The sequence below is a fragment of the Eulemur rufifrons genome, chromosome 25 (assembly GCF_041146395.1).
Source record: "Eulemur rufifrons isolate Redbay chromosome 25, OSU_ERuf_1, whole genome shotgun sequence".
NCBI lineage: Eukaryota > Metazoa > Chordata > Mammalia > Primates > Lemuridae > Eulemur > Eulemur rufifrons.
In genome coordinates this window covers 10,567,626-10,711,804 of record NC_091007.1, presented here as the reverse complement: position 1 = coordinate 10,711,804, position 144,179 = coordinate 10,567,626, and the positions used below count along the sequence as shown (strand labels likewise).

General features: G+C 35.9%; 1 protein-coding gene and 1 pseudogene across 2 annotated transcripts; both read left to right on the top strand.

The window, feature by feature from the left end:
• Nucleotides 1-3,000: 3,000 nt before the first annotated feature.
• On the top strand, nt 3,001-3,182 carry LOC138375424 (small nucleolar RNA U3; annotated as a pseudogene).
• A 68,514-nt stretch (nt 3,183-71,696) lies between these two features.
• MINDY3 (MINDY lysine 48 deubiquitinase 3) lies at nt 71,697-143,891 on the top strand. Of its 2 annotated transcripts, XM_069458668.1 has the most exons (15): nt 71,697-72,007; nt 83,399-83,478; nt 87,121-87,181; nt 88,959-89,132; nt 92,339-92,390; nt 93,289-93,403; nt 95,971-96,044; nt 96,887-96,966; nt 108,934-109,004; nt 113,957-114,037; nt 124,996-125,068; nt 133,507-133,579; nt 136,271-136,358; nt 140,046-140,117; nt 142,983-143,891. In XM_069458668.1, the coding sequence occupies exons 1-15, from the start codon at nt 71,914-71,916 to the stop codon at nt 143,130-143,132; spliced, it is 1,338 nt and encodes a 445-aa protein (XP_069314769.1). In that variant the 5' UTR covers nt 71,697-71,913; the 3' UTR covers nt 143,133-143,891. The 2 variants fall into 2 exon arrangements, with proteins under 2 accessions (XP_069314769.1, XP_069314770.1); XM_069458669.1 differs by lacking the exon at nt 92,339-92,390.
• Nucleotides 143,892-144,179: the final 288 nt, after the last annotated feature.

Sequence of the window (144,179 nt, the reverse complement as noted above, 5' to 3'; positions counted from 1 at the left end):
ATAGAGCCTGAGCATATGGGATGAAACAGAAAAAAATAAAGCATAGATTCAAGAATTCAGTGAAAATAATAATAGTAATTAATAATAATAATAGTAACCTGGAGCCATTCGGTATGCCACAAATAGCCCTACCTATGTATCCAAAATAGCCTCAGAGAGATTCACTCCATCTGATAAGTGGAATTGGAGTGCGTGATAATAGTTAATAGTTACATTCAGTTAAAAATGCTCGTGTGAGCAAAGATACCTCTTTCCATCCAAGTTCCGGGGAAGTGATAAAAAATTACAAAATGTATTAGTTTTAGAAAAGAATACCATGAAGCTCCTCCAAGAATCTTTAAGGAATCTGTCCAGGATAGGGGGTGGTTGATAGTGCATTAAGAGAGGCAGAGAGGACCACTGGGACATTTCTTCCCTTTAAAAGAGCATTTAGGCTGGGCGCGGTGGCTCACGCCTGTAATCCTAGCACTCTGGGAGGCCCAGGCAGGTGGATCGTTTGAGCTCAGGAGTTCAAGACCAGCCTGAGCAAGAGCGAGACCCCATCTCTACTAAAAATAGAAAGAAATTATATGGACAGCTAAAAATATATACAGAAAAAATTAGCCGGGCATGGTGGTGCATGCCTGTAGTCCCAGCTACTCGGGAGGCTGAGGGAGAAGGATCGCTTGAGCCCAGGAGTTTGAGGTTGCTGTGAACGAGGCTGATGCCATGGCACTCTAGCCTGGGCAACAGAGTGAGACGCTGTCTCAAAAAAAAAAAGAAAAAAGAGCATTTATTTCCAGCCTCACAACTATAGGAAGACCCAACTTACCTCTGTTAGCTCATGGAGTTGAAGAGAAAATATTTACCTAGGATTTGAAGAAAATGATTTTTCTAAGCTAAATATAAATAAGAAATTTAAAAATAAAAATATGCATTGATTTGATGCCATAAAAATGTACAGAGAAGCTGAGTAAGAAGGACACTACTAGTACCACTTAGTGAGCACTCATAGGTATCAAATATTATTTAATGCACATTATATACATCACCTCATTTAATCCTCCAGTCGACCTTGTGACATAGAGATAGGAAAGGGTCTTTTACAGAGGTTATTTGCTGAATTTCAAGTAGTCAATAAGTGGTAGAACACACAAAACCTGTGTCCTTAGCCAGTAAGCAATACTACAAATAAATATTAAATATAAACCACTAATAGGGAAACTAGTTTCCATAAACATTTCTGATAAATGGTTAATATACTTAATACAAAAACAATTCATATAATTGAAAAGAATAGCACTACCATCCCACAGAGAAAACAAGGGAGAGACAAATGACTAATAAATATGTAAAAAATATTTAACCCCAAACATTTAAAAAGCTCTAATACACAGTGATGGCAAGTATGCATTGAAACTGACACTCCTATGCTTTGCTGATGGAAGTGTGAATCTGTACATCTTTTCTAGGAAACAATTTGTTGAAATAGCTACCAATTCTTAGCTCAGTTACTTTGCTGTATGGTTTATCCTAAGGAAACAACCTGTAATATAAATTTTTAAAAGCATAAGTTTTGTTTTAAAATTATGTCCAAATACTTGTATAACTTACATACATGAAAAAGAATATTGCAGCATTCTTTTTAATAGCAAAAACATTGGAAATAATGAAAAGAATTATAATAGGTGAATATTTGAGTAAATTATTTTAAATCTAATTTAATCATGTACCCTAATTTAAGTAGCGATAAATAATTTTGATGGCATGCATTGGAACATGCTTACAAGATGAAGGTAATAAGAATTAGGATATAAAAATTTCCATGTGTGATCTTATGTCAAAATAAAGCATATACGCATAAAAATCAGGTAACAAACAATCTTACATACTTTTGTGTTCAATTTTTTATAATAAACATAAACACTCGTTAATTAATTATGGCATTATATCCTAAAATGAAGCTTCACATAAATTTGTTACTAGAGTTCAACCTGGCCGACTTTTTTGTTTTGTTTTGTTTTGTTTTTCAACAATCTATTTGGCAGAATAGATTGTTTCTGGTGCAGAAACTTTGTGAGATACTAAGGACACCAAGGTGAACAAGACATTATCTCTACCCTCAAACAACTTATACTCTAACAGGGAAAGCACCTAGCCAAGTAAACAAATAGTCATTATTTGCAAATGTGACATGTCTTACAGAAGAAAAAATATTAAAGCATAAAAGAGGGCCGTGTCCCTTTGCTTAGGGGTAAAGCAAGTTGTCAAAAAAGAAGGAATATGTGTGCTGAGTCCTAAAGGTGTCTTCCAGCATAGAGCCACTGCCGTGTCCATTTCAAGCAGAGAACATACCATGCACAGGGGCCAGGAGGCTGGGCAGAACCCTGGTCAGGAATGGCAGGAAAGTCAGTGACGCTGCAAGGCAGCAAATGCAGAGGAAAGTAGATTACCTGGAAAGAAAGATGGAGGCAGAGAACAAAGGGCCATACCTATCGAAGGAAAGTTTGAACTTTATTTTGTAAAGCCATCAGAAAACTGAAGTTTTTAAAATGGCATGAAAAAATATGAACTACTTAGAGATAAATCTGGCAAAAGATACAAAAGATCTGCACACTGAAAACTACGAAGTATCGCTGAGAGAAATTAAAGCAGACCTAAGCAAATGGGGAGATAAGCTGTGTTCACATGTTGGAAGACAGCTAAAATGTCAGTTCTCCTCCAACCGATCTGTAGTATACATGCCAAATCAACCCCTCAACAGGTTTTTTGTAGAAACTGACTAGCTAATTCTAAATTTCATACAGAAATGCAAGGGGATTTAAAGAGCCAAAACAACCATAAGAGATGAAGAAAAGTTGTAAGGCTAACAACTGCATGATTTGACGCATTACTGTAAAGATGCAGTAAGCAAAACAGTGTGGTATTGGCATAAAGACAGCCACATAGATCAATGGAACAGAATGGAGGATCCACAAATAAACCCACGCATATATGACAGCTGATTTTAACAATAGTGCAAAGACGATGCTTTCAGGGATCATTTCTATACTTTGCTACTAGGGAAGTTTCTCTGAACACGTGGAGAACTGGAGGAGGAAGGAGGCACAGTGCTCCCTCCTAATCCTGAAGCTGGCTCTTGGCATTGCTGTGCTGCAATTGCTCCTCGCTGTTGGTGATCCTCCGAGTGGTTTCTGTTAAAAATAAGCAAGCAAAAAAAAAAAACACCAATAGTGCCAAGGAAATGTGGTAGAGAAAGAATAGCCTTTTCAACAGATGTGGCTGTAACAACTGGTTTGTGATATGCAAAACCTAAAGTAACTTTGGTCGATTTCTTGTACCATATATAAAAATTAACTCAAAATAGATCACTAACCTAAATATAAAAACCTATAATTATTAAACGTCTTGAAGGAATCGTAGGAGAAAATCCTTGGATTAGGCAAAGCTTTCTTAGATATACCACCTAAAGCACAATTCATAAAAGAGCAAAGTGATAATGAACTTCATAAAAACTAAAAACTTCTGCTCTTCAAAACCCCTGGTTGAGCAAGTGAAAAGATAAGTTAAAGACTGGGAGAAAATCTTTGCAAAGTGTATATCTGATAAAGAACTAATATCCAGAATATATGTAATAATTAAAACTCAATAAACAAAAAATGGATAAAAATATAATTTGAACAGACAAATCACCAAAGAAGCTATATGGATGCAAAATTATCACATGAAAAGATATTCAATATCATTAAGGATATATACATTAAAACCACAATGGCACACCTACTAGAATGGCTAAAACTTAAAAGATTGACCATAAGAGATACTGACAGGTATGGAGAAACTAGAACTCTCAAACACAGTTGGTCAAATGTATAAGTGTAACCACTTGGGGAAACAGGATGGCAGTTTCTCAAAATATTAAATGATCCAGCCATTCTACTCCTAGGTATTTTTACCCAAGAGGAAAGAAAGCATATGTCTTCGGATATGACTTATACCTGATGTTCATAGCAGCTTTGTTTGTAATAGCCAAAAACCTGGGAACAGCCCAACACCTATCAATAAGTAAAGAATAGAAAATTGTGGTACGTCCATACAATGGAATACTACTCAGCATCAAAAAGAATGAGCTATTTACTCATAACAAAATGGAAGAATCTCAAAATAATTATGCTGAGTGGAAAAAAGCTAGACAAAAAAAAAAAAAGAGTGCGTACTGTATGATTCCATTTATATAAAACTCTAGAAAATGAAAGTTCACCTAAAAATATAGAAAGTACATGGATGGTTTCTTTTGGCGTGCCGTAGGGAAGAGAGTGGGAAAAAGGTCACAGGAAATTTTGGAGGATGAGGGGTATGTTCACTATGTTGATTGCGGCGGTGGTTTCATGGGTGTATAAAATGTCAAAACTTACCAAATTGTACACTTTAAATGTGTATAGTTTGTTGTATGTCAGTTATACCTAAATGAAGTTATTTCTTTTCTATTGAAGTTTCAGTTCCATTAGAGATTGGGCTTAACTTTCAGCTTTGTCCATTATAAATATATATCTAAAGAACCAGCAATCAAATAATGACATTGGCTAACATAGAAAAGTGTATCTGAGAAATAAAAATGTTAGCCTTGTGTCTAGAACAGTATAGTAAAAGACAGGCTGAGTCTTTGATGTGCAAGTATTCCTATACGAGAGAACTGTCATCTTCTGTGTAGAAAGCGTATCACCATACACTTTCACCATAAAACATTCCTGAAGGTTTGCACTAATCCACGCTCACTAAAGGAAATTTCTACCGAGATTCCCAGGAATCCTCATAGGGGGAAAAGGGATGACTTCATTAAGAAATGTATGTTTCTCAGGCACCAGAATTTTAAATTCCCACATTAAAATTAACAAATTGACTTTCTGATTTATAGATCAGTCTTGTAGAACATAAGCCTATTAGCAATCTAATCCTTTTTGATTTTACTAATGAAATCCAGTTGCTAGACCTGCAAGTCTAAAGAAATGAACTTTAGTCCCTAGTAAAATTACTAAGCCATGCCACCACCTGAGGCTTCTGAACCTTCTCCCATGGCCCCCAAAATAATGATAATTTCTCTTCAAGCAAAGCTTCAGCAGGAAGATTCTGATTTAAAAGCTTTTGCTACATTTCCTTCAGGAACTATTCATTTTCTTAAGGAAATCCTAAGAGTCCTTCCCCATTTGCATAAAGCAAAAACATTCTTTAGTAAGGCACAAGCTGTGATATTTTTACAAATGACCCAATTACTCCTCGTTTAGAATCTTTAAGCATTCGCCATTAAAGAATTTCTGGTCACACATACAGACATTTTTTATAATTATGGAGAAAACTCAAAAAGAAGCTTCTCAAAGCAAAAATAAGACTTTTGACTCAAGAAATGAAATTATTTAGGATTTACATGTATTTTTATGATTTTTAGGTAAGTACTGGGGAGCTACAATCCTGAGGCAGCATTGCTGGCACTTTTTCCAGAAGAAAACTGGGCAGAAATCTGTATGTGTAAACAGAAACCACCCAAGGTTGAGGTTCTGATAATCTTCTAGCTTCATTAAATGTTACTTAATGCCTATTCATGGTTTTTCATTCAGAGTGCCGGTCCTAGGCACTGTGCAAATTTGTACTGTAATTTCTTGCCACCTCAGACATATTTTATAAACACAATCACATTTAAAATGCAAGGCTGTAGACAGGCCAAGAGGGCATCTGTTCATTTTGTTTACCTCTGAGTGTACTTTCGAGAGATGCATTTTTTATCCTGGGTCAGCACAATGGGAAGTGGTCTTCCCTTTTCCAATTTATCAGACAAAGCTTTACCTTGATGTTAGGAAGAAATTGTTGAGTAAATTCCTTGCCATTTCTTCTTTATATTGGAGTCTGTAAGTCATTCAACAGAGATAGGATTGCACAGAGCCACCCATGATAAAAAGCAAAGTATGAGTTTCAGTCTTCAAATGCAAATGTATAGAGCCACATCCACAGTGAGAGAAGGCATGCCTACCTAGACAACCACATAAGATGTGGGCCCTGCCCTCAAACTGAAATAAAAGCTAATGAGAAAGAAAATCAAGAATGTTTAAATGCCTCTTGCAACAAATCCTCTTCCCAAAACAAACATACGCTTTAGAGGACATGCTTAGGAAATGATCTCATGCATCAAAATCTAAGTGGATCTTGCAGACAGAGTGCTGAGTTGCAGATCAAGAGATTGACAGCCAATGGCAACTCTACACAGGGTTGCAAAAGAATGGAAGCCCAATGCCAGTGTTTCTTTGAGTTCTTGTTAGTTTTGCTTGTTTGTCAAACCTCTGTTTATCACAGACACTACAGTATGGTTGGCCGAGATCATTTTTAGTGGTTAATCAAGCACTGCTTGAATCCTGGCTCTGCCCTTAACTAGCTAGACACAAACTCTCTGTACATCACTTTTCTCATCTTATAAATGGGTATAATAATATATACCTTCTTAGATTGCCGGCAGTACTAGAGATAATGTATGTAAAGTGCCCAGCATAGAACCTGACACATAGCAGGTTCTCAATAAATGGAAACTGTTACTAAAAATATTTTAGTGAGACTTCATCCCCAGCCTATTTTTGCTACATAAACAATATATCCTGACTTAATCAACACTTAAAAAGATATTAACTTTCCTTTCTTGGTGGTTTATACACCTGTAAAATGAGGCTAGCAAGCCAGAGAGCATATTAAAATCAGAGATAAAAATTATATTTGTAAACTCTTTGGAATCCCTTGTGTGAAGACATTCTGAATTGCATCCTTCATACTTTAGTAGAAATAAAATGCAACCTTGAGTAAGTTTCTCCTCATTTATTACAATATAAAATACTCTTCCATGAGACTTAGTATATTCACAAAGGCTTCTTTTATTGGTAGAGGTTGTTAAAATACACACAAAACTTGTGGCAGAGAAATAAACCATAATAGTTTGCATCCATGGCTTCATAGAAGGATTGCCAGAAAAAAAAACCCTGTGGAAAAGTTCAGAAATCAAAAAGCAAAAGAAAAACTAGCTCAAAAATAGGTGTCTTGTTCATAAGTGTTCTCCTCATCACTGTTCCTTATATTAGGACTCAATGGTTAGAGAAGTTTATTTGGAAATACCAATTTTTTTTGGCAACTCTATGTCACCAGTTTGGCTATCTGTCCAAATACCCTTAGATGAGTAGTTGGTTAAAACTGATGGTGGTAATAATGAAAAGAAACTCAGCCACAAAATCCCTTCAATAGTCAGCATTCTCGTGATGCCAAATGGATTGTCTTCCATCGTTGTGATTCATAAAAGTGTTTGAGCCCTTCAGAATCTATCCAGTAATTTAATTTTATCAAAGCCATTTCAAACACATTCAGAACTCTTTCTAAAAATTAATTTTAAAATATGAAGAAATAAAATTGATATATTAGAAGATCTGGGGGCTTGAAAATCAGAAGGCGAAGTCAGTGTTGGATGCTGTTTAAATGAAATCTACAGACAACTGAAGGGAATTTTCCACCTTATCTAACTTAAATGAGAGGACAAAAGGGTGGGTACTCCAGACTACAAGCAGTGACCTATAAGATTAAAAAGAAGTCTCTTTGTCGCAATTTTATCATCACTTGTAAGTGATAAAGTGCCAAAAGACAGGCTTGTGGCAGTAGCAATACATTTTCTTCGAGGCAGTAAAATTATCAACAAGGTGTCTGTATATGTGTGGCCCTGCTTGAATATGAAAGCAATTTTCCAATGCCCTGTGGTTTAATTCTATTGTTTTCGTGAAGAGCGAATATTCTAGATCACAATTTGCAGTGACTGATTGTAATGGACACAGCTTGAAAAATGGATGAGCAAGCTCCCCACATGATTACTGGACAAGGCTCCAATACCATCAGCAGCAATATTTGCATTTCTTTAAAAAGAGATTAAATGCTAACAGGACTGCTATACATTTGTCTGCATGGCATCCTTGCATTGTTTTTTCTATTGAAGTAGAGAAAGGGCAAGATTGCAATAGCGCAAAATAGAAAAGTTTAAAGGCATGTTGTACAGTAATATGAATATTAATATATAAGACTAAAACACTGAATTATTTTTAATTATTTCATTATTTAAAAATGTAACAATTCCACTAAAAATATAAATGCCATTTAATTATACCACTTTCAGAAAGCTGATTTTCGGCTGGTTTCTCAAGTCTAAGGCAAACACAAGAGTTGGAAAATATTAACATATCACCTTTGAGTATTTAATTCAGTTATGACCGAAGGCAATTTTAATTATTCAGAATCCTCAACAGCTTTTATGGATAATTTTATGGCCAATAATTACTTGTGTAGGAATGTTGCTTAGAGAAGGGTAATAACTTTTATGTGTGAAGAAATAAGCAGGTTGTCATGTCACAAATTAATTGCTCTCTCTGCTCTTTTGTACTTCTTTGCGCGGTTGGTTAAGTGTATGCTTTGGAGGTTTTCGTTTTCTTTGGAGGTTTTTTTGGAAGGATCTCTTTGCTGGGTAGTGCCACAGGGGAACATATATATCTGATGATCTCAAATCAGGGCTTGATGATACTCCTTTTACGACATGCATAAGTGTGTGTGCTTAAGAAATTGGCAGGGGTACTTGAGTGGTTGTTTTAGAGACACACAGGGGACCGCAAATGACAAGGAAGTTAAAAAGATTGTAGTACACAGGGGGAAAGGAATAGCAGAGTATTGATGGCCTGACAACTTTCACTCGAATTCATTGGAAGATTCTAGGGAGAAAATAGTGGCGTTATTCTCAGTTAATAATGTGCAGGATTATTATTCAGTAGAATTCCCAGCAAATAATATATTTCAATTAGTTACAGATTTAGAACAATGATAAGAAAGACCTTCTTATTTCAATGCTTAACTTTGAAAATGTTTCTAACATATGATGTTTTTGCTTCAGTAATTAGTGTAGCAAGTGGTATGGTTCCATAGCTCATGTACTCTACAAGGATTTAAGTTCTTGCAGAAGCTCATTAGGCACATCAAATATTACTGTAAAAATTCTGTAGATGTAGAGGGGGAAAAGCGTAGAAGACTGGACTTAATGTGGGTATATTGAGAACGTCCTTAAGGAGTTGAATATTTAATAAACCCCTGGTATTATCTTGCCTTTGGAGATATGCTTTCTGATTTTTTAAAAACAATATTGAACAAATATTCTTGATTATATATCTTGAAGATAAACCTATCTTTCAAGGTTTCACTTTCTTGGACAAACATGATATGGCCAAGCAAGAGACTTGATTTGGTGAAATATTAACCATGCATTTGATAGTTCTTGCTGACATAGAAACAGGCCATAATGGTGATGCTTAATCAACAGTCATGTTTTTTCACGAAACCGTCTGAAAAAATTACGAGATCTCTATCCTTCACAATCTTCTAAGAGATTAGGCAGAAGTATAGATAGAATGGTTTAGAAATAAGTGGTCCCTGAAACAAAAGTATAGAGCTACATCCAACAGCATGAATCTATTCTTCATACAACAGAATTTAAATGCCTTTCTTTTGGGGGGAAAAAAAATATTTCTAAATTCTCCATTATTTCCTTCATTCTCACAATTCCTCATACTCACTCTAACTCTGACTTTTGAATTACCCGTTTGTGTTGAGAGTGATTTTTCCACATTAAAATATAGTGCAACAATTAAAAGAAGTTTCTAAGTCCTCTTGTCTAACTCTCTTCATTTTATGGTAAAAGGAACTGAGGCAGACAGAAATCGGATGATTGGTCCAAGACCACAGAGATAATTCGCTGTATAGCCAAAATTAGATCCCCAATCTTTTTCTGCTTAGTACGTGAGTCTTCCATATTTTATAAGAAAAGTGGTTCTGAGTTAGTCTATGAAAGCCTACTACAAAGCAACAGTAATCAAGACAGCATGATACTGGCATGAGCATAGACATACAGGTCAACAGAATAGGAATGAAAACCCAGAACTCTTACATTTATGATCAACTGATTTTGAAAAAGGGTAGAAAGATAAATGAATGGGGGGAAAATCCTCTTTCCAACAAATAGCATTGGGATAGCTGCACATCCACATGCAAAAGAATAAAGTTGGATCCTATTTCATACTATGTACAAAAATTAACGCAAAATCAATAAACCTAAATTAAATCTTCAAAATCTTGGCTTAGGCAAGGATTTCTTAGATATGAAGATATCAGAAGCGAAAGTGAGAAAAAAATAGATAGATTGGATTATATAAGAATGTAATACTTTTATACTTCAAAAAACACCGTTAAGAAAGTGAAAAGACAATTCACAGAGAGAAATATTTGCAAGTAATGCATTTGATAAAGGATTTGTATTCAGAATGTGTAAAGAACTGTTAAAACTTAATAAAAAGACAAATAGCCCAACTAAAAATGGGCGAAGAATTTGAATTGACTTTTCTTCAAAGAAGACACACAAATGACTAATTAGCACATGAAAAGATGTTCAGGAATACAAATTAAAACTACATTGAGACCACTTCAAACCTGCTGGGGTGAAAGACAGATAGTACGTAAGCGTTGGCTAAGATGTGGAGAAATCGGAATCCCGTTACTAGTGGGATTGTAAAATGATGCAGCCACTTTGGAAAACAATTTGACAATTCCTTAAAACATAGGGTTACCAAAAGGCATTAAGTCATTGTTTTTTATGGCTGAGTACTACTTCATGCTATACATATGCCATATTTTGTTAATCCACTCATGAATTGATGGACACTTGGGTTGATTCCACATCTTTGCAGTTGTGAATTGTGTTGCAATAAACAATCAAGTACAGATGTCTTTTTGATAGAAAGATGTCTTTTCCTTTGGATAGATACCCAGTAGTGGGATTGCTGGGTCAAATGGTAGGTGTACTTTTAGTTGTTTGAGAATCTCCATGCAAGTTGGATGGAAATGGAGACCCTTCTCCTAAGTCAAGTGTTTTAAGAATGGAAAAACAAACATGAGGTATACTCATTATTAAATTGGAACTAACTGATGAGCACACATGTGCACAGAAGGAAGTAAAACCCAGTGGAAATCAAGCAGGGGTGAGGGATAAGGAAAGGATGGGCAAAAACCTACCTAACGGGTACGATGAACACTGGGTGATGGACCCACTTATAACTCTGACACAGGCATTACAAAAGCAATACATGTAACCAAAAACATTTGTACCCTGTAATATTTGGAAATTTAAAAAATATAAATAATAAAAAGAAATGTCCAGAATAGGCAAATTCATTGAGATAGAAAGTAGATTAGTGGTGGCCGGAGGTAGGCGAGAGGACAAACTGGGGAGTGGCTGCTGATGGTTGGGGAGGGAGGGGGTTCTTTGGTGTGATGAAAATGTCCTAAAATTAGGGGTGATAGTTGTAAAACTCTGTGAATGTGCCAAAAAACACTGAATTTTTCATTTTTAAATGACTGCTTTTATAGTTATTAAATTCTATTTCAATAATAGGAAAAGAAGGATTATTAAACATTACACCCCAAACCCAGGACCTCAATGAAAACAAAACAAAAAATAAATCAGGTGATGGGCAATTTAAATTTAATGAAAGGCATGTTATCACCCCCCAAAAATATATAGTAAAAATATAACACAAAACAATATAATAGGAGTAGACTAAGTAGAATATTTTAATAATATGTAATATAATGTAATACAGTGTGAGTAGACCAAGGTATAATATGATTTTTATATAATATAATATAAAATGACCCTGAAGTTGATATTGAAAATACAGTAGGGAAAGATCACACCAGCCCACTGGGAAATCAAACTCACAACCAGTGAGATGTGAGAACATTAGTATAAGTGTGTCTTCTGCCCTGCTCTGCTTCTTGCCCTTGGTACTATCGTGTGATGAACATGCCCAGAACTACCAGATATTCTTCTGTGAAAGCCCAGGTGTTAAGCACCTGAACACAGTGGTCTAGAAGCATAGACCTTGGACTGCCCTCCAGTTCTGGTACAATTAGTCTGACAAATTTACCCATTACAAATCGGCACATGATGTCTTCAAAGTCAATCAGCTATTACTCTTTTCTTTTTTAAAATGGGATCTAACAGTAAAACTAGAGTCCACCTAAAATGCTTTTTTGCATTTCATTTCTTTATGCATACATAGAACACCTAACATACATGCCTATACTCCATATCCACATAATTTTACATAAATGTTTAAGTATCAGCTAAACCATGTTTATTTCAAGTATATATTTTTCTTTTCCTTTTCGGCTTGTTGCCCTTTTCTCTTATTCTTCCCCCTTGACATTGAACACAGCCCCCCAAATAATCCACATTAAAAATCTAATGCTATTCATATTTTCTCTGTAGTCTTATAATCCTATATAGTTATGCATAGTCACATGTTGAGGATTGTCTTGGTTTTTTAAAAATGAGTTCATGGTACGGTCCTTTTCTACATCTTGATTTTGACTCTAAAATACCTTGTGGAAATTTTTCCACGTCATGTGATAAAGCTCTAATTCATTCTTTTAAAGCCACAAAATAGTCGTAACTCTCCGTGCTGTGACGCTGTCACACATTGAGCCATTACCCCACTCATGGGCATTCGTTTTGTTTCTGCCTTTTTTGCTGCTATGAAAAATGCTACAATAAACAACTTAAATTCTTAGAAATATATGACCCATGTATGTTGTTGTTTCTAATGTATAAATTCCCAGGAGTAAGATGAATGCTAATGGATGTTGCCAGAAAAACCATAATGCTTTATGTTTCTACCTCGATGTGTATACATACTTTTCCCACATCCCCACCAATAATGAGGTTGTAGTTCTTTTTAATTTTCTTCCATGCATATATTATCTATGGAATTGGTTAGGATTCTGTCCATCATAAATTTTAAAAGAAAGCTACCAGATTGCTTAACCAAAAAGAAAATAGATTTGCTCACAAAGCTATACAACATTATCAAGACTTGGTTTCTCCCTCTTTCTCTGTCAACTCTTCCTCCTCCGTGTATACCTCATTGTCAGATTGGCTCTCCCATTGGGGTCACAAGGTAGGTGGTAGCCAGCAACTCATAGATCTTCATTCTTCCAGTGTGATGTCCAGAAAGAAAGAGGAATCACATTTCATGTAGCATTTCCAGCAGTCACTCTGAGATTGAGTCCTACTGAATCAACTGCATGCATCTTTGAACATAACACTGTGTGGTTGGAAAAATGTGACACCTTGATTGGTTTAAGGCTGGATCATGGGCTCTACCTTACTACTAAAGGTAGAGCCTCAGTCAAACTATTTCAGATGAAGGGCGGAAAAGCTCCCTCCAGATATCATGGCTATTGCCAGAAGAAGATAGAATAGCAATGACAAATGTCTACTATGTCTTTCTTAATATGTGAAGTATAGTTGCATCTTATTTATATTGCATTTGTTACAAAAGTATGTGTTCATCCTAAGTATTGTCCACCCCTTTTAAATAGCTTTAAAGGTCAAAATTATTTACAATTTTAAATGTACAAATTTGATAAAAATTTTACTAAAGTATGTTATATCTTGAACATATGATATCAACTTGTATGTTCTTAATATTTTGGAGTTATCATTAGGAGTCTCTGTTGTTATAATATGCTATTTTCCAATAGATGTGAGGTCTTGGGAGATAGGAGGCTATTGGATTTTAGTGACCTTTTCTTAATTTCTTAATCAGTTATTACTTAGTTTTTCCTTTTACTTGAAATTACTGTACCCATCTGTAGCTTTTTCCACGCCAACTCTCCCATCCCTGAAACCTGCCACTTATAATAGCCAAGTTTGGGAATTTAGCAACATTTATCCCTAAGTGAGAACCTAAGAAGCCCTTTCAGTATATTAGCTGCAGGACAAACGCTCTGGGTCAGGCTATGTGGTCTTCATTACAATTGTGTATGAAGACCTAGGGGCTCACATATTGATTTTATTAAAGGGATAACATTTAGGGTGCTCAGAAGTCTTACTTGCTCACTTTCTGGTTATTGGCTCTATCAGAGATAGTTGAAGTGGTCTGGTAACTAAATTTAGGATAAGTGAAGTTTTAATGTATGTAATCTATAGTCTGAACGCATCCCCCAAAATGCATGTGTTGGAGACTTAATCTCCAATGCAACATGTTGGGAGGTGTTTAGGTCATGGGGGTTCTGCTCATGGATGGATTATTGCTGGTTTAAAAGGACTTGGTGAAGGGAGTCTGTCCCTTTTTGACCTTCACCCTTTTACCATGTGAGGACACAGGGAGAAGGCCACCACCAGATGCTGGCACCTTAGTCTTAAACTTCCCAGCCCCCAGAACTGTGAGCAAATAAATTTCTGTTCTTTATAGATTGTCCAGTATCAGATACGTTGTTAGAGCCATACAAATGGGCTAAAATAGTAGGATAAGTGAGGTTTTAATGTACACACACACACAAAACATATAAAAAGAAGTTTAAGTTGAATAGTTCAAGAATGGTACAATTTCATTTATTTAGTTTTTTTTTCTGATCCTGGATTGTATTTTTGTATCAATAAGCTACAGTTTCCTCCACTTTCTGAACTATCTTTATTGGGGAAATAGAAAGGATATTTTCTCACTTCATTTGGAATAAAACCTATACATTTCTGTTGTCTAATCTCATCTTCCACTCTACTTCCCCCAATGCCAATTTTTATTTTGCCCACTTACGAAGCTTATAGAAGGAAGGAAAAAGCAATACCAAAATAAACAATAACAAAGATGGCAGCAAAACTAAAATGTCACGCTCTGTTACAGTTACCTATGGTAAGTAACTTGATACTCGGAAGTCTTTGCAAGTTTTCCTTTGCTGAGTATATCTCTCTTCCTTTCTTCAGCCTGCTTCTCAGCTCCTACTGCATGTCCCAGGCAATAGCAACTTCCTGATTGTGCTGCTCTAGCTGCTGCTATTTGCTTCTATTCTGGCTGTATTGAATTGTGCAGCAAAATATCACGGTTAAGAGCATAGACTCTAGTATCTATCTAGGTTCAAAACCTGACTTTAGCACTTACTATCTGTATGATCTTGGACAATATGCTAAACACCCCTGTGCCTCAGGGTCCCTATCTAAAATGGCAATACTAATGTCATGTATATCAGATGGCTGTTTTATTAAATGAGATAATATATATGTGAAACTCAGCAAGATGTGAAACTCAGCAAGATGTACAATATGTTCAATTAGTAATAGTTGCTATTATTTGCTTGCTTTTTTTTCTCCCCAACAGATTGTGAGCAACTGTATTTTTGATACCTAGCATGGTTCCTGGTACATAATATGCAATGCATCAATACTGGCTAAATTGCTAGAAACTACAGTGTAATCTTTCTATATGTCTATAAAAATGTACCTGTGTATTCACGCCATCTTAGGAACTGCTCATCTTAAATATTGCTTAAATAGGAATCAGCAGGTATAACAGAGTCATAATTTTCTGAAAATTGTGCCTTGGTTTACAACAAAGTCATCATAATTTTCTGAAAATTGTGCCAAGGAATCTTTGAACTTGAATTATGTTTCCATGTTTCCTTTTAACAGGCTACTCATTTGCCTAGTCGAAAATTCTTCTTACAGCAATATTTTGCTGTGAAGAAACAATAATTTTCAAAAAGAGAAGGCAATTAAGAGGGGAAAGAATGTTTAATTGGTGGAAGGAAGAAATAGCGAAGTTTTTCCTTCTTCTTTTATGAGAAGTAGTCAGATTCTGATTTGAGAGCTATTCAGATTTTAAATAACATGGTCACCAGTTATCCAAGGAATCCTTCCTGAACACGTTGACCCTGGAATGTCTTTGGGATGGCTCCACTATATTTTTATACTATGCTTTCTTTTTCTATATCCAGGCTCCCCCCAGCTCTCAAAGTTATCAGGTTTTATTTTTAAAAAATCAAAAAGCAAATCCAGATTATACAAAGATGTTAAGCACCCAAGCTCTGTCTTCAACTTTCAATCCTCTTATTAATACCCACAGCATGACTCTTGTCGAGAAGAAGGTTTAGTGTCGCGGTCTTCAATCAGTATTTCTTCATTCACTTTCATTAGGAGCCATGTTTTCCTGACAAAGGATAACAAATGGACACTGTTGGTCCCTAATGTGCTTTTGACTACAGATCTTGCACCATTTCGCTGTTAGGCAATTGCAATTATTTGTCATTTTAATATGACTTGGCAAGGAGGTCTGAAAAACATGGCCATTATTCATCCATATGTATATTTTGTACCTATATTAATATTAGAATATCATTATTACTCATCTCACATTGTACGAGCAAGATAAAATTATACCATGTAAAAAATGCATTAAATTCTCTTCGGCTGCACTCATATAGTAAAAGTAAAGGTAATTTAGGAGCTTGCACCATTTATATGCTAAATGCTACCATTTATTATTATTAGTGAGGAAATACTTTTACCTTTGCACTAATGGAAAATATATCAATATGTTTCCACTATTAATTGGAAATAATATAGCTAATAGTAAAGCTCGAACCTTTTAAAGTGTATCCATCCATCCTTTTGCATCCTGAAATGTTCTAGTGCCTAATTTTTCTACCACGTTAGCATAATACAGTGTAATTTTGATATTAGAGTATAATTCTTTAATTCTTTAGTTTTGCATTCTTCTGGAGGCTTTTGCATATAGGATTAGTTCTGAAACCTTTGAAATTCAGGAACTAGCTTTGTAAATAAGTACTAATAATTCATCAACCAACCTTCTCTCAGTGGATCTAGTTAATATTATATCATAATCATGATGAAGCAAGTTAAACCCCTCTCCATTTCTGCATAGTTTGAAATTGTTTCCATAATTTCATCAACCTTTTTCTCTATTGCCGATCTAGAGCTAAGTAAAATTCAAGTATGTTGCAGATAAAAACATAAATAAATTTTTAAAAATTTCTACATGCTAAGCAAATGGAAGGAAAGGGTGAGTTTATCAGAAACTGTTCCTCAGAATTTGAGGGATAACACATACATACATACACACACAAATACACACACATTCACACACACAAACACACACACAAGCACATACATATTCACCCTGCAATAAGAACCACAGAAAAGCCAATCAAGTATATTTTCATGTTCCCAACATGAATAAGACCTGTATCTCTATAGCTTAAAGTAAAATTAAACATTTATCTGTTAAATAATTATTTACTCAGTACCTTTAGAAAAGGCCAGGTATATTTTTTTAAGTACCTATTACAGGCAAGAGAGTATGCAAAGGCCTTTCAGCTCATAGACTTAGAAAGGTGGAGAGCTAGACAACAGCCTCTTACCTAAGAGTGCAAGCAAGGGGCAAAACCAAGGCAAAACATCATGTCTGCTTCCGTTGGTGGGTAGAATGGATAGGATGGAAAGAGGGAGAAACATAGAAACACTTAAGAGAGCAGAGGAGTATAAAAAGTAGATACCACTTTTCCAAAGTTGCATACAAATGTGAGAAGGTACTATACCTTCTTATTTTTGTCAAGCCATTAATGATCTTTCGGCTTTCATCAAACAATCCCAAGTATACAAGTAAATACTACCTTCAAATACAGGACAACCAAAATGAAACATAAAATAGCTAAGGCAACATGGTAGTAGGAAACCAAGACAGACTCTGACCTGAGTTTAAGTCTAGGTACTTCCATTTGTTGATGTGTGATATTGGGTATTAACTTTTCATAGACTTTATTTTCTTATCTATAATATTAAACTGGGATAAATACCTACCATCCAGTATTGTTGTAAGACTACAGTGAAGAAAGGTATACGAAAGTGCTTTACTAAATCCAAAGATATGTAAAATATTATTTATTATCATTTTTTTTTTTTTTTTTTTACAAATCCAGAGGCTGAGAAGGGTTGGGAGATGGAAGTTGAAAGGAAAATAATGTGTGCATAAAAACTTTCCCCTTCAAATGGAAATTCAGAACACTAGTGTTCATTTGTTTGTTTGTCTTCTACATAGTAGTTGACTCTCAGAGCTCTTTTCATAATATAGAAACACTTTTCCCCCTGGAAAATATATCATATTACATATGACATTTTATATGTAGTGAGAAATCTGTTGTGAGCATTATTTTTTAAAAAAAAAAAAATACAAGAATGAAAAATGGTTTTAACGACCCATTTTTGCTTCTAGATGGATTTATATAAGAAACATAATAGAATGAATGACACATGAAAAGGAACCATGAAACCTAACTTCTATGTCTGGCTTTGTCACTAATTAAAATGGAACTAACACCAATGACACCTAAATAACAAAGAATAAATACACTGGAAACAAGTGGAAGGATACTGCTGATATTTGTATTCAGTAGGTTTATTTGGTTGCAACAGAAGCCAATTCTGGGTAATTCCAGAAAAGGGAAGAGGAGAAGTTTTCAGAGGAAGAGTACCTGGGAGCTCACAGGCTGGAAGGAAGGGCTGAAGGACCAGGCTAAGGCAGACCTCTTCATGGCAGACGGTCTCAGAAACAAACACCATTGAGCGGCCTTACTCAGACGCCACCTGAAAAGTCTAAAGGAACTCACAGCATTGATCTTCGTTTCTTGTGTTCACAGCTCGAGATTCAAAAGTCTCAAAAATGAATCTGACTAGTCAAGTAGAGGTCTAATACATACCTTCTCTTGGCCAAACGTAGGCAGTGACAGGTCGAAAATCTGGGAGAAGAACCCCAAAGACACATTCAGATCCTATTATGAGAGGGAAGACACTTGAATGTATTGTCACATCAAGGCTGCATGCCACGTGGTGAAAAAAAATTCCCAAAAGAAAGCAGGAATATGGTGTAAAGTGAAACTGGACATTGAGAATCTAAGAAATGACAAATGTCCATGACAGTTCCTAAGCAGGGAGAGAAAAGAGGTTAAGACGTAGACATGGATGTAGATGTATGTATCTGTATCCGGAATCATACTAAGGAACATTACCATGGATTTGCACATCTTCACAAAAAACTGAGAAGATCATTTCTTAAAGCATCTTGTTAATAGCAAAAGACTGGGGCTATGGGAGGGAATTTACAATAGAAGAAAACAGGTCAAACAAATTATAGTGCATGTAATGGGACACCATAAGCTATTTTTTTTTTAAATGAGGTATGTTTGCATCTGCTGATCACGAGTCTACCCCAAGACATATTGGAAAGTGACAATCTATAGAACATAGTATGTAGCATCTCATTTACATCTCTGTAAGAGAAAACAGAGGGAAAGATGCAAAATTTATACACATACAAATGCAGTAAATAAGTTTGCTTGTAGAGGTTAGGGGTTTGGAAATGTGAAGAAAAAACACTTTTCTCTCTTTCTGTACTCTGATTCTTTAAGTGTGTCTACACTTGTTACACGAAAATTTGGTTATTGAACAAGTGTTTACATTTTTCCCGGTAATTGCCCATCTAAGAAGGTATCCTAAGGAAATAGATTGAGCTACAGAGAAATATGTCTATTCAAGGATATTCACCCCATTATTATTTAAAAAATGAGGGATTGGTTAAACAAAATATAGATTCTCCATAAAATGGATTAGCTAAAATTATCTAAATAGACTATAGCTATGAAAACACTTAAAATTGTGTCTCAAAAGTATCTTTTTAAATGTGAAGATGTAAAACAACACCAAGTAAAAATAGATTTTTAAAAGAATGTACACACATGGATAAAAGCACAGATATATACATGTAGGAAGCAATATGCCACAACCTATTTACTTGATGACAAGATTATGGGTGATTTTAATTTTCTTTTTTATACATTTTTGCATTACACAGATTTTCTGCAATGAATGCATTACTTTGTCAGAAAAAATAGTCACTTAAAAGGCATGCTGAAATATTAATTAGAAGATTATTTTTTAATGTATAGAATTTAAAACTTTTATTTTTACAATTCAATACGAGATTAAATTATGGGTTTCTCTTGAATTTATTAGGAGGCTTAAATCTATGCCAAATCAACTTTTGGTCCTTCTTAATGTTATTTTAAATATTGACGCTTACTATTTTAAAGAATATCTATATGGAAAGCTAAGCATTGTGGGAGGTATATTAAAAACTTTCTCCTATCCTAAGGAAATCACAGGACCCCTGGGAAATATGAGCACAATTGTTATTTTTTAAGGTAAACATTAACAACATAATCCAGATTTTTTAAACAATCAAGCCACTCAGTGATACTACAAGTGCCAAATCTGAAACACAGATGGATGTAAAAAGTCATGAAAAGCAATGTAAGTTTTTACTGAACAGTTGAGAAGACAATGAAGCATGAATCACACTGTACAACACATGGCAAAATTTCTTCCCAAAATGCTCTTCCTGTCCTCAGATGTCCACACCATCTCCCTCCCCTCCCAGGAGTCTTTGTAGATTTCTGCTTCTCCACACTGGTGTCTCTCTGCCCAAACTCTTCCGATCTTCTCTTTTCTCTCAGATCATTCCCCTCCTACCACCTCCAGAAATCTACATTTGCATATGCAGATCATTGTTAGTGTCATGATTCTTTTAGTTCTTTTCTCCACTGTTCATCTGTGTCAGTACTTCAGTTTAGTCATCTGTAAAAATGTGGATATTAATATCAGCCTCAGACAGGATGACTAGGACAATGCCTGCCATATAGTTCGAATTCAGTAAATACTAACTTACTTCTTTAACTATGATAGCTCTGTTTACACCCTACCAATCTCCTCTCAATCATTTTTAAAGTAGTCAGAAAGTCAAATTATAAGGTGGTGCATTAAGGGCCTTAATGCCAATAGGTATATGAAAAAATGCTCAACGTCATTAGTCATCAGAGAAATGCAAATCAAAAACTATAATGAGATATCATCTCACTCCAGTTAAAATAGCTTTTATCATAAAGACAGGCAATAATGAATGCTGGTGAGGATGTGGAGAAAGGGGAACCCTTGTACACTGTTGGTGGGAATGTAAATTAGTGCAACCACTATGAAGAACAGTATGGAGGTTCCTCAAAAAACTTAAAATAGAATCACCGTATGACCCAGCGATCCCTCTGCTGGGTATATCTCCGAAGGGGGAGATGAATGTATATTGAAAAGATATCTGCACTCCCATGTTTATTGCAGCACTATTCACAGTAGCCAAGGTTTGGAATCAACCTAAGTGTCCATCAGATGAACGGTTCTTTCTTAATGAAGAACATGACATTTTTGGCAATAGGCATGAGCTTTACTTCTTGGTTAATATGATCCCCTTCCCTGGAGTATGATGGAACCTATGTCTTGCATCTAACCAACAGAATATGGCAAAGGTGAAGGAATGTTACTCTCATGAATACATGATTTAAGACTCTGTTTGGCTAGCAGACTTACTCTAAAGACCTTCTCTCTCTAGCTGGATTTAAGGGGCCATGTCGGCCAACAACCTGAGTGAGCTTGGAAGGGGACTCTTCCCCAGTCAAAATGAAAATGCAGCTCATTTAATTTTTTTTTATTTCAGTATATTATGGAGGTACAAAAGTTTAGGTTATATATATTGCCCATGGCCCCCCACCCTCCCGAGTCAGAGCTTCAAGCATGTCCATTCCCCAGACAGTGTGCATCGCACTCATTATGTAGGTATACACCCATCCCCTCCCCCTCCACATCTGCCCAACACCCAATTTTACCACCTAAGTAAACTTTGTTTCTCTTTAATACAATGCAAAATAATCCTACTTTATTTAGTTTTACTTCAATTGTTCTACATTCTTGTAATAGTGTTTCAAATCCCGATCCAGCACAGAAATACCATTTTTCTGTACCCACACCACGCTGTGAAGTGCTTTCAAGTCTTCTGCCTAGACTAGCAACGCAGCCCTTTCAATGCTATCTCAGTGGCAGCCTCATGAGACCTCGAGCAGAGAACCCTGATCCACTGTGCCCAGACACCTATCATCCCACAGAAAGTCTGAGATAATGAATGTGTGTTGTTTTAAGCTGCTAAATTTGTGGTAATGTGCTAAGCAACAGTAAAAACGAATAGACTATTTTCTCTTGGAGTGTTCTAACTGAAGCTCTTTAGATATCTGCTGTGTTCCCTTGACTTCCCAACTGATTACTACTTAAGCTTCTGCTCACTTCAGAACAGTCCAGGGGCTCCTAGTCAGTTCCTCTGCCAAGCGTGTTGGTGTTGGCAAAGAATTCTGCCGCAGCTCGAGCATCTAACGACACTAGACACATTTCTTCCATTCCTCTGCAGAGATTAAATTATGGCTCCAGCTCAGGCCAAGAAAATAATTTCCCACCTGTACATAATAAAGGCTGAGCTTGTACATTCAGCTACATGATGTTAGGAAATAACCCTGGGCTAAGTTGACTTAATAAAATAAATATGTAATATGGGAAACAAATCAAGGAGTAATATTGGCAGCTTAAAATTTTGAGTTGGGTATACTTGTTCTCTTATTTCAATGACAAAGAAAGCAACTTCTAGAAAAGATCCCACTGTCAGAAATATTATCAAAAGAATCCTTAGCCTTGCACATGGCTCACGTTTCAGAGCTGCTCATTTTGAGGAGGTCAAAGGGGAAGCGCTACAAAGGAATTTTTATTTTCAGTTTTATTTGTTTTATTTAATTTTAAAGTTCAATGCCATAAAAGAATTTTACCACCTGAATGTCCTTTGGTTCTCTTTAATGCGATGCAAAATAATCTTACTGTAATTTTACTTAGATCGTCCTGCATTCTTGTTGAAGTGCTTCAAATCCCAACTATCTTTTACCTTATTTTTTTTACGTGATTACTTTTTATTGTGATAAAATAGTTGTGCATATTCTTGAGGGAAGTGTGATAGTTTGATACATGCATAAAATGTGTAATGATCAAATCAGGGTAATTGGGATATCCATCAGCTCAAACATTTATCTTTTCTTTGTGTTGGAACATTCCAGTTCTCTTCCAACTGTTTTTAAATATGCAATCTATTATTAACTATAATCTCCCTACCATAGTACTGAATATTAGAACGAATTATATTTTTGTACCCTATAACCAACTTCTTTTCATCCCCCCTTATTTATTTTTTAAAGGACTTTATTAAGAGACGATATGTTGTTTCTAAAAATATTTGATTTAGCTCCCCCTAACGCTTTCAAAATCAGTATTAAGTCTAGACTTATTAAGGTGCATAATAATACAGATGCCCATTCATTTTACTGTATATGCAACTCTGGAGATCAAACTAGAAAAACCAGAGCCAACTATTTAATTCTGTCCTTTTAAGATGATGTTTTAATAAATCAATCAGTAGACGTGAAGTTCCTATGGGGTATAACACTGTGACATAAATGTAGAAGCATGTTTCTAATTATATGAGACAGGTTCTAATCTTACACATTATTTACAGTTGACAGAGCGAATACAGAAGACTAGATGGGATAATGCGAGTGAATAAAAGAAACTCTTAAGAGTTCGTGCTTTGTTTATATTTACAGTGAGACCTTGGAACGGAATCAAACTGGATGTCATGGAATTGAACAATAATTTTAAAACAAAGATAGAGTTAATAAGTTTAACATAATCTCAAGAGCTCAATGTCTTTCTCCTTCAGTAGAGAAAATATTAGCCAGGGAGCTTGAATAAATTATTTTTCTCTAAGAGCCTTCAAGTAGTAAATACTCAGAGGCACTTAAGTACAGAGTACACAGTGAGTACACTGTTTTCCAACGTAGTGATCTTCAGAGCATTGTTGGAATAACAGATTCCATGGTCAAACAAATTAGGGACATGCTGCTTGGTGACACCTCTTGGTGGTTCGTAATACGTATACATTGGCATTTGAAAGACACCAAGTCCTAGAATAGACCAACATCTGTAACTTTGTTTACCACGGTATTTTCAAAACCTATTAAATATAGAACACTTACAAAGGCACATTTCTGAGCATGCTTCAGAGCAATTTCCTGCAGAACAGTGTCCCAGGACAGGTACGGTCAAAACTAGAGTGTGGAAAGAGCCCTGAATGAGCTTTAGGTCTAAAATGATGTAAAGTTAGAACTGTCTTCTCGCTAAATTATCAAAAGAATGTAGAAGAAGAAGGAAAAGAGAGGAGGAGGAGGAGGAGGAGGAGGAGGAGGGGAAGAAAAATGAAGATAAGAATTTAAGCAATGAAAACTAAAACTGACAATGGAATTTCAGGGTCTGGAAGGAATTAATAATTCTACTGCCAGGTCAGAGCATAACCCAACTTTGAATCCTGAAACGGAGACCACCTGGACAATGTGCTTCTATCTTTTCCACCAGTGCCCCAAAATTCAGATGCTTAAAGACTCTTCCACTCATGAGATCTAGCAATTAATTGTACCTTTATATGTGTAGGTGCTATGCGGTGTGGTCGATTGGGTTTTATTTCTCCACTCTTGTCCTCACTCTCATAGCCTCTTCATCCACCAACTTTTTACATCCTTGCAGAAAAATGTCACGATTTAGCAGGAAGCCAATGTCTTGGTTGTGAAATCCATATTCAAGTTGAATAGCCACGGCAAAATTCTTGAAGGCAGCTGAAGGAAGAATTCTTGTATAACTGCATACCAAAAATTAGAGTTCTGTGTATCCTATCAGAGTCCCTAAAATCCAAGGAGCTGGACAGTGCTCCATCAGTTGGTCAGAAAAAATATCTGGCTGGACACTAGAGAATTGACCAGGGCCTGTAAGTTTCAACCTGCTGTCCAGTTATAGACCAAAAGAGGAAATAAAGTACCAGACGATCAGGGAAAGAATAAGATGAAAAAACATTCACCTATAAGATTCATTTATAAATACTGAGTCAGAAAAGATCCCTTCATGTGGGCATTGAATACAAGGTGAAGTAACATGGCAGAAAGAGGAAACTCTGGATTAAATACTGCAGGACAAGTGGAAAAACTATTCATATATGGTAGCCCCATAGAATGCAGGATGATATATCCATTAAGAAACAAGAATAGAATGTCAGAACAGTCTAGGAAAAAAATGTAGTAAGATTTTTCAAAAAGAGCTAAAATAAAACAAAAAGAAATACTTATGAATATAAGGATACTCAAAACCAAATAAAAGCGAAAAACAAAACTCAGGTTGCAGACAAACAAAACAATGATGTAGAGAACACTTATGCTAAATGCAACAGAAGAAAAAAGTGAATATAATAGAAAAAAATGCAGTAGATTTTAATGACAGGCACAGGCAGAAGCCAACACAGAGAAGGCTGAAGGGTGGAGGAGAGAGAGGGCTCCTTCCCCTTCCCGATATCTGTCCCGCGTCAAGGAAGAGCTCCATGTACAGAATGTCACTGGCCTCTGGTCTCAATCCCTCCTCCTTCCCAGATGAAAGGGATAGTTAATTCATTTCAGAGTGGTATTGTAATCCAGTGCCTTGCACAGGGAACCCTGATAAACAGATGAGGTTTCGAATACAGGGACTAAAGTAATAATATGGAGAGGCCAAACTGAACCAGAATGCAACTTCATTTTTGGACTTTAGTGAAATAGTCTTGGTAGCTTATGGACACTGTATTGAGTCATGGGTCTGATTTTTTGTTTGTTTGTTTTCAGCATAGTACTGTGGAGCTTTTGCAATTTATGATCACTGAATGTTATGGTGGCTTTGTTCAGATAGGAGCTATTTTGTAGGAGCAGGGCTGCATTTACCAGACCATAAATATATGACTCGTGACTTTTTACGCAGTGCCGACAGTCTTACCTACCAGCAGTGTAAGAGTGTTCCCATCTCTCCGCATCCACGCCAACATTTGCTGTTTTGGGACTTTTTGATAAAAGCCATTCTCATTGGAATTAAGTGATATCTCGTTGTGATTTTGATTTGCATTTCCCTGATAATTAGAAATGTTGAGCATTTTTTCATGTGTTTGTAGACCAATAGTCTTTCTTTTTTTTAAAAGTTTCTGTTCATGTCCTTTGCGCACTTTTTAATAGGGTTATTTGATTTTTTTCTTGTTGATTTTCCTGAGTTCTGTATAGATTCTAGTTATCAGCTTTATATTGATGTGGAGCATGTGAATATTTTCTCCCATTCTGTAGGTTGTCTATTCACTCTGATGATAGTTTCCTTGGCCGTAAGTTAGTACAACCTCTATGGAAATTAATATGGAGATACCTCAAAGAACTCAAAGTAGAACTACCATTTGATCCAGGAATTCCACTACTGGGTATTTACCCAAAGGAAAAAAAAAAGACATTCTATAAAAAAGACATCTGCTCTCGGATGTTTATAGCAGTATAATTCACAATTGCAAAAATGTGGAAACAACAGAAGTGTCCACCAGTACATGAGTCAATTAATAAAATGTGGTATATGTCTACCACAGAGTACTACTCAGCCATAAAAAAACGATGAGCTAATACCCCTTGTACTACCCTGGAGGGAGCTGCAGCCCATTCTAAGTGAAGTATCACAAGAATGGAAAAATAAGCACCGTGGCATGTACTCACCATCAAATTGGTATTAACTGATCAACACTGATGTGCACATATGGAAGTAACATTCACAGGGCATCAGGCAGGTGGGAGAGGGGAGGAGGGGATGGGTAAATTCACACCTAATGTGTATGGTACACAATGTCTGGGAGTTGGGCATGCTTGTAACTCTGACTTGGGCTATGCAAAGGCAATATATGTAATCAAAGTGTTTGTACTCCCGTAATATTCTGAAATAATAAATAAAAAAAGTCGTACCAAATATGCAGGCTCCAGAAGCAACATGGGCCACATCAAAGGTGCTTGACACTGTGTCTTCACAGATGTTGGCCAATCACGTACCAAAAAAGCAAACACTAGCTGCACAAGGTCAGCGTGCCAATGTCAGCCAAGATGGCTTCAGTTAATCCTCAGGTAGCCTTAGGGTGGAGGCTACTGCAGCTCAGGTTGAAATTCACAGGGACAGGTTGGTATTGCAAGCTTGGTAATGTAGTTTGACTGGATATGACCAGTCAGACTGAGGCAAGATTAGATATTTCTAGATGTGGGTAGGGAGGAAAATATTTATTATAAGGCGGCTGAGTTCTACATGCACTATGAAACATTAGTGGAGTTCTGGGTTGAAAATATTAATGTTGGATTTGGGCTGGACTGGAACTTTCTGAATAGCCGAGTGAGGAGCTCACTGTAACAAAGAAAAAGATGGAAAGCGTCACAATTTCTTACACAAAACAAGAATTAGCCTAGCTTTAAAAAATAATCAGACAAAGGTAGAAACAATAAACAAACATCACCTGTAAATACACCTGCAAAATCTTAAGTAAAATGTTAGAAAATTAAATGAAAACGTGTTTAAATATATATACACACACACATACACACACATACATATACAATCATGCATCACATATTGATGCCTTGTTCAATAACAGACTGTGTATATTATAGTGGTCCCATCAGATTATACCACATGTTTACTTTACCTTTTCTGTGTTTAGATATGTTTAAATACACAAATGCTTACTATTGTGTTACAGTTGCCTGGAGTACTCAGTGCAGTAACATGCTGTCTAGGTTTGTAGCCTAGGAGCAATAGGTTATACCATATAGTTTAGGTGTGTAGTAGGCTATATCATCTAGGTTTGCATAAATACACTCTACGATGTTAGTATGACAAAATCACCTAAGGATGCATTTCTGAGAATGTACCCTTGTCATTGAGCCTCATATGACTGTTACATGTATTTATATTTATATATATAAGCAAAATTATATATAAATATACACACGCAAAAAAAAAACCATGGTTGTGTATAACTATATCCATAATGCAAAGAAGGTATAATATTAGGAAATCTACTAATATAAACATGTGAGTGGAGGAAAATTATGAAATCAACCCAATAGATGCTGAAAAGCAATACATAAAGGTCAAGATCCATTTCTATTTTTTAAAAACAAGCACTTTTAGTAAACAAATTAAAAGGATAATTCCTTTAAAAGATAAATAATATCTATCTGAAGACCTTTTAATAAAGATGGTGAAGAGAATTCACATGAAAATCTTGCTCCCCCCAAAATTCATAACAGTGGTAGACAAAGTATATATTTTAAAAGTTTCCATGACATCGTTACCCACCCCCCCAAACACGCCTGAACCAAAACTAATGGCACCAAGTTGTAATTGGAGACTAAGATTGAGGATCAGCTGGTTTTGGAGACCAGGAGGAGCAATGACTATCAAAAGAGCTTCCTCAGAGAATAGACGAATGTCCTGTGCCAAAGAATCCTGAATAATTTTTGTAGACATTCTGCCTTCAAACAGGCAGAGCATAATTTTTCTGCTCCTTAAGTGTGGGATACACATAGTAACTTCTTCCAAAGTGTGTGATACAGAGAGGAATAAGAAGAATAACTTGGCGGTGAAAACACCTGACAAACACTGTCTCAGCCAGGTGACTTGGACAAATACCAGCAGTGACAGTATGGGGTCTTTGGGAACTCCCTGTATTTTCTTTGCAAGTTTTCTGGACAACTAGAACTATTTTAAAATTAAAAGTTTATTTTATAAAAGTATCTGCACACATTGGGACAACTGGAGGACCACGTGATAAAAAATAAAGGGTGCTCTCTCCCCCTCACACAACAAACTGGCATTGTTTTCAGGAAATTAAAAAATGAAACATAAAAATTAATATTTACTTTACCATAATAAAATATGCATGAGTATTTGCAAAATGTGGGAAAATATTTTCAAAGAATAACACCAAAACTGGCAATTAAAAGATGAATTTATAACTATTAATTTAAATTGATTAAATTTATTTAATTCGTATAAAGAATTAAACTAGGGTATATGTGAAAAGACAATAGACAAATTTAACATATTTACAATATAAATGACAAAGGGTTAGTTTCTTTAATATAGGTTGAGCTCTTAAGAATTGGTTAAAAACACACACATCCAAATAGAAAAACAGGCGGACATCAACACAGTTTACTGAAATAGAAATGCAACTGACCACTAAGCATACACTGAAGATTAACATCATAAATAATCAAAAAAATATTAACTAGGAGAGGAGTGAAACTTTTCTACTTGTATTAGCAAGGATAAAAAGAATGAGAACCCACTGCTAACAAGGGTCTGGGGTGTAGCCATTCTCATACGCTGGTGACATAAACTTGAAACATACAAGACTTTCAACCATTATCAGACTTGATCTGTTTGTGAAAGAGGCATTGTCTCTAGGTTTAATTATTGAACTTCCATGACTAAACCAAGTTATAGAGCTGTGTTCTGTACCAAATTCTTAACCATGTCTAAATATTTATAAGAATCTGTTAGAGAAAACTGCTACTGAGGTTTTAACCAATTTTCTTTAACTAATAATGCTCTCAACCAGGAAAGCTGCCCATCCAACATGAAATACATCAACAACTGTTATTTGCACTATATGGTTTCTTCCTTCCAAAATTACCATGAGCTACAGAGTTTACTTCTCTTTCTGTTATCAAAGTCATTTGCCAGTAAAATAGAAGTGTCTGACACAGCAGGAATCAAAAATATTGGATGGATCGAGGGAAGGATGGATGGAGATGGATGGATGGGTGGATGGATGAACAAACGAGCTAATGAACCAAACGTGTTTCTTTGAAATCACTTTGTTCATATCCTCATTCAAAGTCATTATCTTCTAATTGTGAGCATCATGAACATTAGGCCATTAATTACTGGAAGATTCTTACTGAAAAAGAAAAAAAGCAATAAAAACAGGCAGAAGCCAAACATTTGTGTTGCTTTTATTATAAAAAATTGAAACAGTTCCATGATTTGAAACCAAATAAAATGATACTCTGAAAAGAAAAATTAATAATAGCTCTACTTTAAACACTAAAAAGTGTTTAAAATCTTTTGTGATAAAATTAGTACTAATATTAATATTTTTTAAACATTAAGGCTATAATATTATTTAAGTAGGGTTTCAAATAGATTTACATAAATCTCTAAATCAATTTACATCTCAATTTATAAGGTACCTAAACATAATATGACAGGTTTCAAATATTTTAGGGAATGTTTCATATAGTAAAAGAATTTAAAGTTTACTTTAGAAGAAATAGTCAATACTTTCCAAATAGACCATAGAAATAACACAGGCATCCTTTTGATCCTTATGAGTATACTTTATTTGTCCTTGAAAAAATATATATCCAATGTACCTTTCAGAATGATTTATTAGGTGTTATTGTTATGGTGTTCAGTATTGTTCAATACTGAACTACTATACTGATTACCACTCTCCACTCTACGTTAGCTCTATCATGTGCTTTTATTTACCTCCTGAGGCAAAAACATTTTAATTGGTTTAGAGAAGCTTGAACTCTCTTTTATCAATGACAGATTTCATCAAAATGGAACTAATCCAGTAACTGTAGTCTCAAGGCAGAAAAACCATGATCTACTTTTGGGTTTCCAAGATTTAAGACTTATAAACCAACAGTAAAAAAAGGAAAATAAAGCTTCTTTGTAATCTAAGAACTTTATTTTATATATATATATACACACACACATATATATAGACACATATATTCATATACATTTATGAGTACACACAGACGTGTATAGCACTCAGCCATAATTTTATAGAAATTTTAATATGTATTAAATATATTAGAATGTCTACAAAGGTCTTTAACATAGCAAAGCTAAATGGTCTATAATTCTAAGTTAGGGAAAGTAGATGAAACTACTCAGTTCTTCTATTTTGCTTTGTTAATGGACTGCTTGCCAAATTATCCGCACGTTAAATTTATGGAACACTGCAGTCAATCTTGAAATAATTTACAGTTAGAGTAAATCCTGCTAACTGCATAAAGTTAGACAAATGGTGCATTATTGTAATAGGTCTATATTTCTTTAAGTATTCGTTTCTCAGTGCTCCATTATTTATGAACAATAGCATAAGAAATAATGTGCTTGTTGCACAGAAATTGTAGTTATTTAATGGATTTTAATCCCATACAGATTTCACAATTTCAAAAACTGAAGCTGTAATTTGCACAGAGCCAAACATTAATTGTAATGCATGTACAAAATAAATACTAACCACAGTGATAGACACCCACCCTTGGCTGTCACATTTTAAACACTTTTTTAATGTTGTTGTGATAAGAACATTTAACATGAAATCTACTTTCTTAACAAATTTTTAAGTGTACGGTACAGGATATTGTAACCAGTGTTGGCAAGGATGTGGAGAAATTGAGACCCTTGTACACTGCTGGTGGGAATGCAAAATGGTACAGTCACTATGGAAAACAGTATGGAAGTTAGGCAAAAACTAAAAATAGAACTATCTTATGATCCAACAATCCCACCTCTGGGTGTTTATCCAAAAGAAATGAATGTCCCTAATCAACAGGGAAATGCAAATCAAAACCACAATGAGATATCACCTAATCCCAGTGAGAAAGGCTTTTATCAAAAAGACCCCAAACATATCTAGAAAACCCCAAAGATTCTGCCAAAAGACTCCTGGCCCTGATAAATAAATTCAGCAAAGTCTCAGGTTACAAAATCATTGCCCACAAATCAGTGGAATTCCAAAACCAAAGTGTCTTCCCTCCAACTACCCCACACCCTCCCATGCTCCAATCCCTGTCCTGCCCTCTGGCATACATGTATTGTTTTCTCCATGACTGTTATAGTGAATGGGAAAGACGTTTTTTGGTTGGTTGGTTGGTTGGTTGGTTAGTTGGTTTGTTGCCAATCTTCTTCCTTCAAAATATAATCCCTACAAGAGGTAGGATCTGGCCTATCATATTCACAATTGTATTCTTAACCCTTGAAGAAATGCATGGCACATAGTAGATGCTCAGTAAACACTGTTACATTTTTAAAAGGCACACTTGTACTAAATCACATTTAGCATTGTATTTGTGCAAAACTTGTTTTGAAGATTTCCTTTGCTTAGTTACATATGTAGTTTCCTGTGGAAATGTGTTGACAAAACTGGGAAGGGGATGCTTTTTCATTTAACATATGAATGGAGCCTACACTGTGTACTGCCAGTTAACAAACAAAGAGGGGAAAAAAAGAAGATGGAAAGATGTGGGATTCTAATTCAGTGTTATTTGGAATCACATGTGAACAGTCTGCTGTGCACAGCTGGAAGACATCTCTGTGAAGTTCAAAGAGCTGAGTCTTTTAGCACCTGTTTCTGAGCTATAACCTGTTTATTCTTTTCATAATAAGATGAAACTCAATGTTTTCAGAAAGCCAGTACATGAGAGTTCTAAACATATCCTGTTGGAATTAAATCTTCAGTCCTAAAAATAAAACTTGCAGTGCTCAGATGAAAGAAAATTAAAACGTTTTATTTAAAAAGATGTGACACTGAAAATCATAATCCCAAGTAACTGTACCAGTGTGAATAGGAACATCTTTTCTATCAACAGGAGGCATACGTTATATTTAAGATCAGACTTAAATTTATAGACTACAGAGACTCTATGGTTCAAAAAAGACTAGTAACATATTTTTGTCATATATAAAGAGACTGGATTCTAGAGGAAACTAATAAGAAGATGATATGCTTATCGTTTTATGACTTGACATTGAAAAATCTACCTTAATAATAAAGGCCACCCAAAGAAGTCTACTAGGTGATGTGTCTGATGGCAGTGTATCTAATGGATTAGTCTTTATTTCTTAGTTTAATCGAAAGACAGGGAAGTGGGAGTAAGCACCACTGGTACAGACACTGCAACAGGAAAGCAGTGGTTTTATAACCATGTTTGCACAGGGTTACCATTTTTCACAACCAGAATTCTGCCACCCTTCTAGTTCAGTTGTCATTGCATGGGAAGATAAAAGGGGGAATGAAAACATATTCAATGTGAGATCTAGTCAATATTGAGAAGTAAAATCTATCTTTTCACCCAAGCCATAGTAACCACATATATTTAACAAATACTTAGTGAACTTTTACTACTCACTGCACACTATACTAGGAGCTAGAGAATACAAAGAATAAAAAGAACATGGTATTTGTCTTCAAAAGGGATATATATTATAGAGGAAGCTGCCCTGTCCCTGTGGTGGCAGAGTTTTTGTATGTCATTGAAGTTAAACTGATATAAATTCAAATTAGGATGTTATAACTTTAGGATGTGAAATGTAATCTGCATGGTAACCGCATGGGGTAGATCTTTGGTATAGAGCTATAAGATACATAGAAACAAAAATTAGAAAGAAATTTAAACATTTCACTACAAAAAAATCAACTAAACACAAAAGCCAATAATGCAGAAAATGAGGGACACAAAAGCTATAAGGCATACAGAAGACAAATAGCAAAATGACAAAAGTAAGTCCTACCTTATCAGTAATTATTTTAAATGTAAATGGGTTAAACTCTACAATCAAAAGACAGAGATTGGTAGAATGGATTAAAAAACATGATCCTACTGTATGTTCCACAAGAGACAAATTTTAGATCCAAAGACACAAATAGATTGAAATGAAGGGATGAAAGAAGATATTCTAGGCAAATGGTAACCAAAAGGGAACCAAGGATGGCTATAGTAAAATCAGACCTTATATCAAAACAGGTTACAAGAGGCAAAAAAATATATATATTAATAAAAAGATGAAGACAGCAAGAAGATATGACAACCAAAAACACTTATGCAGCTAATGACAGACCATCAAAATATATGAACCAAACACTAACAAAATTGAAGGAAGAAATACACATTTCTGCAACAATAGGTGGAGACTTCAATACCCTATTGTCAATAGTGGATAGGAAAGCTAGACAGAAAATAAGTAAGAAAATAGAGGAGTTAGCACAATAAGCCAACTAAATCTAACAGACATATACAGAACACTCTACCCAAAACAACAGCATACACGTTTTTCTGAAGTGCACATGACATTTTTGAAAATAGACTATGTGTTAGGCCACAAATTAACTCTCAATATATTTTTTTTAATTTTTATATTTTTCTTAGTAAAAACTATTTTTTATTGATGCATTATAGATGTACATAGTTTGGGGTACATGTGATAATACATTCATATAATTTGTAAAGATCAAATTAGTGCACTTGGGATATCATCATCTTAAATATTTGTCTTTTAAACTCTTAATTGCTATTGAATAATTATTGAATAATCATTCAATATTCAATACTTATTCAATAATTCAATAAATATTCAATAAATTCAATAAATATTCAATAATTCAATAATTATTCAACTATTCAATAATTATTAATTATTGTTATTGAATATATCATTGTCACAAAGTAGTCAACTGCTCCCAAACAGACATTTAGTGTTTTCCCACTTATTCGATATTATATTACTGTAATAAACGTCTTCGTACATAAAGCACTATTTCTTCATGATGGTGTGATAGTTTGGGCTGCTGTAACAAAATACCATAAACTCGGTGGCTTATCAATAATAGAAATCTATTTCTTACACTTCCAGAGCCTAGAAGTGTGAGATCAAGGTGCCAGCAAGGTTGGGTTCTGCTGAGGACCTTCTTCTGGGTTGCAGACTGCCTACTTCTTCTTGGATCCTCACATGCTGAAAAGAGGGAGAGAGCTCTCTGGGATCCTTTTTATAAGATTTCAGAATATTATAGAGGTACAGATGTTTTGGTTACATGGATCGCTTTTATACGGCTTGAGTCAACGATTTAAGTGTGTCCATCACCTAGATAGTATACACTTCTTCAATGATAGAAATTTGCTTCAAACACCTTTTTCTTTCCCTTTCTTTCTTTCCTCCCTCCTTTCCTTCCTCCCTTACTCCCTTTTCTCCTCCTCCTCCTCCTCCTCAGTTTGGAGGCCATTTATCCACTAAAAGTAACATATTCCAGAATGAGTTGCTGAGTGGCTGGGAGACAGAGAAGCACTTTGACAACCTGGTAGGACAAAGGCGAGGGGACTTGAGTTTGGGACCCCAACACTGGGGAGGAGGAGCTTGCATTATGTCGGTAACCCAACGTTCTGCATCCCCAAAGTAAGTACAACCTGGATGCTGATAAGCCCTCCCAGGAAGTGCAGTCCAGCTTCAGAGCATCCCAGTCTCTGAAACTGGTCTGCGATGATCCCAGATTGCTATAGCTCTCAAGAGCCTGACAAATGCACACGTAAAGCCCTCTCTGGAGGAAGATATCATCTAGGCCTGAAATTATTTCCATAAACAATCCTGCACTTGCAATATCTGGCACAGACTGAACAATAGCTAAGCACCAGAGGAGACATGAAAACATGAAGGAACGTGTGCAGAAATGTTACACAACATACTGGGACCCTAAGGAGCTCCAGCTACTAATGGTAGCAGACACAAACTTTAAAGTAAGAATGAATCAATCAAACAAGCAAAATGTATTTTAATTCATAAAAACAGCCCATAATAAATTGATGTGGAAGAAATCCTAGGAGAAATGAGAAGTAAGGCAAGGACCTGGAGACCCTATGTCTTCAAGTCCTGTTTTGGGACACTGAAGGGAACAACACCCCAAAAAGGCCTTGATACGGTACAGTCATGGGGGTGGAGGGACATCAAGATACTTGACTGTAAGCTTCATGTCATCACTGATGGCCACTGATGGGAATGCAGAGGGAAGGGCTGAGATGTGGAATCTCACACTGTGCACACTCTCCTCTAGTTGACGTGTCTATGAGGCATCCTAGTGTCTTTTCTCTAGATGCAACTCAGAGTTATTGACCACAGTTTTAAACATTGAAGAGCTCTCTAGAGCTTGGAGAATAAGACAGCATGTCCTTGACTATTGAAAGAGATACAAGACTTACAAAGATGGTTTTGGAGCTAGCATCATTCATAAGGCAGGAGATTGAGCACTTCCAACATTCAGACCCAATCATCCGAGCTTTACTTAGCGTCCTAATTCCCTGCTTAGCTGGAAGTTTCATGATAACTGAGATTATATCTCCATTACTCCACGTGTTTTTCCCAATGTTTATCACAGTGCCTCATATGGAGTTAGAGGCTCAATAAATGTTTGTTCCATAAATGCGCAGTTCACAGAAACCTTCAGAATTAGGTGAGACATCCATTAGCATATTTTGATGTCAATTAAGTTGAAATGTATTGAGATTAAGTAACCTATGCAAAGTCATTTAAGTCAATGAATAAAGTGGTACTCCATTCAATCATTGATAATAGCTATTTCTTATGTAACACTACTGTTATGTAACAGAACAGCATTATTCTAAGAATTTTACATATAGCAATTTTAAGGCCCACCATAATCCTATTTAGTAGTTTCATGAGAATCTTCATTTTACAAATAAGAAAACTGAAACACAGAAAGACTGAGTCCTTTTCTGCAGCTCCCATGATTACCAAAAGGGTTGGGCTGGGATTCACATGCAGGTGCAGTAGAAAAGCAGAACAAATTCAATCTTAGGTTTCGTCTTTCTAGATAAGTTCCATTATTCCATGCTGTTTCCCTTTCTATAATATTAAATAAATGCAATCAGTTCAATTGGGACTGTCGTGATTCTGAAGGTTGTTTTCTTTGCAAAAATTTCATCTTAAGTATTTCATAACTAGTTAGACAGTTAAACATTCTGAATATTTTTTAAAACACGTAGAAATATTGATATATTGAATCAGAGTCCGTTTCAAAGTGTGCTGTTACCTAAATGAGTTGCTTTTTTTTTTTTATTTCAGCATATTATGGGAGTACAAAAGTTGAGGTTATGTATATTGCCCATGCCCCCCCACCCCACCCCCAAGTCAGAGCTTCAAGCTAGTTTTTGTCACAGATAGGACTGACTAGTTTTCATTAAAAAGCAACTCATTATGAGTCCTACATAATGAGTTGCTTTTTAATGAAAACTAGTCCTGTCTGTGACAAAATCTAGCCTAACCGTGACAAAAGCTACTCAACTGACAATACATTATCTCTGGATCAAGTTTTACTTAAAGTATGTTGGTTAACTTGCTGGCTATACTAAGTTAATCTTTTCCAAAGGACTTCAGATTTTTCAAATTTAGATGTGTATTGTGCAATTATGGGACATAATGTTTGTGATGATATAATAGTTTGACTACCATTTTTGCACATGGCCTAGCCGTTTTTAAACTACTGGTTTCAAGGAAGAGAGTCCACTGCCTGAATTGGTTGCCTTTCCTGCTTGAAGGTCATTGGCATGTTTGTCAGAACAGAAAACTCTTTCCTATTCTGTGCATACATATTTTTAAAGGCATTTGTTTGCTATGTCGGCATGTCAATTTCAGGTAAGTACCAAATATGTGCTTTATATCCATGGTGTGATAAAATCAATAGGTATAAAATCTTCTATTCTTAAATTTATTTAGACATCAATATTCTTTTTAGCCAGATATGTGAAAATTGTCACCTACTTAAGTCCAATACAGAGCATAAAGAGAATTTTCACAGAACTAAAGCACCCTTTTCTCAAATTTAAATTGAAAGGGGTAGATTAAGATAATACAGCATTTGGAAAAAAAAAAAATTGCATATTACAGGCAATATACAGTGAACCCAGCTGGAGAAATCTCTCTACCTCATTAAAAAGACTGATGCAAGAGGAAAGCATTTTAGTGCATTGAGAAATGCATTCCCCTATGGGATGAAATATCCCGTTAGCACGAATGTGGTCCTGAACTCTATATGAAGGCAGACCTGAGTGCAAAGGCAATGCAATCCGTGGTACACAATTCACCCACATTTGGGCTAATATTGTACCATCGAAGGCTTTCATGGGCTCTTCATATCATGTCATCCAATGCAGTTCTGAAGGCCAGGATTGTCTTAATTGCACTTTAAAAAAACATATACCAGGCAAGCCTTTTTACAGTGGGCATTTGCTGGCTGGTTTTATGCCTTTCTTTCATACTATGGACATTCCACAGAGAAAGTATCTTCTTTATCATGAACAGTGAGAACGATGCCCCCAGATTTCCGTTCCCGTCCAGATCCACTCTCTATCCCTCTCCGCCTTGCTGCTTGCCTTGGGAGGTCAACCCAGGAGGACCACAGCAACATGTTCCCTGCCCTCATGCTTGCCCTTGGGGAACCGTCGCGGGAGATCAAAGGGAGAGAGGAGAGTGCAATGGGGTTGCCTCAGGGTGGTCATGTCTCTGCACAGAAGGTCACAGTTCTCCTCAAAACACATGTCTTTCTCCTTCCCATTTCCAATACCTTTATCTTCTATCTCCACTCCTCCCTTTGACCCTTGGTGTGGCCATATCCCTGCTGGTATTAGCCCCAAGGCACTACACGTTCTCAAAATGTTTCACATCCCTGGCTGGACGTGGTGGCTCACGCCTGTAATCCTAGCACTCTGGGAGGCCGAGGCAGGAGGATCGCTCCAGGTCAGGAGTTTGAGACCAGCTCTGAGCAAGAGCAAGACCCCGTCTCTACTAAAAATAGAAAGAAATTAGCTGGCCAACTAAAAATATATATAGAAAAAATTAGCCGGCCATGGTGGCACATGCCTGTAGGCCCAGCTACTTGGGAGGCTGAGGGAGGAGGATCGCTTGAGCCCAGGAGGTTGCTGTGAGCTAGGCTGACACCACAGCACTCTAGCCCGGGCAACAGAGCAAGACCGTGTCTCAAAAAAAAAAAAAAAAAAAATGTTTCAGATCCCTGACCACCCGTTTATATAGTCCCTTTATGGGGCTATATGACACCACCGCTCTCCATGAATTCTCCTCGTTTGAGTGCACCACCAGGTTCTACCTGGGCTCCAGCCAATAAAATGAAGAGCATTAGAAAAAATGTTTTCAGATTTCAAATGTAATAAATAGCACTTAGAAACTGTGTTACATTCTCCCGTGAATCAAGAATGTATAACCTCCCTTTTGCATGTAAAATAGTTAAGACATGTTAACTACAGTGTCTAAAGAACTTACTAAGGCCTTCCTTTACCCTTTACTGGACAATATTAATGATTCAATAGAAACCTCTGACTTAAAAGACCATCCTTCATTTTTTTTCCTGAGCACCTATTATATACCAGCCACTCTACTGAGCAATGAAGATGCAACAATTGATAAGAAAGTCTCTACCCTAAGGAGCTCAGATGTGTAAGTCGATTATTATAATGCCATGTGACAAAGATGATGAGGAATAAGAGAACATTGTAACTCAGCTTGGGATACAAGCAAAATTTTCCAGCAGGAAGAGAGATTTTTATATATATTTTACATATTATATATTTTATATATTATATTTTATATATATGTAGTAGAAGAAACTGAATCCTTTTATGGGCTGGAGGGAAGGAGTGTATTTCTGGAAGAGATGCCAGAAAAAGAGTTAAGAGTAAATGAAAAATCAAGATGTCATAAGCTAATTACATATCTTTTTTTTTTTAATAAAAGACTTAAGAGATACCTTTTGTTTACTTGGATGATGGGGAGTTAATTATTTTAAATTATTAAAATCAGTTCAAGCTTCAATCCAGAAGGACTCTATCTCAACCAGAGGGTTTATTATCGCTCAGCCATCTGTGACCAATACTCCCTACAGAATTGTTCCAAATTTATTCTCCAAAGTTAAGCCTATGATAGAAAAAAAAAAAACAAAAAACCTGGCACCCTTTCAATAGGTGAACATCTGGATTCATTTTGAACAGATAACAACCAGATACCTGGTATTTTAAATTTTTAATGACCATAAGGAATAAAGTAGAAATATATTATTCTATTGTAATAAAGTAGAAAGAATTAATTACATATATTGAAAGAATACTGAATGTGGTTGGAATACCAAAAGGTCTACAAAACTGCAGAATAAAATTTGAAGATTTAAAAAAACAAAAACACCAGGCAGGCCACAGGGGAAAAAAATACTTCATTTAGAATTTGTAGTTTCAAATTTTAAGTTGGAAGAGTAGTTGCTTTGAAAAGTTTTCTTGAAAATGCGTCTCAAATTTGAATGTCTGCAAGTTAGATGATACACAGATAAAATAGTTGGCAAAGGAGTGGAGTGGACTTCATTCCCAAAGAGCAAAATGTAACTACAGAAAATTAATTGTAACTTTAAAAGCTATAACTTTAATTGTAGCCTTCCTCAGACCAAGGAACTAGGAGAGGAAGACTAATCAGAAACACTAGGTTGAATCTATTGTTAGCAGGTCCCAATCACTGGGAAAATCTATCCAAATGTATACTTTTTTCCACAGCCATTGGCACTTCCTTCAGATCCACGGCAGGGGGAGTATAGATGGACATGTAGCTCCTAATCCGGAAACCTCCAACTTGTCTCAGTTGTTACCTGGGAACACGTGGGAGAAACGGGTCTGTCTTCCCAGGCCACAGGAACAGAAGCAGAGCAGGCCACCGACTCTGCCTCCTCACAGAGTACTGTGATTCTGTGAGGCCCTCTGCACAAGAGGGCTGGGGGACAGAAGTCTCAACAAGAGGTGACAGCAGCAGGGCCAGAGGTCAGTGGTCCCAGGGGAAAAAGCAAATCCTGGGCCAGGAGTGCCTGTCCACCAAGGTCAGAAGCAGGCCAGCAAGGGGAACTTTGAGGGGCACTTCTGCTGAACCTTGCCATCAAGGACAATGAACAGCCCTTCCTTCCTCACAATGTAATGGGATTCATCAACGCATGAGTGGATTAATAAAATGTGGTATATGTATACCACGGAGTACTACTCAGCCACAAAATACAATGGTGATCTAGCACCTCTCGTATTATCCTGGATAGAGATGGAGCCCATTCTACTAAGTGAAGTATCGTGAGAATGGAAAAACAAGCACCACATGTACTCACCATCAAATTGGTATTAACTGGTCAACACTTAGGTGCACATATGGGAATAACATTCATCGGGTGTTAGGCAGGTGCTGGGAGGAGGAGGGGATGGGTATATACACACCTAATGGGTGCAATACGCACCGTCTGGGAGATGGACACGCTTGAAGCTCTGACTCCGGTGGGACAAAGACAATATATGTAACCTAAACATTTGTATCCCCATAGTATGTTGAAATTTTTTTAAAAATGTAATGGGATTATTTCTACATATGCCTTTGTATGAGTTTCTATATATTTCCTTAGAATTTATAAAGGGGTTCTTGCTAGGTAAAGCATATGAACTTTTTAAAGTCTATAATATATATATATATATAAAACCATATGCATATATATAAAACCATAACCACGATACTTTCTAGAAAGAGTATACTAATTTTCACTCCCACCAACAGTGTATGAAGTGCTGCCAATATTGAGTAGATTCATTTTTTCTATTTTAGTGAATAGGTGAAGAATTTTATCTCACTGTTATAAATTGTATTTCTTTGTTGCTAATGAGATTCAAATTGCTTTCAACTTTTAGTCACTTGCGATTTTTAGTGTGTGTGTGTGTGTGTGTGTGTCCACGTATGTGTACAGCCCCTGCTTTAGACGGCTGTTATTTTAAATCAGCTGTGTCAGTATAATTTTATCTCTCTACATATTAATGTCATGTCATGCCGAGTATTAATGGGACTTGGGCATAAGATCGTCCAACATATGACTTCGAACTCTCGGAGGGAGGTTTTAGACACTGTACAGAATTTACATGATATTAGGAGGAAATGGCAAATGTTTGCTCTTTCTTAAATTGGTAAATCAAAAGCTTAAGAAATTTGGGAAGAAATGCCCTAGGATTGGTTTCAGGTAACCAGGCTTATCGATATTTTAGATTACATATGCAAAATGTATTTATTCAAACAGGGTAGTACCTGAAAAACACTTTTCTTTCCTTTTCAAGCCAAAGTATGCGAATAAACTTGTTATTCTATACAATGAATAGTACTGGTACCATCTTTTTACAATTTATGTCTTGATTCAATGCATAATGCATCTTTTAAAAATCATACGCTTTTTTCTTGTATAGGACCCATAATCATTTGGCAAGAGAATTTTCTTAATCACATAATGTTTCTTAACAACTCAAAGAGATATTTTAAGGCACTTAAATATCTTTCAGATGTTCCCCTCCAATTTTTATTTTTAAATCCTCAAATTTCTACTTAGCATAAAGTTTTCTTACAACTATTTTCTTTTTTAGAGTGAATAAAAATTCACTGTCAGCACATTAATGCAATACATGCAGATCACTTAAAAGCATTTATTGTATTCAAAAGTAATAGTCCTCATCCTACAATAGCTTATCCACATATTATAGTTTGACCCTTTCATTTATTGAGCAACTACTATGAGTTGACACCATCCTCTGTGGTTATGAACATGAACCAGACAAAGACTGGGCAACCAGAGTGTTTATGATTAGGATTGCCAGGTTTATCAAATAAAAATACAAAATGTCCACTTAATATGAATTCCAGATAAACTAATAATTTTTAGTATAGCATGTCTCAAATATATCCTAGGACATATACTAAAAAATATTGTTATCTAAAATTCAAATTTAACTAGGCATTTTGTATTTTTCTGGAAATCTGATTATGATCTAACAGAAGAATAATAAAAGCCATGATTTATTCTAAAAAGCATAAAACAGTTGTATTAAGTGTTATAGGAATTTAATCGTGCTATGCAAATTGAGAAGTAGAAAATTAGAGAAGGATTTGTTAGAGTCATTTCTGATCTAGTTATCAAGCATGCATGTCATTCCCAGACACATGATAACCAGTTGTGTTCCAGAAAAGGGAGAAAGTGAAAGTAAAGGTAGATGACAAGAAAAGGAGTGACGTGTGATGTTTGCTATTTGGGTTGGCAAAGAAGTTTGTATTGGGAGATCCATAAGAAGGAGTATCATAAACAATGTATGTAAATCCCAAATTATAAAGCATGAAATAAATATACACCACGTTATATTTCTAGTATATCAATTACAAAACCACGGGTAGAATAGTTCAACAATATAGCATAAGGTCAGCGATGTTATTTCTGCCTGGAAAAAAAAGTCAGCTATTTATATCAAGAGTTATAGCTCTCTCTACTGGTCAGAGGAAGAAAAATCCTCCATTGATTTCAAAGCTAAACATTAATATAATGGTTAGAAAAAGACTCGACATTTCATTACAAACCATTTAATAATATTAGAAATTTATTAGAATATGTTATTTTTAAGCTGCACAAGTGTTTTCTTTTTTATAGATGCCACAATTCAGAAACTAATTAGTGATAGAAAATACTCAATGTTGGGACATTAGTTTAGAGCCATTAAATGAAAAATGTCAAATTGCTTAAACGAAGTTGACCAAAGTTCTTGCTTTCTGCACCAAAATTATTTTCTGTTTAATCTGACAGTCTCCAGAGGGCAAACACTAAGTCTGTTATTAAATACACTTTCCAAGTACCTATGAAAGAACTATGCACAAATAAGGCTCACTTTGTGAGCGTGCAAAAATACTGTTTCCATCCCAAATCCACAAAAACAGAAGCACCACTAGAGAGGCTTAACAATCTCCAAACAATTGCCTCCAAGTGATTTTTATCACGCTAGTTTGGGAAGCATTTCTCCAATGCAGAGAGTCCTCAGTAAACTAAAATTCTTCAGCTGCTAACTTGTTGCTGAAGAGCTGATCGACTCCTGAGTATTCTCAATTAATTAGCACCACCTGTTTAACAAAAGGGAATGGCTCCCTCTTGTCTATTAGATCAACTCTAAAATCTCCCCCTGGCAGGAAATTCAATCTCTCCACCAGCTGGTCTTGTCTCACCTGCTCACATCCCTATCCAAAGCCCAGATTCTACCTAGGCATCTTCCTCATTGGTCTCTACTCTGCCAGGCATCTCTCTGCAAAAAAATAAAAATTAAATTTAAAAAAAATAAGCCCTGCAGGAAAATGTAACATCTCCACTCATTTGCAGGCCTCCTTCAAGTCTCAACATCTGCTTGCTGTACTAACTGCTAATGCCTACCATAGTCTTAGTGCTCTAAATCCTACATGAGAATCACGGTTTGGACTAGCTGCTATATGACATGTAGTATTTACTGGTTTCTTGTCAATTTATAGACCAAAATGTATGTGGGCACCGCTGGCAGGCTAGTAACTTGGCACCCTTCTAATTCATACTAGTTACATGTTAGTTCAGGCTTTATGGAAAGGAAGGGTTGATAGTACAAAGAAAGAAGACCACAGAGTTTAGTCACTATCCTCCTGCTTCCAAGATTTTCCTCCTCCACTCCCCAAAACTCAAGCCCTGCAGTGTGGCATGTCTTCTAAGGGTCTTACCACCCTCTTCCTCATCCTCAAGAAGCTACACAACAATATTCCTTCTAACCACTCACAGGTGCACACTCTCAAAAAAGTTTTGGTAACAGGGTCTTCCTGGTCTTGTTATTTTTCTACCAATATGTGGCACACCCTATAGACTGTGCCAGGCCCCTTGCCTGGCTATCCTAGTCCATGGCCAGCTCAGTATATATTAGATTAAGTCGTGGCTCTCCAACTAAAACATCCAGATATTTTAATCTTCTGTATAGATAATGGGATCTGTCATGACTCAGTGTACACTAAAATTCTTAAATACTTAAGGAGTTGACCATAATCACAAGTAGTCATCATACTGCTACTTATATCTCCGGTTCAAAAGTATTAGAGAGGTTATGATGTTATAATTAGCATTTTGATATTATGTTTCTGTTTTCAGGCTGCTGGACTATAATTATTTTAAAACTATATATTTCTTCGATAAAAGCATGCCTTACTTAACATATAGTCACTTTAGCAACTCCAAACCTAAAGAATTCCATTTCTAGCTACGTGGCTGACTAGTTAACATGAAAATACCAATATTAAAGCATTAGAAAAGCTAAATAAAAATTGGTAAACATTGTTTCAAATGGTTAAAAATCTGTAAGTGAAAGAGGATAGTATAATATCCAAAATGCCAGGCATATTTAACAAAGAACCAGACAGAACATTAATTAGAAAATAATTGTACTTGTTATAGAGGAAGCCCCCTAAATATTCAAATTTTAAGGTTATTTTGTTCAATTCTTTGACCTAAAGTTTGTGTCTGCAATTATGCCTCTGCTGTTGTGAGCTAGAACATCAAGCTATTCTGACTACGTATATTATATTTGGGATTGAATTTCAGCCAGAGCCCAGCATAGTGCAAGAGACATGGCATCTACCCAATAACAATTTGTTACTTGATTTGCCATGAACAAACTGCCTTGGACTCAGTATTCTGATTTAGTTAACAAGCATCCATTTGATGTGAGAGCATTTTCTGTTCATTAATTAAATAAATATACAGAAGCAGAACAGAACATGTATATCCAATTTATCTGATGAGGTTGCACACTCGGTGTACCAGTTGTCCCTGTCTACATGGCAAATTACTACAAACTTAGTGGTTCTAACAATACTCGTTTGTTCTATCACAGTTGGGTAAGTCAGGAGTCTGGGATAACAGGACTCATAATTGGGTTCTTTGCTTAGGGTCTCCCAAGACTGAAATCAAGGTTTTAGCAGGTTGGTCTATTATTTGGAGGATCGGGAAGAATCCACTTCCAAACTCATCTAGATTGTTGGAGGAATTGAGTCCCGTTGCAGCTGTAAGACTGAGGTCCCCATTTCCTTGCTGGTTGTCAGCTGGGAGCTGCTCTTAGCTCCTCAAGGCCACCTGCATTCCTTGGCATGTGATCCCTTCCATCTCAAAGCCAGCAAAGGTGCATCAAATTCCCCTCAACCTTTGGATCTGTGATTCGAACTCTCCCACCAGTCAGTTACAACTTGGCTTTTAAAGGGCTCACGTAATTAGATTATGCCCACCCAGCTAATCTCCCTTTTGCCATATAATATAATATGGTCTGTAATCATGGGAGTGGCACCTCATATATGCAGAGTTTCCACCACACTCAAAGGGAATGGAATTATACAATGGTGATGGTCACTACACTTTTCCATAGAATTCTGCCTACTACATGTCAAGTGTATTCCTTAGTTGGTAGTTATGCTTTATAAAAAAAAAAAAAAAAGATTAAGCATATATTTTTTAATTTACCAAATGTTTATAGCACTTTAACTATGTACCATGTGCCATTCCTACAAAGATTAATAAACCATGGCCCCTATCCTCAAGGAGATTTTCTTATGAATACATTTTGACTGTGGAGAGCTCTAAAAAGTACAGTGGTAGATAAAGGAGGAGAGATGGGTCTGAGTCTTGTCAGGGGATCTAGGTGGGTAGCAGGAAGAGATGGGAAGATCTAAGCAGCTGACCACACAGCAGAGGGCTTTGCACATTATGCTAGAGCTATCGGTAGTTGTTAAACAAGGAAACGTGAGATTCCTGCAGACACCCAGACGTTGAAATTGTCACTAGCAATAAATAGTACAATACCAGCTACAGCATATGCAGACTGACTCAGTATTACTATTACTGCTTTGAGCAGAAGCAACTTCTGATGACCTAGTGGCCAAAAATATTAGCGCAATTTTCAAAGGAACCTAATTTATAACTAGACAGTCGCCTAGGCACGGGGAAAATCTGACTCAGCCTCGCATCTCCTCCATCCCTATTCCGTGAAAAATTTCTAATTTACCACAATCTACTATGTCATACTTCCAAACTTTCGTGACTTTCCTGCCCACCCTCTGCCAGGCTTTTCAGCTACCCACCAAAAAAAAAAAAAAAAAAAAAAAGATTTAAAGTTTTGCACACATAAAAAAAAAACTGCATTTTTTTTTAACCTGCTGTTGCTTCCTGAGAAAAGGTTACAGGAATTCAAAGTGAATTTTAATGAGTTAGTTTCTCAGGTCTCAGAACTGATTTACGTGGGGAAGCATTTGAGATTTTGTAGTAAGTGCATGGTTGACATGAATTATCTCGTAAGTGTACACCATTCCACATGCGTAAGTCCTCTTAGTTGAAAGAGTATCTGAGTTACAGAAACAGAATAATTTTTAAATGTCACTGCTAGATCTCTGCTAACTACGAAGAATTCAGTGTTTAGAAAGTCAAATTCCTGTCTCCTAGAAGTGACTCATCATTAACTTACTTCTTGTTGGTGGAATATATTGTTTAAAAAAAAAATAAAATAAATGTGGGGGAGGAAGGACGATTTCCTGATTAAGAGGAGAAGAAAAAAAAATCAAGTAACTTCCTTTCCATCACTTTCCCTGTTGATACATCCATCCTGTTCTCTCTGCTGTTACCAGATGTGTATGACTCATGAGATCTCCCAGAGCAGAATTCTCTGTCAAAACCCGTGAGGTATAGGATTGGAGAAGCCTGAGCTTTCAAGGTTCTTGACTATCAAGAAGACAGGTCAGTCTTTTTAAACAGGAAGGATCAAAACTCAAAATATTAGTAACAATTTAAAGCAACAATGTCATCTTCTCTATAGATATCATTTAAGAGAGCCAGGCCACTATAAGGTAATGGGAAGTTTTAAGGCTTCTATAAATTAACTTCTGAAATATCTAAATTTCTCAAAACAAATTTTGTTTTATTCAACCAAAAAAAAAAAAATGAGCACCTACTATGTGCAGACAGTATACAAGGAATGGAAAATACAATGATGAACAAGGCATCTCATCAAATTCTATTTTTTTTTTTTTATTTCAGGGTATTATTGGGGTACAAACATTTTTGTCACATTCTATTTTAACCAGAGGGCATTGGAAGTGTATGTTCTGTCCAGCCTTCAAGTATGAACTCCCTCCTCCATGGGAAGCTTTAGTGATCTGCCCAACCAGATGTAAAACTTACACCTGCAAGGAATCAGTTTTATTTCTGCCTTTCTTAGAGCCTTTAGCCCATTCTTTTTTGTGTTCAAATTAGTGCATTATGCAATTGTCCTTTTAATCACCATGATCATACCAACACAGTTCACCAGGTCCTAACCCACCCCGACATACCCCTTTATGAACTGAAAATTCCCTGAGACAAACTCTGTTTTCCTTTCTCCTTCAACCCTCAAATGTTCAGAAAATATTTGTGGGATTGAAAGGTTACAGTTAATTACATTTCATTGTCTGTAACGATGACGACTCCATGAAGATTCCAAGCACAGGATGTGAGGAAATAGTCATAGTATCTGTGGTCTTGCAGAGTTACAGAGGAATCTCTCGTTTTGCCTCTCCCAGGGTTAGCAAAATGGCCCCAAAACATAAAACCCATTGAATAGTACTAAGGAACATGTCATTTTCTGATACAAAATTAGAAAACACATTTCCTACAATCTAAGGGCTGTCTTGTCCTATTCCAAGAATAACTCCCAGTCACTTGGCATCTACAAAGCAGGTTGGGCAAATTTCCATGAGATAAAACCCTTAGGCAGTTTCACAGTTTGAAAAGTCAACCTCTCCTTGCCTTAAAAAACATAATCATTAGATCATTTTTTCTCAACATATATAAAGATGCTTAAGTCTTCATTGTAATCTCAGGCCAGCTATATTGGCTATTCTGGAGAATTTGGAGCATTAACAAATAGATACTTTCTGGAACCTTGGAGAATTAAATAATAGTCTTCAAGAATAAAATTCAATTCATTTAGTCTATTAGCAGGGTCCAAATTCACTAACATTTGGTGCAAACTAGAACACCTATCTTTTGGATGGAGTTCTGCTGATTGGCAAGTAGCTTCTACTCTTGCTAATAAGAGCCATGGGGGCTGGTTTGTGAGTGAATTTTTTGGTGGTCTCTAGGCTACAGTTTGCATGGTATGTGGACATATTTAAAATAACAAAATAATTCCCACACTGAACCACACTCTACTATGCTAACACCCACCTCCTGAAGTCAGGATCCTTGTTGCATCAGCAAATGTTTTAACAATGTTCTATTTTAACTTTATTCCCCTAATATTAATCATTATTTATATTTGGGGATAAAATCTACCAGAGCACTGTCAGCCTAAGCCTTTATTCAACAGTGCCTGCCAGGAGAAGTTTCCGGAGAGGTGCTACCTCTTGGAGAGGAGGGTGGGCTGTTTTATAAGGCTTGGAGGAGGGCATCACCCACGTCAGCTAACGTCAGGATTTGAGAAATTATTCGTGCGTTTTAGTAGCCATTGCTTGAGCACCTTGACTTTATCAAGAGAGGAACAGTTACTGGATAAAAGTAAGGGAAAAAGAGGTGGGAAGGCATAGCTCCTGGGGACAAAGACATGCAAATGTCACGGTGGGAAATTCTCAAGTCCTTTAGGGTTTCTCAGTATGTTGAAAGTAGAGGCTAAAACACAATAAGAGAACTGGCTTTTAATGACAACAAACGACAACAAAACTCCATAGTAGGTGGATAGCTTCTAGCTCAGGACATTACATTATTATAGTGCTGTACATGCTATAGTACATGTATACTATATATATAGTACATATGTGGTGCAATGTATAGAATAGTGTGTTATATCACGAAATAGTAGATTTTGTTAAACTCTTATCCAATTCTTGCTGAGTAAAAGGATATTAATTTTTGTCAACATTTTGCCAAATGATGAAATTGCTTCTTGGTAAAAAATAATTTTGTATTACATAATGGCTACACTAGGTCTTTTGTGCTTTGAAAAATATTAGCCTCAGTGACATGATTTTTATAAATTCTTCTGTTTTGGTTGCCATGTAAACTACACAATTAACTTTTATGCATTTGTGTATTTATTTGTTCATTTTTAAAATAGTCATCAAAGTACAATACCACTATATGGAAAGTATTTTGCTGGGGTATTAGAGAAAATGAAGTATTTGATTTGGAGCCTTTGATCTGCTTGGGATAAAACAGTGATAAAAATGTATTAGGAATGTTACTGAGAATCATTGGCACAAGTATCTATATGTTCATTTTCCATATCATGCATCTTAATTTCTTTATTTTATAATTTATATAAAACAAGAAAAATACATTTTAAAATCATCCGTATCTCACCTTGTGGTGATAAACAGCATTAAGACTTTATGTTTTATATCTTTCAACCTTTTTCCACACTTATAAGTGAGTTATATGTGGCAGGGAAAAAATATAACGTTCATATAATAGTTCCGTGCTGACTCAGAATACAGCGTCTGGGAGCAGAGTTGCTTGGTATTTACTGGGCAGAATGAGGTTTGTAGGTGATGGAGAGATACATGAGATGGCAATGTTGGCTTGAGCAACTTACATCAGAAACAGGCACTGGAAAAGAATAAAATCGATCTGGAATGTGGAGGGAAAGGAGAAAACATCAGCCCAGTGAAGACTATGATGAGAGAGTTTAGGTAATCAGGAGAGAGAGAGAGAGGAGAAAGCTTTGAGTAGAGGCAAGAGAGAGAGGGACAGATTGAGAGAAGAGAAGAAAGTTTAAGAAATGTATGCTGAATATGCCACAATAAAGACTCTTAAATTGATTTTCAAATTTTTGAAGGATGTCACCCTTCTATTTATTTGAATAAAGACCAATAAATAGGTGATTCTGTTCTGTATGGATATGTTTACATATTCTTAAGTGACACTCATGGGACGTCTGCCCAGCTAGACTCATTGCCCCTTTTTCAGTAACACCATCAGCTCCCCAACCCTGGTGGGCTCCTGGCAGCACATTTGTAATGACATAATTCTACTCCTCTGGCCGTACTTGGTACACTAAGGATGGACATCATGTATTTATATATTCTTGGCCCAAGTCTCTCCAGGAATTTGGAACTTGAATTTACAGAATGCTGAGCAGTTTCTAGTTATAGCTGGACTGTAATATATAAACTTGGGAGTTCTAGGATAGGTATAATCCACCACATGGATCATGGAATTAAACCGTCACACAGAAAAGAGAAGGAAACAAAGAGAATACTGACAACATTTTAATACGTGGTTTAAACTTTTCTTGAGACATTTCTCCTAAGAAGTAGCCTTGGAATCCTAGAGATATCCCTTCATTTTTATAATAAATTCCTATTTTTTTGCTTTGGCTAATTCAAGTTGACTTCTTTCTTTTGCAAACACACACATACACACACACACACACACACATTTGGTAATCTGCCTTTTCTCATTCAGTAATATATCTGGAATAGTTTTTCATATTAATAAATATAGTTTTGCCTTATGTATATTAATTACTGCATAGTTTTGCATTGATAAATGCCTCATAATTTATTTAACCAATCCCTATTTTTATATATTTTGCTCCCATAAAGCCTTTATACATATATCTGCATACTTATTTGATCATTTCCTTAGGATAAATTTATATTAGCGCACATGCTGGATCAAAGACTGGGTACTTCTTTGGAGATTTTTGAGACGTGTTGACAGATTATCCAAAAATATGTAAAAATTCATCAAAAATAGCTATAAACATTTAATAGTTCCATAGGAAGTGAGAAAAGTATCTTGTTTTAAGGTGTAGTCCTTTGATCACTAGAGCAGTACAAAATTTACACGTGGGTCATTTTCTTTCTTTCTTAGTTAATTACATATTTATGTTCCTAACTCATTTTCATAATGGTATGTGGCTTTTTCTCATTGATTTGTAAAAGGTCTTTCAAATACAAAAATTTTAGCTCTTTGTTTAGCATATGTGCTGCGCATATATTTCCCTAGTTTGTTATTTGATGTTTAGTTTTCTATGTGGTGGCCTAATAGTCATTTTGTTTTACATGTTTCTGAATGTATCATGTAGTAGTCTTTACCTTCTACATTTCTGCCTCTGATGACATGCTTAGAAATTCCTCTTGCATTCGAAGATTATATAACCATTCAGTTGGTTCTCTTAGTCTTTCCAGGGAGATAATCATATGATTATCTCTGTTCTATACCTCCCTCCCTCCTTCCCTTCCCTCCTTCCTTGCTTTTCTTTGTCTCATTACAATGACTAGAATTTTCAGAACCGTAGTGAAAAAAACAGCACAGATAGTAGGCATCCCACATCTTGTTCCAGACTTCAGTGGAAAAGCAGCTTGTGTTTTTCTAAGTTAGATGTTTGGCAATGGGATTCTGAAACACACTGTTTATATTAACAAAGTAACTTGCTATTCACAGCTTCATGGGAGGTTCTGTGCAGATTGGAAGTTGACCTTGCTCAAATGTCATTTCAGCATCTCTAGAGCTACTTTTGCTCCTTTGACTTACTGATGAGATAAATTACATGAATAAATTTCCTGATATTGCACCATCCATAAAATCCTAGATAAGTCTAATCATATTATTATTTTAATATATACTTCAGTTTCTTCTTGAAAACTTTAAGCTCTATAAACGATATTGTCTGTAATTTCTATTTTCTATGTCTTTTCTAAGTACTTACAGTATGAATATACTTGCTATAGAAAAAGAATTCAGAAATGTAATTTTCTGTGCCTCCTAACAGTTAACTATGTAGTGGAGTTCTATTTATCCATTCTCTAACCACCCTTTGCCTATTTTTAACCATGTGGTTTTGTGGGGCCTTTTTTTTTTTTTTTTTTTTACTTTTTTATTATAGAAATTTTCAAACATACAGAAAAGTAGGGGAATTGTAAACTGAAACACCTCAAATCCATCAATTGGTCCCAGCTTCAAAAATGACCATGCTTTCTATAATTTTTTTCATCTATTCCTCATTTAAAAAAAAAAAAAAAAAAAAAAAAAAAAAAAACATTAAATGCAAGGCATAATGCCATTTCACAGTAAATTCTCCAGGATACATATCTAAATAATACCATGAAATGAACCAATAAATTGCCTTAGTTGTTTAAGCTTAGAGGTTTTTTGTTTGTTTGTTTCTTACAAAACAACCAAAGTAGACAGCAGAGTCTGTGTGCCTAGTATTTGCTAGAACTTGCCTATAGAGTTCCTGCATCAAACATGTTTGGGTGATCACTCCCCCAACACAATTTGTTGCATTTCTTCCTTGATTATTAATCTACTCAGAGTTCCTTTCAGATGCTTTATGTGTTATTTCAAAAAATTAACTTTTCTATTCACTGCTTTTAGTTTCTGCTTTTATTTGTCTTTGTACATTTCTCCTATAGCTCTTTGGTATATTTTATTGTTCTTTTATTAGGCTTTATTGAATGGTATTTTTAGTCCATTTATATTTATGCCTTCTTACCAATACACACTAAGGTCATCAATTTCTAATATTTTCTGCAACCACTCTGCAAGCCCCTGCATCCGGTCTCGGCCCTGTCTCCCAGTTTCCTACTCCTAACACTCTTGAGAAGTAAAACGGGAGTGGGGTGTAGGAAGCAGGAACCAGAATGGTAGCTGAAGCTGAAGTTTATGGATCGTGTGTTTTATGAGACTTTGGGAGAACAAGAAACAAGGCCTTGTACCTACTTAAGGGAGTTGGAACTGAGACACCCACCACCCACACTTGTTCAAGGGTGTAGCGTTTATAACATGCAGAAATAAAAGATCTAGTAATAATGGCCCCAGGAACAGGAAACATGAAACAAAAGTACACTGTTGTGAGATTTGAACACTCTGTATGAAGTGGTGAAGGTAGACTGTGACTGGTTAAAGACAGACAGGAAACCTAGAGCAGCCACTGAAAGATAAAACTGACCAAGGAGATAAAATGTAATTCTTAAAAAATACTCATTTTTCCCAAAAATGGCATGAAAAAGAGAGAGAGGAGAAAAAAAAAAAAAAAAAGATCAGAGAGGACAAATAGAAAAGAAGTAGCAAAATGATAGATTCAAAGCTCACCAAATTGATAATTACTTGGAATGTGATTTAAGTGGACCCAGAGGACCTGGAGTGAAACAGACCTGGGCCAGGACTTTATCTATTACCTTGTCATCATACGCATGTATATGCAGTGTGGGATGGGGTGTAGGGGTGGGAATAGTACTACTTTAGGTCCCCAGATGTCAGTGCCAACTTGGATCCGGTATCCATCAGCTTGCAAGACATCTGGGTCGTCTTTTTCCCCAGTGTACATTTATCCAAATAAATGGCCTCAGATGTCTTTGTTGAGGGATTAAAAGGATCACTATTTTGCACACTTGCTGTGGAATTGCAGGGTCCTTTCCCATGCGGATCAGACTTCTTCAGTCAATGAGGTCAGGATCTAAAAGCCAGCTGAGGCCTAGACACTGGACAAGGGCTCATAATTTCCTACTGGAGCACCAACCTAAGCCTCTGCTCATCCATTCTTTATGTCTTCTGATCACATATAGTAAGCAATGCTGTTATTGACTACTGCTATGGACTGTCATGCACCACTGAGATGCCCCTTCAATGAAGGGCTTGATATCCCAGATGCTGGGAGTGTTGTCTGCAGAATCCTTGAGCTGCCAGCACGCTTAGGTCCTCAGCTGCAGAAAGACTGTTAATTAAGGTCATGCTCCTCCCCAGAATGGTCTAAATCCAATGACAGCTTGATGCAGGAATATAAAGGCGTAGCATCTCAGCTCAACTCAGGATGCCCCTGAAGGGCCATGTTGGCTCCCATGCATCAGCCAAGACTAGTGTTGGGTCTTCAGCACAACTGGATGTCCCTCTGCCCAATCTTGCTTCTGTAACCTCCCTTCCATAGGTGTTAATTCCAAGTGCACACCTAATCAATGTCCTGCACCCTAAATTGTCTCAGAGCCTGATTCCTAGAGAATCCAACCTGCAACAGTTAGGACCAGGAGTATTCTGTGGAAGCAGGAGATAAGATGGACGTTTGGAGTTTGTACCTGCCACTGGTCAGCAATGAGGACCACGTCACAGGTGCTAGGCAGAACACAGGTGCTCCCAGGAACTTCCACTGGTGGTACACTGGGGTGACATTATCAGTAGAAGAGTGCACTAATAGGTATATCAGGAATTTAAGAAAGATGGAGGAAATAGTAGCTACAAGGACAAGTAAATTGGATGAGTAGGGTTAAACTATATTAAACTCTGGAAAAAGATAACAAAGAGATGAGTGTGATTAATGACCAATTGAAAGCTAAGTCTGAAAGCTGGAGGGTGTCATTTGTCATATACCTAGCTTTGGGAGGGCAGTGAGAACTGAGGACCATGTCCGGGGTTGGATTGTGGGGATAACTGAGCTCCAGGGAGAATTGAACTAAAAACCAAGACAGGTCCACTATACTGAGGTCAAGGTTTGGTCTGGGAAGAATGGGTCCTGACGCAGAGGAAAGGGATATCTAGTTGATCTCCCCAAATTCTTGAATCCGTAGCTTTCTTTGAACCCCCTGAGCCTGCACAAGGACCCATTCTCTCTACTGAGAGCTCGCATGCCCCACCTGGCCTGAAGACCACGCTAGAAACCTGTCGCTTTCTTGTAGTCAGGGTTCTCCAGAGGGACAGAACCAATAGGATGTATATGACACGGAGTTCATTAGGGAGAACTGGCTCACACGATTGCAAAGGTGAAGTCCCATTATAGGCCATCTCTCTGCAAGCTGGGGAATGAGAAAATTGGGTAGCATGGCTCAGTTCAAGTACAGAAGCCTCAAAACCAAAGAAGCCGACAGTGCAACCCCCAGTGTAGGGCTGAAGGCCTGAGAGCTTGTGGGAGGCTGCAGGTGCAAGTCCTAGAGTTCAAGGGCACAAGAACCTGGAGTCTCATGTCCAAGAGCAGGAGGGAAAAAAGCATCCCACCAGGAGGTGGGGAGAGAGAGGGAGAGAGAACCCAGCAGGGTGAATATCCCATTTCTGCACATGTGAGGATGTTTCCAGAAGATATTAGCATTTGAATTGGTAGACTGAGTAAAGATCTGCCTCCCCAGTATGGGAGAGCATAATCCGATCCAAGAAACTTTTAATTCTCTCTCCAACTGCTTGAGCTGGGACATCCATCTTCCCCTGCCCTCAGCACTCCTATTTCTCAGACCTTCAGGCCCAGACTGGAATCTACACCACCAGCCTTCCTGCGTCTCCAGCTTGTAGACAGCAGAATCACATCTGCCTCCGTAATCAGCCTCCATCAGCCTCTATAACCATGTGAGCCAATACGTTACAGTAAACCTCTCTCTAGAGAGAGACAGACATTCAGATCTCTCATTGGTTCTGTTCCTCTGGAGACTCCTGACCAATGCATAGCCCCTCCCAGCGTGGCCCATATCCACTGGCTGGCCAAGGTGGGGTAAGAAGGCCTCCCCATCTCAGCTCAACATAGAACAATGCTAAAAGACAATTCAAGTTTCACAGCTCACCCTGGGGTCACCCAAGCTTGCACGCAGCTCATCTCCCTCTGCCTAATGTTCCTTCCTTCCTCTCAATTTCAAAAGTTTCATTCCCAAGGGCATATCCAAATAAACATCTTGCTCTCATGAAACACCAGCTTCTTCCTAGAAAACCCAACCTGTGGCAGGTGCTCACTGCTCTTGCCCTTAAGGAAAACCATGTGCCATCTCCCAAGGTCCCTGCAGGTCAGGCTCCCGTGAATACAATTGCAATCTTGCTACCCATTATGGTATTAGTAATTATGCTTTCTACTATCATAAAATGTAAAGTCTTAAAGAAAATTAAAAGTTCGCCTTCATTAAAAAATCATTATTTATTTCCCTGATATAAAGAAAAAAGAGCAAAAATATATTCTATTATCTCTCATAGAATGGATAAAGGAACTGCCAACAATCTTTAAAGGAGAATAATGGCAGATTAGAATTGAATGTTTGCAAGTCAAGTGTTGGATTTGCACTCGTTCTCTTTTGTGCTAGGCAAAAGTATATTTCCCGCTCCTTCCTTACTATTCCAATTGGGAAAAAATGCCAGATCTGAAAGTCAAAGAGATCCTCCCAGCTCAATTTAAACCTTCATAAAGATAGAACAATATGAGAGCATAATTCATGGAAAAGATAGGGTAAAAAAAATTTGTTATCACAATTTTATAAAAATAATATTTGTAGCTGGGTGCAGTGGCACATGCCTGTGGTCCCAGCTACTTGGGAGGCTGAGGCAGGAAGATTGCTTGATTCCAGGAGTTCAAGGCTGCAGTGTATTATGATCCTGCCTGTGAGTAGCCACTATACTCCAGCCTGGACAGTACTGCAAGATCCCATCTCTAAAATTTAAAATAATAAGATAAAATAAAAATAACATTTGTACTATCTTATACACTGTCTAAACTTTTTTCCTTACTCTGCTACAGAGCAACTATAGTTATAGTTAAAATTTAATCTGTTCAGTTTCCATTGTATAACCAAAAAAGAGCACATAATTTAGAGAAATCGGGCTTTTAGCTTGGGCTCTAATACTTTCAGTGTAACTTTTGAAAATTTTTCTTAATTGTAAAATGAGGATTGTTACAGAGTTATGTAATAAGAATGAATGAGAATAAATCTATAAATAAATTTTAAAATGTGTCTGTGAACCATAGCAATGGGCTATTAGATGAGAGTTACATAATCAAACTTACGCTAAGAAAATGATTTTAAGAGTATCTCCCAGTTTATTTATAAAATATAATGTGTGCAGTGTATTGGTAATTGCATCATTTAACATATAGAGCCTACCTTAGATTCCTGCTCCCAGATAAATTATATTTTATTTGTCTACTTTGAAATTGGATTTTTCCATCGGCTGACCTATTCATCTAATTGATCCACACGGTTCTAAACATGTTTGTTTCATTGCTTGGATTCGTGTTGTTTACAGTTTTAGTGTTACTAAAGAACTGTATCATCTTGAATTACCTTTCTTCAGATCATTCATATCAACAATGCAGGACTAATTAGCTTAGAAGAGCTGGCTGCTCCCGAAATCCCTCAGGAGAATCGCAAGAAGCCTCAAACTAATTTCTCTGTCAGTGACTTGTGCCAACTTCTTATTGCCACCTTCTGTGAGCATGCTGCGATTTTGACAACTACCCTTGAGGAAATAGCTTTGCAACTTTGCATAGTGAATGGTAGGCAGGTTTAGGAAGAGGATAGAGTCCAGTGTCATCCTTTCTTCGTTCTCTTTATGACAGGGCATATAAGGTTACCCACCTCGAGCTGTCCCTGCATGACTTGCCCCAGCATGAAAGGAATCCACGGTGTTATTTCTGGGAACACTTAACTAGAAAGCGATCTCTAGGCAGAGCTGTAGCCAAAGTTATAGTTAATAGCATCTGTAGAGGAAGAAACACAAATAGGCATTGGGTATTGTCTTGCTTCTCTTGGCTTTAAAAAAAAGGTAGAGTTTTTCGCTAAATATATAGCAGTGTTTTAAAAATCATAAAATGAAAATAAAATGAGAATCGTCATGACCTTAAATATTAAAGCAGATATTCTCTAGATATCAGAATATATAGCTACTTATTATGAATATTTTTTCAGTTAGTAATTGCTTTGTGGACAAAATAGCACATATGTGGCTTGCAAATTCTAGAATTATATGTTAGAAGAATCTAGCCAACTTTGTTCTGCAATATAATTTTAATCATATACATTTTTTTTTTAATCCTAAAATCAAAGTTTCTTAAGGAGCAAAACCAGTGACCTAAGCCTCCAAATAAGGTGAGATGCTTATGGTACAACTAAAAAATGGTTTTTTCTTTCACAAAATTCAAATTACAATACAATGGCACCACCTGTTGATGGAAAGGCAGAATTGAAATATCCAATTTTGTCGGAATTATGAGTCAAGGAATAAGAACATAGGTCATTGACCCTTGATCAGATGACACGTCAATGAGATGGGTACGTGATATTTGCTTTTGTTACATCCATTACTTCTTTGAATTTCTGGCATTCTGTAGAATGGTACAACATTTCTTTAAGGGCTAATCATTACATGAACATAAGAAAATATATAAGGTTAGTTTTCTTCCACATATTTAAATGTAAGTTTTAGAAGAAAAATACTGCTAACATTGATTTTTCTCATACAACACATAGTCACATTGGATTGAACATTAGGATTTTACAGAACGCATTTTGGGAAACCTTGACTTCATTTTTTGGAAATATGCTGGACTGGATAAATCACCTGTAAGCACATTTAAAAATAATTTTTATAACATGGCAAACATACTCTCAGATACATACTTACACTTGAAAGAAGGTAAGGAATGTCCCCACAGGCAAAACTTGAAGAAGAATCCAGAAAACCAGAGCAATAAGCCAATGAACTGAGTATTCCTCAGCTGCCCTAAGGGGAAGTGTATGTGTTTTAGAGGGTGGGAATTGGTTTCAAGTTTTTTTGTTTGTTTGTTTGTTTGTTTTAAAGGACTCAGATCAAAAGATAATAACTTGAACTTGTGTGATGTCACTCATTGAAACTGAGCCACTCAAACAGATATACCCTTAGTGAAAGTGTGAAATAGAAAAAAAAAAAAATATGTTCACCAATTCAGGAAAATGACAGGGACACTTGTCTGTCTTGACCTGGGATCTAGTGGATAAATAAAAATGTCAAGTGTGGGAACTTGTGATAATGGAGTTTTCCTTACGTAGGCGCAAGTTCTTATGTCTGCCATCTATGTGGTCCAAGAATGTTTCAGCTGAGAGAGCAACATAAAATTGGTCTATGGCTGCGTTACTGCATAACATCACTGCAAATGCCTGCGTGAACCAAATTCAAAACCTGTTTGCGGGACACATGCTCACTTTAGCTTATCTAGCCGTACAGGATCCCCACAAAAGAAGCTCCCCTGCAGATGAGTTCACAACTCAAAAAAGAAAACCCAGAAAACCCACAAGGAACCATTTCATTCTAAGTGAATTAGAAAACACTGTCATAAAAGTTCAGATACATTTGGAAAACAATCAAATGGAACCTGTATAGATAAAAATGTAATGGGATTTAAAACCCAATAGGTTGGTTAAAAACGGGCAAGGCAGGGCTAAACAGAGAATTAATGAATGGAAGACTTCATTGCAACTATATAATAATGCTGCAGAGAGAGAGAAAGAAATGGACAATAGGAAAGAAAAGTTGAGACGTGGAAGATGAAATGAGTAAGCCCAACATGTCTACTCAGATTTCCAAAGAGGAACAACAAATGGAATAATTTAAAGAAACTACTCGAAATGGCTGGCATTTTTCCCAAATTCATGAAAGGTTATACATCACCCAATTGATGATGCACACCACCACCAAACAGGATAAGCAGAAATGAAGCCCACCTAGATAATCCAGTGAGATGGCAGAAAATTAAAGATGAAGTGGTCTCAATGCAGAAAGAATAGACAGGTTTCCTAAAAAGGAATGACAATCAGATAAACCCACAGACTTTTCAAAAGTAAAAATAAACAGAGGACTTTAAGGAATGAGGGAAAATAACTCTCCCCTTATTTATGTATTTTATTTTTATTTAACAAACATTTATGTGGCACTTACCGTAAGCCAGCACTGTTTAAGGGGGTTACAAACGTTAAATCACTTAACTGACATAATTTATATTTCATCATAACCCCTGAAGGTACAGTTTTGGATTTTCATTTTACTGGTGAGAAACCTTAGCAACAGCGAGGTAAAGTAGCATGCTCAAAGTCACATGGCTAGTAAGAACTCAGAACTTAAAATTTTATCCCAGCTAAATTATCACTTAAGAATAAGGACAAAATAAACACACTTTTACCAAACATTTATTGACCATAAAAAAATTATCATTAGAAGAACTCAAAAAAATATATGTCTTATGAGGTAGGAAATTGAATCCAAAAAGAAGGAATGGTAAACAAAGAAAGCAATAATTATGTTAGTAAGCCTAAAAAAACCTTAACTACAAAAACAATATGAAGACTAATTTAGGGATTATACAAACAAAGGGGAAGTAAATATTGGAAACTACCATTATCTATTCTAATATTTCACAAATAAAATAATTTGTCAGATATGTTAAACATTAACACTAAATGTGTAGGCACCTAGTATATAATATAGCAACGTATAAAGCAATGCTTGACACAAAAAAGAAATATATTGACAAATCTACCTTAACAGTGGAAGATTTAATATTCTCCTCTCTAATTGACTGATCAACTAAATTTCAAATTTTTCTAAGGCTTAGAGATGGATAAAACAATGAATTCACTTCTTAATCTGTTAGTAATACACAAAACCCTATGCCAAAAAAAAAATCAGACAGCAGATATTCTTCCCAGTAATGCATGAAACTTCAAGCCTAAATGCAAGACTCATCAAATACCAAAGTATCAGGATCATAAAATCTGTGTCCTCCGAACAAAATATAATTAGACTAGAAATTAATAATATCTTGTCCAAAGCTGTTACATAAAAAAAGAAATTAAGAGATGTCTGAAGAGTTAAAAATCTACTTGTAAATAACTCATGGGTTAAGGAAGAAAATAATGGCAGTCATAAAACAGTTGGGCTGAATGATAATTATGAAAATATTATGTATTAAAATTTGTGTGATTCTTAAATGCTAATTTTATAGCACTAAGTGCTATATTATAACACATTAGAAAAGGTGAAAAATAATGAAACAGACATCCAACTCAAGTTAGAAAAAAGGACAACCAACAAATAGAATGTAATCATTTTGCAATTTTCGATAAAATAATTGATTCAAGCAAGAATTTTCAGTGGATGCCAAACCATTAGATGAAAAGTTGGCAGAGAATTGAACTATCCCAAGGCTGAGGTAGAGCCCACAGATTTCTTGAGGGTGACACTTTACATCCGTAATCAACGTTAGCAACTCTCATAATTAGATGACCAGCTTTTGATGAGATGCAATAAGAAACACAGCATTATTCTTAAGATAATCTTACAAACAAGTGTTTTGCCGTCTAATTAGTTTATTCAAATTAAATCTAATCAAATCTTTACACCTAAACTTCCAATTTACAGAAAATACCAAAATCTACAGTAAGATCCAAATCAAATGACCCCACAAGGAAACAATCATACCCATTTAAAAAATCGAATGTTCTAAAGGAAGATTGATCCAATCTCTTCAACAAATTAATGTCATGAGAAAAAGAGAGAGGAGAGGAATATTCTACATTAAAATATTCTTTAGAGAAACCCTATATATTGTCATTGATCTAATCAAGGCCTGAAGAAATTAGCAGTAAAAGGCATTGTGGGACCTAATGTAGACATGTAGATAAAGACTGATATTAAATTGTTTTAGGGAATTATTAATTTTGTTAGATGTGATAATGATGTTGTGGTTATGTGGAAAAGTGGTTTAATTTTTAGAGATGCATACTGAAATAATTAGGGGTAAATTGTTATGCTTTCTGTAATTAGTATTTTAAAATTTACCAAAAATAGATGAAACTAAGGATTTAATTATTAAATCTAGGCGACAGGAGTTTGTTATACTACTTCCTTCATTTTTTTTTTTTTTTTTTTTTTTTTTTGAGACAGAGTCTCACTCTGTTGCCCGGGCTAGAGTGAGTGCCGTGGCGTCAGCCTAGCTCACAGCAACCTCAAACTCCTGGGCTTAAGCGATCCTACTGCCTCAGCCGCCCGAGTAGCTGGGACTACAGGCATGCGCCACCATGCCCGGCTAATTTTTTGTATATATATATTTTAGTTGTCCATATAATTTCTTTTTAATTTTAGTAGAGACAGGGTCTCACTCTTGCTCAGGCTGGTCTCGAACCCCTGACCTCAAGTGATCCACCCGCCTCCGCCTCCCAGAGTGCTAGGATTACAGGCGTGAGCCACCGCGCCCGGCCCTTCATTTTTTATATGTTTAAAATTTTTTTATAATTACAAGTTTTAAAAATAAAAACCAAAGAAAACAGATGCAGCCAGGCTTGGGGCTCTATTATTATTTATTTTTGAAGGTGCTAATATAAACCGGACTCCTGTCTGTCCGTCTGTCTGTCTGTTTAGGCTCCAGTCCCACCTAAGGCTGCAGAATGTGTGGGACAAAAAGATCCCAGGGCAGAGGTCATTAATCCTTCAGCAGGCATGACATTCTGCCTGGACAGAGGCCATGCTGGTCATCATGACTCTCATAGAACCAGGGAGTTAATGACCACACACCTCTTCCTCCTCTGGCTTTCTATGCAACATTCCAACATCAACTTTGAGCCAAGCAAACTTGGACAGCTTCCTAGTGAAGAGAGTCAAGAAAACTGAAGAGAGAGTCTGGGATAAAAATAAAAGCAGTTTTGACTCATGGAACTAATTTTTTATTTTACTACTGCAGAGGTAGTTCAAAACCATAGAACAGTCTTTTCTGGATGTCCAAGTCCATCCAGACTCTGAGCTTTATCCAATAGAAACTTTCATTCCTCTTCCAGAATATGGAAAAAGAGTTTGATATTATATAGTAGGCCCGCCATCCTCAGTTTTACTTTCTGAAGTTTCAGTTACCCATGGTCCAGAACAGTGAGTGCAATACAGTAAGATATTTTGAGAGAGAGAAAAGAGAAAGACCACATTCACATAACTTTTACTACAGTATATTGTTACAATTGTTCTTTTGTTTTTGTTAATCTCTTACTGTGCCTAACTTATAGATTAAACTTTATCTGAGGTATATGTGTATAGGAAAAAACATAACATATATAGGTTGAGTATCCTGAACACAGAAATCCAAAACCCAGAATGCTTGAACATGCAACATTTTTAGAGCACCAACAGGATGTTCAAAGGAAATGCTCAATGAAGGGTTTCAGATTTTAGATTTTTGGATTGGGTGATGCTCAACTGGTAAATAGAATACAAATATTCCAAAATCTAAAGATCTCCAAATCTAAAACACATCTGGGCCAAAGCATTTCAGATAAGGGATACTCAATCTGCTTAGGGTTTGGTACTATCTGTGGTTTGGGACATCTACTGGGGGCCTTAGAACATATATCCCTTGCCAACAAGGGGAGATTGCTGTATTGGCAAAAATTAAGCAGCTTAATTTCACATGCATTTATTTGGAGCCTCAACCTGTACGGTGGGGATTCCATCAATGCTGTGAGGGAGTCATAGGCAATCCTCAGAAGGAAGCACAAGTAACAGTGGGAGAGAAACATCCTGGGTCTTAAAGACAGAATGTAGTCCAGAAGTCCGGAAAAAGTGCTAATTACAGAATGAAACATGAGACAGGCTATGAATAATGATAGCTTTCTGTCTCCCTTATTAACCTTTTTAAATTTTTTTTTTTATTTCAGCATATTGCAGGGGTACAAATGTCTAGGTTACATATATTGCCCTTGCCCCACCCAAATCAGAGCTTCAAGCATATCCATCCCCCAGACGGTGCACACTGCACCCATTAGGTGTATATATGCCCATCCCCTCCTCCCCGCTCCCATCTGCCCAACACCCGATGAATGTGATTACTATATGTGCACTTAAGTGTTGATCAGTTAATACCAATTTGATGGTGAGTACATGTGGTGCTTGTTTTTCCATTCTTGTGATACTTCACTTAGTAGAATGGGCTCCAGCTCTATCCAGCATAACAAAAGAGGTGCTAGATCACCATTGTTTTCTGTGGCTGAGTAAGTACTCCATGGTATACATATACCACATTTTATTAATCCACTCATGTATTGATGGGCACTTGGATTGTTTCCACATCTTTGCAATTGTGAATTGTGCTGCTGTAAACATTCGAGTGCAGATGTCTTTTTTATAGAATGTCTTTTGTTCCTTTGGGTAGATGCCCAGTAATGGGATTGCTCGATCAAATGGTAGTTCTACTTGCGGCTCTTTGAGGTATCTCCGTGTTACTTTCCACAGAGGTTGTACTAGTTTGCAGTCCCACCAGCAGTGCATGAGTGTTCCTATCTCTCCGCATCCACACCAACATGTATTCTTTTGGGACTTTTTGATAAAGGCCATTCTTACTGGAGTTAAGTGATATCTCATTGTGGTTTTGATTTGCATTTCCCTGATGATTAGAGATGTTGAGCATTTTTTTCATATGTTTTCTGGCCATTATTCTGTCTTCTTTTGAAAAGTTTCTGTTGATCAGGTCCCATTTATTTATTTTTGTTGTTGCTGTGATTGCTTTTGGGGTCTTCCTCATAAATTCTTTGCTAGGCCAATGTCTATAAGAGTTTTCCCAACACTTTCTTCTAGAATTCTTATAGTTCCATGCCTTAGGTTTAAGTTTGTTATCCACTGTGAGTTAACTTTTGTGAGAGGTGTTTCCTATTAATCTTTTTATTTCTTTTTCTTGACCTCTTGACTGTGACCTCCTTTATTATGTTGCATAGAAGTGATGATTGTAGGCAGACTTATTGCCAATCTAAAAGGGAAATTTCTCGAAGTTTCCTCATTAACTATGATGTTGCTAAAGGCTTTTTTTAATTTTTGGTATGTGTATAGATACTGTTACTCTCCACCTAATTTCCTTTCATTGAACCAGTCAGTGTATCTATCCCCCAGCTACTGTCAATTCTTGACAGTTCAAGTTTATAGCTCTCTCTTTCTACAGAGAATTATCCTTGATCAACTTAGAGCCACAGGGACAATGTATGGCTACTAACTGGCTGATACTAAAATACAGACTGTCTACTTTGTAAATACCATTAAAATGTGGAAGAAAGAAAATGACAGGCTCATATTTATTAATCAGCAACCTAAGACAAAGTATGAGAGTCAAAAATTCCCCTTGGCAGCATTTAACACAAACAGAAACAACCTAAAGAAAAACCCAAAACTCATTTGATGCAGTGGGCGAAAAAAATACAGCTGAAGGCCAGACATAGACTTTATTTGTGAGAGCAGCAGAACTTCAGAGAAAGCTGAATTCTCTTCGCGATGGTCAGAGCCCTAATAATAAAAAAGTGGGATCTGAGACTGGGGATGGGACTATCTGGCCTCAGTTTCTGTCTGTGTGTGTCTGGCCACAGACAAGTTGAGGGTCCTCACAACATGGCAGGTGGCCTCCCACAAAGAAAAAGAGCCAAGAGATCAGGAAGAAACTGCAATGCTTTTAATGATCTACTTTTGGAAATCACTTATCATTACTTTCATAATATCCTATTGATCACATAGTGCAGCCCTTGTCAACATGGGAAGGGACTATGCAAGACCATGACTATCTAGGGGCATGGTCGTTGACTGCCACCTTGGAGGCTGGTATTAACACTCATGATTCATGGGAAGAGGTCAAAATAACATTAACAGGAGTTTGCAAGAAGTTGGTTCCCATCTTCATGGATGACTTTGAGGGGTTCAAGACTTCAACGGAGGAAGGGACTGCAGATGTGGTGGAAATAGCAAGAGAAGTAGAATTAGAAGTGGAGCCTGAAGATGTGACTGAATTGGTGCAATCTCAGGATACATCTGGAACAGTTGAGGAGTTGCTGCTTATTGATGAACAAATAAAGTGGTTTCTTGACATGGAATCTACTCCTGGTAAAGATGCTGTGAACACTGTTGAAATGTCAGCAAAGAATTTAGAATATTCCATAAACTTAGTTGATAAAGCAACAACAGGGTTGGAGAGGACTGACTCCACTTTTGAAAGAAGTTCTGCTGTGGATAAAATGCTATCAAACAGCATTGCATGCTACAGAGAAATCTTTCATGAAAGGAAGAGGCAATCAATGCAGCAAACCTCATTGCTGTCTTATTTTAAGAAATTGCCACAGCCACCCCAACCTTCAGCAACCACCAACCACCCTGATTAGTCAGAAGTCATCAGTACTAAAGCCAGACCTTCCCCCAGCAAAAAGATTACAACTCACTGAGGGCTCAGATAATTGTTAGCATTCTCTTTTAGCAGTAGAGTATTTTTTAAGTTAAGGTATGTATTTACATTGTTTTTAAGACAATGCTATTGATCGCACACTTACTAGACTACCGAATAGTATAAATGTAACTTTTATATGCACAGGGAAACCAAAAAATTTGTGTGATTTGCTTTATTGCAATATTGATTTTATTGCAGCGCTCTGGAACGGAACCCACAATATCTCCGTGGTATGCCCGTATTTAAGATAGCTTTAAATTTTGTTAAGATTTTTGACTCTCTGCATTAGTTATCTATGGCTGCTGTAACAAAATACTACAGACTGGGTGGCTTAAACAGCATAAATTTATTTTCACACAGTTCTGGAGTCTGGAAGTCCAAGATCAGGGGGTAGTGACGGTTAGTCTCTGGCAAGGCCTCTCTTCCTGGCTTGCAGATGGCCACCTTTTCCCTGTGTCATGACACAGCCTTTCCTCTTTGTGTGCAGAGGGAGACAGCCTGCTCTGGTGTCTCTTCCTCCTCTTGTAAAGACACCAGTCCTTTTGGATTAGGGCCCCACCTGCACGATCTCATTTAACCTTAATTACCTTCTTAAAAGCTCTATCTCCAAATACAGGTAACATTATGGGTTAGAGCTTCAACATATGAATTTTGGAGGGCACAATTCAGTACATTACACCGTCCACAACATGATGATGACTCACTTCTCTCTACAAAGTCCAGAATTCTGCCACAATAGTATTCCATGCTTCCAATGCACATCCTTCCTTTTTTCTCTATCAAAATTCTGTCCAGCTCAAACTTGTCTGAAGTCTTCCTCAGTTTAATGCAGAAATAATTCATATTCCATCTTTGCTCCTTTACAATTGCTGTGTCCAGATAATTAGTATGGCTAACATAAGAATAGTATTTTTCAATGTTCATATTTCTTTTATATCCAGTGTTGCCTGTTAAATATCACAATTGTTGTATAATGTAATTACTGATGAGATTATTTTCTGAATGTGGTAACCAAGCCTCAGTGAGATTGTTTATTCGTTCTGTCACAATTGAGAAAGTAAAAGATTAAGCTTTTCTGTAGAGGATGGTACCATTCACTGATATATGACACATTGGGAATGGAGCAGGTTTTGTGGGGAAAAAAAATGTTTGATTTGGCACATACTGAGTTTGAAAGTGCCTGTGACACATCCAAGTGTGCAAATATTATATGTTCAGTATCAAATGAGCCAGTTGTGCATGTAATGTACAAGTTGGGGTGTGATCTCATTTTATAACATTAGCACAGTGATAAAATAGCAGGCCGGGAGTGGTGGCTCATGCCTGTAATCCTAGCACACTGGGAGGCTGAGGCGGGGTGGATCGTTTGAGCTCAGGAGTTCAAGACCAGCCTGAGCAAGAGTGAGACCCCGTCTCTACTAAAAATAGAAAGAATTTAGCCAGACAACTAAAAATATACAGAAAAAATTAGCCGGGCATGGTGGCGCATGCCTGTAGTCCCAGCTACTCGGGAAGCTGAGGCAGAAGGATTGCTTGAGCCCAGGAGTTTGAGGTTGCTGTGAGCTAGGTTGACGCCACGGCACTCTAGTCCAGGCAACAGAGTGAGACTCTGTCTCAAAAAAAAAAAAAAAAAAAATTATAACATTAGCACGGTGATAAAATAGCAAATAATATCTTTTATTCTGTGTCTTAATAAAAAATGCTAAATTATTTGTCTACTCCATATACTTTCTCAACATTCTTTTTCTTTGCATTCTTCCCATATATTTTGAGTTATAAATAGCCAATTTTTAGAGTCATAGAAGTGAACAGACCTGGAGTGAATGGGATCTTAAGGGATAATACAAATTTGGTCCTCTTAATTTACAGATGAAGAAAGCAAGGGACAGCTGGTTAAGTGACTCATCTAAGGTCACAATTAGTGTCCAAATAGGGACTAACATTCAGGTTTTCTAATTCCATTCTAAAGTCTATTCCATGACACCAGTAATTCCCTAATAGAACATAAACTGTGTGAGAAGCTCAGTGAATGCAACAATTCAAATGTACCTTTTAACATTAAATACAATCGCCATTCTTGGAGAGTTGAAGTGAACGACTTATTTAAATTTTCTTAATCCAGCATTTAATGACAGACGCCCTTTCCACCATGTAGCAATGTTGGTAAGAAATGGTTTGAGAAATGGTGCACTAGGCCATACTTGAATATGATGGTGGTGGGTTTGCAAGGGACTCGGTATGCTCAGTAGGAAAGTTATCCTGCTGAGATGAGATTAGAATGAGAAAAAAAAAAAACTTTCATTTGTTTTGATAGATTTATGCTGTTATTGGAATGCAGAAGGCATATAAATGAAAAAGTTTTATTAAAAATGAGGATAGGATTGTGTTAATGACTTCCCTAAAACTTACTAACCTTTTGCAGGGTGGTTTTTTGAAAGATTTGATTTCTCCTAGGTAAATTACAGTGCAAATACACTGAATTAGGATTTGAAGACTTCCAATTTAAGAATTATTCTCTTCACTGTAGTTGCTAGGAACTAGATAATGAAGCTTTTGTGCTTTTATTTAGCAAAAAAGTTTGGGGAAAGACAGGAAAATAATTAAACTGAGAGTTATGGTTTGATAATGAATATTAATTTGTTGCTAAGAAATAGTAAAGATGGTTAAAGAAAATTTCTCACGGTGGAAATCTCAGCCCACTTTTATGGATGTGCCTTGACTTGAATTTGAAAGAAAGAGAAATATTACCAACAGAACTTACATATAAATAGAAAGTTAAATATTATTCAGGCAAGCTATGTACACCTTAATGATACACACCAGTTTAACCAAAACCATAGACAGTTCTAAGAGAAAAACAATATGCTAAAATATGGATTGACATAAATATATCAAAGAACACTTACGTAATTCTCAAGTAATTTACAACAAAAAAGAAAGGCATTATCATCAAGTACCAAATATAGATGGAAAAACTTGACTGCTTCCAATGTTATTTTATAGATAATTACTGATTATGAAATTTTTAAATGAGTAATTTGTATTTCTATTTAAATGTTATAATTAATGAATAATTAAGCAAATAACTTAATATTGGTCAAATATTCCTTGTCAAAGATATGTGCTAATTAAAAAATTTAAAACATTACAAATAGAGAATCTAACATAGTGGTGGAAAGGACATCCATATCAATGTCTACCCAAGATTTTGCCAGCTTCACTGTAGCTGGAAACCAAGAAAAATTACACATCTAGAAATTTCCCATTTTTAGAAATTCATTTTGAAAGTTTAATTTTTTCTCTGTATTTATAGACAGGTAATCAAACCTATAACTACTATCTATATATTAATGGAAAGAACAAATGTGATATAGTATCATATATACTATCCTATTCATATTTCCATACATTAGTGGGAAGAAATCAAATTTGGAAACACCTCTGAACTTAGAGGTCTTCTAGTTACTGCCTCTATGGACATAGACTCTTCTATGTCTTTCAGGAAGTGAAAGAATTATATAAATTGTAATCAGAATGCAAATATTACATATTTAACTGTACGAGTCATTACTACGTTCCCTGATTTCTTACTTGCTAAAATATGGTGAATTCTTAATTTCCAGTAAAGGCAAGTTTCATTCCTAGGAATAATGCTCAGAACCAGTGATGTTCAAGGCTCCATTCTGGGACTATGAATAGACAGATCTTTCACTTCCATAAATTTATATCCCAGGAGAAGAGTAAATAATTATTTGCAAATACAATAATGACAGTAATTGTCATAAGCCAGTTACAGATAAGGTACTATGGAATTTCAGAAGTTATAATTCTTAGATAGTAATGATTAGAGAAAGATTTATTATAAAGTGACATGGATACTCTGTCTTGAAGGATAGGTAAGATTTGATTTGCAAAAACAGGGCAAAGGATATTCTAAAGGGAATAAAAATTGGGAAGAATGCATGCATACAGTACAGGCACTTTGAGGAATTCCCTCTAATTACAGCAAAGGGTACTGGAGTTAGAAATAAAGTGTCATTTAGCAAAACTTTACTTGCAACCTGTAAGTTAAATTAATGGCTAATTTATCTTAATCAGTCAATGCAAGTAAATGCAAATGTATGTTTTTGAAATTAGAGAACATAAGGTATTATCATACTAAAACACAAATGGCTAGACTTTTTGAGTAAAAAAATTCAGAAAACTAGTGTTGCATCAAATTCCCACAAAATGCCTTCTTTAGGTAAAAAATACCCACGGTTGTATAAATGCTTTCTATGTCCCAGGAGGTATAATGAATCCTTTGCATGCATTGCTTTTTCCATTTATTCTTTACAATATATGAAATGGATGTAATCCCCATTTTAGAAAGAAAAAAGCCTAGGCAGAGGGTAGGTAACTTGCTAGGAACTGCGAAAGCTAGGAGTCTGGGTTTGTGTGATGAACAGCCTGGCCTCCTAAATACAAGAAACTGCATTTCAAAGTAATATGGTTTCCCAGGCACACAGGAAAGCCTCCTTCTAGAACCAAAAATAAAAACAGATTTTTTTTTTAAAAAATCAGATTTTGCTCGTTCGTTTTAAAATTAAAAAATCAAGCAATATAAGCCCTCCTTTTTAAAGCTGCACAAATGTTAAGTTTTCACATAACTAAATTTATCTCATTGCTGTTCAATGACTAAAACCTGGAATTTAGTCCAGGTGTTGCCCACACGCCCTACAGTCTCAAAGATAGGTGATGAAAATGCTGTAACATTTACAAACAGGTTGCTCCGATCTGTTGCCCTACAAATAGCTTTATAATTCTGCGTTACACCTGATAGAAGCATTTCCAATGCACATCATGTCACATCATTTAGGTACTAGCCGGTGTGACATTATGATTTATAGAGGCACAGAGGTGAGCAGTCTCCAACTTATGAGCAGCTGTTTACTAAAGCAACATGTTGTTACCTCCCCGTGACTTCAACCACTGTCTATAGTCCTAGTTTCGCAAAATTAATATTACAAATTTTAAGGAATGGCCATATGTTCTAGCCACTAGGGCTGGGGCCGCAGAGCCTCCAAGCTGAGACTGGAGCAGTGCTCACGGGGAGGAGGTGTTCCAGGAAAGCAGAAAATACGCCAACACCCTCGAAACGTATCCCCCCAACACAAAAACCACCACACCACCTAAAGGTGCCACACACAACTCAAACCGCAGTTCTTTTCCACCGCCTTCTGCAGTTTTTCCCCACCCCCACTTCCGCTTCCGGGGAGGTGACTCCCGGACCCTCCGGGTCTGGGGGCGGGAGCGAAAACGGAGCCGGAAGTAGCCCCAGCACTTCCGGTACGGGAAACTACCAGCTGCCGCCCCGACCCGGCTTGACAGGCGCGGTCCCTGCGAGTGGCGCTCTCTCCCTTCGCCTTCCTCGCTCGTCTCTAACCTTCAGATTCGCTTGCCGCTGCCGTCCCGCAACTGCTGTCTCCGAAGTTGCCCCTTCCCCATGTTCCGGGGCAGGAGTCCTGAAAGCGAAGACCCGCCCGCCGGTACCCCATCATGTCCGAACTGACTAAAGAGCTGATGGAGCTGGTGTGGGGCACCAAGAGCAGCCCCGGTCTCTCTGATACCATCTTCTGCCGCTGGACGCAAGGTACCCTGGCTGGGCTCCGCTCTCACTTCCAGCCGCCGCTTCCTTTGCCCTGCGGGAGTCTGGCGGTGGCGCCTCTCGACCCAGCCCCTCGGGTGCCCCTCACTTTGTCCCGGTTGCGGTTCTCAGCGCCGAAACTGGACTTTGCAGACACGCCCTGCCTGCCCTAGGGGGAGAGGTTGGGGAGGAGAATGGTTACAGCTGTGCGCTAAAGACCCGAAGCGCCGCTTCCACTCTTTGGGTTGCCCTTCGGCTGGGGAGAAAGGGAGGGGTGGCCCTTGTTCGGCTACAGTGTGTGACACTGAAGACTTCTTATATAAGTAAAATATAAGAAGTGACCCGGTGTCAGTTTCTCGAGGAGTGCCGTGGCCGTCTGGATCTTTGCCCTCTGACAGAGCTTTATGTTATTGGTGTATGGGCTATTTTTGGAGTGAGGGACGTCCACGGAAAAGTCAAGGTGGCTAATTCCAGACAGCATTTTTGTTGTTTGTAGTGTAATTATGTGGTTAGGCGTGGTACCCGGTATGTAAACACAGTATTGCTTGCTACAAAGTGTCCTCTTGGCTCAAAGTATCCTCGCTTTCGGGAGGGTTTAGTATCTGTTACATTTAAAAAGGAATATGTATCACAGCACTTCCTGCCGGTTTAATGTAACTTAGACGAGATTTTTACTTATATAAGATTTATTAATAGTACAAGTAACAATTAAGTAACTTTATTGAATTCCTTTGCCGTGCCAGGGTCTGCGCTGGGCGTCTTATACTAGTAATTATCCCTCATACTTAGGTTTTGGTTAGTAAAACGCAAACAACACATTGCTTAATGTGTCTTAAGAAAGGTTATGGTGAGGTTAAGGTCATAGGTTTCGGAGTCAGAAGATCAGTGATGTATGCAAAACACTATTATTACTAAAATATTTATTTAGAAAACACTTCTTCCCAAAGGATTTGGGGAAAGTGTGACATAATACATATAAATCCCTATTTCAAAATGTGTATTTTGTAACAAAAATTCAGGATTTCAGTAATTCCTTTTTGCTTCCCATATATGTCTGTGTTAAGAGCCGATAAAATTAGAATCATGATATATTATGGCAAATCGGGTTATTTAGTCCATCACTGTTGTTTTGCAGGTGAGAGAAATGAGTCGTAAAGGCGAATGACTGGGCCAGGTTGCGCAAATTGAGAGAATTGGGAGTGAATTCCAAGTCTCCCAACTCCAAATACAGCTCTGTTTTCGTTCTTTTCCTTTCAGTTTCTAAATCCTACATGTGATTACTTTGGCTCTTTTTGCACATTCATTGTCAATTAGCTAATCTCGGGCACCTGCATTTGCAGATTTTATTTTAAAACTTCCCACTTTGATTTATTTCTCTTAATAGTGAACGGCTCTAAAATGCACACTGCTATGAAGGGTTAAGAAAAATTTCCACTGTAATCAGTTAACATTTATTAAATATTTCACGATGCAGAGTAAGGTAATATTCAGCCTTGTATATATTTATACTGTGATGGAAATTGAAGGAAGACTCAGGGAGGCAGTTCTAATAATGATTAACAGCCAGTGTTTGGAGTAGGTGTACCCAGGTTGTAGGTTCATATTATTTAACTTACTTAAGCCTCATTTTCCTTGTCTGTAAAATGCAGATAGTAGTAGTGTCGACCTTATAGGGTTATTGTGAGGATTAAAGGCCATGTGAATACCCTTAGGCTGTTAGGACACTGTCTAACGTAGTACACTCAGTAAATGGTAGCTATTTTACATTAATTTAAAAAGCAGTTAATTAACAATTATGGACTAAGACAAAGATCTATCTGTGGCTTTCCACACATAATACAAGACATTACTGTGTATTTGATGGATAATCATTATCCTAAATAAAACTTCATAATGACTTATTAGAATGCTCTACCACATTTAATCATGCAGAAGTTCTTTAAGATTAGTGCAGTCAATACCATTTTAAAATGATTTCTTTCTTCTGCTTTTCAGAGAGTGAAGTTATATTGTGAATATGTAATTCTTCAAGGTCTTATTATACATTGATCAATATTTTAAGGCAACCAAACATGTACTTTTTAACATCTGAATCAGGTGCTGTTACAGGGTTTGGTTCGTTAACTGCTGTATTATTATTTGTTGATTCTTAGAGGCTATTGCTAAATATTGCTGTGGCAGTCACTTGGGATTGTGGGAAGAGGCACAAGATACTGCTTTGCTGCATTAATAATATGACATCAACTCTGGCTTTATATCATAGTTTTTAGCTGTGCTTTGACAATTGCAACCACAGTCTTTTGGAAGCAAGATTCAGGTGTGAAACACTTGGAATAAATAGAATGTCTCTCTAGATGTAACTTCATATTTATGAAATTACATTGGTCAAGTTAAATTATTTTGACATTGTTCAAACCATAAGCTGCAGGAGTGACACATAGTTGTTAATCGATTTGGCATTTTTAGATAATTCTCTTCTGGAAATCCGTTTTCTTTAAAGAAATATGGAATGAGGTGTTATTTTGCTTTGTATGTGGTCAATGTTCATCTTAAAAGCAGTAAGCCACTTAATTTAAATGCTTGAAATTGGTGGATTTTTTTTTAACTTAAAAGTTTATTCTTTACTCCTCCCTGCTTTCCTCCTGCTTAATTGCCTATAGTACTTTTTTCAAAAAAAAAAAAAAAACCATTTATTTTTCACTTCTGTAGCTTACTAGCACTATTTATTCTCTCTTCCTTCTGCACACAAACTCTACCAGTGTTCCAGGCCCTTGCAGTTGAGACTCAGTAGGATGGGAGGGAAAGACACATAATAAGCATAATGTAGTGTAAAGTAGGAGTGTACAATAAATAGTTACAAGGTGAGGGATTAGGAAATTCTGGGGTGGAATGGCCTGGGTAGGCCTCGTTTTAAGATGAGATTTGAGCAAACACTTTTGAGTCACTGAGCTAGTCATGCAGACATCTGTAGAAAGAGCATTTCCAGGCAAAGGGAATGGCCATTATATTATAAAAAAGCTTAGTGCAGAATATGCCTGGCCTGTTGTTCAAGAAACAGGAAGGAGTTTAGTTTGGAGAGGGAATGAGAAGAGGAGAGTAATAAAGGATGATGTAGGCCGGGCGCGGTGGCTCACGCCTGTAATCCTAGCACTCTGGGAGGCCGAGGCGGGTGGATCGCTAGAGGTCAGGAGTTCGAGACCAGCCTGAGCAAGAGCGAGACCCCATCTCTACTAAAAATAGAAAGAAATTATATGGACAGCTAAAAATATATATAGAAAAAATTAGCCGGGCATGGTGGTGCATGCCTGTAGTCCCAGCTACTCGGGAGGCTGAGGCAGGAGGATCGCTTGAGCCCAGGAGTTTGAGGTTGCTGTGAGCTAGGCTGAAGCCACGGCACTCACTCTAGCCCGGGCAACAGAGTGAGACTCTGTCTCAAAAAAAAAAAAAAAAAAAAAAAAAAAAAAAGGATGATGTAAGGAATAATGTGACCCTCATCATATAAGCTTTCTAGGCCATTGTAAGGACCTTGGCTCTTATTCTTAGTGAAATGGGAGTCATTGGAAAGTTTGGAGCAGAGACATTTGACATGTTTTTAAAGGGTCGATCTAGCTACTGTGTCTGAGGATAGACTGTGGTAGAATAAGTGAGACAGCACGATCAGATAACAGACAATTGCAGTAATCCTGGGGAGAAAAGGTGGCTGGCCCCAGGGTAGCAGTGGAAATAGGAGGAGGAGGTGAGATTGACCACATCTCAGCCAGAACGAAAGTGAGAATCAGCTAGACCTAATAGAAGTAGTATTAAATGAAAACATTTTGACTTACTGGGAGTTTGTTCTTTTCAATATTGATTATCTAGCTTAGTGTTGGCAAACTTCTGTAAAGGGCCAGTGTTCTTCATTGTCTCTGTGTCAGTGCTCATCTGTGCTGTTGCAGCAAAAACCAGCCATATGTAGTATGGGTGTGGCTGTGTTCCACAACGTTCTTGGTAAAAGCAGATGAGGACTGTAGCTTGCCAGTGCCCAATCGAAATTATAAACTCTCAGAAACCATTTTTTCCCTTTATTTGTTCCCCAAAGCATTAAATTGTTTCGCCTAAAGATTGATCAGAAGGAGAGAAATTCAATTTTGTTATTCGTAGCAGTGTTTTTTGGAGGGGTGGTGCAGTTGATTAAATTAGAGTGTGAGGCTTTCAGTATAGGACAGTTGTTTTTTTAATGTAATATGAAAAACATGAGATTTAACAAATAAGGAAAAATGAGGGATCAGTTAAAATATATGTATAAAATGTATTAGGAGTTAATACATTTGGGTTAATGTTTGAAAGCATGTGTGGGTGTATACTATAACATGATTTAACATTTTATCAAAGTAATAAAATGATATATTACCATCATTAATTTTTCTTCCAAAGTGAGGCTAATACTGTGGATCACATCATTTCAGAGATTTTTTGCTGTTGGAAGCCATTTATTTCCCTGAAGTATAGATTTTCCTTTCTCTAACATACCTAAATCATAATTTGCCTAACAACCAATTTTTTTTTTTAAATCCACAATTTCTAAGCATATACAACACAGTTAGTTTCTTGGTACTTTGAATACATAATGTGTTTTTTAATTCAAAGACTTCAAAGTATTTAAATGTCTTATATTTGTATTATGCTTTATAGTTTTGAAAATATTATTTAATCCTTACAACAACCCTAAAAGATAGCAAAGGACAAATGTGGTTATCCTCACTTTTTGGGGGAAACTAAGGTCCAGTTCAGATATTTGACTCAACCAACATCATTTAACTTGTAATAGTCAAACCACTGTTTTGAATAATGTATATATGTATAGTAAGAAATATGGAAATAAGAGACTGGAAAATTGCAAAGAGGTTCATGGCTCAGGTTTAAACTAGTTATGAACTATAAAATGTGAAACTGAGAAAGAATTCTGTGATTTGTAGTACTACGGGATGTGATACAAAATTGTATATTTAGGATCAGGTGCTTTGGATGGAAAATTTCAGATCTAACCAGAAAAAAAAACAGCCATTTTGTAATAAGTTAATTCCTTTAAAAACAGGGAATAATTTGAATATGAGCATACTTGGCAAGAAAAGTAACTCTATGTCCTGAGAAATTTAAACTCAAGTAGAGCCTTATTATAAGAGAAGAAGCCTACTTAGTATAGTCCTCGATTTAAGATAGAATATTTAACTTTTGTTTAGCTGAAGTAGGCTAATAGCCTTTGTCCATTATCAATTAACACAGTCAAACATGTATGCTAGAATTAAACAGCATTTGGCAGAAAACATATCTTCCTACATTTCTCTCCATGGAATTTAATGTTCAAAATGCAAAAACAACTCACTGTAATGTAGTTCTAACTAAAAGCCCCACCATGGATCTTGAAAATTATATTACATTAATAAAATCTTTAAGGAAGGCAAGAATCCATTATTAATTCACTTGTATTTCATACACCAAAAATGTTGCAGAGACTAATTTTCCTCTGCACTTGGCTAAAACACCAGGGTCCGTTTTCTTATTCCGTGTAGGAGAAGAGCTGGGCAAACAGCAAAGGCCTCTTGGCTTCATCTCTTGTTCCTACATTGATCCTTAAATTTACTTGTCTTAATATTATCACTTGTCGTTATTAAATTTGTTTAATCTACCTTATCTGTTTCCAGTTCTCCACTTTCATCGATCTCCCAGACTGCTGTGTATTGCTGGAGAAAATTGTGTCCAGCACCAGTACAAATGTAGTAATTAAACCTTAGCCAAACCGTCAGTGCTTCTTAGTTCTTTATCAGCTTTTCTTAAGTTTTTCAGAATTAACATTTTCCTCAATTCTCTACCCCCTCATTCTCCTCACTCTCAATAAGTAACATCTTTTCATTTTCTCTTTGCCTGTATCTTTCACTTCAAAGCCCTGTGAGATTTATGTCTCGTCCTCCATCAGTGGCTCTTAAGTTTTTTGAACTCGGGTCCCCATTATATGTACTCTTAAACATTAAGGACTTCAGTATGAAAAATAAAGAACTAGTGAGACCTGTGGCATTGATTTTTGCAAATATCTTTAATGCTTGGTTCATTAGAAGAGCAAATGTGGGTTCTGACATTTGCCTCTCTATTCAGTCTGTTGCAATATGTTGTTTTGGTTGAAGTATATGCAGATAATCTGGCCTCACATATGTATATTGGGAAAGGTAGAAGTATTATAATAGCCTTCTCAGATAATTGTGGATATTATTCTTTGATAACATACCAAAACTTTACAAGTGGTAGTGTTTGAGAGATTAGTTGCAGTATGGAATCTGAAGCCACATCAATGTACTTTACATATGCTGTTAAATTGAAATCTATTGGTCTGTCTTGTACTTTGAACAGATATCTTACCTGTGCATTACTTTGTAACAGCACACATCAGACATTCGGAAATTATTGGTCTTCTGGTTTACAACAGCCTTCCAAATGTTAATGTATTTCATTATACAATATCAGAAGTCGCATTTGTTACTGTTACCATGGATCTCATCAGAATAACAGTAGAGGACACAAGTTTTCCAAATTATTGCTTGAAAACTTGAAATTTTATCACTGGCAAAAATAGTCAATTATTTTCCTTGAAGTGTCAAGTTCACTTAATTCATTTTTGAGAAAAATGTCTGCAGGTACCCAAGTCTGAATAATTGTAGTTTGTAGATAATTCTTCAAAGCAGAAATAGCACCCCATTTAAAAAAGCAGCTAGTTCAGGTTGAAATTCAAAAAACTACACATGAGCTTTTCTTCACAATAACTATCAACCATTATACTTTAGTATGTAGCAAAAATGCCTCATGGATGGCTTTCATTTTGTCCCACAGAATTTTAAAAAATGGCATTGCATTCAAGGTCAAGATTCAGTAAAATTAGTAGTTTTTACGGCATTAGTAAGCACATTCTTAAATTGGCTCTGTGGGTGTGTGAGGGTATGGTAGTGTTCTCGAGCAGGTTGATTACTAGTACAGCTTGATGTCACTGTCGTGATGTGTGCTAAGAAACCAGCAGTTTAATCCACCATTGCTTTTGTATCATCATTGTAAATGTCAACATAATGAAAAATGCAAATAATGTCTTAGTAATATTATGAAAATTGGCACCCCCAAAAGGGTTTCTAGGACCTCCAGCGGTGATCTGTGGGCCACATTTGAAAACCTTTCTCAGTTTTCAGTTCTCTTTGAGGACTTGGAGACCTTGAACTTTCTCTTTTCCATATAATTGCTTTTCTTTTTTTTTTTTTTTTTTTTTGGAGACAGAGTGTCGCTTTGTTGCCCTGGCTAGAGTGAGTGCCGTGGCATCAGCCTAGCTCACAGCAACCTCAAACTCCTGAGCTCAAGCGATCCTCCTGCCTCAGCCTCCCGGGTAGCTGGGACTACAGGCATGCGCCACCATGCCCGGCTAATTTTTTTCTATATGTATTTTAGTTGGCCAGATAATTTCTTTCTATTTTTAGTAGAGACGGGGTCTCGCTCTTGCTCAGGCTGGTCTCGAACTCCTGACCTTGAGCGATCCACCCGCCTCGGCCTCCCAGAGTGCTAGGATTACAGGCGTGAGCCACCGCGCCCGGCCTGCTTTTCTTTTTTAAAAAAAAAAACTCAAGGGCTTCATTCCATAAAAATAACAATTCTTTTTTTCCCTTCTGTCAAACTTGTTTAGTAAATACAATTGTCTATTTGTATCCCAAGGGAGTTAGTTCTGGGACCCCCTGCAGATACCAAAATCCTCAGATGCTGGCATGCTCAAGTCCCTGATATAAAAGGGAATAGTATTTGCATATAATCTACACACCTCCTCTTATATTCTTTAAATCATCTCTATAGGTTACTTATAATACCTAACACATTGTAAATGCTATGTTGTTACACTGTATTGTTTAGGGAATAATGACAAAAAAAGAAATCTGTGCATGTTCAGTACAGACGCAGTCATTTTTTTCCCCTGAATATTTTCTATCTGCAGTTGATTGAGTCCACAGATGCAGAACCCAGGGATATAGAGGGCCGACTGTAGATTGCTTTTACTTTTTCTCTTTCTAATCTGAATTACACTTCAACCCTTTAAAATTTGGTTACTCTCCTCAGCACTCTAAATTTCTTTTTTCTAGCTTTGTCAGTGACATGCTTAATCCAGTATTTTAATTTATATCTTTACTCAGTGGCATTTGTAACAGTTGACTATTCTTTGCTTCTGATTTTTCCTTTCTAGGACCTCATTGAATGTATTTTACGCTTACCTTTGTAATCTTTGTCAGTCCTACTTTTCTGACTCAGCCTCTGCTCACTTTTTAATGTTTCCAACTTCATTATTTTTGTTCTGCATGCTCTCGTTCACTTCAAGTGACATGTTTAGGATGATTTAAATTGCTATCTCTAATTCTAACTCCTGCCCTAAGCTCCAGACCCATATCTCCTACTTCTAACTGTTGCCAAATGGTTATCTCACATTTTGAAACTGAACTTGGCATTCCTAGAAGCAAACACCCCCATTATCTTCCCTGCCAATATTTCAACAAACAAGCATTAATTGAGCAATAGCTATGCAACATACCATGGGAAAACAGTCGTCAATAAAATTGGCAATAAACCAGTAAACAAACAATAATTACAGATTATGATAAGTATCAGTTGTGCTGTGGAATGCTAGGAGAGACTACTTTCATTGGCTTGTCAGGAAATAGCTCTCTGATGAGTTAATGCCTAAAACTGAGTGCTGAAGAATGAGAAGGATTTAGTTATGTGAGGAGAGTAAGGGAAAGAGCACTTCATACAGACAGAACGGCAAGCATCCAAGCCCCAGGTGAAGACTTTGGGATGTTCCAGGGACCTAAGGTCACTGCAGATATGATGGTAAGAGTGAACTCTGAGGGTCATTTGGACTGATAGATCGATCACATAGTGTCTTTTAGGCCATGAAAAAGAATAATTTGTGTTTTGTTCTAATGGCAGCGAAATGTTTTAAGCAGGCTTTGACAAAATCTGATTTTCATTTCTAAAATATTCTGGTAGCTCTGGTGACTAGATGGAGGTTGGGGAGGAGGCAGGGAGGAGTGGGGAGATCTGGTTGGAAACTCTTGATGGCATTCCAGATGAGAGATGATGGTGGTTTGAACTATAAGGTGGAAGAGAGGTGGGATGGAAGTGGACTAGGAGCCTTGAACCAAGAGGACTTTATCTTAGGGTGAAACCTAAACAATAAGTCAGAATTTTTCAGAGAAAGGGTTAGGTGTCACAGGCAGGAAGAACATCATGTACAAAGGGTAAGAAACTGGAGAGAAAAATGAAATACTTGGGGACCTGAAAGAGGTTCAGCATGCCTGGAGTCTGAAGAGGGAGCATGACAAAGGATGAAGTAAGAGATACAGGCAGAAGCCAGAGTATACAGGACCGTGTTGAGGGATTTAGACTCTCTGTCTGGAGTTCTGAGCTGGGCTATATTTGAGAATTACCTGGTTATAATCAGTATTGGAAATCCTGGAAGTAGATGAGATTACCCAGGAAGAATGTATAGAATAAGAAGAGCATAGACCCTGAAGCCAGTACCTGGGGAATATTAGCATTTAAAAGGAGTTGATCAAGGAGACTGAGAAGAACTAGAAAAGGAAAATTTGGAACAAGTGAGATCAAAAAGCCAAGGGACAAAGATTTTTTTTCAGAAGAAGTTTGTGGTCAGCATTTCAGGTGATTCTTTGGAAGGTTAAATAGCTAAAACTTGAGAAATAGCTTCTACCGGACACTGATGAACCTGGGTGAGAATGAGTTTGGTTCAGTTATAGGTTGAAAACCAGATTATTGAGGGTTGAATAAATTGGGAGGTAAGAAAATTGAGATGGGGTATGTATAGGTGACTAGGTGGGTTTTGAGAGGACAAGAATGATGGAGTTCTGGTTAGAGTTTCGGGTACAATCTTAAGGGTTTTTTGGTTTTTTCATTTTGAAATATGTGAGATACATGTTTAAAGCAGTTTGGAAAAGAGAGATTGAAGGTAAAGAGAGAGGAGGTGGGATGGAATGGGATCCTTTACAGTATTTATCTCAGTTGCCACCATCTAGTGTCTCAAGCTAGAAACATCAGAGGCAGCTCTTGTTTCTTTTGTGCCAAGCCTTTGCCCCACTTACACATACTCGTCAAACCTCAATTTTACCTCAGAAATAGCATTTGAATATAGTTTCTCTTCTCCACAGTAATGTTGCTTTTATTAGGTCAGCCCCATGTATGTAAGGCTGTTGAAACAACCTCTTCCCCATTCTGGTCCTTTAAAAAGAGAAAAAAGAAATCCAGTATGATCACATTACTACTGTACTGAAAGACTTTTGCTTGTGAATCGTATTAACCTCCCGTGGTCCTGCCCACCTCCCATTTGCCACCTCCTCTCTATGCCCAAACCAGCCTTTAGCTACAGTCAATTTCCCTCTGATCCGTAAGGTTTCCTGGCTCTCACGAAGCCTTTTTCCTTTAATAAAGATACTTTCTTTACCTGATTCATTTGCCCATTTTTGCCTCTCAGGCAAACTCCTATTCAAGATCAGCCTGCAAGTCATCTGTTGTGATTTAACTCAGGCAGAGTAAGCCATTCCTTTTTGTATCCACATCACTCTCCAGTCTTCTGTTACAGCATTAATTTATTCATTATTTTAGTAATACGTGTTCGTATGTGTCTCTTTACTGGACTGTTGGCTCTGCCAGACCAGAAACTGTGTCATTCATGAATATACCTTAGATGATTGGTGTAATATCTGATGTTCATTAACTTGAACTGACTTGAACTTGACAGAATGGTTGAATTGTAATAATTAGTGGAATTTTGTTCCTAGTATGTTGGAATTGGAAGTGGTCATTTTAACATTAAGAACATTGAGGCCAAAGGAGGTGAAATGATTTTTCCAAGGTTATCCAGATCATATCTGGATTCTCCTGTCTCCTGTCTCAGGACCCTCGGAAGAACTTCCACTAGCTGCTATGAGTCAATGCTGGTTGGGTAATATTTAAATTAACATGGAGACAGTATCAGCACATTTACCATGTATGATGTTTAATTTTTAGCTTATAGAATGTGACTCAAAGATTGGAAAAAGTCAGATTTAGCATATTTTCACTAAAGTCCACACTTTATCCCCCTAGAGGAGTCCCTACATACAAAATTGTGTGTGTGTGTACACTTAAATTTGAGGGGGGGAACATAGGTTCCATAGCTTTTTTTAAAAGGTTCCTGATTCCCCCCAAAAGTTAAGAACCACTGTATCTGATGACTTGCAGATATTTTGCTATTGTGATAAGTATTCTTTCTCAAAGCAAAGTATATGAAACATTCTCCTAGCTGCTACTTGAATTATATTTTTAATCTTTGCTGCTTGCTTTCATTTTTAGGGTTTGTGTTTAGTGAATCAGAGGGATCTGCATTAGAACAGTTTGAAGGTGGCCCCTGTGCTGTTATTGCACCTGTTCAGGTAACATAGACTCCTTTACCAACTCCTTAGAGGAACGTGTTGAAACGTTTCCTACTTTTTGTTTTCTAACGTCTGTACTTTATATAATCGTGAAACATGGTCATTTAACTCTTTAGCTCATGCAAATTGCTATAAATATCCAAAATAAAAATGAATTCAGAACATTAAGTTGTATAGCGATAGCCTTTTGACTATTTTTATTTCGAAGGAAAAATATTAGGTGTTCTCTGACTTGCAGAAAATTAGGAATTACTGATCTTGGGATCTTCTCTAATGCAAAGATCCTATTAAGTAATAACCGTTACGCTATAGATAGGTGCCATCGTAGTAATTTTATATTGTTTTCATTTGTTCTGTTTATAAAAATGCTGAAGATGAGTCAATATTTTCATGGCCTACAACTTTAAAATTTTAAAAAATAAAGTGGCAGTGTATATACTATTTTTGGGTATAGCTTTGGCTTTTATAGATAAAATTGGTAGCAACTGATTTCAAACAATTTCAAAAATCAAAGTTTTTTTCTTTGCACAAAAGATAGGGTTTATCTTAATGTCTTTATTTGATTTTGAATCTCGTGTTACATTATTTGAATTTCGAAGGCTGATTTGCTATAAACTGTTAGATTGGTAAAACTAAGAATTAAATTTTCACTTTACTATATTGCTGACAATGCCCATGAATAGCAGTAACTTTAAAACTGATAAAAAAGAAGCTATAATTTATTGTTTGTTTAATCATCATGTTTTGAAAATACATATTTAATGTGATATTTATTATTTATTGGGCATAAAGAATGCATTCCTAAAGTGTTAGCTACAAAGTAAATTTGTCTCTCAAATCTTATGCTCCATACATTTACATTATTAAAAATGTTTTTCTCTAAAGGAAAAAAAAAAACTCTCCTTTCATGGTTGACTCCAAAATATATCCTTTATAGATCATTATTTTAATTCTTGAAAGAGTAAAGTTGATTTTTTTTGTATTAGAGGTCTTATTTTAAAAAATGAAAAATTTGAATGTCTGAATCTTGCCTTGAAGTTACAGAATATAAAGACTGAAATTTAACTATAAATTAGTAATTACTGCTATTGAGTACAGAGGCAAATTTTGGTTGGTGGTAGGAATCTTGTCTGAATTTGAAGATTCTTTGTTCTGTGCATGTGTAAATTAGATTATATAAACGCTGCCTGTCTTGGTCAGTAATATTTTTATTGATGGTCTATGAATGTAGTTAAATGCAGGATATGCCACTGGAGTTTCCTGTTTTATAAAATTCAGTATATTTCAAAAATAGTTGTTCAAAGATTGTGTTTTTTTTTTTTTTAAGTCGGGTGCTATGTAACAAAGAATAATTGTAATGTTCAAAATCCTGAACTTACCCTTACGTATTTTTGATGTAGTAATTTAGTTTGTCAGAGAAATCTTTTTAATCAATATGACAATTTTGTTTATATTAATATTTTAATTTAAAAGTCAAAACTAAGTTATTAAGAGTAATGAGAAATGAGCAAGTCCAGATATTAACTTTTTTAAACTATTAAAATTAGAACATGATGCTATACTAGAAAAATAGGCATGATAATGGAACCAAATAGATAATACAATCATAGACTTTATTACATGTAACAATTTGCCAAGAATTTATCGCATACCATGATAAAGAAGGAACTAAGACCAATGGTAAAATAAAATGAAGTTTCATAAATGCCATTGATATGACCGGTTAATTTGAGGGGAAAAATTAAGTCTCGTACCATACGTCAAATATATTCTTGGAATTATATTTAACCATAGGAAAACATTAATGTATTATCAACATTCTAAGACAAAGGATGACTTCCAGATTCAGAAATTTCTGCAGTGAATATTAGCAATAAAAAGATATTGTCTGTCTTATACAAAGAACTTGTACAGATTGGTTAGAAAAACCCTAATTCTCCAGTGGTGAAATGGGCATAATATGCAGTCAGAACAGGTGGAATTATTCTGCACAGCAAAAGAATCAAAATGCTCAACATTACTAGGAATCCAAGAAAGTGAAAATAAAACCATAATTAGATTCTGTTTTTTACTTTTTCTCATCTTTAAATATAAAATTATAATTGCCAGTGCATGGGAGGGTGGGATGATGCTGGCATGCTTGTATACTGCTATAGTAGTGTAAATTTGTACTTTGATTTTGGGAAGGAATTTTACATTATAATAGTAACCATATCACAGATTCTTTGATGCATTGCTTATACTTCTGTCAATCTTTCCTAAAGAAGTAATCCTTAATATGTAAAAAGTTATATTTGAAAAGAAGTTCACATATTTAAAGTAGCAAAAAAATGCAAACAACCTAATGTACAATAATGTAATTTAAATATGAAATAATACTTCAGTAAATTTTGATAAATAGCTTAATAGACAAGTAGTGATTAAGAATTATAGTTATGAAGTCTGTGGAAAAACAGAAAAATGGAAAACATAATCACATCCCTATTATGCTTTTCACTTGTCATAAAATCAAAAATAGATGTAGAAAAAAGACTGAAAGGAAGTATATCAAAATGCTAACAGTGGTTGTATTAGTGGTGAAATAATGGATGTCCCCACCTCACTTCCAAAATTTTGTAATGGTGGTTGTCATTTTAGGGAAAAATCAGAAACACTGGATTATAGTATTTGTAGATTTTATTCCTATGTGAATACTGCAGAATATTAATTAGTTTTTTGTTAAAATACTTTGAATTGATTGCTTATTAGTGGCAGGTACTGGGCTAATACATTACATAGATTTTCTCATGTAATCTTCACTGCAAGATTTTAGAGTTTGTACTGTTATTTTTATTTAGTGGAACCAGGATTCAAACCTAGGGCTATCTGAATGAAAGCATTCCTCTTAGTCTATTAACATACACGAATACTTTCAAACACATGTGAGTAAGAATCATCATGGTAAACTGTTTTTCTTGGATCTGCCCTCTAGAGATTCAGATTTAATACATGGAACACAAGATCTGCATTTTAAACAAGTCAGGTGACTAGGATGCAAGTGTCCTTGAACTACACTTTGAGAAGGAAACACTGTTCTACACTGAACTACTTTCTATGAAATAACCAATGTAATATAATTAAGGAAAAGTTTAGAAATCAATGTTTTCCTTTTGAAAAACATAAAGCTTTTGAGTTAGGAAGTCAGGAGCTCCCAATAATAAAATGATGACTCTAATGGTGGTATTCTCATCTCACACACCAGAGTTAAGAGGACAGAACCACTTTGGTATTCACATTTCTTTTATTCTAAGGAATCTAAGAGAAATATAGATTTGTTCCTGTTCCTTAGAGTTTTCACTGTGTGAATGGAGCAGTAAGTTTCTGTAATTTCCAGTTACGTGTTTATTGAGTCAGTTCTTATACTTGTCAGAAAATATGTATTGTGGAAGAATAATTTTATGAATGTAGAATCAAGTTTATAGTAATATATTCTCAGTAAATAACTATACACAATTCATGTTCAATGTGAAGGGGAACCATTTGAAATTTTTGTAGAATTATTCAAAAAATCAGAAAAAAGGTACAAATTAGTTTTTCCCATCTTAAAATTAATGATACATTTTTATACTGCGTTTCTCTAATTATTGCTTTAATTGTATAAAGGCATTTCTTTTGAAGAAGCTCCTGTTTTCTTCTGAGAAGTCTTCTTGGCGGGATTGTCCAGGTATGCCAGCAGCCTTTTAAAACTTTTACTGTGAGCTCTATCCCCTATTTTAAAGATGATCTATACAGCATTCATTGGCAATAGTTTAATTAAAATTATCTATCCCAGCCGAGCATGGTGGCACACACCTCCAGTGCCCAGCTACTTGGCAGGATCGTTGGAGGCTGCAGTGAGCTATGATCACATCCCTGCACTCCAGCCTGGGTGACAGAACAAGACCTCATCTCTGAGTGCGATGTGCACTGCCTGGGGAATGGACACGCTTGAAGTTCTGACTGGGGGGGATGGGGTGGGGGGGGGATGGGTGCATACCTACATGATGAGTGCGATGTGCACTGTCTAGGGAATGGACACAATTGAAGCTCAGACTTGGGGGGATGGGGAGGCATGGGCAATATATATAACCTGAACTTTTGTACCCCCATAGTGAGCTGGGGGAAAAATAAATAAATAAAAATTTTAAAAAAGTATCTAAAAAGTAAAGTATCAATGGGATTTGTTTTCAGAGGCTTCTTTTTAAAATGTTTCAGAAAGTTTCATGAACAGTAATTTCAAATTTTAAAATATTTATTTGCAAATTTGGTTTCTTATTAAGAGATTTAACAAGACAGGATAATATAGCTAACGGAAAAGCCTTTGGCCACTTGCTCAAAAGTGGTGCATTTCCAGAACTATTAGATGATAGCATACAATAAAGAATAGTCATTTATATTTCTTTTTTTTATTTAGCTCAGAGCAAGCACTCAGGGTTATCCTTCTATTTCTGTACTTTTAGCATGATGCCTTACACAGTGCAAATAATTTTGAATTAAACTGCAATTGAAGCTATCCTAGCGTCTGTAGCAAGATTAAGTGAGATGTTTGATGCTACCTAAAATAACAAACATTTGCATTCCACTTGGCAGTTTACAAAGGTCTGTCTTAGACAATTTCATATGAACCTCATAATAACTTCTAGAAGAAGGTAGGATATATTACAATCCCCAGTTTTTTAAATAAGTACATAACAGCTTCTATTCCACACCATGACCATAGACTCTACTAATGATTTTGAGTTTAAGAGTTAAGGTATCTGTCGTATTTTTTTTTTATTAATTAATGGCTGAAACACTTAGTTTTAGTAGTGAAGAAACTCTTCAAGAGATACTATTATTAACATGAATCTTTTATTAATAAAATTTACAATATTACACACAAATGCATTCACTTTGATTAAAAAATTCATAAGGCGTTGTCATAACTGTCATAAATGCTGTGTTGATTATGCAGCATAACTACTATGGCCTCTGCTAATGTGATGGATTGTGGTATTATATGTGCTGGCAGTGTGTTATTTCATTATTCTTATCCCTGCGGGACAGAGTGATCAAAGACATTAGTCTAATTTAGAAGTGGGGAAAAAATTAGAGGTCTCAGCTGGCCTTTACATTATGCTTGGTTCTGCAGGAAAGGAACCATCAGTGGCTTAAATGGTGTATGTGCAGCTTAAGAAAGGGACAGTCAGTGTCAGAGCATTCCAAATAGCGTGTTTTTTCTCATAATGTTTAATACTGCATTTTTCAGGATTCTTTTTCTAATTGATAGCTTTAAAGTGATGATATTTCAGTCAACAAGCACGTTGTTCTCAAATATAATTTAAAATCTGTTTAGTTTTTTCTCATTCTTAAAATGCTTGATTTTCATCATTAAATTAACACATTCTTAATATTTTTATTCATGACAGGATTTTTTTTTTTTCAGAGGAAACCGTTATAACTTATACTTTGGTTATTTTTAGAGGAAGAGCAGAAGGAACTCCTTTGTCATACCTTATGTGATATTTTAGAAAGTGCTTGTTGTGACAACTCTGGATCATACTGCTTGGTTTCATGGTTAAGAGGAAAGACAACTGAGGAAACTGCTAGTATTTCTGGGAGTCCTGCAGAGTCTAGTTGCCAAGTGGAACATTCTTGTAAGATACATTTTTATTTCCTGAAGTACTTGCTTATACCTTTGTTTTAATGAAACTATTGAACATTTTGAAGGAAAATATATTTTAAATTTTCGTAATGTATCTTTTTTCTAGCTTAAGCTTAATTACTGAACCTTAATATTTTTTATTTCCCTTTCAATTATTTTAATGACTAGAAGATATTTTTGCAAACAAGTATCTCTTAAACTTTTAAAATTGTTCTAGTTCTGCTTGATAACCCCTTTTGAGCTTTAGAACTCTTATTTAGAAAGTTTAAAGAACATATTTTTATATACCATAGTTTCAGATACATTAATTTGATTTTCTTTGGTGTTGGAGAAAGATTTTTTGGACATCAGAAAATTTCTTAGATTTATCTGTAGTTGCTTTCTAGAGCAAAGATGGAGACATTGTCCTTCATTACACATAGTTTCTTTTCCTCCTAATGCTTTTGGACTTTTATTTTAAGGTAGTTTTAATTATACCTTAGGTTTTTATACCTTGGTTGAAGGTTTTTCTCTTTAAAATAAGTTAAGTAATAGCTATTCTCATTATTCATAAAATTATGTATTCTTTGTTCTTTAACCTTTGAAAATTCTTATGTAATGGAACTAAAAACCAGCAAAGTGAACTAGTAAAATGGAGACAATTGCTGGTATGGAAACTTTATAAAAGAACTGCTTTTCTGATTTGCTTTTCAGGAATAATCTTGCTAGTTGGTGGTTTTTGATAATTGGTAATCTCAAGTGCTTTATATTGAATAAGTGACTTATTCCACCTACAACATATTCCATTAACTGTCATCTCTACAGGAATTGTTTTTTAAAGAAATTACATACCTGATTTCTAGAAAGTACATTTGATATGCGTTTTGCTTTCCATATAGGATTATCTCTAAGGCGCTGTTGCCTCCCTAGGCTGAAATGTCCCTGTGTTGTCAGTGTCTTTTCGCTGCTACCTCTGCAATTAAAATGCCTTAAGCCTGGCAATTCTAGTAGTAGTACATTTGCAAGAAATAATTTTTAAAATTTAAACAGTTGAATGACGTTTCCTTTTTAGACCCTTCAAACATAGCCTTTCAAAAAGAATTTAACATATTTTTAGAATTGATAATGACATTTGAAGACAAGTGGAAAATATTCACAAGGATGATAGTCCAAAATGTCATTAAAATCGGTTTTAAAACAAAGTTTTACTGGTTTGCTTGTAAGCACGCTTAATAGTTTTATTTAGGATATTAACATTTTGAGGGAGGACTAGTTGAACTATTTTAAAGGTACATTAAAGAATATGTGCTTAAAGCCAGTCTATATATTAACAAGCGAGAGAACAGTAATCTCTTTTTATGTAACATTTTTGTTAGTGTCTTAATAGTAGACTGTGTGTTTGGTATGGAATAAGCTGTACTTTTCTGTAGTGATGGGTTACCTTGCTCTAGGTTTAAATGGCCTCTTAATACATTAAGTTTGATAATGCAGTACCTGATTTAGATGGACATATTGCATGAAATTCCCTCTGAAAAATGTTCTGGTAATTTCCAGTTTAGCTTTTGTCTCATTTTTAAAGTTGACATGAAATAAAACCATATTTTAGATCTTTTTAGTATTGTGTACATTTGAAACATTTTGTTAACTGAAAATTTGAGAATTTAACTTAGATATTGACAAATGAACTGAACTTACATTAAAAGTTTTATTCCATATAACAATCTATTTTACCTATTCTTCCCTTTATTCCCAGCTATGTTCTTTTTCTTGTGTTTTATATTTTTCCACCATCCCTGCCTGCTAAGCTTTTTATTTTGCTTGCCTCTTTTCTCTAAATTATTATCTCTATGTCTACTTTCATACTACACCCAGTAAAATTATTGGGATAATCAAACATGGTAGAACAGTTAGTACATTTTGGAAAAGATTAAATAGAACTTTTATTTTAGCCTGAAATTTTAAATGTGAAGTGTTTTGCCCTCTTGTTAATATGACATTCTGTACAAACATTAATTTCATTGGCTTATGTGGTGTGTATAGTTTTGGCTTGTTGGTAATGCACACTTGTTCGCAGTAGTAAATACTCAGGTTCAATTTCGGTTTGTTTCCCGCGTAAACCAAAAGATACTTAATTCATTTGGACTTCTAAGATTCTAAGAAGTAATTTGAAACACTTGAAAAGTAAAGCTAGGCTTTGAAAAGCTAGCATAATGTGACATTTTAAATTATAAATAAAAATTTCTAATTTTGAATTCATAATGAATCAATTTCCTTAACTCAGTAGTGAGAATTTATATTTGAAAGTACTAAGATTTGTTGTAAAGTATATGTGAAATTGTTCACATTGTGATAAATTAAAGTAGGCATTTTGATTCATGTGTGGTATCTTTAAAGACTATCTTCCTGGACCCAAGACTATCTGGATTCCAATCTCAGCTCTGTTTATTACTGTGTGCTCTTGGGAGGTTTTTCTCTGTGCCTCAGTTTCCTCTTCTCTAAAATGGAGATAAGAGGGTGGTTTTGAGCATTAGATTAGGTAAGACTTGTAGAGCATTTTGAAAAGGGCCTGGCACTTAGTAAAGTGCCCACTAAACTTTACCTGTGATTAAAATGCTTTCTTTGATTCCCTTTGATTTTTTTTTAAATTTATACTTGTACTATGTTAATAAACAATCAAGTTACTGAAAATTTCTTAATAGTTACACAAATAAACGAGGAAACAGACTTAAAGCTGTCATTGAACCTGTGTAGTTTCAAAAGTGTTATGCCTTTTTTACACACATTTGTTTAATAATTAAGCATTAAATCTAAAGATTTTATATTATAAGGAAGATGATTAACTATGATGATTTTACTTAGATCTATAAACTGAACGATTATTTCAAAGTGCAGGACACATTACAATGATGTGTGACATACTGATTATCAGTAATTTCTCATATTTTATAAACTACCCTAGCATAACTGAATTGAAGAGAAATGTTTATTTAATCACCCTTCTGCATTCTCAGTATTATATCCATTTTAGTTATAATCATAGTAATTAAGATGTTGAAACATAAACTCATGTTGTAGTAAAGTTGAACATAAACTGAGAATTTTAAGGGAGTAAGGAAATAGGGAAAGTTTTGATTGCTTGAAAGTATTTACAGCCTGCTGTGTGTATCTTGTGTCATTTATTTGCCATGTGTAGTGCTGAAAAGTGTCTTTTATGTATAGCTGCCTTGGCTGTCGAAGAGCTTGGCTTTGAGCGATTTCATGCATTAATTCAGTAAGTAACATTGGAACATTTAAAATACTTACCTTGTGGACACATTGCCATTTTAAGTCTGTGCATACTATGGAAAGGTTCTTAGTTTTGTATAGTACTGCGCTACCTAACATTAATTTTAAATCCATTGCTTGAAGATTCATTTGCCTTCAAATTTAAAAAAAAGAATAATTTGTAAATGTATACTTAAATTATTCTTATTCCTAAATTAACTACTCAAACACTTTTTAAAAAACATTAAAAGCTTTTCATTATTACAGTGAAAAAAAATTATTTTAGTGTTTCTCTGTCCTGAATGAATATAAAGATTTCTAGTAGTTAGAATTTTTATTTGCCAGAAGTGCTTTCTGTGTTTTGTATTGAGTGCCCATATTTTTATTAGAGCATGTAAGCTTTTTATTACAAAATAAAAGGTAAGGATGGCTATTTTGATAGAATTATAGGTGGCATTTGGTTTGAAATTTAACATTAATTTTTTTTTTAAAGAAGCCACCAAGGTATGTCTTACCTTTGGCATTCAGATATTTATTAAATAATTTCCAGGCTTTAAAAAATGAAGTTTTCTTTGTTCTTAACCCCTCTTACAAGGGGGCCAATCTATTCTTTAAATAACTGTATATTATTGAAGAATTTATTAATGCCAGATAGTTTGCCTAAGAGATGAAGAGTTTCCCTGCTAAGTAGGAATTCTGTCTTGGTGGTATAAGTTACATATAGTGATAGTGGTCAGAAATGTGTTTTGCTGTTAATGGCTAAATTTGCATTTGAAATTTTGAGAAACTTACAAAGATTTCCTGCTTGTGTGTTTTAATGTAAAAGAAAACATAAAAAATTTCCCATTTATGAATATAGTCAATCTAATCATAATACCAATACTTAATTCTTTTTCCCCCCCCAGAAAAAGATCATTCAGAAGTTTATCAGAATTAAAAGATGCTGTCCTGGACCAGTATGCAATGTGGGGAAACAAATTTGGAGTATTGCTTTTTCTGTATTCTGTGTTACTGACAAAGGTTTGTTTACGATGCTGCTTCTGCCTTTTATTAGCTTAGTCTAGTATGGTTTTTCTTACTATGATGAGTAATTTTATGCCTGATGCTGTTTCTAAATCTCAGAATAAAAATCTTTTATGCTGATAATAAGGAATTAATTTGTTTTCTCAGCACTGGCTTGTTACTTAACCACTTCCAGAGCTACTTTCACTTCTGCTCTTCTGGACTAGGTTATCAGTAATGTTCTAATTATGAAATACTGTCAGTTCTTCTGAATTTTATTTCCTTTGATCCTAGTACTATCTGGCAGTTGACCCCTTAACCCCTTCTGGAAGCTCATTCTGACCCCCACCCCCTTTCTTGATATTTTTTTGATACATCACTGTGCTAGTTTTCTTCCTGTAACGTCTCATGATTCTTTTTTGTTTTACTTCCTTTGATAGCTTCATTTCCTTCTTTATGTGTTATCTCCTGCTCTTTTCTCTCCCCTTCTTAAGTTTAATATCCCAGAAATTTTATTCCCTGGCTCCTGTATGCTGCTTCTTTTATGGATATTTCATTCTCTCAACTTACCTTTATGTGGCTAATTCCAGTATATATGCTTCTGGTGCTACCCTTTTTCCCCAAAGGCCAATTTCATATCTCTAGTAAACTCTTAGTCTCCACTGAGTGTCCTAGTAGATCTACTGTGTCTAAAATCAAACTTCCTTTAGTTGACAAATGTTTATTGAACATTGACTCTGTGCTAGGGTTTGTACGTATGATATGGAATGCACTTTTTAAAAATGGTTTCTCTTTAGTGTTTGGGAAAAAAAAAAATGCCACAATAATTCCCTTATGGCAGTGTTTTTGGTATTTGGTGAGAAAGTAGAAGGTGTGCCTAAGTGTATTGAGAGGAACCAAGGGTGGACTTTATGTAATGGGAACCATTTGGATGTAGGGACTTGATGTAAAAGTGAAAGTTTTCTATGTGGAAAAGTGTAGGAAAATTTTGCAAGCAGTGGGTACAGCAAATAAAAAAGCATGAGGGATTGGGGATATGACCCAGGCTTGGGGAACTATAAGTAGTTCGCATTGCTGCGGCATAATATACTTAGAGGGGTAATTGTGGAAGATGAGACAAGGCACTTACATAAAGAAGGCTCAGAATATGAAGCCCCTTGTATACTGTGTAGAAAAACACTTTACGTTTCATCTGCTCAAAATTGGAACACAATAAAAATTTTGAACAAGGGAGTGACAAGAGCTTTTTGTTGATAAGATTCCTTAAATTGGGAAAAGAGTTGTGCTGGACGGAGTGGGTGTATGGAGTGTAAGACTGAAGTCAGGAAAACTGGAAAAGTGGGTATTGAAATAGGTGAAACCTAAACTGGGGCAGTGATCATGGAATGGAACAGAAGGGTAGCGTATTTAGAAATATAAACAATAAGGGAAATAAACCTAAACAAACAAGAGAAAGAACCAAAAGTACTTGGTAGTTGTGTAGAGATTGGAAATAGCAGTTACGGTGGTATCTAAGATGACTGGTTTGTTATGAGCTCATCTTGACTGTTGATTATTTCCCCAGTTTTTATGCTTAAAACATTTGCTACCTCCTTTGTCTCTTGTTCTTTACAGCCAGTAAATCATCATGCGAGTTGTTTTTTCTTTAGCTGGTCTTTGAAATGATATCCCTTCCTCCCCAGTGATTCTGTCACTTGCCTGCTTTGTGGTGTTTACAAGGATGGCAAGTGCAAGATTTTATACTTTTTTGTTTTCCTCTACAATATTTAGGCAATCATTAAATGTTTTGATTATTGAGTAATCATCTGTTTAATCCTGAGAAATGGCCTATGTGGTAGAACCGATGGTCAAAGTTAGGTGAATAGCACAATGAATGGCAGTTTGTCATTTTGGAGTTGATGAGGTTAAATACCTAGGTCTTTTTGTACTTACCCAGTATCTAGAACTTTTGGGAGTTGGATGCCCTTTTGGAGGATTAAAAAGTATCAGGAAATTGGTATTCCAGAAAATAAGCTTCCTGCCCTCCCAATTTATATTTCATTTTGTCAGTACACATTTACTTACTAATATTTGTGAGAAAGTATAATTGGAAGCAAACCTTCCATTTTATGTACCAGTTATATCTTTTGCATATTTAAATTCATCTCTGTCAATACTCAGGTGTGTGAGACATCCAACACATTTTTTACATGACCTAAGAAAATAAAATCAGTTACCTTATCAGGTATATTACATTTTAATGTAGCCTAAAGTTAAATGAATGTTAACTTTTATATTAAATAATTTTCTCCTTTCTTCTCTTGAAAGTTAAATATTATCTCTACCCTTTTAACCAACAGTAAATCTATTACACATTCGTGTTCTATATATAGATCCCATTAAAAAAAATCGAAGATGTTTGAAGAAGTATTTTTTATAATTATCATCTCAAATGCACCCCGACTTCATATCTGGGTGATTTTTTTGGAAGAAAAGTTACTTCAATAATTGTATTTTATTAATTTATAGTACAAACTTGTCAGTTTTTAAACTGCCATAATTTTCATTGCTTTTAAAGTAAGCCAATGAATTCTTGGTTTCTTTAGGGCATTGAAAACATAAAAAATGAAATTGAAGATGCAAGTGAACCTTTGATAGATCCTGTGTATGGACATGGCAGGTAATTAACTAAAATCTGTTATTTCCTTATATGGACTCTAATTTTGGGAAACTTGACTTAGGATAAAACATGACTGAGTCAGGCAATTTTGCTTGTGGGTAGTGTTGACAACATAAGTATGCGTTTGAGCAGTCTTGTGTTTTATGCATTGTTTGCTTTAGGTATGAAATGGTAACTTCCAATTTAGGTTATGTATACATTGTATTTATTGCAGCAAATACTTTAAATAACAGTGGGGAGATATTTTAACAAATTCTGCTTTATGCTTTGTTTATGATTTTTTTAATAGATGAAATGTACCCATTTGGATTTAGAAATAAGTATATCCATACCCATTTGTAAATGCTTTTCTGCTTAGGAGGAAAACTTTTCTCCGGTTTTCTCTAAGACTGCCCTCCCCCTCAACGCTTTTATAGCTGTTTGTACCAAAATCAGGGAAACAGTGATAATTAATTCACTCTAATACATGAGTTCTTTTAGGATCATTCTGCCTCAGAGGTTAAAATTCATATCTGTCATCAAAGACAAAATATTAACAATTATGTAATCTAAAAGATGATTGTAAATATTAAGTCAATTATCAGTCTAAGTGTCATTAATGTTTTTCATCCATTTAAATATATCTTGGATAAAGTTATTAAATTTATATGAATATGTACAATAGATACTATTATAGTGATACATTGAGCAAGGCTGAGTATGTAAAATTTCTCTAATTTTATTTCTTAACATAATTTTTCTTAAACAATGTAATTTAAAAAGTCATTACTTTATACTTAGGAATTTTTGATTTAAAAACTAGTTTTATTATGTTGTAATTGAATGTTAATTTTTATTCATAGCCAAAGTTTAATTAACCTCCTACTGACGGGACATGCTGTTTCTAATGTATGGGACGGTGATAGAGAATGCTCAGGAATGAGTAAGTATATTCTTTGTTGTGTTTATCTCTTTTATGATTAATATATCAGTAAAATATAGTTGATATTCGTGTGTTTAATGCTTTGTAATAGAAAAATCCTTTACAGTTTCCAACACACCTTAACATTAAGAACATAGATTTTTGGAGCTGGGCAACCTTAAGTTCAAATCTGAAGTGTGTGACTTTAGTCTGGTTACTTAAATTCTCAAGCCTTCCATTTTCTCTGGCATAAAGTTGGGATTGTAGGACTAACTTCTTTAGAAAAAGTAATACATAGATCGCTTAATATATATAAACATAGTGCATATTTATCCAGAGATACTACTTCATTCTTTGCTTAAAATTGAGGACAAGTACAAAGTGTTATGATTTGAAATATTTGCTTTGATAATCTAGTGGTTTTTCCTATAGTGCTTTTAATGTGCATAATTCCCTTCAAAATGCTGGACAAACTTAATGTCATCTGAAACTTTTAAACTACCAACCCTTCCACTATCACTTCCGTTTCTGGTCTCAGTTATATCTTCCTGTAGCTTCATATGTTTCCAGGAACATTGAAATGAATCACATTTTGTCCAGTCCATTCAGTTAAAGAGAGCTATTTAAAAACTGAATAAAATTTCCTTCAGTTTATTACTTGTTCAGTCTAAGTTAGTTTATTTACTCATTGAACTTACATTGAATAACCACTATGTACTGTTTACTGACATTTCCTATAGTTCACAGGCCAATTTATTCTATAATTTCTTCTAATTTATAATTAGGTAAAACTGTCACCAAATGACAGAGCAAATATTATGGCTAAGAAAATAATTGTTACCTCTTTTTGCTCCCATGTAACACATTTACTTCCACACTAGAAAAAAAAATTTTTTTTCCCTGGGGCCATGGACGGTGTTTTATTAAAATGAAACCATCCTTTCTAATTTGTTTTTTATTGTTTTCTGTGTGTGAGTTACATGCAGTGAAATCCATGTTTTTAGAATTAAATTGTCAATGTTAATTGTAACAATAAGAATGTCAAAAAGTAAAATTTTCATGAACCAACTGCAGGGTTTTGCTTCACGTAGCCCCGGGCTTAAAACTAACCTGAGTTACGTACAACTCACATGGCAGTCAATCTGTTAGGTAATTCTTGATCTTACGTTTGAATTTTTCTCAAATTTAAAAATACATATAGTTAACAAACATGAAAGGGGATAATATTTTAAAAAATCAGTAAAACTAGGGAACTTGAGAATTAAAAAGCACCATAACACAACACAACCCTTCATTTTACTATTTAAGGAATTTAAGAACTAACTTCACTTCCTACATTAGGTCATATATACAAAATGATTCATTTAGTGGTGAAGTTAGAGTAAGAATCTAGTTGTGCTGATTTCTAGTAAAGGTCAAAGTTTAAACAGTGGAATTCACAGACAAAAAAATCTGTGCCGGTTATCTTGGTCTGCTTTGTGAAATTGAGCTCATCCTATTCTTGGACCCTCATTCTGATTGATAGCTGAAAGCATTTAATGCTGCCAGTGAAAGGTATCTCAGTCTCTCCTGAGTAATATGCAGGGTTTTACTGTCTCCACTTTCTCACCCATGATGGCTTCTGCACACTCTCCTCTTTCTTCTTCTCCCAATGGTTCCTGGGCCTTGGGGCATCTTACATCATCTCACATGATTAGGGAAGAAATATTGGGTTGTTACTGAACTTGGATTGAGACGTCTCTTGACCACTTGTCCTCTGTTCTTGCTATTTCCTGTATATTGGATTTATTTCCAGCTCTGACAACATACTAGGAGGTACAGAACATAGAAAAATTATAATTAAATAGTTATTAGTTTTAAAATCCTTAGGCAAGTCACTTTACTTTTCTTAGCTTATTTCCTTCTTTATAATCCTTCCTCAAAGGATTGTTATAAACATCACATTTTGAAAACGCCTAGACTGGCCTGCAAGGACAGGTCAGTTTTCCCTCAAAAGCTTACATACCTGGTTTAGAGAATCAAAACATGTACACAAATAATTGTGATGTAACATAAAATGAAACACATCGAAGTAAAGTACCACAGATGTTCAGAGGGAGGAAACAACTTGCTGCTAGATTTATGTCGGGGTAAGCAGAGAGACTTTAAGTAGGAGTTAACATTTTAGTGGGGCCAGATGGAGCAGGACGACATTTGGGGGAAAGTACAGGTTGTGTTTAGGGACAGGGCGTTAGAGCAGTCTGAATAGAGCAGTGGTTCTTAACCTTGACTACGTATCATTACTTGGAGAGCAAGACCCCAGCTGAGAACAATTACATTAGAATCTTTAGGTGGTAGGTCCTGGGCATATAATTTTAAATTTCCCCTAGATGATTGCAAAGTGCAGCCAGGTTTGAGAACCAGTGCTGAAGCACTAGATTTGTGAAGGAAAAGAAAGTATTGTAAAGAAAATCTGAGTAAGAACACCAGAGACTCTTGAATGCTAAAGAAGTTTAAACTTTAGCTGGCAAGCATTAGGAAGAGAGTCATTGAAGGCACTGAGAAAAGAAATAACATAATAAGACATGTGAAGCAAAACCATTAATTTGTCAGGTGATAGGACATATTGGAGTAGAGCGACAAATTGAAAGCTATAGCACAATGCCTAGACAGGTGAGAAGTAATGAGACAATAATAGACATGGCAAAGGAAGAAAAAAGAGCCACTGATATTTATGTACTTTGTGCTCAGCAGCGTGTTTGAATGTATATCTTTGTAACCTCACTGAAGCTCAGATAATTTAGTAATTGTCATAAAGTCAAATAGTGGGGACATGAAATAACTGGTGTCATGACCACACCCAAGGCGTGTGCTTGCCATAGCACACTGTCTTGCGGTGCCACTCCGCCTCTGTGAGAGAATATGGGAATGTAGAATCTTTAGGATTCAGCAAGTTATGAGATATGTGAGGGTAAGGTACTAATAACTACTGGGTTTTCAAATAAATCTGTTGAACAAATTGACATGAGAAACCTTAATGCAAGTTGCTTAAAGGCCCTGTGTGTGTTTTGGTGGAAGAAAAAAATCTTTGCCCTCAAGCGTTTGGTTTTCTTTAAAGGGCAGTTATAGCTATTGATGATTGCCAAGAGTGTTCATTATGCAGTAGTGGCAAACGTTTATTTAGCGATGCCAACCACTGTTCTTAAGTACTTGATGAATCTTTTTTTCTCCCCATTTTCTCACTTCCTTATTCTAACTACCCTATGAGCATCACTACTATTTTACAGATGAGCACAGACTGGTTAAGTATCTTACTTTAATTTCACAGAGCTTAGTAAATAGCAGAACCACAGTAGTCTGACTCCACACAGGCAGCACACTTAATCATTATGATAGACTGCCTCTTATGCTATATTCCAGAACCTTGAGTGCTGTAATAAAATATGTGAGATGACGTGGGAGTTTTACTTAAATTTCACAGTATCCCTGAGAGGTAGATATTTGTCCCATTTATAAAGAGGAAGCTGAAATTGAAAATTTAATCCAAGGATTCCTTTCCGTAGTATAGAGTTGGTGAATGAGCCATGCGGTATATCTCAATCAAAGAGAATGAGGACTAAGAAAAATCTATGATTTTAACAGTAGTAAGGTCTTTGCTTTAGAAGAACAATTGAGATAGAAGCCAGATCATAGGGAGTAAATATTTTAGCAATGTAGGCAAGGAAATTTTGCTGCTGAAAGGATGGAAAGAGAGAAGTCTTGTTTGGTCATAAGGCCAAGAGGTGGTATACATAGTTTTTGTTTTAAGCATTAGAAATCTCCTATGTTGTTTGTAGAGCAGGGAAGAGAGATACAACTTTTAGAAAATTCTACTTTTAATAAAAGGGATTATAAAATAGAGTCACGAGAAACAGTAACTTTGGAAAGATGCACAGTTCTTCTGAAACAGGAAGAGCAAGTATGGTGAGAAAAGACAATTCGAGATTCCAGATTCTTCTGAGAGTGAGTGGACAGAGGTAGAGTTAGAGGCAGATGAAGAAGAGAAAGAGTTTGAATCAAATGCCCAAAGGAGAACTAAACGAAGGGGTTATGAGAGGAATTTTACAGTGTGCCATCAGCAGTGAGAGTTTAGATGAGATTAATTAGGATTAATTTAGAGTGGATCCAAACAATAAAGTTTATACTGAGGTTTCTTTTTTAGCAATAATCACTAGTCTGGCAGTGGGAGACAAAATGGAAATTATGTGTTATCAGGAAAGGCCAAAGCAGGTTCAGTGAAAGATAAATGGGGTGTTTTTCTCACCTTCATTTATTAAGGATATCAACGCTTGATCTGTTGTATGTAGTAAATGTATTTTTTTCCTGGTCTGCCTTTTGCCTTGAGTTTACTTACAGTGACTATTGAGATTGTTTCCATTTTTGGCTATCACAAACAATGCTATAAGAAATATTTTTGTAGGTAAGACTTTCTGTACATATTTAAGAATGCCTATAGGATAGATGCCAAAAAGTAGAGTGTGTATTAAAAATTTAGGCATTTATTGGTTTTTTTTTTAATCATTGCTTTATCGAGATATAATTCACATTCTGTGTGTGTCACCCATTTAAAATGTGTAATTCAGTGTTTTTTGGTATGTTCTCTGAGTTGTGCAGCCATTACCACTGTCAGTTGTAAAATATTTTTGTCACCTCGGAAAGAAACCCCATTCCCATTAGCAGTACCTCCTATACTTCCTTCCATTCCAGCCCTGGCAAATACTGATCTCTTTTCTTCATAGATTTGCCTGCTCTTGATTTTTTTTTCACTTAGCATAATGTTTTCATGTTTTTAGCATGTTTTAGCATGTACTAGTACTTCACCCCCTTTTCTTGATGAATATTCCATTGTATGGATTACCACATTTACTCAGTGACAAATGGGCACTTGGAGTGTTTCCACTTGACCATTACAAATACTGTGAGGAACGTTCATGCACACGTTTTTGTGAGTACATATGTTTTCATTTTCTTTGCTGTAGACCTAGGAGTTGAAATCCTGGTCCATACAGTAACTCATAAGGTTTAACCTTTTGAGGGATACCTGTTACATTTTGGTAGATAATGCCAAATTTCCTTCTAAAATTTGCTTTACCAACTGGTAAAGTACAAACTTCTGACAGTGTAGGAAGGAGAGTTCCATTTTTTTCCATTTTTCTCCATGCAGGCCGACACTCAGAATTGCCCATCTTTAACATTTCATGAGTTTATTGACAAGTGATAACCTGCTTTAATTTACATTTTTCTGATGCCCAGTGAGTCTGAGCTTGATCATCTTTTCAGTGCTTGTCAGCTTTTTCTTCTTCCAGGAATTGCCTCTTCCCGTCCTTCTGGCATTTTGCCAGGTGGGTAAGGGGGTCTTTATAAATTCTCTCTCAGCTCTCTGTATCTTAAATCTTTGTTACAAATATTTTCTCCCAGCCTTTTCTGTCCCTTGTTAACTTTGTTACTGATGTCTTCTATCACACCCAAGGCTTTCATCTGTATGACATGACGTCATTTGATCTTTTCTATTATGGCATCTGCTTTGTTTTGTTTTCTCCCTTTTATCAGTTTTATGTTTCTCCCACCCAATATTAAACTAATAATTCTCTAGTATTTTCTTCAAATGTTTTTGTGGGCTTTATTTTTTTAGTGTTTCTTTAATCAATCTGGAATACTTATTTATGAGCTTTATGAGTTAGGGATCTGCCTTTTTACTTAAAAAATTACCTAATGTCCTAATTCTAGTCAGTTCTCCACAGGTATGGAACATCTTTTTTAATCAAAAAACAAATTTCCCGATATTTACGAGTCATTTTTGAACTCTTATTCCACTTATCTATTTGTGAGTTCTTATGCCAAAGCTATACTGCCACAGTTTTATAATATACTGTGATATTCATTAGCACATTTCCTGATGCTGCACCTTTTCAAAATTGTCATCATCATTTCTACATTATCTACTTCAATCGAACTTTTCCCCCAGCTTTTCAAGTTCAAATTTGAAGAAATCTGTTAGGATTTGGTTTGATTACACTACATTTGTACATTATTTTGAGAAAATTATATCTTTACCATATTAAGATTTCCCCTCTAGTTGTTTTGTACGTCCTTTAGTAAAAAGTATTTACCATTTTATCATATGGATCATACAGGTCCTGAATGTATATATTTAATTCTGCCTCAACTGTTAAAACCATCTTTGCTTCTGCAAGAGAACAGAAATAAACTACAATAGAACTAATTACCCCACTGGCATTCTTGCCCACTCTCTGTCTTTAACAATCTCTGGAGTGGTATTTTTCAAACTAAATCAGATCATGTTTCTTTATCATTTAAAATATTCGATGGCTGGCTTCCCCGTGCACTTAAAATAAATCCAAACTTCTTCCCAAGGCTCTCAAATCTTTTTGTGGTCTCTCTCCTGTCGACCTGCCATCTGTCTTCATTGTGTACTACTGCATGTATTTTGAGCTAAAGTGTTCCTTGATTTTGGTTTTCTGTAGATCAGTTTTTTCCATGGTATTTTTTCTGTCTTAAAGGAATCCTTCAGTATTTGTACACTCTTTATTTTTTTATGTATTATACATTTATTTGATAATTTTTAAAATCTTAATTTTTTTTTTATTTTATGGGATTATGATAAAAGTGTCAACTCTTGTGATTCAGAAACCCAGAAGTTTGTTTGTCCTTTGTGGGTTTTTTGTTTTTTGTAAATAGAAATCAATATTGCAGCCAATCAAGGCATAGTTAATTGAAAATTGACAAACACATGATACATAGAAAATAAGAGAATCTAAACTTTAAGATCATTTTGAAATTTTAATATGTATTAAGTATGTGTTTTCAGCCATCATGAACTTATGCTTGAGCAAAGTTATGCTGCTTTTATATCTTTGTCCATGCTAGTCCCTGTGTGTAAAGACCCACATTATTATGTCTCTGCCATCGGTGCCTATCCAGTCCTTCAGTGCCCTCTTCGTATGCCATCCCTTCCAGGAGAGCTGCTGCCACATCCTGCGTTGTCCCCTACTGTTCATTACCAAACTGCCCTTGAGAGGATCTGGTCATCCTCGTCTTTGTATTTCTGCACTGTGCGTAGCATTGTTCTTTTCCGTACTTGGCACTCACAGTATGTTTGTTACATAAATGTAGCACAGTTATCTGGTTTCCAAGTTGGTATCAAATTTGAAAGGTCCAAGAGAGACTTCTATAGACACCCTGCCAGCAGTGAGAAGTGACAGTTAATAGTGAAGGAATAAACCATTCAATAGCCAACCCAGGTACTCAAGAATATAAAACTCTGAGTACACACACACACACACACACACACACGCACACAGTCAGTCTCACTGACTTAAGCAGATATGGATTGATGGGGGCTGGTCATGATTAATCTTCAATGCAAGGCTAAGAAAATAAAGTGAGACAGAAAATTCTAAAATATAATCAGATAATCTAAAAAAGGTGAATTCATAGAAGCAGAGTGTACAGTGGTGACCAAGGGAAAGGGGAGGGCGGGGAAGAAGTTAGGGAAATGTTGGTCAAAGGCCATAAAATTTCAATTAGGAGGAACAACTTCAAGAGATCCATTGTACAACATAGCGACCATAGTTGATGACCAAGTATTTATACTTAAAAATGGCCAAGAGCAGATTTAAAGTTTTCTCACCACAAAAATAAGTACGTAAAGTAATGCACATGTTAATTAATGTGATTTAGCCATTTCATAATATATGCATGTTTCAAAACATTATGTTGTACATAATAAATACACAACTTGTCAACTTAAAAAGATTGAAATGGATATTATAGTTAGGCCAAACACTAGTCATGTTTCTCTGGTGCCTAATTATACTTAATTTAATATGTGGCACTCCTGAAAATGCAATCAAATATCAGATGAGTCCTCGTGGTTTGTTTCACTCTCTTTTATGAGATAATAAATTAATAGTGTCAAAGAAAAAAAGGTATTAGAATTTTCTGCAGTTGTAGAGTATAGGTCGAGTATTTCTTATGCAAAATACTTGGTACGAGAAGTAGTTCAGATTTTGGATTTTTTTGAATTTTGGAATATTTGCATTTAAACTTATCAATTGAGCATTCCTACTCTGAAAATCTGAAATCCAGAGTGCTCCAAATAAGCATTTCCTTTGAGCATCATGTTGGCTTTTTAAAAATTTCTGATTTTGGAGCATTTTGGATTTCAGATTTTTAGGTTAGGGTTACTCAACCTATAAATAGACTTCTGTGAGATTTTTTAAGATACAAATGAATTCTGTAAGTTTTAATATGTGAGAATGATACATCTTCTCTGTATTATAGCTTGGCACTAAAATATCTGTAATGATTCACTTTAAACTTATCAAAGAAGATAAAAATTTTACACATATATTCTGTTTGGGGAAATAGGTATAATACATTTTTTAAATATTATCACCTATACTAGATGCCTAACCATGTGATTACTGACGAAATCTGAATAATTCATTACCCAAGAATTATGAACAGCTAGTTTGCTGTATTTAGTAGCATATTATTATAAATATTCTAGACATTTGTTTAAAATTCCAGGGAAATACATGCTGCAGTATCTAATTGTAACACTAGGTGGTGGTAATTGATTTTCGAAATTAAATTGTGACAATATTTCCAAACATCTGTATTTTTCTTTTAACATGAAAACATTGAGTACTGCTTACATTTCAGAAAGAAAAGGAGTAAAAAGTTTATAAAACTATAAAATATCCATTTCTACTGATTTGGGCTGTTTGACTCCTCTCCCCTTATTTCTCTGAATGCTGTAATCCAAAGATTCCGAGATATTTTTGATTTCGTGCCCTTTATACTCCTAAAAATTGAGGATCTCAAGGAGGTTTTGCTTACATGAATGGTAAGCAGACAATGATCAGTATTTTTCATGTTAGAGATTAAGAGCAAGAAATTTAAAAATATGTGTTAATTAACTTTAAAATAACAACAGGTGTATGAAAAAGGCCCAACATCACTCACTATTCATCAGAGAAATACAAATCAGAACCACAGTGAGATACCGTCTTACCCCAGTCAGAATGGCTGTTATTAAAAAGACAAAAAGTAATAGATGTTAGCAAGGATGGAGAGAAAAGGGAACTCTCATACAATGTTGGTAAGAATGTAAATTAGTACAGCCTTTATGGAAAATAGTGTGGAGATTTCTCAAAAAACTAAAAATAGAATTGCCATTCCATCTAGCAGTCCCACTACTAGGTATTTACTGAAAGGAAAAGAAGTCAGTGTATCAGAGGGATACCTGCGCTCACATGTTCGTTGTAGCACTATTCACAATAGCAAAGATACGGAACCAATCTAAGTGTTTATCAATGGATGAATGGATAAAGAGAATGTGGTGTATATATGGAATGGAATGGAATACAATTCAGCCATAAAAAAAGAACGCAGTCGTGTCATTTGCAGCAACATGGATAGAAATGGAAGCCATTATCTTAAGTGAAATAATTCAGACAGAAAAAGACAGATGTCACGTGTTCTCATCTTTATGTGGGAGGTAAAAAACTGGATCACATGGAGGTCAAGAATGGAAAGATAGACTGGGAAGGGTGAGTGGCAGGGGAGGGAGAGGATGATGAGTGGGTTAAAGGGCACAAACACTAAGATTAGAAAGAATACAACATTTGATAGCAGAGTAGGATGACCATATTTAATAAAAATGTATTGTATTTGGGTGATGGACACCCTAAACACCCTGACTTGATCACTGTGCATTATATGCATGTAATAAAATTTCTCATGAATCCCATATATTTGTACAAATAAAAAATAAGTAAATACACACGTACTCACCATCAAATTGGTTTCACTGATCATCACCTAAGAGCATATTTAGGAATAACATTAATCGGGTGTCGGGCAGATGTGGGGGAGAGGGGTGTATACATACATAATGAGTGCGATGCGCACTGTCTAGGGGATGGACATACTTGAAGCTCTGAATCGGGGGGCGGGGGGCAAGGGCAATATACATAACCTAAACTTTTGTACCCCCATAATATGCTCAAATAAAAGTAAATAATAATATACCCATTACTTGTTAATATAAATAACATTTTTAATAAAAAATATTTCCAAAACAAAAAATATTAAGGAACGTGATACTGGGTTTTACATTTTTACAAATCCCTTTAAAGTCTAGATAATTAGTAGACAACTGTATCTCCATATTTGCCTATGAATTCAGTCTGTCGCAATATAACACATCATTTAACCTCTGTGAAACTCTCCTATACACTCATGAGGGAGTAAGAGTAAAAAAAGACAATTAACACATTACGAAAGTCATTTTGATCTCACATCGTCTCTGAAAGGGTCCTGAGGACACGAAGAGTCCTAATGCACAATTTAAGAACCATTGCAGTACCCTATCTGTACCTATAAGAACCTAGTAATGAAATACAAAAATATGTGCCTTCTATTAATTTTGGATTTACAAGTGCGAAAAGTTACACTACCAGCTCTTGACTTACAACTTCTGGATGTTGTACCTAAGGATACATAGTAAAATATTTACAACCAAAATAACTGAGTTAATATTCTTACGTTAATTCATAAGAAAATACTATATCCTAAAAAAAAGAAAATATATCCGTGACCCGATGAAGAACAGGATGGAAAATTATATATACATTGTGATTACAGTGGACATAATTTTTAACCAGGAAAAAATGCTTTTTAGATGTGTGTATGGACCTATATATTATTATAGTTCTACTTAATCTATGTTAGCTGAAGGCTTTAGTGTATGAAAAGATTCTATCATTATCACAGTTACACCTCTGTTGTGAAATAATCTCTTCTCTTTTCATTCTGTGTTTTGTCTGTTCTGGCTTATCCATGTCTGTGACTTCAACTCTTACCTCTGTGCTGATGATTTCCAAATCTCTACATCCAACCTTGACCTTTATCTCCTATGTTCCTAAGCCTTACTTCCAGTTGTTTATCCCTCTCTAGCTAGAACTCCTAAAGGTACCTCAGTCCTATCTTCACTAAAACCAAACTCATGTTCCCTCTTCACCCAACTCCAGAATGTACTTCTTAATTCTTTCTATCACTGTTTATCAGATCCTCAGCCTAGAAACGTTGAAAGAAGCTTTGCCAGATTCTTCATTCCTTACGTATTATACATTGATTTTTCATACCTCCTTTTTGTTTTCTCTGTTTTGAGTTTTCTTTTCATTTTCTTTTGGCCTGGAAAGCTTCTACATATGCTTCAGAATTCAACTCAAGTGTTCCCACTTCTGTAACTTTCTCTAACACTGTGAGCAGATACTCCCATACCACTGTGTGTGTGTACACTGTGTGTGTACACAGAGAGAGCGCACTCATTTTTTTCGTCTGTCTCCCTTGGCAAACTCTTAGCCTTTTTAAGGCAGAGCCTATTTTCAATTCATCTTTATTTTCCTGTTCTTAAGCACACTGCCTGTATTTATTTGCAGGAGAGAGGGATAGCATTAAATGTCCATGTTTTAAGTATTGTGCAAATAGGATCACTGCTATCCAGTGATAAATTTCACTAATTATGACTAGCATATCCATTTGTTTTTCCAAAGTCAGTTCAAGTTAGCACTTTTGCATGGACATTATTGTTTTTCTTTTATTTTTGCCAATAATTCTCTTGATTTCAGGGAAGAAATTCTTACATTAAAAATGTTCATTTTGAATACAGAGTTTTATAAATACATTCAATGTACATCTGAAGCATCACATTTCTCCATCACAAACCTAATCTACTGGAATCTTACAGTGAGTAGTAGTATGATGATGATTTGATAGGATTTGACAATAAATACGTGCTAAGTTTTGAAGTATGGTTTGGGGTAAAAAATATTTTGATGTACAATAAATACGTATATTTATACACACATATACATATAAGTACTTTTCAGATTTATATATAATACAATGCTGAGTATGTTTTTGTTTTATTTTTCGCAGAACTTCTTGGTATACATGAGCAAGCAGCTGTAGGATTCTTAACATTAATGGAAGCTTTAAGATACTGTAAGGTAAATTGATTTTTAAGGTACTTTGAATGGTTTTTATTCACATGTCCACTATTGTGGATACTATTTTTTTTCCTATAGCAGCATAGTTTAGCTTTTTAGTATTATTATATACCACTATCTTCAATTCCTTCCTGATCTCCCACCCTAAACTGACAGTTTTGGAGGATACTTAAACTAGGTGATCATGCTAAGTTTCCTGTGCCAGGTCCATTGTTTTGGGGGATGGGCTGAGAGGGAAAACCCAGTACAAAATAATATATAAAAATAGAGACTCTTATTATTGATTATAAATACAAACTGAAGAAAAAGAAAGCACTTTTTTTTTCAGTAACAGAGAATGATTCACTAAAACAACTGGTAATACTTTATCAGGCAAAGGAAAAGAATTTGCTAAATGCCTGAAATTCTAACTTTCATGTATTCCATCTGAAAAATGATTTTACAGTGAAAAATAAAATTTCAAGCATTTTACAACATTAAACTCTTTAACATATGTGCTAGAATTAGGAACTGCCATGCAACTCCTGTTTATTACTATTATTTATCTCATTGACTTCTTACACAATCTGAAACAACCATTGGGTATTCCAAATAGTTTTAAATGGGGTTTAAATCGGTAATGATTTGTACTTAATCAGATATGACTTTGGAGAAAGAAGTAGATTTAATTTTCTTTTTTATTTTAGAACGGTAGTTCCATGGCAGTGGTTGTAGTTGTGGTGGTAGTGATTATTTTTAATAACAATAACAGTGTCTTATCCTCCTTTTTTCTTTCTTTCTTTCTGGTCAGATACTATTCCTCTCCCATGATGACACTTGACACATACACGTGATGTGGCTATGACAACCAAATAGGATTCACCCTGCCCTTACCCATTAGTGATGATCACATTGTTTAACAGTAGCAGCTCTTATTTTTCATTGACTTTAATTATATAAGCTAAAATTGTTCTGAGACAGCCTGGCAATCAGAGAATCAAACTGTGTTCCCTTCCCCCTAACACACACATTGATAGGTCCTACAAAAGTTGTGTGTGTGTATGCACATATGTGTGTTTTGTAGGAGACCAGGGTGTGAAGATCTCATATTGTAAAATATTTACCATGTAACCTGTAAGACCCTGATGGTCTGGATCCTGTCTCTCCAGTTGCATTGCTCTCTCCATTGCTGTGCTCCAGCCCACTGGTACCCTGTCACTTTCCCAAACATGCGCAGCCCGACAGGCCTTGGTACTTGTTGTCATTTCTGCCTGGAGTACTTCATCTTTTTAAATGGGTGGCTCACTCTTCCTTTAAGATCATCCTTCAAATTGTGCCTCAAAGGCGTTTTCCTTTTACCATTCCCTCAAGTTACTTTTTCACAGTATTTTGCAGGAATAATTACTCCGTGATTTTGAATTTGTTTTTCTGTTGTCTTCCCTCTTTAAGGGCAGGGATCTTGTCTTGCTGGGTAGATATTAGGTGCTCAATAGATATTTGTTGAATGAATGAATGGACACTTTCACCAGATTTATAAGATTTTCTAAATGTGTGGTTTTGCTTTTCTTTAACTGTTAGGTAGAACAGAAGAATGTCTTTTTTCCCCCTCAAGATCTTAGTGGGAAGTCATTAGCTGCTATATATTCTTCTGTTTACATATATTCTTTTTTATTTTATTTATTTATTTTTTTTTGAGACAGAGTCTCACTTACTGTTGCCTTGGCTAGTGTGAGTGCCGTGGCATCAGCCTAACTCACAGCAACCTCAACCTCCTGGGCTTAAGCGATCCTACTGCCTCAGCCTCCCGAGTAGCTGGGACTACAGGCATGCGCCACCATGCCCGGCTAATTTTTTCTATATATATTTTAGTTGGCCAGATAATTTCTTTCTATTTTTTTTTAGTAGAGACGGGGTCTTGCTCCTCCTCAGGCTGGTCTTAACTCCTGAGCTCGAACAATCCTCCCGCCTCGGCCTCCCAGAGTGCTAGGATTACAGGCGTGAGCCACCGTGCCCAGCCTACATATATTCTTAATATTGTTCTAGTGTTGTGGGAGTTAACTACATTTTTAAAATAAGATTTAAACATTCTTTTAATGGCTCAACACAACACCCTGATACTTGGATAGCTGGAAGGTAGAACTCTGTTCCTTAAAACTTGAAATAAGAGAGGGCTGCCAGGCAGGGCCACTCAAGGGATGGCATCTGGGGACAGGGTAACAGCAAGCTGGAGCTGTAGGAGCAGCTTATGTATGGCAGGTGGGATGGGCTTAGTAGGTTGCCTGGGCTCCCTGTGGATTGGGTAATTTGAATCATTTTGGTGGGCCTTGGGGCTTAGGGGCTATCCTTAGTTGTCTGGTACCTGACCCCAGGGCAATTAGGGTGATGCCTAGAGTGTGGGAGACTACAAAGGAAATGGTGGGGGTACAAACTTGATGGGCTGTCATTTTAAAGGAAACTGGCCTCTAGGTAGGGCTTCAAAACTAAAGCACGACAGCATTTTGTATAAAACTGTGTTACTATGGTGTTCATCTGAATATAAATTCTCAGATTCCATGTACTTTTTACATTTTCTTTTTACCAGATGCTTGGAAAAATGGCATTAAGGAAATACTTGTGCTTGTATTAATTTTGTAAATCTGATCACTCCCTCATTCCTTGATAGTGTAGCAAATTGCCCTTTAAAAATGAACATTTTCATCATTTTGACCATGTATGTTCATTAGTACAAATGAGGTGAAGTGCTCTCGCTCACACATGCCCTACCCGCCCCGCCCTACACACACAAGCCATCAAAGAAGAGGGTGGCTGTGGTTGCTTTTGACTCTGCACTTTTTTAAAGCTAAATTTATAACTCACATGCCATAAAATTCACCATTTAAAGTATACCATTCAGTGTTTTTTGGTATAGTCACAAGGCTGTGCAAACCCTATCTAATTCCAGAAGATTTTTCTCACCCTCCAGAGGTGCTCTAAACCCGTTAGTAGGCACTTTCCCCTTCTCTCCATCCCCTGGCAAGCACTACTATACTTTCTGTCTCTCTAGTTTACCTCTTCTGGGCATTTCATACAAATGGAATCATACAATGTGTAGCCTTTTGTTTCTGGCTTCTTTCACTTAGCATAATGTTTTCAGTGTTCATCTGTGTTTTAACATGTATTCAAACTTCATTCCTTTTTATGACCAAATAATATTCTTTCGTATGATAATACCAATTTTGTTTATCCATTCATCGGTTGGCAGACATTTGGATTCTTTCCACTTTTTAGCTGTATGAATAATGCTGCTGTGAACATTCATGTACAAGTTTTTTGTGAACATATGTTTTCATTTCTCTTTGTGTATACCCAGGAGTAAAATTGCTTCGTCATATGGCGATTCTATTTTTAACTGTTTGAGGAACTGTCAAACTGTTTTCCAAAGTGACTCTACTGTTTATGTACTCAATTAATTTATTTTTATTATTAAAAACAGTCCACGAGTTTAGCATTTATTTACTCTTTGATCCTACTATATAAAATCTTTTTTTTTGTTACTTAATTTACACACACACACACACACTCACTCTCACACACTTTTTCTAAAAGAGAAGGTAAATGATATCCAAGAGGCAGCGTGGATATTGGATATCACCACGAGAGGCAGCATGATGTAATGGAAAGCCTCCAGAGTAAGAGTTAGTAACACCCAAGTTCTAAGTCTGGCTCTATAGTAGTTAGTTTCTTGAATTCAGACCAGGCACAGATCCTGTGAATTTTTCAGGTTCCTTATGTGTAAATTGAAGGATGTGTGCACTGCTCACCTCTGAAACCCCTTTGTACTCTGAAACTGTGGTCAAGAGCTTTTCCTCTTTTTTGATTCTTCTCCGCTGTCCCCAAACTATTCTTCCTACTCTACTAGCTTAACATTGCCATATTAGCACATCTATTATAACTCACCCCTCCCATCATAGGACAAAGATACTAGTTTTCCTATCCATGAATATAAAAGAATTCCCATTTTCCACTTCCCTCCTGGTGATAAGAATAAATTCCACAGGGCCAGGGTGGCAATTGAAGCCGGGGCTGCTGGCTGATTAGGAAAGAACATTTGGCCCTGACCACTGCAAACAGCCACTTGGAATTTCCCAATTATAGGCAGCCTGTGTGGAAAAAAAAGAAATTCATCACATTTGATGGATAAGATTAGTTGTTTTTAAGTTTTCTGTCCTCATAAGAAAGTAGAATTGATTGGAATGAACATGATGGATTTTGTAAGTCTGTTTTGTTTGTTGAGTATTAAGCTTTCTTTTTCTCAGTTACACATGTAAAAAGATGATCTGAAGTTTTCGGTACTGTAGTGTTGATAGATGAAATATTTAACCTTGAAGGCAGCCTGTAAGTATGGCTTTTTATACATTTAAAGAGCCTGTTCATATGCTAAAACCTTGAACTTGCCTTCTTCATAAAGAGTCAAATAACGAGATTCTTTTATATTTCTAAATGTTTCTTAAGAGAGATTATATTTAATAATATTGCCCTAGATTGAAGGAAAAGATGTTCTTACAGCTTTTTTTTAAATTATTCACAAATCTACTCATTTGTTAACATATGATTATTTTCCTTCTAAAGTAATTAGTTGTCAAGTTTGTATTTTAGGGTTTGCAACGCCAAGCTGAAATATTCTAGAAGTGGTCATTTTATCTAGGAACTGTAGCAAAATCTGAGAATGACTCATAGGGCTTAAACTGGTTATTTCTACCTGTGTTAAATCTATATTATTGTTATTCTGATGTCAAGGTGCAATATAAAGGTTAGTCTTTATAACATTCATTTTATGTTCAGCATTGGGTAAGGGTAAGGCACTCCGGCACAATGTATTATTCATTTAAATATGACTTGGACATTTTAGTTACGCTTCAAATATTTGTGGGCAAACATTGAACAGGCAGTATAATTTTTCATTTGTTTTCTTTATTTTGCTACATTTGTTCTAGGTTGGTTCTTACTTGAAATCTCCAAAATTCCCTATTTGGATTGTTGGCAGTGAAACTCACCTCACCGTGTTTTTTGCCAAGGTATGCTTCTAGCAGAATGTTTGTTTGTTTAATGTGACATCAGGCAAACAAGTAATATAAGTCCATATTAGGGTTTGTCTTTGTGCAAACTTCAGTCTATTACTACTAACAAATGGATTGTTACAAAATCTAAAAAATTATTACTAAAAAACATATTGTTAGGCTGTTCTAATTCTGGAATCATCTCAACAAAATCTGTCATGGTTTAGTTTCTTTACCTTTTCCAACTTTAGAGCTTTGCGTTTTGATTTTTTTCAGAAATCCCTTGTGTTATGGAGAAAACAATTGACTTTAAAAGTTTTTGATTGCTTTTTTGTAAGGAGGATAAAAATCTAATTTTACATGATATAAAATATTTCAATTATAGCATCACCTTTGAAAATATTTTGAAATCTATCAGTGGTTCAATGGTAGTAAAGTTCTCTTTTTAAGATAGACTGTTTCCCACAATTTTAATATATACCTGATGACAATATTGAAATAGGTGAAATGCATTTAAATATGTTTATTTCAAAATTCTTATAACAAAATTTTTCTAAATCTCAACCTTTATATATGATATTTTTCCACAATTGAGTAATCTCTCGGCCTCTTTTCCTATGTCTTTAAATAGGGATTAATAATAGGACGTAGCTCATAAAATTGCTGTCAGGCTTAAATATAAACTATTTAGCAGTGCTTGGTATGTGTTCAATGCTTAGTACTTTATCTCTCTTTTAGAACTCTTGAATTTTGTACTAATTGTTACTGTTTTGAGACTTACCTTGGAGTCTCAGGGTCTGGTATATAGTCTGACACACTAGGTAGAGGATTCATTAGTTGAATAAAGTTTTTGCACGGATTTTCCACACTTAGGTTCCAGTGATATTTATATCCCCTAAAAATATCTTGCAGCATCAAGCTGTAGAGTTTTTGAGTTGGTAGTCTTCATCTTTGTGATATTGTAAATGTTTGGTTTTTGTTTGTACCCTTTTCACATAGAGAAAGAAAAGCAAACTGATTTGCTCAGGGTTACAGAGCAAGACAGTGGCCAACTTGAGATAAAAATTAAGATGCAGTGACTTTTCAGTCAGAATCTTTCCACCTAAGAAAAACAGCCTGGCAAGCAACCGGGAAGAGACCACCCATGGGCAATGGAAATGGGTGCATAGTGACTTGGGTAGTAGAATCCCAATTATGAAGATGGAGGGCAGTAATCCAGAGGATTTTTCTTTGGTCCAGTTGACCAGGTCAAAATAAAAAACACATACTGCAACGTAGGGTATCTCAGTGAAGCAGCCCAGTCAAAGAACCCCATTTTGAGGTTTACAAGTCCTTCCCACACGGCAGTGCTTTTCAATTTCTCTTAAATAGGAGCAGACCACCAAGGACAGTCAGACATTTGAGGAATGCATGCATGAAAACCAGAAATCTAAATAGTTTCTGATCATAAGAATTCAATAGATCTCTAAGTTTCTAAATGAAGAAATCACAGTTAATACATATTATATCCTATATGGAAGGCAAATAGAACTAGCTTTTGCTCTTCTACCTGACCAACTTAAATACCCATATTGCTGAATAGAAACAACTTTGATGAGTATTTATAAATAAGCAGTGTCAAACTAGCTATATACTGTATCATATTAAAGATTTACTTTAATGGTTTGAAGATAAAATTATTTTCATTCACTGAAATAACCTTTTAACTGGGTTTTTCCTTTTGAGATGGACAGTTTACTTTTAAGACTCTAAGTAATTAACTATAGTTTTTTTTGAAAGTGCACTACAAGTTCATGATTTTAAATTTCAGTGCCAAACAATTGACTTAAAAAGTTATTTCATATTTGATACCTCCAGGGACCCAGAGTTTACCTTTTCAATTTCATTGGAACCCTCTCCTTGACCTATGGAGAATTATTGAACACATTTTATAGGACTGGAAGAGATTTTTCACAAATCAGTTTTAATCAATAGTAAAAATAAATTTAGTAATTAGCTTTTATGAACAGATTGTAAAACTTTAGATTGAGCATTGAAAACATATTTCTCTTTTTATGAAGAAATTTTTTTTCTAAAGTTTTTAAATTGATCTGCCTGCCATGTTTTATAAATCATCTTTTCTGTCTGATATAAAGTTATCTTTTTTATCTTATTAAACTTCTGTCTCTGTAAGCTTCAAAACTGATATTGTACTCTCTGACATAGATAGTATCTTAAGGAGTCTGGTTGTGAGAGATGCCTATGAACCGGCTCTGTAAATGGAAGTTACTAGTTAGGATCCAGGGGGAGTATCACAGAATCTAACTGCAGGGACCTTATAGGAACTGCTGAGTCGCCCAGCAGCGGGGTTCCCACAGAACTTCTAATGAGAGGATGTGGGTGAGGTGAAATGCTGTGTGTAAATGGACCTCTTCAAAGAAGGAAACTTAATTCCTATTAAGTAGGATGGAGAACTTTCCAAGCAGGTCCTCTGAGCTATGGCAGAACAAAGATCTGTGTGTAGTGAGAGAACATGCCCTGTGGGCGTGGGTCTTCAGTACTCACACCAGGGCACTTACTGATGAAGGTATTTGCAAACTTGCAAACCTACTGCACAGGTACAAGAAATGTATTTGGAAAAGTAGATGCTTAAGAATTTAGAACCTGTATTTAAATTTATTTATCTTTTTGAATTGTTTTAATTTTGAAAGGAAAAAAAACCTACCTTTTATTAAATCAAGGCTGCGTGACATTTGTTTTTATAATATATTAAATATTTTCCTCTTTTAGGAGTCCGGTCTTTTCATAACAATGTATTTATATACTTTAAATGCCCACATATTAGGGCATTTGTCCTCCTTTTTTCCCCTCTGACCATAATTTTCACCTTTGATTTTTTGTTTTCCTTTTTGTATGTGGCTTTTTAGAATAAATTATTTGGGTCGCTTTCTTAATTTCCCCTTGAATTGGGGACTAATTATGAAATTAATTTTCAATATAAATTCAAAATCAGGACTTTAAATTGGAAAATATACCTTTAATATTACTAGAATTATGTATAAAATGGTAGACAAAAAAAATTGCCTTTTTTATTTTTATTGTGTTTTTGAATCTCAATGTGGTGTGGCAGCTACTGATCCAATGTAAAAATAATCAGAAGCTACCTGTAGCATCTAGTTTCAGCTTCAGAAGATCAGTGACTCATTTCCTTGGCAGTCCATCTCAAACTCTCTTTTGAAGTTGGGGGATGAGTTTTACATCCCTTTTTTGCTCTTTTATGTTTATAAAGGGCTCTTTATACAGAATATCACCTTTGACCTTTCTTATGAGAAAGCAGTTTTCCTTTCAGGTAAGAACACACGAGAACACATTACAGTACTGTTAAATGCAAAATATATAAAGAAACTGAATTTAAAGCTAAGGAGAAACAAAACATTTAACTGTACTTGCATGACCTTGTAGTGTTCTTCCAGTGGTATCTGTTCCTGGGAGTCTAGGTAGAATTTCTTCTATTGAGCAAGCTGCTATTGTGTATTCCTCTTTGATGTAACATTAGGAAGGCCACTGTAATTAAGTGTTAGAGCCCTTTTCTCGTATGTGTTTAAAATTGGACAGTTCTACTTTAACATTTATACATTTCTCTACATACGATAAACATTGTTAAGGGAAAAAAATGATACTTTGTAGACTTTACCGTTCTAAGGAAATTCACCTTTATTGGATAAAATTCAGGGGACTGGGAATACAGTTAAATTTACAGTCAGCATTTTGTAACAAAATTTTCCTGTATTTTTATGCAGTTTAGTTCTCATCCATTTATCTTCAGTAAATTTTTGAGTTTGTGCATATATTATTATTTAGATTTCATGCCTTAATCTAATAAAGGAAATGGTTACGATGCCAAAGCTTTTGTTTTTATAGTTTGAATCATAACTCGTCCCGTGTCTTCAAAAATTAAGAATAACAACTTAAAGGACACTGAAGTTAATCTTCTCTTATCTGAACTACTGGGAAAGTTTGGGTAGAATTTTTAATTTTGAGAGAATTTGGTAATTGACTTTATTTCTTCATAATTCCCAAATCATTTCTTTTGTATGGTTAGTGAGCAAGCAAAGACTTGGTATGAAACAGATCATAAAGTGAGATTTTATGATCTCAAAGGTAAACTACATACCAGCTAACTTTTAATTATTTATTTATTTTGAAGGGACTCTTAACACTGAGATTTTTTTTTTTTTCCAGCTAAGATGTCATTTATAATATGTGCTTATTCCTCTTGGAGGGTCTTTGATTATTCATGACAGAAGATTATTCTTGATAATGATAGAAGGCATAATGAATAAATCCTAAAGACCTTTTCCACTAATGAAATACTTATACCTAGCCAACCTAGTGAACACAGGCCTTATATTTCAGTAGGTGTTTAAAAGGAGATAGCTAATGTTACATTTTAAAAGGTTCATGGTTAACAGTGAATAATTATACTGATATACAGACAGAGCTACATGAAAAAGAGGTATCCGCTTTTGATTGTAGGATATTAGTCCCATTACAGCTTGGTCCTCCACCCACGCCTCGCCCCACCCCACCTCACCTCTGTAGCCCGTTGCCAATTAAGTAAAGTCGGGTGAGAATAGATAAGTTTACAAGCTATATTGTTTAGCAATCCTTGTTGGCCAATAAATTGACTAAACAGAAATGTAGTCTGACATTCTTCTGAAAAAAGCATCTGACTATATCGGACTGATATAGAGAATTACTTTTAGAATAAAAATAATTGTGATGGTAAATCAGAGCTTAAATTGCTAACTAAAGTAGTGTTTAATATTTGACTCTTCTATTTAGCGTCTTTTCCTACTGAGGGTACTTAAAAGAGTTCCAGATGCAGTATACACTGAAATTGTCTCCTAAGTGGTACAACTAAGGATGAAGTAAAATACTTCCAAGTATCCATGCTGACTTGGATAGCTTGGAATTACATCCTTGGAATCTCTTTACTTAATTATAATTCATTGATGTTTTGGGGAATGTGGAGGCTTAGTGTTTATTTGTTCAGACTTTATTTTAGAAGGTAATTTTCTTAAGATAATTTTAATATTCATGGAAATAAAAATATAGTAGCATATTTTTTCTATCTTTTGTTAGACTGTGACCCTAAGTGCACAGAATAGATCTTTCTCTCCCATCCAGTAGGCTTGTCAGTGCTAAAAAAAAAAAAATAAATAAAATAAAATAAAATAAATAAATTATGGGGGCTGTGGAAGTTAGATAGGGAAAATATACTACAAATATAATCTAAAAGCTATTGCTGTATTAAGTTTTGGACATGGAAAATCTGCGGGAGAATCCTTCACATTTATATAGTTATTACATGAGAATTCTATTTTACTTCATTCTTTTTAATCATTTCCTTTACAATAAGAAAAATAAGGCAATTATAATACCTCTCTCACTGAAATACTTTTCTGATTGTAAAACATTCTCAATTGAATGGAATTCAATACTTGCTATTCAGATACGAAATATATTTAATATTAGTATATTACCAAATTTGCTACATGGATCATTCTACTAATCTTTATACTAGAAACCTTGTTTAGAAGTGTTTAAGTTAAACAAATTGGCAAAAGTTAGTGCTAGAATTTGTAATTTTAAATCAAATTAGAAAGTTAAAAGAACTTCAGCATGAAATACTTTAATGGAAATAGAAGGTGGTTTTGTGAGTTTTTCCAGTTTCATCACTAAATATTTAAACAAGGTTTAATTAAGAGATCATTTTCTACAGTTATCCAAAAAGCATTGTAAGCACTCAAAATAAGCAAGCCAATAATCACTTTAGAGCACTGGTTTTGATTTATGGATGAAAACTTCTGAAATGTTTCCAATAGAATTTACTATAATCTGTTGGTTTTTCCCCCCATCTCATTTTTTTCCTCCCTGTACTATAAACACATCTTAATGTCCGTAGTATGATTAGCTATTAGTATGTCATTGATACCAAAGGAGCAAAACTGATTTTTTTAATTGTTCAAGACACAATTTGCTTTATTAGTAATGACAGTTATAGTTGGTGGTTTTCTTCTGTGGAACCTTAGTAGTACCACTGGGTTGTATGTCGGAAGGAAAAAAGGAATTTCTGTTTAGGTAGTTAACAGATGGCTTTGTTGTTGTTTCCCCACATGCAGGGTTTTGAGATACTTGTTTCACGCGTGCACGCTCAGTGTTACTTTACAGAAATACACTGTAATTTTTGTTTGACTTTTTTGCTTTTTCATTTTTCTAAAAGTGTTTCCATACAGTACCAATCCTTCTTCCACCATTCGCTTTCGTTTCAGTGCCTGTATCCTAGGAGGGTCCATGTCATATAAGAAGTCAAAAGCAATCTTTGGAACCCTTCTGGCAGAGTGTCTAATGGCAGTTTGTTTCTGGCACTGCTCCTTCTATGTCTTCTTCCTCATCTGGCACTGCTTCGGGACCACTTGTCTCCATCAAGTAGTTTTCTCTTATTTCCTCTGGTGTCGTGGTGTCTGTTAGCTCTTGAATGTCTCCAAGATCACTATCTTGAAACCCTTTATACCCCCTCACCCACCTTTTTCGCTATATCCGCAGTCTCTTTCATGATTTCCTTGATTGGCTCTGTTGTAAATCCTGTGAAGTCATGTACAACATCTGGACACAGTTTTCTCCAGCTGGACAGGAGTTTATTGTGTTGGGCTTGATGGTTTTCACAGCTTTGTCTGTAACAACAATGCCATCTTCAATGATGTAATCCTTCCAGACTTTCATAATGTTCTGTTAGGGTACTCCTCCATAGTGTTGACAATTCTTTCCATAGAGTCCCATGTGTCTTCAAAGGTCCTCTGACCCCCTGATCTACAGGCTGGATTAGTGATACTGTGGGGCAATTAGACAACTTCTTCACCTTCAGTTTTGAACTCATAGGGGTCTGAGTGGCCAGCAGCATTGTTCATTATCAAAAAAACTTTAAAAAACAGTCCCTTACTGAAAAGGTACTTCCTAAATTCACAGACAGAACATTGATGGAACCAGTTGAGGGGGAAATAAGGAGGTTCTTGTTGTCCAGGTCTTCCTGTACAACCAAGAGACTGTCAGCTAGTGTTTATCTTTTCCCTTCAAGGGTTGGGGTTAGCCGCTTTATAGATAACGGCAGTCCCGATCATACACCTGATTACATTTGCACAAAACAGTAGAGTTAGGCCGGGCACGGTGGCTCACGCCTGTAATCCTAGCACTCTGGGAGGCCGAGGTGGGCGGATCGTTTGAGCTCAGGAGTTCGTGACCAGCCTGAGCAAGAGCGAGACCCCATCTCTACTAAAAATAAAAAGAAATTATATGGACAGCTAAAAATACATATAGAAAAAATTAGCCGGGCATGGTGGTGCATGCCTGTAGTCCCAGCTACTTGGGAGGCTGAGACAGGAGGATCGCTTGAGCTCAGGAGTTGGAGGTTGCTGTGAGCTAGGCTGATGCCACGGCACTCACTCTAGCCTGGGCAACAGAGTGAGACTCTGTCTCAAAAAAAAAAAAAAAAAAAAAAAACAGTAGAGTTAGCCTCTCTCTTCCTGCCTTAAACCCTGGTGCTTGCTTCTCTTCCTTATTAATGTCATTTTTGGCATTTTTTGCCAGAATAGGGCACGGTCATCTGCATTAAAAACCTGTTCAGGCAGATATCCTTTCTTCTCAGTGATTTTTCTTAATGGCATCTGGGAACTTGGCTGCTGCCTCTTGGTCATCAGAAGTTGCTTCTCCTGTTAGCTTGATATTTTTTAAGCCAAACCTCTTTCAAAAATTATCCAACCATTCTTTTCTGGCATTAAATTCTCCAGCCTAATTTTTTCACCTTCTTTTTGTCTTAAGTTTCACATAATGACTTCACATTCACGTTTTCTTGAATCATATTAGAGAATGAAGGTATGCCTTTCTTTAGCAATCGGGCACCCACATAAAAGTTGCATTTTCAGTATGAGATGACAAGGTATTTTGCGAAAAGTGCAAGGTTTTCATGCCTGCTGGCCTAGCTACAGCAATGGCTCCATGAATTTCCTTTTCTTTTTTTGACAATGGTCCTAACACTGGAATCATTTGCTGCAGACCTCAGTCTAAGGTACATATCAAGCATTTCAACTTTTTCTTGTAATGTCATGACTTTCCTTTGCTTCTTGAGAGCATTTCCAGCATCACTATTGGCACTTCTTATGGTTCCCATGGTGTTGTTCAAGATTCACAGTATTGCACTAAACCCGATGAAAAATATGCGAGAACCACAAGAGATCACTTTTTACTGTGATATGCAATTTACTAGAGAGAGAAACTCAACATGAGGAGATGGTTACATCACGTGGTGTGTTAAGCAGCTACACGTAACACTTGAGCTCACCTCAATAGCATCAAGTGGCCACAAAGTTTTATGCAATTATGATTTAATACTGCATATATACATTTGCTTACATTTCTCCTGACTGTGAATGGCAGCATGTACAGTCTCTGAGTGTGTGTAAGTTGTGAAAAATTTAACCTTTTATAATAGGTGTGTGGATATTTTATGGTAGTAAGTGATAAAACAGACTAGTATCTATGTATATTTTGTGCATGGATGACATACTTAGCTTTTTCTTAATTTTTTTCAATATTTCTAGGCTGTATAGTTTGTGATTTTTTTCAGATTGTCACAAATTCCCAAAAGATTTTCAGTTTATTGGGAAAAATCAGTGTGTGAGCAGACGTGTGTGGTTCAGACCCATGTTGGTCAAGGGTCAGCTGTACTCTGTTGTTACTTCTTTGAACTAATCTGCTTCCATGTGTTTCAGGATTTTACCTGGCAGGTTCCCCAGCCCTAACCTCTTCTAATGCTTATATTCTATTTCTAATAGCCTATAGGAAGCTTACAGTTGGCAAATAGTGTTAATGTTTGGCATGTTATAAAGATAACTCCCTGTGTTCTACTTAGATGTTTAACCATTAACTCCAAACTCTAAAAGTTCAAAGTCAAACTCATTCTTCTGTCAAAGCTGATTTCTCTTCCTAACTATTCCTATTCTCTCAAAGTTCTTAGTCCTAGTCAGCATTTTCAGTATCTTCATATGCTATGAATTCACACCTTCCCACCTTTCATGATTCTGTTCTTTGTAGCTGGAATTTGCTACCCTCTTTTCTATTTCTGGTGATAGGCAAAATACCTTCTTTGTAAAACCTACAAAGGTGATTAAGATGTCTTTACACTCCCGAGATATCCATCAAAAAGAAGGTGTGTTTAATGGTACAGCATTTAGGAGAAAAAATTATATAATATATTCTCTCAATCATGGGTCAGCAAACTCAGGCCATCACCTGCTTTTGTAAATAAGATTTTATTGGAACATAGCCATGGTCATTTGTTTTGCTTCTGAGACCGTATGGCCTATAAAATCTAAAATATTTGTTCTATGGCCCATTACAGAAAAAAATTTTTCAGCCCCTGCTCTAAATTAACAAATGTTAGAGTACACCAGGGCTTTTGCCTAAGCTTCAGCTGGTCTTTCTGTAGCAAGCAAGCATGTACAGCCTATTCAGACACAAATAGCACATTTTCTGAAGCCTGAATTTTTATATGTATTCATAACCAGTGGCAAGAGATATGCAGTGCACTTTTCATTAAAGTTTGCTTTAACTCCTTTCTGAGTTAGCATAGTATTTTCTCTTTCTTTTTTTTTTTTTTTTTTTTTTTTGGTGTGTGTGTAACATTTGGAACTTAGAGACAAAGCCTCAGGTAGTTTGCTTTGAATTCAGTTTGTGCTCCTGCATCGTCTGAAGTTTTTAATGCCAGAGAATTTGATGCAAACCACCTCCATGGCTAGAAACTGTGGGATCTTCCTTGCTTCTCTCAACTTTATAAACAGTGGTAATTGCCGAAAACTTTACTTTGAAGGAATATTAAAGTAATGCTTCAATTATATTCTCCACCACCCCATCCCCCAAAAAGATTGTTTTGTTTTTTAACACAGAAAAATAACCTGATATTATTTCCTGTCTCTTTATTTAGATCATAGTTTTAAGTAATACTTAGAAATTCTAAGTAATATCTTAAAACTCATTCTAAACTTTTCCTCATCCTTTATAAATGAAACAGCATTTTAGATGTTAAAATTTACACTCCATAACTTCTTAGGAGGATTTAAGATGGTAGGAAGGAATACTTGGAAACTTGTTCTCTGAGAAGGTTGGAGTGAACACAATTACAGGCGAAGACAATTTATAGGTAAAAGCTGTGACCAGAAATAAACAACAGGAACCTGCATTTTGGATTCATGTTGGTCAGATAGTACAATTTCATAATGACTTAGATATGTGAAATAAAGGTTTGTGAAGAGTCAAAGATTTTTCCTGTAATAAGGAAATGAGTCATGTTAGAGAATTGTTTTATGGGGAAAAGAAGTTTCTGCCTAGAAGGCGTTGCCTTTGAGTTAAGAAAAATTAAAAATCTGGACATGTAGAATTTGATCTTTGGCTAGGTATTGCTATAACATGCTTACAAAAGTAATACATATCAAATGCATTATATGTAATTGTATTATTTTCTATAATCTCTGGATTTTCTTTTTGAATATTTGAAAACTACAGTGTATTTGAAATTATATTTCTCATGTGGACCATAATATAAAATAAATGCATAAGTCATTAGTTTTTGTAGATTGCATTTTTATAGTAATTACCTCTGTAATATTAGATTTTTCAAGTATTTTATGTGTTTATATAAAGCTTTATATGTAGTTCTCACAACAGTTTTCTGTGGTTGAACTATTAGTCCCATTTTTCACGTGTAAAATTAAGACCCAGAGAGTTTGTAACTTATCTAGTCACATACCTATGATGCAAATGTAACTCAAAGTCTTTTGACTCTAAATATCATTATATCTTCACCCTACCCTCGTATTTGCTTTATTTTTAATGTGTTGTATCATATTGTAGCTGGTTGACAGCATGCTTTTTAATCTTTTCAGGATATGGCTTTAGTTGCCCCTGAAGCTCCTTCAGAACAAGCCAGGAGAGTTTTTCAAACCTATGACCCAGAAGGTAAAAGATTTTCTTAACATCAGCTCTATGTTTTGTATCTTTACAGATTTGAAATCTATTAACACTTATTTTAATCAGAAGATTTACTGAGTTATTGAATGAAACACGTGTTATGTTTCTTGAAAATGTTAAAAGGGAAATGGTGAACACAGGAACAAATAAGACAGCGCACGAGTGCTCCATAAGTTCTGTCATGGTAAAAGACTTGTATGTTTCTCAGAGAACTGAAGTTACAGCTACTTGAATCCAGACGTGATATTGAGTGTCAAATGGGGAAATAACCACCTTCTGAACAAGCTCGTTGAAAAGTCAGTCCAGGTCTTCCAGGATATTTCTATATAATGTATTGTGCCAGGATAAAGATTTGGAAGAATATCATCTTAGTCATTCTCTTTTGAGCCTGTGCTTAGCTATTTTACATAATAAAGTATAGTTTGGAGAAGTTCACATAGATATCATTTAAATGCCCACTGTGGGCCCTACTCACACCTGTGATTTTAGCGCTTTGGGACTCCAAGGCAGAAGGAGTACTTGAGGCCAGGAGTTCAAGACCAGCCTGGGCAAGAAAATGAGATCCTGTCTCTACAAAAAAATAGGAATATTACCCTGGGCATGGTGGCATGTGCCTGTAGTCCCAGCTACTTGAGAAGCCGAAGCAGGAGAATCACTTGAGCTTAGGAGCTTGAGGTTGCAGTCAACTATGATGATGCCAGTGCAGTCTAGGTGACAGAGCAAGTCCCCATCTCTATTTTTGGATACAAAAAGGAAAAATGTTCATTGTGTCATTGTCACCTGGGTTGTTTTGATCACCTTTGTGTTCATGAAGTTGGGTAACAGTTATGACTATTACAGCCCACTCACTGACTTTTCGTACATAACATTAAAATTAAGTAATGCCTTAAGTTCCATTGTAAATTACCAGGTAGAAACCCAAGTTGTTTGATCAGTGAACTCCTTGTGGACTCTTGAATAGATTCAATTATCTTTATGAATCTTGAAACTTTTTACTTTTAGGGAGCTGCTCTTTTCCTCTGAAAATTTGAGTCATGCAAATTCTAAAAATATATCTTTTTTCACACTACTTACTAGCAGTGTCATTTTAGGCTACTTTTAGGTCTGTAAATGTATTTTCTTAGAACTGCACACAGTTCTTAGATTATGAGTATTAACTCAATGTTGTAGAAAGCACTTTGCTCAGTGGTATTTTATAATGTGAGTAGGTAACTTTATAAATATGAGTTCCCTTCTCTGTACACCTCAAGTTAGTTGTTGCTCTACTTGGTGTGTTGACTTTGAGTTACCTTCTCTCCTTCCATTATGTTTCCCTAACTTCAGAAACATAAAAGGTTTTTTCCCATAATCTTTTAAACTTTTGGTAATACTTTATTCTAAATCTTTAGATAAGGAAGTGAAAGATCTTTCAATGCCTTTGGTTAAAAAAAAGAAAAATAGATAAGAAAGTAAAAGAGATTTATAACTTCACATTTCCGGCCGGGCGCGGTGGCTCACGCCTGTAATCCTAGCACTCTGGGAGGCCGAGGTGGGCGGATCGTTTGAGCTCAGGAGTTCGAGACCAGCCTGAGCAAGAGCGAGATCCCATCTCTACTAAAAATAGAAAGAAATTATATGGACAGCTAAATATATATATAGAAAAAATTAGCCGGGCATGGTGGTGCATGCCTGTAGTCCCAACTACTCGGGAGGCTGAGACAGCAGGATCCCTTGAGCTCAGGAGTTTGAGGTTGCTGTGAGCTAGGCTGACGCCACGGCACTCACTCTAGCCTGGGCAACAGAGTGAGACTCTGTCTCAAAAAAAAAAAAAAAAAAAAAAAAAAAAAAAAAAACTTCACATTTCCTCACCACTGAATGAAGTTAGCCTTAGAAAATCAACAACTTTAACTGGAATCAGTGCTGTGTGTAGCAGGTTGAATCATACAGTGGAAGGTGACCACTTATAATCATTCTCTCGCTGCTTTGAATCCTTCAATGGAAAATGTAGGAAATCAATAAATCATTTCTACCCCTAGATATTTTTAATATATTTTGAGCTAAGGATCAAACTTAACCAAAGAGGGTTTTTAGAAACAATAACAAGTGAATATGAAAATAAAATTGATATCAAATATATAATACAAGATTCAAGGAAATGATGTGATTCAAGTGAAATTAGCCCAAGATCTATCATGAAGACTTGAGGAGGGAAATATCACCTTGGCACATGGACGCAAAAAGAAAAAGGGATAAATCTATGAATATGGGTAGGAGATAGCAATTTATATACGAGGAAAAGCCAGCAAATATTTGGCTTGCATAGAAAGAGAGGGCACAAGAAAGATAATTAGGTAGAATTTACTAAAGAGAAGTAATGCTAGAGGCAAGGGGTTATTGGAATACCTAAGGAAATTAATTGTAAAGGCTTAGATTTATATTTTAAAGACATATATTTCAGAGAATGAGTTGAGCAATTTTGTATTCCTAAAGATTAAGACATATTCTGTTTTCTGCTATCTTGAACCCTTTTTTAAGATGCCTTCCTGTATGTACCTCACATTACTATGAAGAGTACCGCCTCACAATCATGCACATACACATATTATCTGGGGACATGTTTCTGCCCATACTGATATTAATTACACTGTAAGAGATAGGTTCCTTGTGAAATGGAATATAGCGTGAAGTATATAGTATGGCGTGATGGATAAACTTGGCATCTACCCGGAATTTCCAGTCAGGTCTCTGTAGTGCTGGTTTATGTTTGATTGGAAGCGACTGTCCAAGATAATAGTCGTGCCCTCATCCCTGTGTCAGGACTGCAGAACATTCCAACCTCAAAGCTACGGCTTTTGTGAAATCTGCTTTTGTAGATACCCCATGTTTGTTACATTGGTGAAAATTTTATTATTTTTTAAATTTCAGAATATTGAGTACAAACATTTTCGTTGCATGAATTACTTTTGCACAGTTTGAGTCAAAGTTATAAGCGTGTCCGGTGAAAATTTTAGAACCAAAACTAAAACTGTGAGTGAATTAGATTCGTGGGAAAGGGAACATACAAGGAGATAAGATCTTAAGGGGTAATAAGTGTAAATGAGTGAAGGCATCAAGAAATGCTGTCAGAGCACACGTAAGAGACCTAAACTTTAAAAAGCTAATGTTACGAGGCTGGTTAAAAAAATTCTGTCAATAATGCAAAGATACTAAAAAAAGGTTTTTAAAGTAAGAGACAGTTATTATAAGCAATAGATCTGTTTGCTTTTTGCAAATTTTTTAAATCATTAGGTAGCAGGCTTGTACAGTTTATTTTCTTTTACCAATTTACCAATGAAAATTAGAATTTCTTAGATTACCCAGACGGAAACATAATTTATAATCGTTGGCTATTCTTCAGAATGGAGTCATGAGAGATGCATATAAAACTAAATTTTCTGTGTTTCAATTACAGAAAGAAAATTATTGACTGAACTAAATGGTTTTCATCTACAGAGTGTTATGTGTCACAGCTTAGCAAGACTATAAAACTGAATTATTGAAAAAGGTTTAAAAATAGATTAATTTTTCATTTTTAGTCTTCAGTCACTTACAAACTAACGAGCTAATCTAGTGATGTGATTCCCTCCCCCGCAAATAGTATGCTTTTGTTTCAGGATGTAAGCAAATCAAGCCTTCTGAGAACGCTTAACATACTAACAGTTCTCACAAGCATCTGGGCAGTTGCAGTTGCCATTTAGCAGAGGCTGGGTTGGGGACAATTATCCTTTGTCACCCTCCTCAGAGTACTTGTAGAGCAGTTGACCTGGAGACAAGCAGGATGAAAGAATTCAAGTTCTGGTTCCCACAAGTATTTTTGTTTCTTTATCTCACTCCCCACGTATCTGACAGTTACGTAGACCTGTAATAGCACTGTTATCACTGTGCCTCAGGCACATTATGAATTAAATGGACTTGTGCCGGCTAATCAGCATTTACAGAATTACCTCTATGAGACCACATCTTCTAAACAAGTGACTTGGTATTGATCTTTTGGGCCATAAACCTGGTTTATAAGTGGGGACCTGTTTAACAATAATAACTGTTAGCATTTGCATGGAAGGGTAAAATTTATAAAGCGTTTTAACTCTGTGATCTCATTAAAACCTTGTCATAAACCTAGGAGATAGGTAGGGATTATTATCATGGTTTTGTTCTTAAGAAAACCAAGTTTGTGATGGTTTGAGTCACTTCTCCAGAGCCACATACCTGAGGGTGAGAACCAAGAGTAGATTCTAGCTGTTTACTAGGAGATAGAACAGTATTGCCCTCTTTCTACTACCAATATCTTTTTTAAAAGCCAAAGTCACACAGAGGTAATTTTTAACCTAAGTTTCTGTAGAACTGTTACTCTTAATTTAGTGGAATAAGGATTGGATATTGATTCTTTTTCTAGCTGAAAAATTAGAATAATCTTCATGTCAGATTCTTTAAAAAAGCTCCGTATGTACAAAATAAGGTAAAAAATGTATTTTTGAACTGTTAATTTCTCACTTGGAATATTACCAAAATCTTAATTTCAGCAGGACCTTGATATATTGCCTCTAATTACTTGGTTTAGTTTAACGAGAAATCCCAAATTCAGAAATGGCACTAAACACTAGTATGTGTGCTTAGAGCCTAAAGAGAATCAGCTACGAGGCCTGTGCAGTGTCACACGTGGGTTTTACATAAAGTCCTTTGTTTATTTTTTTTGGCATCTGGATGTGTGCTTTGTATTTGGGCATATGTTGTATCAGAGTCTTTTTTAAAATAATGATAAAAAGAATAGGAATGGAGGTAGTTTGATCTATGTGATCAATGACACTGGACAACAGAGGAATTGTGTAATGTCTCCACATGCCAGCAGGTGGCTCCATCTCTGTTTCCCCTCCCTAACTCTGTGATATTGGGCAACTTCCTGACCTTAGTTTTCTCATCTGTAAAACGAACTTAATATCTACTTTATGTGATTTATCAAATACTCGATAAATTGGCTTTATTGTTGTTTAAACAATTAAAAAATGGTGGCATGGAAGTTATTCCATAATCTCCAAAGATACTGATGGGTTTTGGGTTTTTTGGTTTTGTTTTCTTCTTTCTCTATCTTTCTCCTGCCCCATCCCCACCCCCTTCTTAAAATTATATCTCAGGAAGCAACACCGTTTAGGCAAGGGAGAAATACTTTGACTTATATTTTAGCCACTTAAGAAGTAGCATCAGTATATCGATGGCTATCTTTTGTGTGAATGATTTCAGTGTGTGCTTTTTTTAAATCTTCAAGAATAATTGTACTGTTGCAGATATAGATTGAGTTTGATAGACTCTAATCCCAAGACATTTTCTAGAATTGCTTCTTGTTTGTCTTGTCTGTCCCTTCTCCATGAAGGCTGCTCCCTGTGTCCTTGCAGCGGCGTTTCCTCCCTCTTGTCCCTGCCGTCCTCCGTCATCGCTGTTTCTGTCGGGCAGCCCCAGGCCACGTTTCTCTATCTTCTGCCACCATGTGTTGTTTGTTTTGCAATGTTTCCGTCACATAACAAAAGTGAATTTGCAGGACAGGCATAAAGTAGGTACTCGTCTCTCTCTCAGCTTCATACTTAAAGTTCCCAAAGCTGTTTATGGATGAACTAGGGATCCACATGAACCAACCAGCAGTCAGACCACATCAAAAACACCACAGAAAGGTAGAAATGTCTGACTTCACCTTGGGGCAGAGGTCACGCACTGTTTTTAATAGGAGTATATATTAAATTGTTGGTCTATATTACTAAAGTATAATACAACATTTAGTAAAAAAAAAAAAAAAATTGAATTATCATTTGACTAAAACAAACAATATTAAATCCTACTTAATTAAATCTTAATTTTTTTTATTCCCCAGAAACTATTCCTTAATCTTTCAGAACAGAAATCATGATTGCTCTAGCTTTCCTTTTAAAGTCCAACTGTGGTTTCTTCACAATTATGAAATGGGTATCTTATCCACAAAATTGCTAGATTACTTCCACACTCTACCCCAGTGTACTCTGCAGCATTGAGTGTTTCCCTTCCCCTCTACCTCTGGGAGCCGGACACTTAACAATATGACTCGCTCCTGGTAAAAAACTTTTAAATAAACAGCTATTTTTCTTCTTTCAAATATTGTAAAACACCATCTAGCAGGATGAGAGTATTTGCACAGTAGCTGTGTCCCATCCTAGCTGCTCCCAACTCACATTCCCCATCGTTTGAGTGTCAGTGGCTACAGCAGTCTGTTTTGTATTCACTTAGATAATGTACCGATGCATTCAGGTTCTACTTCTTAGATCTGCTTAACTACTCGACACATTGTGCTCTCTCAGATGTCCTTTGCTGTTGGTCCTGAGGTCATCTCATGGCGCTCCTTCCATCTTCCCTAGGGATTTAGTTGTCTGAGTGCTAGATGACCTAGCTTTCATCTATTTTTAGACTTACGGATTTGGTTCTTTTTCGAAAGAATGTATTTTTGTAGGTATGAGTGAATAAAGTAACATTTCACATGTTCTACAAAAATAAGCGATTTTGAAATCTTTTAATATACCCAAAGTTAGAAGTCTTTGAAGATCATATTACACCTCTAGTTTTAAAATACTAAATGTACAAAATGTAGAGTCACTGACTTGTTGCAGCTATTGTTGTATTTACGAATGTCTGTGTTTGAGTTATAAATCTCATAGGTACCTTAAAAATGTTTTAGAATATTCAAGCTTGAGGTTATTATATGTAAGTTAAGTATGGTGTTAAGAAGGTTACTTTGTGTCTTTGTACAACCAATTAGCTCTTTCTGGGGAGTGGGAGCTGGATTTCAGGTTATGGTTTCTGAGGGTAAAGCTGCCAGCCTTTACAAAATACATGCCATCCAGTACTCCTGAAGAACGTTACACTGGTTAAGCATCCCTAATCCCAAAATTTTGAAATCCTCCAAAATCCAAAACTGTTTGAGTGCCAACATGGTACTCAAAGGAAAGGCTCATGGACCATTGGAGCATTCCAGATTTTGGATGCTCACCCAGTATGTCTGCAACTATTCCAAAAGGTGAAAAAACCCGAAATCCAAACCACTTCTGGTCCCAAGTATTTTGGATAAGGGAGACCACCCTGTAATATCAAGTGGATATTCACGATAGCCCATAAACACAGAAACCTATCCAGATAATTGTTCCTGTCTGCTGGTGGCCATGTAAAGCCCTTCTCACAATTAGCAGTTCTGAGCTTTTACCTATGACCTAAGTGAGCAAAATAAATAAATTTTCTCTACCTTTCAGACTCAAAGCTAAGCTCACAAAAGCTTGAGTGTTTTTACAAGTGCCTTCAACAAGGTCTTCTGTATTCTTTATACCTCAAAGTATGGGTAACTTGACAAATTGGAATTATTTTAACCCCTCACTTTAAAAAATAGTACATTTTTAATTATCCTAAATGATTTGTAGCCTTTTAGTCAAGGCCAATCTGTCTTCAAACGGGTAAATAGCTTATGTTTAAGAAAAGACCTTTCTACAATTATAACCTATTTGTTTTCTTTCTGATAGAGACAGTGTACAATTCCACATACTGAAAGAGCAACTGCACACTGTACGCTGTAGTGTGATTAGGAGAAGGGCTTTTAGACATCTTGTTCTCCATGCAGTATTTTTTTTTTCCTTATTCATCTAATCCCTGAAAAAGACATTGTGTTGGAAGCTGATTGAAAGCTGAGATAGTCGTCAGAAATGAGTAAATGAATAGGGGAACTTGGACACTGAACATTTAAGGGAACAAACAAGTTGCTTGTTTAAAACTGTTATTCAGAGTGTGGGCCATTTGCCAATGCTTTTTCCTCATCAAGTCACAAAGAAAAAAAAAAAAAACACAAATATTTTCCATAAAATGCTCATCATTAAGATTGACTTTGCATTTCAACTCTGAATTTTTTGGCTTCTCTTTAAATTGCCAAGTCTGTTATGGGATGTCTTTCCTTGCTCTTATATTGTCAGTTAACTAAATAACATTGTGACAAAAGGAATGTGTTGGTAAAGAATTATTTTAATTGGATTTTTTAATGGGAATGTAAAGGTTCAGTCTGTTTATGGAACGATTATCTAATTACTAAATTATCATAATTTTAGGTAGAAAAAACTTTTTACCCATTAAATTTGTGATAAGAAATAATATGTAACTTCCATTGGCATTCTCAGGGTATGGTTAACGTTTTTATTTGAAACTAACCTTGACAATAAATCTTTGCCTATGTGCCCAAAAAACTAATATGAGAGTGTATCTGATAATAATAGGCATTGTGCCTAAAATAAACTTAATACACTATTCCTTAACTCTTTTTATCTTTTTTATGTGATTTTTCCTGAAATCTTAGCAACAATAGTATTTCTTGAAGTAAATTCTTATTTCAAGTTTATTCTGATTTTTTTCGCCCCCAGATAATGGATTCATACCTGATTCACTTCTGGAAGACGTGATGAAAGCGTTGGACCTTGTTTCAGATCCTGAATAGTGAGTTAAATCCAGAAGTGCTATTTAACCAACTCAGAAAGATTCCATTAAATTTAAGACATATTGCACATTTGTGCCTTTTTAAATCTCAATCTGCATATACGAAGCATAGCAATTTATATAAAGCAAAGATGTAGGAAGAAGCTAGACTAACCCAACATTATAGCATAGAGTTGACATATGTAAAGTGAGCTTCCTTTCCCACCCCGCACTTACTGTATTGCTTTTTTTTTTTTTTTTACAAAGGGTAAAAATATGTCTTTTTCTATAAACTTTAAATATAATTTTTGTCTGTGCAAAGACTTTTCCATGTTTTTAGCATTTTATGTATCTTTAGTAGCTTCAGTTAAAGTAATGACAGTTCTGTATAATGTAGTATTGTTAGTTGTCCTGCTTAAATAACCAGCAGGCCTCTGACATTTCCTTTTTATTTAAAAGATCATCAAAAACATGAAACTTTTCTAAATGATTAAATCAACTGATCTGAAACCTTTGTGAGTAACTGCAACATGTTGGAGAATAGGGTTTTTCAGTATTGCCTTAGTATCTTGTCATTGTCTTCATTCTCAGTTATGTTTTATACATTGTTACATCTATAACTTCCTTCATAGATTTAGGATCTTTAGTTCTTATCCCTGAGAAACTAACTTTCTTGTGAAGTAAATACACATGTACTAAACAAATATGGAAATAAAAAGATCACCTAGGATCTATACTAATTTTTTTATGTACAACCGGTTTTCTGAAAATGAAAAAACTTTAGCTTATAAAAGAAAATGAAAGGGTTTAGGAAGAACAGCATGAAACATTGGTATACACGGTTTGTAGAACTTGGTCCTATTCTGTTTTTAAATAAGTTCAGGCATGTTTTGTTTGAAAGTATGTAAGACATATAAACATTTATAAACTAATCATATCTGAATTAATATGTCTGTTTTTCTACGTAGAGCTGGGATTTCATCCATTCTTAATTGTTTTCAACTTAGAGGAGAAATTAAGAGTGGAACTGGTCTAATAAATAATAGTAATTACTATATTTCCTCTAGGCCAATTTCCAAGTAGAGACCATGTTGTTTATACTGCTCTACTTTACAAAAGAGAGTTGAACTCAAGTAATTTTGGTTACTGACGATTCTTAGGAAAGAAGAAAAAGGTTTTTTCTTTGTTTTTTTTTTTTTTGTGTTTTTCAAATTTTTATATATCATCTACCTAATTTTTCTGTTTCTTCAGAGTAAATAACATACCTTGAATTGTCAAGTTTCTACAATGGATTCAGTCAGGTTGTTTTTTCTAGAACTAGCGGAAAGATTGGACTGAGTTACTCACTTTGTACTTTGGCCTAGTCACGTTTATAGTATGTGAGGGCCCGTAGCCTCACTGGGCTATTCTAAGGACGAACTAAATTAAATGTTAAATATAATATGACCTTGCCTTCATTTGTTTCATGTCATAATCTTCTGGCCTCACTCAGACCCATTACATTGCCACATCCTCTGTATAGTGTACTTGGAGATACATCCTGGCCATAGGAGTAATGATAGCCTGTAGGCCCACTTAAGGATCTTGCAGGGCCAGTACTATGTGTCACTTAGTAGTATGATGCAAGCTGGTCCAGGGGTTTCCAGGAGACAAGGCTACTTGAGCACAGATGCAACTTTCGTAAACCTTAGAGTTTCCCCTTACAAGCAGAGCTTATCCTCCTTTTATGAAAGACACGCCTGGTAGCTGACCCAGGCTGAATCCAGTTGTAGGAACAGGAGGGGGCAGATCCCCCGCACTCTGAGACGGTGCCTAAACTCATTTTTGATGTCCACTGTAAGGGGAGAGGTCGCTCCTGGGGAATTTGGTGAACTAGGACTATCTGAAACCCCCAAATGCAACACTTTGCGTGTTGTATGATAAGATAGATGTAACTTGACATTTATAGTTTGAGATGACATGGAGGAAAAAACTGTTCTAAAGACCATTTTCAGTTTTAAACCCTTCAAACTGCGGTGTACTTTTCTCTGCTGCCTTTCTAGCAACACCTAGCACCAGCCTTGGTACAGCCTGTACACCAGCCTATACATTACAGTATAATGTAAAGGCTGTGCAAAGCATCATTCGCTTTAAGCTGCTGCTGGACCAATGAAATACATACCATGTACTGTCATTCACTATAATGTAGTTCTTGAGAATTAAGTTACCTTGTCTAAGAATTTTAAGCCTTTATCTTACTTAGTTCTTGAAAGTAAGCTTTTTAAGAGATGTTTTTATCTGCTGCACCACGGCCTTTTGAGGCTATTTCTTTTTCTCATTGGGCTTAAACATTTTCTGTAGTTAAATGCCTCATTTGACTGTTCAAGTCAGGCATACCTATGAAGCAGAGAATTTGCCTTTGGGAGGTTACAAGCCTGAGTTTATAAGCCTTGGTTTTTAAATTGCTTTACCTAATAAGGAACAATATTCCAAAGTCGTCGTCATAATTTAAATTTTAAATAGTAACAGATTACTCTAGTTTAAAAATAACCAAGTTTTGGCAAATTAGATGTCATTCCTGTGTATTTGTCATTAAGGTTCTAAAAAGAACACTCTTAGGATTTTTGGCAGTCAAATGTGTTATAGTACCAGTAATTTAATCATGAAAGAAGAAAAATAAGTTTTTTTTTCCTTTGGTATCCACTGTTTTTCTTTTTTTTTTTCTCCCCATAGTATAAATCTCATGAAGAATAAATTAGATCCAGAAGGATTAGGAATCATATTATTGGGTCCATTTCTTCAAGAATTTTTTCCTGATCAGGTAACATAGTTGAGGAAATATATTTATTGTTTTGTTCTATTGGGATAATCACCTGTAATTGTTTCAGCATTCTTTTCCTACTCCTTTAAACTGTCCTAACACACAGGTATGAGACTGAGCAAGCACCATTATGTAAAGACCTTCCCGTACAGAGAGGGCAGAGGGTATGTGTGTTCCCATGTAGTCACGCAGCGCTTTGGGCGGGAGGGTGGCAGAAGCTAGTGCTTCCAGCAGTGTATACATATGGCGATACAGAGGGTACGCCTCAGAGGTAGGTGGAGGAAAAGAAGAAGATTCTCTTTCTCTACTCCCACCTTCATTGTCCTTCTCTCAAGCAACTACTGTTAATAGATTGGTGTGTATCTTTTGGAACTTTTTAAATACTTGAAAAGAATGTACAGGTGCCTATAGGTAGTGGGCCTGAGTGCCCGGAGAATTTCAGTTGAGTGGAAGAACCACCTTTGCATGGAGCTGGGGCCCATCCTAAGATCTCAGTTATTAGGAATCTACATTAGTCTCAATACTGGTGAGTTATGTCTGCGTCACTGGCAAGCCAGCACCTGTCTGGTCTTCTTTGTTTCCTGTCTAATCTGTGAAGGATTTTACCACTAAATCGTTTAGCTATATAACATCACGGTCATTTCATCAGATATCAGTATAGTTTAAATTGAAGTTCATTATTTCAAAAGAAATGCCAATTTCTATGCTACCTGTATTTATAAGAGAAGTATATTGACAATTAGAAGTTATTTTTAAAAATAGGGTAGAAGGAAAATTTCAAAATACAACTTAAAGTTAAAGACGTAATTGTTAATTTAATGTCTGTGATTTAAATTATCTTTCACAGATTAGAGAGTATTATTGCCAATCTTGGTTACTGAAAAAGGAACCTATATTTTCTAAACCTGTATCTATTTGTGGCAGCTATTGTGAATTAAGGAAATGAGTTTAAGGTAAAGTTCAAAAAGTACCTAAGGATGTCACAACATAGGCTACTGGACTTTTTAAAACTTGGGCAGATGTTTCATGAAAAACTAGATTATAGTTTCTGATGATATTAGAAAGACTCAATGGGATACAGTATCCTATTTTTTGTTCACATTCCAACTACTAGGGTTTTTTTGAGAGTTCATGTTTGGAATCTAATATGTTTTCAATGTCTTGATAAATGCTTAATAAATTACAGGGCTGTAAACTTGTGAGGCAGCATTTTAATTATTGTATGTCAAGTTTGCTGTCCAAACATGTGATAGAAATTGATTTTCTAGTTATGAATATAACAAAAAGATAATATTCCTGTTTGTTTTTAAACTTAATTTGGGGAAGATTTTGAAAAATGTATGGTAAGTGTAAAAGTGAGACAGTTACCCACTTTTTTGAAAGTATATATCTTATATTTAGTTAATGGCATGATCTCACTTATAACTTATTACAGTTTAAAGAATTAATATTTTACTTGGAGCATTCCTTGAGGGTAGTAAGAGTGTTTAAGTGACCTTCTCTTTGACCTACAACAGATTTTGCCAGTTGGTTGTCCTATTTGTTTCCTCCAAGTTGCATCTCTTACTTCCTTTGTGCTATTCTGAACGAACTCTGCATCCAAGCCTGGTCTGTCTCGTTGCCTCTGTATAGTGCAGGCTCTTTCCTCAGCCGAAGCAGGTGATCCTGCTCTTGGTTACCTCTAGAGTCTCCAAGAATTTGTCAGAAATGCAAAGTCTCAGGTCCCTCCCCAGACCTAGTGAATCCAGAACTTTGGCCTCCGTCCGCCTCACCTGTGGGGCTGATCCGTACACCTCACTCCCGAGCTGCTTTAGAGGAAGAATTGTCACATTCCCATGTCTTCCCATCCTGTAAGAGCTCAGGCTCCCTCTGTGTCACAGATCTTTTCTGGTTGTGGCCCACACCACTACTGTCCTCTTTCTCTGTAGTCACAAAATGCATAGTGACTCACTCATTTTTGTCCATTAATCATATACTGCTTTGTACCCGAACAAACCAATGTAGTGATAACTCAGTAAAGTTGCAAAACTGGTGTGAGACAGACAGCCAGAAAAATGTTTATCTAACATCAGGCATCTTTATAGATGCTTCAGTTCCCTGAGGTTAAAGGCTGTTGCAGGGGGAAAAAGTGGGAATATTCATAACATTTTCAAGGCACTTTGTTTATAGTAAGAGTAGCCAAAGCAGCTACCGTTTATTAAGCACGTACTGTGCACCAGGCCCTGTGTGCCTTAGACATTAAGTACTATTATTTTCCCCACTTTAGCAGTGAGGTAACTGAGGATTAGAGAATGTAATTGTTTGTTATACAGCTAACTACTAAGGGGCCCACTCAGGAGTCCAACCCCAGCTTCAAAGCACTTTACTGTTGTTTTACCTACCTATTGTGGTTATTTCTCTGCTTCATGCCACTTGTTAATTACTGGAAATAGAGAATATAAATTATTTTTTAGCTAAACAGTCAAGAGCCCAGTGATTTATCTAAGTAACTCATTGCATTGAGTCACAATTAAGGAAATGAGCAAATTATTTTTCTATTTTAGGTGAAACACAAAAAATTATAAGAAAAGAGGAAGGGGAGAGAACGGCATTTTAGCGAGGAGTTAAAAAAAAAAAAAACCCACAAAAGGTCTTTTCATGGGAAAATGAGTCATATGCTTGTCTCAAACAGAATTCAGAAAGGTGAATAGTTGGAGATAAGACTGAGTTATTTTAGGATTCATGGTTGCAGATCACAGAACGCCAGCCTGAAATGGCTGAAATGAGAAGAGAAGAGACGAATGGAAGGAGCAGCTCCCTGGAGAAGTCTCTCCACCTCCCATCCTCTCTCTGCAGTGGCTACATTCTGTCAGCCCATCTCTCTCTCGGAGCTGAAGCCACAGTTGCGAGGAGCTGTCTTCCCTTAGTTCCACTGGGAATAAATTCTAAGGAGGGATGGAGGATCAGCACAGGTGACTCAGGCAAAGGCCTGAGAGAAATCTTGAGTGGGGCCATTCTATTCGTGGCTTCGAATGCTAAGTTAAGACAGTTGAACTTGAGCTTCAGCTAATTGAAAAGCAAGGTTTAGTCTTTAGTGATTTATAAGATATCCTTTGTTTATTGAATATTATTATTAAAGTCTCTTAGAGCACTATAATTATGGGTTTTCATTTCTCACAATGCCCTTTTCACTACAAGCTGACGATATTCAAATATTTTATTGGATATCTTTTTGGGATGAAAACCCCTAATTCATTGTCGTGGGTGACATTGGAAGTATTTTGCATGTGTATTTGTGGTCTGAGTAAAAGTGATACTATTGCTCTCTCCTGTTTATTGCGAGGAACAAATTATTTACAAAGAGGAAAAGCAGATTTAAGAAATACTTTTGTTTTAGAAGCTTGACCTTTAAAAAACACTTACAGTGATGCATGCACATAGTTCAAAACATAAAATAAGCTACTGCAGAAGAGCTTCCACTGGACACACCCCCCTTTCCCTACTGTCCTGTCTCTTCAGAAGCAACTATTGGAGCTTCAGAACTTTCTGGCAGTTAATTCCACAAATCTAAATGTCTTGTTTTAGTAAATGAGTCCCCAATCACAGGATGAGGATTTAAAAACTTGTATTTTACTTTCGGTTGCTAATTAGAAATTGCCTGATACAAAGATATAATTTAAAGTGTTAATAGTACTTTATTTATAATAGGGCTCCAGTGGTCCAGAGTCTTTTACTGTCTACCACTACAATGGACTGAAGCAATCAAATTATAATGAAAAGGTATGATAATCCACGTAGTACTGTGTCTTCACCCGGGTGATGAAATAAATATGTGAGTATGTAACAGTGTGGGATTCCCATACACTTGCTACCTAAAGAGATTATTCCAGGAGTCTCTTTATGATCACAACACATTTTAGAAGTGGTTGCCTTTAGACTTGACCACTATATAATACTCTACATTGGACTTTGGAGCAGTAGTTTCACTGGGACAAATTAACTACTTCTTCATACATACGATTGCCCTTGGCTATCGATGTATGTGTTTGTAAATCAACCTTATAGCTCGTCCAATACAAAATTACTGATCCATTTAAATGGAAAAAGGGATAACAGATTTGTGATTAAGAAAAATACTTTAAGTTTCATGCCATCTTATGAAGCATTATCTGTATATCCCCATTTTACAGAGGAGGAAATTGAAGCACAGAGAGGTAAGCAGCTTGCCCAAGGTGACACAGCCACGGGGAGAGAGACCTGGGAGTGAAACTTGGGTAGTTTCAAGCTCAGAGCATGCGCTCTTAACCCATTTTGCTCCGCTCCTTTCCTTTGTGATCATTGACAAAAGCACACAGTGATTCTCTGCTGGGCCATCTCACCTGCTTTAAAGCAAAGGTTTGGTTTCCCCGATTGCCCCTTTTTGATTACATATTAGCATGGTGTACACATATGTCTGTGATGTTGCATCTAGTCAGGTAAGTCACAGTAGGTATAGCTAATATTGGAAGGAATAATGCCTAACTTTTTAACTTCATCTACCCATGCTAGTTTTGTAAGTATCTACATTGAGGATGGCTACAGAAAATACATCATAATGTAAATTAAATACATAATTTTGGTCAGGACAACTGTAATAGACTGTATATTTTCTTATAAAAATAAAAGTACATTTTAGTTTCACTAGGCCCTAAAATCTTTTCACACGAATATAATTTGATACATATAGTAGCAAAGAATATAAATTATGAGTAAGAAAATTTGGATGCTATTTCCTAATGTGTATTACTGAGTGCTTCATCTAGATTTTGAAGTTTTACATAGCTTTGTAATAGGAGGTACTCTGTAGGCCCTGATTATTCACCTACACAATCCCTGCAAGGTAGATCAGTCAAATATTATCCGTATTTTACAGATGAGGCATCTGAGACAGGGAGATTAAGTGACTCACCCAGGGTCACACAGCAAGTCATTGGCAGAGCAGGGATTGGAACTGAGTTCCTGATTCCCAATCCTGTCCTTGGTCTGCTTGGCCCCGCTACCTGTATATAGTAAGTTTTCGAATCATGCTCGTGACAAGCATCTGACATACTAACAAAAAGATCAGAAATCAAAAAAGATGAAATATTAACATGACACTAGTACGTAACAACTCTCCAGGAAAGCATGTGTGTCATTAAGTTACTCGGGAGCTAGAAATATGATAGACTGCATGGTTAGGGACTATTATCAAAGGAAACAGACCAAAGGAGAATGCTGGCTAGTTGAGGCCACTAGGGGGTAGGTCACAGTACCTTGTTCTGATGCTGTGAGCACACGGAGTCCTTTGTGGAAGATAGGATCTGTCGCATCTGTTAGGTGTGATAACTGGAGTTATACTCCTCGTGTATAACTTGTCAAAAAAGGACGTTTTGCTTTGGGTAATTGAAAAGTGGGAGTTCTAGATTTAATAGTAAATTTATATAATAGTAGAAACAAACTAATATATTAACCAAAAAAAAAAGAGGCAAAAAGAATGTATTTCACATTCAAGTATGTCTTTAGAGCTTCCTAAAAAAACCCAAGTATCTGATCTAGTAATATAAAATTCTATTCCTGAATTTAATGTGCTTTAAAGGCAACCACCATTTAAGGCTAATGAAGTTGTTTCTTTTGGCTCTTTAGGCAAATAGCTTATGGCTTTTATTTTGGAAGAACATAATTACAATCATGTGTATCAGCCAGGGAATGTGTAAAAGTAATTATACATACTTTGGAAGAAGGCAGTCTGTATGTGTTCCTTTTGAATTATAAATTATCAGAATTTCTCTAGGTACAAAAAGAAATTCATGACCAAGGGGTGCTTTAATGTCTGTCTACAGTCAGTCCTCATTAATGAGTTAGAGGTTTTGTTGATTTGTTATGTCCAAAATACTTTTAAATTTTGTACATTAAGCAGAATAGAATATTTCCTGCTATTTGCCAGCTTGTTTATACGATCATTGCCACTGCATATAAAGTACCTGGTTAGTTTCATCTATCAACTTCTTTCTATTTGATTTTTGTTTCTGTCCTGACATCCCTTTTAATGTTTTCTCCATGATTTTTCATGCTGTACAAAGGATTCATGAATTGCATTCAGAAATATTTGATACAATAATAGCCAGTTGTTTTCAGCTCTGAAAATTCAGTACTCAAAAGGAGAAAGTAAACTCTTTCTCAGAACAAATAGCTATTTCTATTACAGCTTTCCATTTCTAGTCCAGCTTTCCATTTCATGAGGCAGCACGGGCCTCCAAGTGCCTCGGTAGTAAAGCAGGAGGACCTATGTAAATACGACATAGACGTACTATGTCGCATAAAAGATCACTTTGGAAATAATATATACTATTGGAAAGAAGTTTTAAATTGTTTCATCATTCACATCTACTTCTTAAATCATCTTGAATTATAAAAATCACCTAGTCCGCTAGCAGTTAAAATTTGTGTTGCCCTCTCGTTTACGAATCTATTTTCACATTAACCAGATATGCTTGCTCATAATTTCTGTCAAAAGTCCCCTAGGAAACAATCTGTAACGCCTTACTGGCTAGCCCGTAAAACCTGTTTGCATTCCACGTAAGCATTTGCTAAGACTGTGGCTTGACCTCGGTGGCTTTATTTTAACAGGTCATGTATGTAGAAGGGACTGCAGTTGTTATGGGTTTTGAGGATCCCATGCTACAGACGGACGACACTCCTATTAAACGCTGTCTCCAAACCAAATGGCCATACATCGAATTACTCTGGACCACAGATCGCTCTCCTTCACTAAACTAATTTGCCTAAGTATTTATAAGGAAGATCATCGTACCAGATGTTAAAGAGGCATTCAAGACTGGCAATTGGCTAAAGTAAGCTCAACACTGATATCACTGATTAACTGTAAATAACAATTAAAAACACTTTTTCAGTGTTTAAGATATGTTTAAATTATTCTAAAGATTTATGTTAAAGGTTATCCTATTTTAACCCTTTGTGTGAAATTTACTAGCAAAATTAAGCTTTAATCAAAGTTCATCACTTTCGCAGTCAGGTTAATTGGTCATTTACTTATCAAATATATATTGCCTATCAAAGTTGTCATTTATAAATTTCTACTGTTGGGTTTTATCTCATCCAGGCACATTTTATTGTTTGAATGATTCTGGCTTTTAATCTTTCGGCCTCCACACCGAAATGCACAGAAGGGGTGTTATTTCTTGTCTACAGTATCTTTGGCCCCAGAGCCTTTGGCCATTGACTTAACTCCGGCATGTTTACAAAAAGTAGAACTCTAAAGGAACATTACCATTTATTCACAGATGCATAGGGGATGTATTTTAATAAAACACTAGAAAAGAGAATCTGATAGTCTTAACACTGTTAACTTTTACTGTATTGCCAAATACACTCTTCCAAATTTGTCCCCACAGCCCTGTAAGCCAGCTTCCTTGTATATTTATAAATGTGCTAAACGCATGAGAACATCTGTTATTACATTAGTATATTGCATTATTTATTATGACCCGAGTTGATGGCCTCAATAAAGAATTTTTTTAACTCTACCCTTCCTTGCATTTTTTTCATATGAGTGGCCCAAAATAAACAAATACATACTTTTAAATGTTTCTACCCCACACCCCTGAGAGAGCACAGCGTACAACAGATGACTGATGTACTCATGCAGGACCTTGAATAAGAGACCAAACGTTACGCTTACCCAAGAGCTCAGCTGACTCAGCCAGGCAGCAGCAGGAGAACGTGGGGGGCAGCTGTCCTGACCAGGGAGCAAAGATGCAGATGGTTCATCCTGTTGAGAGAGATTTGCTTTATTGTGATAGGTTT

Bases quoted from the DNA above. Each gene is read 5' to 3' on its own strand.
- MINDY3 (XM_069458668.1), top strand. From the start codon at position 71,914: ATGTCCGAACTGACTAAAGAGCTGATGGAGCTGGTGTGGGGCACCAAG. The intron at 87,182-88,958 runs GTATGCCAGCAG...GGTTATTTTTAG, and splicing joins TTCTTGGCGGGATTGTCCAG to AGGAAGAGCAGAAGGAACTC. The intron at 133,580-136,270 runs GTGAGTTAAATC...TTCTCCCCATAG, and splicing joins CTTGTTTCAGATCCTGAATA to TATAAATCTCATGAAGAATA.